The sequence below is a fragment of the Xiphophorus couchianus genome, chromosome 9 (assembly GCF_001444195.1).
Source record: "Xiphophorus couchianus chromosome 9, X_couchianus-1.0, whole genome shotgun sequence".
NCBI lineage: Eukaryota > Metazoa > Chordata > Actinopteri > Cyprinodontiformes > Poeciliidae > Xiphophorus > Xiphophorus couchianus.
In genome coordinates this window covers 5691338-5835516 of record NC_040236.1, presented here as the reverse complement: position 1 = coordinate 5835516, position 144179 = coordinate 5691338, and the positions used below count along the sequence as shown (strand labels likewise).

At 36.7% G+C, this 144179-nt stretch overlaps 1 protein-coding gene across 2 annotated transcripts; it reads right to left on the bottom strand.

Moving 5' to 3' along the window:
* Positions 1-60241: 60241 nt before the first annotated feature.
* brinp3a.1 (bone morphogenetic protein/retinoic acid inducible neural-specific 3a, tandem duplicate 1) lies at positions 60242-128425 on the bottom strand. Of its 2 annotated transcripts, XM_028028710.1 has the most exons (8): positions 127815-128425; positions 127250-127557; positions 98877-99067; positions 95288-95472; positions 76359-76464; positions 75702-75938; positions 68784-69006; positions 62382-63498 (listed from the first exon to the last, which is right to left on the bottom strand). In XM_028028710.1, exons 2-8 carry the CDS (start codon positions 127501-127503, stop codon positions 62382-62384), a joined length of 2313 nt encoding a protein of 770 aa, XP_027884511.1. In that variant the 5' UTR covers positions 127504-127557; positions 127815-128425. The 2 variants fall into 2 exon arrangements, with proteins under 2 accessions (XP_027884513.1, XP_027884511.1); XM_028028712.1 differs by lacking the exon at positions 127815-128425 and having other exon boundaries at positions 60242-63498; positions 127250-127503.
* Between the last annotated feature and the right edge of the window lie 15754 nt (positions 128426-144179).

Sequence of the window (144179 nt, the reverse complement as noted above, 5' to 3'; positions counted from 1 at the left end):
ATATCTGTGGATAAGACAAAAGAAGATTATTTGTGTAAACAGCTGCTTGCCTTATCCTAGTAAAATTACTGAGTTGATAAAATCAGATATTTTAAGCATCCTCATCCTTTTTATCACTCAGTTTTCATTAGAGCAGAGGGAAGTGATAGAGTGATTGATTCCAAAATGTGCTCTGTGACAATGCCACCGGCTGACACTGAGCAGGGAAACAAGAATATTGCATCATTTCTTCTGTCACTCAAAATCATCTGAAGCTCTTACATCATGTGGCAGACCAAAAAATTGGACTGACAATACCGATAAATATTATGCAGATTAAACAATAAATAAATAAATAAAAAGGGTTGGAATTGCTCCTTTTCCTTACAGAGGCAAAATGTAAATTGACAGAGAGGTTACTTAATTTAAGATCTTGGATCTTATCCTTGGATAAGGATTTCAACCTGATTGTAAAGAACATAAAGCTTGTCAATTCTGAGAAAAATAATTTAACCAGCCTTTTTAGGCAACACAGATTTTTTAAAATGATTTTTTTCAGCAAGTCTGGAATCTTGAGCAGCTCATGCGCAAGCATGATTGACAGTCCTAATACATTCGAAGGACCACAGGGAAGAGGCAGAAGACCTTGATTTTGTCAAAACATAGAGACAATATTAACAAATATGTTAAAAAAACATTGTTTTTATAAAAGTTAGATGCTGCAGCTTTTAAAATTATTACAATGTATATAATTACAACAGACTGATACAATTTTACTTTGGCATGTAGTAACAGTTTGAAAGGAAAGTTGAAACACATTTCTTCATGGAAGTTACTAAGGGTACAGAGGAATATTCTAGAATCACCAGAAAAACAGCTTGAAGCTCATTAACAACATGCCTTAAAAGTTATGCTAGCTTCTATTCAAAACTTCTAGAAATCTCATAAAGATGCTTCGATTTGTCCAGTTACATAGCTCATAACCGTATCTATCTAATACACAGTTATACCACCAGGGTTGAAATTTAACAAGGTCCAACCACTATTTAAATCAGTGGTTACATCTTAAAAATTAAGATGTATGCTGACATCTTATGTCAGCATACACCTATCAGCATTTATCTGTGTTTTCTAATGGAAGTGACATCCTTTATTAAATGAAAAGACAGCTATGTGGGTACAGTATTTCTAAGCTTCAAGAAAGTTTTTCTTGTTCTTCATGGGTAACTAATAAAGTAAACATTAATTTAGTAACTTTCAATAAATCAACAGTGAATAAAAATAATAGTCAATGCAATAAATAAAAATAATTCTAAGTAATGTTTTGTCCTTTATTAAATTTATTAAATAATCTGACTGCAGAATAAGATTTCTTAGTAAATGTAAAATCACTGGTTAAGAACCACTTAAAGCTATTGCTTATCTCTGGTTAAAATTAGAGATTATGTAGTCCCAACCACATTCTTCCCAGAGTTCTTAGCTTCAGTGTATTCCCCATAAAACCTCAAACAACTCTAATCTATCTGTGGCAAGCCACCAGCATCCTTTGCCCATTTCATCTTACTGCATATTGCTATTTAAAACCACATGTTCATGTGCCACCTGTCACTTCTAACACATGTTTTGGAACTAAATCAGTTAAATTTTTTAATGAACTGGTCTTATTTCATAAATGTGCTATATTCAGTTTCAGTGTTTGTTTCCTCTTCAGAATCATAAATAGCAGGAAAAAGTTTGTCTGATTCATAGTTACAGCCTTTACATTCCTGTCAACCACAGTGGTGCCAGGAGACAAAAAGATGCAATACCGCATCTAAAATAGGAGGTTTAGGTTGTCACAGTATGGTGACATAATGTGTTGAACATCATTATGCTAATGAACATTCATTTTCTATCATCAGCACCTTGTGTGTGCCTTTCCTTTTAATGTACTTTTCCAAAGCTAACGGTCTCTGACAGTGTTATTTATTGCATTCCATAGCCAGGCTATTTCTGGAAATCACTTTTAAAAATTCTGCTATGGAGAATATCTTGGAAATTTATATCAAAGCACTATCTCACAATGTATTACTGGGTGTTATGGGAAATAAACCGTCTTGAAAGTAATAACTTCTACCAAAGCCTTGTCCTTTTTGTTGGCTCTGTAGAAGCATTACTGCATGCTTTCAGAGTGAAAGATGATGGATCTTAAAAATTAAAAGCACAAACAAGGTGCAGCAGAGCACAACATCTCAAAATGAGCTGAACAGCCTGTTTAAATCTAGCATGAAATAAGGTATTCATTCCTTGATTGCATATGCCCCGCTCATTGAGGGATTGGGTCACCTTAGCACCTTAACAACCCATAATGTTTCAAAACCACTGCAATCATATGGCACTGATGCATGAAAACATTATAATTTAAAAAGCCCCCCGTGCACTCATCTTACCCGAGAACAAATGGCAGATACTCTCACCTCTGGAGGAATAAGAATTCATTCAGTTTACACTCAGAGATTCTTAACAAAAGCCAATGTGCTGTACTGAAACTTGACAAAATTACAAGTTCTTCCAGGCAGAATAATTTAATGACTTTCACATAACATGATTCTAAAAACCAAATTGTCTGTATTTATTTAGCTTGCACTAAGACCAACACTGATAGGAGCCACAGTTTGTGTAGATCTGGGCTACAAACTGATCCTAAAACATATTTACACCAGCAGACATGAAGAGCTGAAGTAAACCCTTCAAACTCTTTGATATGCATTACTTGATATTTACAGTTGCCTTAGCAACACATTTGAAACACACAATATTATGAGTGTTATTGACAGAACAAATACAGATACAGTAAATTGAAATATCTTAGCAGCATTTTACATTCATTTGATAGACAAGAGCTGTTGATATTAAGTGCAAGAACTTTTAATTTGTTTCCATAAAAATAAAATGAAATAATTACAAATCACTTGGCATCTTGACTTTTGAAACTTCCCTAGCAGGATGAAAATTAAGAAAAAATATATTTTCCTTAGATAAAAAGTTTAAAATGGGGCTCACATTGCAGCCCACAGACTAATTCAAGATGACATTATGACAAAGTGTCTCTGAAGATTTATCTCTGTTCTGTATCGATTTCCACCTTTGAAAGCAACACTGGGACAGCTTATAAATCAAAAAGCAAACAAAGTATTTTTCCTAGCGGCACATAAAACCAAAAGGAGAACGAGAAATAAATGAGGAGAAAGGAAACAAACAACACTAATGGAAAAATGCTAAATTTGAAACTTAAAGTACATAAACTTATGGCAAAAGATGCTCAGTGTTAATAGAGGACAATAATGCAGAAGAACTAAGTCAGTTGATACTTTATATTTGAGCCCAGATATTTCCCTAGCAACAATTTCTTTGTTGGTAATGCTAGTGCAGCCTACACCACTTTTTATTGGATGTTTTTTCCCCTCTGATGAGAAGATTTCCCAATTCCCACCACAATTACAGAGTGCAACGTCACAATGCTGCGCTAGTAAGTGTATCAGTGGGGATTCTAGGATGTGACTTTTAGGGGTGCACAGTCTCCTGTGATCTTGGTCAGAACAATGGGCTGCCATGTTTAGTTCAAGTAGAATATCACTGGGACTGGCAAAAAAATATATATATATCATGATTACCTATGACGTCCCGCTTTACAAGTTCTGACATGTTCAATTTAGTTCATTCACCTCACCTTGAGGCAAATCTATCAATTGCATGCAGCAGTATTCTCATTAAAAAGAACGCATCCGTTTATTAAAAAAAAAACATATTTGTGTATCATATTTTCTGTTCCAGTTTGTCACTGTATAATTTATGAGGTGTCACAATGCTAGTATCATCTTTCTATCACTGTGCATACAACTGTAATGTAGATTAACTCATAAACCTTCTTGTACCCCATCTCATTTTCAATTGCCTTGAAAAACAGGAAGCAAGTATACACCAGAAGGAGACCAGCGTCTCCTTTCGGTGTGAACTGTAGTTTTCCGATTTTGCCACCTAATAATATTGAAAAATTACTCATGAACGCCATTGCTCTAGCCTGGTAAAAATCAGACCCTTACCATACTTTGCTTTATTCAGAGTCTGGGCTCTCAGCTGTTGAGAAATGATCGCTCCCTAGGAGATGTGGACTATACTGCGGTTTTAAATTTGCCCATGATTTAAGTAATGCACAACGCTAAGAAGCTTACCGGAAATTGCCTGCGCAGTAAACAACAATCCTCCCCTGCAAAGAGAGAAGCGCCGATCCGAACAAGGGCGCTGTTAATGCTAATTCAATGTTTGGAAGCGTGGCCAACTCGGACTGAACTGCTTCATTCACTTCCTCTACTGCCATTGCTAAACTACAGGAAGACAGCAATTATAAAACAGCGCAAAAATATCGATGTCATCGTTCACAAAATCGACCGGAGACAATACGAGTCAAGTGGAGTGAGCCCAGACTGTGCTGGAAGCCAGAACCTTTCTCTAACTATTTTGAGTTTCTGTCGCCAAGTCCGATTATTATAAGCGGCTGTGGGCTTTTTTTGTTTTTTTTTTAAGTCTCTAGCAAATCTAAAGAGTTGCGGGTTGCGCTTTTTGGGCTCGGTTTTGAATGTGAAGTTGCTCATTTGGGCTTGGAAATAAGCAGACATAAACCCCAGAATGTGTCTGACCTCCAGATAGTCTCAGTCAGACTCTCCCTGTCCATCATTTCCCGGATGATCCGTCCTGCTGTGTCTTTGTTAATGTCAAGTTAATATATTACCTGTCAATTACGCCGAGCAATCCAGAACATTGGAAACATCGACACTAATATGAACAGCGCAATAAACGTGAAAACAGCCACGAATGAACGAGTCTGTAAAGTTGTGCAACTAAACGCCATTATAATTATTAATATTAAGATAAGTGTCACAAATCTGTGCAGCAGCTATCTGAATTGTGGAGCTGCAGGAGGAGCGCTGTGCCTGCAGGCTGGAGGAGTGTGGGGGGTTAAAGTCCTTAGAGTTTTTCAGACAATAGTGGACCACAGAAAAACATGCACAAGTTACTAACGTTTTTTTTTTTTGTACTGTAACCCTTAAAAAATCTCCCCTTCAGTTCAACCTTATAAGTGGAGACACATTGTTGATGTTACATTATAAAATAGCTTACAATTAAGTATTTTCAAAGATCAATGTAATTTTCACAGCGTTGTTGTTAGCAGCTGCTGAAAGCAACTAAAAAGTTACTTTTAATGTCACTTAGTTACTTTCCAAATCAAGTAGTCAGTAATCTGAGTTACTTTTTCAAGGAGTAATCAGTAATCCTATTAAAGTTACTTTTTCAAAGTATCTATGCCATCACTGGGTATAAGCCCTGTGAAATGTAAGCTAGCGCAGCCACATAGTACTAGGTTTTTTTTATTATTATTGTTATTTTCATGAACCAGCTACAACTTAAACATTTTCTAGCTTTTGTGGCTAATTCGATTGTGACCTGGATTACTATTATTGCTATATTTTGATGCAATTATATAGGTAATTGGCTATTTGCATTAATATGTGAGAATGGAAAAGGCATTTTCTATGAGATGGTTCATTTATTGAATTTTATTTTGTTTTGAAAATGCAAGTGTAACATAAGTATGGAGCCCTCTATGGAACATGGGGAAAAATTTTCCTTTTGCATTCTTTCGCAATACTTTTGCATTACCTCACAATAAGTTTTGCGTTCCCTCACAATATGCTTACTGTAATATTTGCTGGTCTATTTTGTATACAGTCACAGATGTCAATTTAATTTATTAACTCTTTGGTGTAAAAAATTGATTGAAAATCAATTTATTCACTGCATGTTTATATCTGTTTTTATACGGTTGAGGTGGAACTGCACATGAACTACCATGTGCAGACTACCAACACAAAAGAGATGCAATCAAAACTGTCAGATGGCTTATTACACCATGATAATAGCTCAGAAATACTGAACTGAACTGAAATGAAAGGAGTGGATGCTGGAGATATCTACCCAAGTCATTCCATACTGTGGCCACCTGTTCCCAGGAGGGTGGTAGGACCTGAAAAGAGTTTTTTCTTCTCATCGGATTTGCTGTTTTTTATCGTTATCTCAAAGCATTTTATTTGCTGTATTTCTTTGGCTCAGGCCTGATTCCATAAAATAAATGATTCATTAAAAAAAATTAGGAGTAACGGAACTCTTCTCTAATTACCCCGGGACGAGTGAACTTTGAGCGTGTAAACTGATACGGACAGTGCGTTAAATTGATGTTATAGGAACTGATTTGAGCTCAGTGGAAGAGGGAAACTGAGATAATTGAATGTATTGCTTGGTTTGTTCTGTCAATGTGTTTTGGGGAGAAATGAAAAGTGTGTTCATTGATGTCCCTTGTTAAAGCCATGACCAGATGCTGCATTCTTTAAAAAAAAAAAAAAGGGTTTTAATTTATTTGTGGTTAGAGGTTTATCATTATTATTTTTCTTTCTTCCAACCTTATACAGTTGCCATTGTCAAACCTCCTACCGACCTAAGAGAGGTGAACCAAATTGTGCAGACTTAGAGTAGTTGTTTCAACAAATCACAGCAGTAGATATTTAGGCATTCTGGACAACTCATTTCAGGAACTGTTACAGTGACAGAAATTGATAGCTTTACCTACTTTCCTTTAACTGAGCTTAGAAATTTCAGACTACTTCATATAACACATAAGGCATTTAAATGTAATTTCCCTACAGTTGATCCTTAAATAGAGTAGAGAAAAACAAGAGCAAGATAGTGACTACACAACAAAGTAGCTTCTCAGCAGAACACTGATTTTCATCAGAATGGATCATTGCTAAGAGGAGTACATGAAGAGCAAAATACATACTTCAAAAATTCCATAGAGTGCTGTATTCCACAAAGTCCTCCTTATTTCCATACATTCAGACAGTGCAATAGCATGCATTGGCAAAACATTGAAATACTACGATGGTGGTTTTACGTTACTGAATGTCTACTGAATGAAAAAAGAATACTTTTGAAGGTTTTTGAAGGACTTTAATTTGGGAACTGAACGATACACAACTGTGTCAGGGATTAACAGCTTCCATGTCTACCCAAAATCGCCATCATGTTTTGAAAAAGTCTTGTTGCTTCAATACTTCTTCAATGAAACAATAGAGCTTCAGTTTCTTTAGTAGCATCAAATTGTGGCTGGCTATTTGAGTAGAAGCCCAAATCTGATGACTGGGTCTTTCAACAGGGCACTATTGCACCTCAAAAAGCACATTTAACAAGGACCTGTGTTTTAAGACCAACCTGCTACTTGTGGCAATTTTGTCTGTTCTCATCTAAATCCTTCTAATAATTATTTGTAATTACTGGCACAGGAAGGACATACTGGAGGGACTACATTTCTCGGCTGACCCAGGAATGCCCTGCTTTTCCTCTGGAGGATCTTGTCCCAGTGCATGTGAGGAATTTTTAAAAGTTGAAATTAGGTTCCACATTTATTGCTACGTGTAAAGTGAAGACGTCAACTTCCAGACATGCTTCACATCTCCATTTTCTATTAGGTTTGTTTACATAAAAAAAATTGAAAGAATGTTTAAGTTATTTTTCTTTAAATTTGACATGATTTTATATAAATTACTATTATTTTATTTATAATTTGATACCCATAGAGCAGATATACAAAATAAAAAAAAATAAGTGATAGAAGTATTTCAGTTAACACAAAATAAAAAAGAGCCAATGATAAAAGTATTTCAGTTAATAGTTGTATTTTTATATTTCCAAGTTAAGTGCATCCCTGTTGTTAAAGGGCAGACTGAGTTGAAAAATGAGAGTTCTGAGAGATGTTGTCAGAGGCTGCACCTGCACACCGAGCTGAATAATGCACTCGGACCTCAAGGACACCTGCCGTAGCCTGTACATTTGGCTATGGTAGACACACAAAATAAACACACATGAACACGCTGTCATGGATTTCAGCACACTTTTAACCACGAAGCATGTACGCACAGATGCACTTTAAAAACGACGGAGATGCTTATAAAGGTTTGTGCATGCAAACGTACATATTCACACACCTGCTGTGTTGAGATAAATGCTCCTAATTGGAGGTTTGAGGCAAAATTGCAAATCGTCTGTCAGACAGAGGAGAAAACAATCTTGCTTCATCATAACTCTTCTTTTGCTCAGTTTCTGTGGGTGAGATGAGTAAGATCCGTCATTACAGATTCATATAGAATCCTCATTTCTCAAAAAATGCCTGTGATTCTCCTGAGAGGGATGCAGCAGGGGGGGTGGATTTGAGCGGATGAGCAGAGTTTGTTTGATCAGAATAGACCCCCGATGCCTGGCACAGCTCCACTACGCTGCACTGGTATTACATTTAGCAAGATTGTTGGGTGAAATTGGGACAGTAAACAAGCTTATTTTACCCCTTTTCTTTTAAAGGAAATCATGTCATCTCAACTGGAAAGGGGGGAAAAAAACAACATCCCCTAAGTGATCACAGATTTAATTATTGATAGCTTTTCGTTGTTGAGAAGCCCATCAGTTGGTTGTCAAGCTGAAAGCAAAGGTTGACAGAGGGAAGAGAGGGAGGATCTTTCATATTTTTTATGTTGACAATTTGAAAGCAATTACACGAGAAAAAGCCTTGGTAAGAGACTGAGTGATGGGTGATGTGTAAAAGTGTTTTTTGTATTGTTTGTTTCTTAGAAATATGCGTGAGGTTGTGTTTCAAGGTTTGATAAAAAGAAAAAGTAGTGTCTTAGAGGTAAGGGAAGAAAAGGAAAGAAAACTAGTCTGAGTCATCTTTGCATATTTCCTTAGCTTCAGGCTTCTGGCGTCTTGTGTTGAAACAGTAAAGAGCCTGAATCATTAATACTAGATGAGTTATATCACTGTACCATGCAGGAGCTGTCAGTCTGAGCAAGTACACAGCTCTACTATCAGCAGTTAAGGGTTCACTTTTGACAGTATCACCTGTGCTGCACTGTTTTTCGGAAAACTGCAGCATGAGCCTTGTTACTTTGTCAGAAAAGAGTGTGAAAGTTTTAATTATGCAAAAAAAAAGCTTGTTTTAAAGGAACTTTAAAAGAAGTAATAACATTATAATTTTTGTTATATCTTAATGAAATAATAGAGAACACAATACCTTATGCAAATTCTTTAATGTACCCTCATGTAGTTAAAAAAGTTTTATAGAAGCTTATCTTGATACTTGTATCAACAAATTTTTTGTGTTCCAGCAAAGTTGAGATGTAGATTGCTAGCTGCATTGGAGAAAATAGCCCAACTACAATTGTAATGCAGTAATAATCAACCTATAATAAATCTTGATATAAAATAAATCAGTAAGCAAATTGTGAAGGCTTTGAAAAGCCTTGGGGTGTGACTCCACATTTTGCCTCATTTGGCGAATGAGAATCTATGAATATGTTAATTCGCTTCTGCCTATATCCCCAGGGTCAGCAGTTGACATTGGCCTTCACTGTCCCTTCTGACTGCAAAACTGTCTCTGTAACGCTACTGCTACAATACAGCTCAGAAAAGGAAGATGACAACTAACGGTAAACCAGCTATAATCTATTAAGAGATATCATTTAGAATTTAATGAAAAAAGACAAAATATGCCTGTCTGAAATCAAATGAAAAAGAAAAAAATACACATACATATAAGGCCTCATCCGGAACAAAAGATCTATAAAGATAAATTAATCATAAAACCAGTCTCAGAGCATTGTTTAAGTAACACAATAAAGGAAAAGCTTTCCCAGGATGTATGTTGAACGGTTAAGTTACAGTGAACTTCAGTTAATGGATTCAAATGTACAGTTTAAAATTAGGACAGACTGTTCCTTTTGCTGATTTAAAATGATTCAAGTAAATTTGTAGCATCCAGAAGTTAATTCATATTGGCTCAACATGACAGGGTAACCTGCTTTCTGTGTGCATGCACAGTATTTTAATATATTTTTCTAAGTTTCACAAATTAAGACGATGACATGCATTAAGATTGCAAATTACTTTGTAAGTTAATACATCAAAAAATACTTTGTTGGATGTTGCTCATCCTAAAGAAGGAAGTATAAGAAAATACTTTTAAAAAATGATAGGTTAGGAACCATTAATGCTAGTGAGGGAAGATGTGTTTTCGGACACAGAACTGGGAGTTACTGTAAATAGCAAAATTACTTTTTTGAGACTTACTGATAAAGGCTACAACAGTTTAACTGTTTGCTTTGATGCCTCTTCAATGGTTTTTGTTTGCATAAAGTTATTTTGATGTGCATTACTGTTTTGAACAATTTTTCAACAATTTGTAGATACTTGTGTAGTTCTGTAGCTGATTTTGTTACTGGTAGGATCATTCATATACTGAGTTGCCTAATGTACCACAACAAGATAAAATTCTGTTTCAGAATACAAAAACACATACAATTTAAACTGACAAATATATAATTCTTTCTCCGCTTACTTATGGGCCTATCTTTAGCCGTAGGCTATAGTATATGTTTCATAAACACTCTTTTTTTTTCAGAGTAAAAACTTGAACTTTAAGTGTTGTTTGTTTTTAAAGTATTCCAAACAATATGGTGAGAATAACATAAAGAAATACTTCAACTTTTACAGTGGAATTTTTCTCTGGCTCTGCAGTCACTGGAGAAAAATAAATCCAATTTTTACAAGAAGCGTATCTGCTCAACATTTTAACACTTGAATATTTAAGCAATGAGAAAATGTATTTGATTGAGACCTATATCTGTCTCAGTTTGGTGCTTTCTCAAATGTGACCCAAATGTCTTTCAGCAGGGGAAATAACATGAAATGATACACTTGAAGCAATAGATGAAAAACACTCTCAATTCTTAAGCACCACAACGTGTAAGATATATTTTTATTCTACTGTTGTTTTAACTCATTTAAAAAAAAGCAATGACCAGCAAATAACAAAGGACAGAAAAGCCATAAAAATGGTCGGTTGTGTTTTGGTATTTGCCTACATAAAGCCCTACATTCAGTGTCTCCTCTTGCTCCATTGGTATGAATGAATAAAGCTAATTCTACAAAGATGCCAAGATCCCCAATGTGCACTGCTGCCCTGGAAGAGCAGTGTTTCCAGTTGGATAAGCTGATGAGTTTCAGTGTGACACAGACACTGCTGCCTGTCAACTTCCCAGGAAAAAGAGGTGTCTCGATTTTAGAGTAGGGCAAGCGCTTGTGTATGTTGAGACATACAGTACAGACCAAAAGTTTGGACACACCTTTTAATCCAATGAGTTTCCTTTATTTTCATGACTATTGACATTGTAGATTCACACTGAAGGCATCAAAACTATGAATAACACATATGGGAATATGCACTAAACATAAAAGTGTAAAACAACTGAAAATACCCCTTATATTCTAGTTTCTTCAAAGTAGCAACCTTTTGCTGTGATTACTGCTTTGCACACACTCTGCATTTTCTTGATGAGCTTCAAGAGGTAGTCACCTGAAATGGTTTTCACTTCATATGTGTGCCCTGTCAGGTTAATAAGTGGGATTTCTTGCCTTATAAATAGTCATGAAAATAAAGAAAACCCATTGAATTAGAAAGGTGTGTCCAAACTTTTGGTCTGTACTGTATGTGGATCCTGATGTATATATATATATATAGTGTTAAGTCTAAATGTATCCATACTTACTTGGATTAAAATAAGTTTAATTCAACCAAGGAGTTTGTCATAAAGATAATGCAACAATGTAAAGGACCAGTTTTGCAACAAGAAAAACAAAATATTTTAGTTTGCGTTTTATGAAAAAAATGGAAAGCAAAATGTATTCATACCCTTCTCAATATACAAATAATAATAAAAAAAATCTTCATTGGCATTACAACAATCGAACAATTCTTTGCTGGACTGCACTTCCCATGTTTTCAGTGGTATTTTGAGTTATCTCCGATGATGAGCTCCAGATCTTCAGACCTTCGCTCCATAACATCGTTCTAATTTTCACCTCATTCCACACATTCTCTATCAGATTCAAGTGAAGACTCTGGCAGGGCAGTTCTGAAACAGTAATATTTCTAAACCCCACATGCTGCCACCACCAGGAAAGTGTTTGGCGTACTATCTACCAGCTTGTACAGTCATCTTCAATAAATTAGAATATGAATCCCAATGAAGCTTATTTGTAACTTCTGAAAGTAACTTCTGAAAATTGACCATTTTTTAGCAGGTACTAAACATACTTTTCACTGCAAGCTCTAAATGGATAGGGGTTCTGAGGTGTCACTGATTAGATTTTTGTTATTAAGATTATATATATTTATTTTGCTTTAGATTTGTTACAGACTCTGCTTTAGCATTAACAATTTTTGACATCTATAACATGTGCAAGTGAAATAAGTAAACTGGGGAGGGCTAAACGTTTACTAGTAAAGACTGGTCTTTGTTTTCAGAACGAATCCCAAGCTACAAAGAAGTCCCTCGAGCAGCGTTTTTCCATTTCAGCAGACAATACGACAGGCTCATGTGTCAGTGCACATGGGCCAAAACTAACATGGCAACACACAATTAGAGCCCTAATAAATTAGGGCACATTTAACAGCAGCAGCATGTCAACATGGCCCAGAATAGGGCCTGCGAGCAGCATATCGAAGATACAGTGCCTACGTGCTGGAAACAAACTAATGGGAAGCAATTTGGAATTGGCCCAAGATTTAATTACTGTCCCCACCTTCTCTGTTCAATGAGGTCTGCGGCCTCCTGGGAGAGGCCTATTTCAGTCAGGTAATGGAGAGCCCATGCCCAGAAGTGGATGATCAAATTGTCTGAAGCAATCTGCTTTTTTGCACTTATATTGTCCCCAAAGACTGAACGAGCTGACCCAAAGATTTCTAAGCCAAATTTTGGAGCAGTTCTCCATTTATTGCTGTTTAGTGGTGGAATTGTTTTTGGGATTGGATTTGAGTTAGCAGCCAAACCATGTGAGTTTACTTTGGTAAACAGGACTATAGAACAAACATACATCATTTTTGGGATGAATTACCCATAACACAGACAAACAAAGCATGAATTCATATGAAAATAATCAGTCCAGCTTTTGTTGTTTTTCCATTTTTTGAGGATATTTGTTCACTCTGCCATATGATGTTACGATACCCAAAGCTAAAGAAAAACATTAGTCTTAACTGAGAATATAAAATTATTCAAAATGAAACCACCACATAAGTGCTTCTATTAACAAGGATTGCAGTAAATAGGAGAGCGCTTGTATAACAAACATCTACTGTATATCAAAAGTGGTCGTGGCTGGTCTTCTGTATAAATTACACTAGGAGTTTTTATAATTTTCCCATTCTGATTGGCACACAGGAAGAGCAGTTAAGGACAAAGAGGTAGCACCACGGGCAATATCGACAAACACTGAATACTGATAAAAAGAATTAAAAAATAGATATATTCACGTTCCTTCTCTTAATATGAAGGAAATATAACCGGTCCAGATGAATAATGCAGAATTGGAACACATTTTCAAGCTTGTATTACAGACTAAAATCAAAAACTTAAATTGTCAGACTATTTTGCGGAAATCAGTGAATGCAGCATGTCATCCTATCAATGTACAGAGTGATAGGATGACACTCTGTACATTGTGCATTTTTGCATTTTTTACGCTTTTTTTTTTTAGATCATGCAAAGTGAAATGAACTGTAGAACTGTACAGAATACTGTCAGTGTGAATACTGTTTCTATGTTCGCCAATAATTACCTTGTCTAATAATAGCGTGCAAAGAACATAATTTTAAACAGCCTCAAAATGTATTCAGTCATATAGGCTATTTACTTCTTTTTCTTGATTTTTAACATTAGAGCGGGGCTGGGGTGTGTGTGAAATAAATGTAATTAACATAAGAGTAGGGGGAGGGGGTGATAATCTAACGTAACTGCGGGGAGCGCCATGATGCGGGATATTTACGGAAAAATGCTAATACAGGAGCATGGCAGGAAACTGTAGTCTCAAAATGGGAGTCTTGACAGGTATGCACTGTAGCGGTTTGGAGTTGTCTTAACTGGGTTTCTGGTTTTAATTACACTGGTATTGACTCTCAATACATGAAATGCCCCTCATAATTAATTATTAGTAGGCTAATTGATGAATAAACAGTGCCGTGCCCTCTCACTCGTTTCCTAATCTCCTTCCTTTCTGTGTGCCTCATAAATGTCTTGTTACTGTATAATGACGATTGCATCTATAAGAGTCAGAGTAGTAGCCACTAAAGAGACAAAGGCCAATTTCAAGGCATCAAATTGCAAAGTAAATTTTATAGCAACTGAACGTAACAGTTACTTGATTGTGATGCCTAATGACTTTATTTTTTCTGAAATGAAGTCATTACTTCAGGCAAATAAATTAAAACAATGACTGGAAAATACATAAAATACATAACACCCTTAATGCTGATTACACATTTCTCAGTATTCAGTCATATTCAGCTTGTCAGATTAAAACTACCTTCTGAAATAACAACCTTCAGGCAGCTATTAAACATTTATGTTTTTTTTCCTCATCAGTTTGTGCTTTTCTAATCATAACTGCTGTTTCTACTAGTTGCAAGTGAAAAATCATCATAATTAACAAAAAGTTTAAAAAATCCATGTATAATCATATGACGTTATACTTCGTGAATTATGTTACAGAAACAAATTAAACTTATGAATATAACAGCGTCTAGCTTTCCCACTGCTTTTCTAGACTATTGTTCCCTTTTTGTACTTCCTTGATCTATTGAGTGCTTACTGTCTGATGGATTTCCAAATGAGCCCTGGCATTCATATAAATCAATGGCTTTTGTACAAACAGATCTAGATGTTTGACACTCTGTACTAAATAGAGGCAGATGTATAACTGGCTGGATTTTAAAGAACACATGTATATGGCTACTTTGTCATTTGTGGTTTAACAAGATCAAAGGCAATTGATTAACAAAATGTCTCATTAATTAATTTGTATGAGAGCAAATAACTCTTTTATGCACCCACAATAATGAATGATAGAGGAAAATAAAAGGTAGTATATCTAAATCCATGCCACACAACAATCACATTGTTTGTTGTAATTAAACTCTGCAATCCCCAGTGTATAGTGAAAGAGATTTCACTAAGCTGAAACATGTCACAACCCAAAGGGTTGTTTGTATTGTCAATGATGGTTTTTCAATGCTGTGGATCTTAATCTTTCTTTCATTGGCACATGGTCCCCAGGCCTGTTCTGCATTGACCTTTCCCAAGTCGTATTTTAAAGACCATAAATGAATGAATGACTCCTGATGTGAGGACAGATTGTCTTTAAATCCCTGTGGAAATTAAGCTCAGCACCAATGTTTAGCCTCTTTTACCCCCTTTAACAGCTTTTTAATGAAACTTAGAGAAACCCCTTAAAATTAGCAATCAACTGTAAACCTTGAATGTTTGTGATGAGTCACTTTTACGATTTTTTTTTTTGCAATGCTGTGTAAAAGAAATGACATTTGTGAGACTTTCAGGTCACATCTGATTTAAAGCCAGATATAAATATTGTACTATAAAACACGGCTCTTGATCTAGATCATACGCTCTGATGGAAAATGATCAACAAAAGCAAATACATTTTAGCATATCTCAAACAACTGCATAGCTACTTTTGCCCTCTAAACACAATCATAGCACCTATATTAGAAACAAGCAGTTGTTGGAGAACATTTTATCATAATCATAAATTCCTTCCCTCAGGGTGAGCCTCCACTTCTTCATGGCGCTTTGACACCAGAGGTTAGCGAGAGGTGAGTGTCTCTCTATCTCGAGATCATAGAAGACTGGATTTTCACATCTCTGCTGGCCCTGAAGGCTATCAGGTCTCGGCATCTGTGCCATGAAAATGCTCCATGTCCAGTGTTCCCCTTAATTCATCATCACCCTCATAATGTCTGAAAGAAATATGCGGCTGTAAGTATCATCTTTCACTGGTGTCACAGGTTGAACTCACCATTTGTTCTGTATGCCATAAAGTTCCTGTAGGTTTTTATGGCAAAAAGTGCAAGAAAATATGAGTTCAGCAGTTAATTTCATTTTACAAAAGGAAGGGAAAAAGGCCATTGTCAGCTGGAAAAGCAGTATAATTTTTTAGAGGAAAAGGGTAATATACTACTGTAACACACAAAATCTTGTTTTAAGTTAGTTTTTGACTGTCCATTTTCTTGATTTCATTATATACTCCTTGCTCTCATATTTAAAATGCTTTAAGAATTATAGGAATTGTATTTTTTCTCTTGCATAGGTTTCTGTTCAAATACAAGATTTTTTATTTTTATTGGGTTCTGTCCTCACAGATTATGAAAACAGTATGGTGGGTCTGGTCACCTTTACACATTGGGGTCGTTTTGTTCAACAGAAGGGGTAGAACAAAACATGTTGCCTGTGATATCTGACTTTTATTAAGTCAGTTATATAAATACCACATTTGGTTTAGGCAGCAAATGAAACAGGCAGTGGCAGTCTAAATCTGCCAGAGCTATAATGATGAGTAAATGTATTTCAAGATTTGTTAAAATGTTGTTGCATAAAACTCTGTTCTAAAATTTAACTGTCAGTTTAGTTAATTTACTCAATAGGTGTAAAAGTATAAATTACAAAGTGTATTTCTAAAACGCAAACATGCAAAGCTAGAATGCTGTAAGACTGTAGCAAGCCTAAAACGATGGTCAGCTCTTTTTATTTCACTGATGAAACATAAACTCCATCTGGCTTTGCTAAATAATTAGGGATCTCACATGGCGATCAGCATTTTTTTCCGTTCCAGACATGCAGGAACAAGGTGAAGAAGGTTCTCACTACATGGGGGCACATGGTTTCACACAAATAGACCACGCTTTTTTCTGACCAGATGAGTATTTACATGTACTTCCTTCTTTAGCTTTCTATGCTTTCTTTGTACATCTCAACTGTAACTACTGAAAAAGAATAAAACACACCACACCTTTACTAAAACCACTACACTAAAACGCTGTAATTTCTTTACAGTGGAACAACCTTTTCTTATAGCGGCGTCACTATAATACAGATGGTAATAATCACATCCACCAGTGTGCGCACATTTGCCTAGAAGGAATGGTGATAAAATAATGAAGAATAATTTCATTCACACTGATGCACGATGACAACAGTGCAAAAATAGCAATACGCTGCTAGGGAAATTATACTCTTTTCTGTTTGGTTGAGAGTGACATGACCTGAGCACACAATTCCTCACATCTGCTGTCAGAGCAGAATATTTGGAGTTTTAACATGGACAGTGACAGTAGGCATAACATAATGTTTAACAGAATAATAGAAATAACTAAAAATAGCTCAAAGTATGAAGCTTTCTGAACAATTTTAATTAGGCTGGAATGAATCTTTAACATCCATGTATCATTTATAAATGTTTTACCTTGTTTGTAATCATGCAGAGAATAGTTTTTATCTTAATATAAAAGAAATCAACTGTGGACAGATCAGCAATCCAGCACAAAGTTACTGAATCTTTGGTGTGAAGTAAAAAAGCTTAAAGCTGAAACTACAAAAAAAAACATGAAAAGGTGCTGAGATATTAACAGGTAATTATTTTCCAGAGTCTGTAAACATGTCTAACTATAAGGATTCAATGACATGACTGATAAGACAGAAACTAACTTTTTTTTAGAAAAACCTTTTATTGCTGCATATTTTCTCAGATAATTGTGTTTAACTTAGTTTACAACAATATCTCTCATAAAAGAATATAAAATTCATGAAAGATAATGAACTTGTACTGCTTAGCATACATTAGCAAGTAAATGCACGGCTTGTAACTGATTTTCTTTTATTTTTTTTGCAAACCCCATCACATATGTGCCTTGATACTCATTTCGATTAGCACCAAAGCAAGACTGTTATGGAATTCTTTTTTGGAAATGTCAAAACATTTTTTCGATGCACTTTTTCACGTGTAAGTTGCAGTCTTTGGGTTGCATCCTTTCCACCTGTATTGCAGTCCTTATCACCATTGCCTGCATATCAATCCAAACAGCATGCATCTTCATAACCAGCTTCTCTATTTCCATCTATTTCCATCTACATGGGATTCCCTAATGTCCTCGCCATCAGCAATAGCATAATTAGTTCCATCATCAACACTGGCAGTATTGACATTGTCACTACCTAAGCAGCAGTCTTCATCTGGTTCATGTCAGCATCACAGTCCTCTATTGAGTTTTCTACTTCCCACCCTCTCCGGAGTTCTTTCTCCTACGCATGTTTTCTAGACCTGGCTTTTATACAAATCCTCTGCTCCTGTTTCTTTGCCCATTGTTTGACCTTTTTTTGTTTTGTTTTGTTTTTGAATTTATTTTCTTGGAATTTTCAATTACTCTTGTTTTCATGGTCTTATATTTAATTGGGAGCTGGAGGGGTTGTTTGTGGAGCGGGTCTGGTAGTTCAGCATTTGGCGGAGTGAATTTTCATTTGTTTCTTACAAACTAGTCCTCCAACCTTAAGATTTGTAAACAGCTTAGCTTGTCCAGATTTCTTCTTGCGTACTGGTTATATATTCTAGTGCATCTAAGAAGAATTTGCTTTGCTGTTCTTATCAAGAAATAAAAGGTCAATTTTTTTATTTTTTTTTATTTTTCAAAAGTAGCACAATTTTTCTGTTTTAATAGTGTTGCTTTAGCTTTTGTTTGCCAGATATTTTCTAACAAGTTTACAAGGTCCTATGAATAAAACTTTGACTCATTTTTCACTGTAACCTACTTTGAAAGGTTGCTACCACATAAAATAGACTCAGCGACAGTAAATGCATCAACATGGCAGTGATAAGAAATATGAATTAATTACAGACATTGTTCATGCAATTTTAAAAGATTATACACTTGACGAAAATAGTAAAATATTGTGCACTGAGCCATAATTTGCTTAGAAGTTTTTGAACTTCTAAAATGTGTCATAAAAATGGCTTAATTTCACTAAATATATCATCATGACACTGATAAGACATATGAAATAATTTAAGATATTGTTGATGCAATATTAGATGATTATGCACAAGAATAAAATGGTGAAATTTCATTAAGACAACCCTAATACATTTTGCAACTTCAAAAGCTGGGATCTGCAACTCCAGTCCTCCATTGCCACTATCTGTGGATGCATCCTGCTTTAACACATTTGAGCCAAAAGGCTGAGTTACCTTCTTGGTATTTCAGGAAGTTTCGCAAAGAGCTTGTTATTAACCAGTAAATCAGTACAGGTGTGTTGGAGCAGGACCACATTCAAAAGCTGCAGGACAGTGGCACTCGAGAACTGGATTTGCAGACCCCTGTTCTAATCTATCTCAATTTGACTTAAATTACATTATTTCAAAAACATTACCCCAGCAACCAGAGCTGCCTGGCACTAAGGGGGATCCTGCTGGACAGCTCAGTCCCTGCAGCCCATAGGGAGTGTGGAACATCCCTAAGAGCCATAGGTCACCATCCAGGGGTACATAATATGACATACAGATTCCACCAGATCAGTGGGGAGAGGAACATGCCCTATCCTACCCCCATCACATTTGAGTACTTCTTGATCCCCGACCCCAAACTCCCTTCACAGTTGCTGTGTAGTGTGGCATGAGATGCGGGGGGATGGCACGGGTGCTAAGGTGGCAGCATGGAGCCCCTGCTGGGGATCATCAGATATATCTTTAATGATGCTTTTAAGGATGCTTTTCAAAAACACTCTGTGAAGTCTTAATTTCTTTTCTGCTGGCTTTTGGTGAACAAAAAACACATTTTAATTAAAAAAAACAACAACAATAAGATCCACTGAATCAGTTACCCATGAAAAAAACTGAATCAAAACGGTAAACTTCACAAGTAGGCTGACAGGAAAGGGGAAGGGGGAAGACATGCGGCAAATATCACCGGGTCTGGGAATCGAACCCATGACGGCCGTGTCGAGGACTCAAGGCCTCCAAACGTGGGTTGTGCTATCCCCTACGCCACCACAGCACACCCATCTTTATGTTTTTAGCAAATACTTTAGCTTATCATATTGGTGAACTTCATGTGAAGACAAATTCATGGAGTAAAAATATTTGCTGATGAGCAGTTCATGGGCTATTGTCACGTCAACAGATTTAAAAGATGAGAGATGTTGTTAATTTATAATCTGACACATCTGAGGTGATATTTGGCCCAATTCCTGGAAAAACAGTATCCAGTCAACTGAATGACATGATGATGCATCAACTATAGCCACAGTTTGAAGCTGCTGGGCTAATTATCACATCCATCAGCTTTTAACAATGTAGCGCTCATTACTCGAGACCCAGCATCTGGAGCCAATCAAGCTTACAGCACAACTTCTGCAAATGATTTATTCATTGTAGACTTCACAGGTTCAGTCTTTTGCATTATTGGCCAGTTCATGAATTTGTCATCACCAAACTCATCACTTCTAGTTGAATCAAGCATGTTGTACAGAGTTTGTTATTAGACAGAAATGAACTTTTCTTGTGTACTGCTGCAGTTAGTTCTAGTACATGATTAGTGGGGCCTCAAGTTTTTATTCCTGTAAGGTTTATTTAATTTAAATGACACAACATGACAAATAATCTATCTTAATGTTCCAGATTCTTATGAAATCAAATAGAATATGACACAATATCAAACTAATCTTTTCCTGATGCTCTAATGATATTTGTATATTATGTCTCATGACTGTTGACTTTAGCTTTATTTTTTACATAGAAATGCAATTGGAGCTTAAAAAATGATCAGAAACCAGTTAAATAAATATTATTAATTCTTTATTCATTTTCACTTCTGTTATAAACTAACTTTAATTCAAAAACACGGTTGTTACTTGTAGTTTGCCTATTTGCATATGGAAGCTTATAATCTGACACAACAGCTAACATTCATGATTTGATGTTTTGAATTGTATACTTTATTAATTCATTCCTATTAACCCGCATGTAAATGTTAAAAAAAAAAAGTTGATATCAGTCTGCTGTGTATCGGTGGATGAAAAGGGTGCAGTCTTTTGTTTCTGTTACTTAGAAAAAATACACACACACAAAAAGAAATCTTGAGATTAATGCAGTTCTTTCAATTTTAAATATTTATTCTTATTATATCTGAGAGTTTGAATGCTGAGTGTTTGGATAAAACACATTTTCTGTTTTAATAGCATTCAGTATATTGACACAAGCATTGGCGGTTCAGAAAAGAGATACTAGACAAAGAATTCATTATCTCTGAGAGCCACACTGGATTAAAGCAGAAGTTCAAGAAAAGCAGAGTGTAGAGAGTCAACTGGTCATTGTCATCTAAGAAATTCATAATTTTTTGGAAAGATTTTTTTTAAATGGCAGTATTTTTATATTTTACCGTCGTATACACTGTCGTTTTTGAGGAATTGTTAGAGATACATATATTGTAAAATAGTCCATGGTTGGGTGACATCAACAGTTGCAATCATTCAATTGCTACAACTATATGACTACTGGAACTTTACAGTTAATGAAGACATGGCGATATTTTATGTCCATTCTCAAAATGGTGGGTGCCCGTTCTGTTCCATGTATTAAAACAGGACCAATACTTTAAAATGAAAACTAAATTACATGGTGCAGTTGTGACCATTTCGTGCAAGAATTCAGTGTTGATTTGACCTTTTCTTGAAAGCGTGAAAAATGGTCAGTAATTACTGCGGCTGACTGGGTAAATGGGAGTACCCTACATATAATTTGATCATTCTGTCGGTGCAGTTATAAGCTTTTTCCCTGAAGTATACAATCCATCATGCCAATATAATCTGGCATGTGCATGTTACATGTAGCAAAGAGCTCAGTAACCATTACTGTAAAAGCCAAGGTTTTTTTTTATACATTCTGAAAAGGCAAGTTGAGAAACCTCATGTAGAGTGATGAATTATGGAGTTTGGTTACTTACATTTTTAAGAATATGGCTTCATAGATAATATTTAATATGTTTTCACAGAAAATGCACATGACCACATCACAATAATTTTAAAAACAGATCAAAGAACGTTTTACAATTTTAACTACTCAAGTGTTAGTTTATGCTATCCAAAAACACAGTCTGGGAAAATAAAGAAACTTATTTTACTACTTAAAATCTTAGATTGTAAGAATTTTGTTGCAACTTACTGCCACCTCACACAACTAATCACTCATCAACTGGAGATAGCCAAATGCATTCCAAGCTCTTTTACAAAAATCTTAGAAATAGAACATAGAAATTGTATTGAATCAAGAACAGCAAATCAGCTACAAACTTGTATCAAAAGCAACAAATGGTGTACACTAGTATTTTCCTGCAGTGGCTGTGCATGTCCCTTTGCCCTTAGGCCATGACACCATAGGCAGAAAGCCACATTGCCCATATTGTCCCTGTGGATCATTTTAGACACAGACATTTATTGGAATTATGCTTCATATGCTTGACCAGTTTCATACTTTTATCAGGAACCGCCTTGAGGTCGATCAGGTAGTTACATATGTACAATAGTTACAAACAGAGAGGAAAATTATTTTTTCTTAAAAATTTATTTATTGTTGTCTTTGAAATTGTATTTGCAATAGAATATGTTCTGCAGCCTCAGCAAATGCAAAGGCCTTATTGAAAACCTTTCACATTTTCACAACTGGCAGGGAACCTATTTGCAATTTTCTGAAAACGTGAACATATACAGTATGTCATAGTTGACAATAAAATACTCTAAAATACAGCATGTTTTTACTTCAGCGTCTATATAAATGAAAAGAGAGAGTTGTGTCTCAGGACACAGACCATCATGACAGTTTCCTTAACTACTGTGGACTGTTTTGTAAAACATTACTTCTTTAAATAGCCTTTGGAACACTTTGTGCCTGCTGCACAAGGAACACAAGAGAGTGATCCCACGAGAAAGTATAAAAGAACATTCTTATGTAAATGTCATGTCACAAGCATAACTTGTCAAGGATCCCAATTTAATTTTGTATGCAATATGTGGTAAAGCAAGTAATATATTTTTTCTCTGATCTTCAAGATCTTGTTTGAACTGTTAAGCTGTGGCAATTTTGGAAAACTATTTTCCAAAAAGACAAGCAGGACCTTACTGGAACCCCTTTTTCATGCCTCCTGATGCATTCTTGATCATCAGACTGATATCCCCATGGGGATCACATATCCTTAAGGATATTTTCTGTGTATTACATTAATTTGCTGTACAAATCCCATGTGCAGCTTCACATGCTGTTCTCTTTCTTCTCACTTCACATAGCACTCATCATTAGCAACAACATATAACATTTAAGTTGCAGCTAAATAAAACTTTGCTAAGTCTCCCAGAAACTTATCCATATGCACAATTTGTAAAGAAGATATCTGCAACCCAATATCTGCAAGGAAAAGGCATGCAATTTGCATCGAGTGCTCAAACATAAAAAGAAACTGGACAAAAAATAATTTCAACGATTCAATTTTATCAAGAATATATCCACTGAGCTCCAGGATTACGCCATTCAAGAACACACCTAATGGATGGCTGCACTCACTCATAAATTCACACAACAAATACATTTCAGTGTTTTACCTTTGTCAGCATTTTCTTTTGTTCTGTGTGCAGCCATTGTCTAATATACAGAACATTAACATAGGAATAGTACGAGGCAGGCTTTTTGTAGCTCATATACTGACAGCTTTTTTGCATGAGTATCCTCTGGAGATAGATCCTTCTTCATGGGAGGTGTCTTACACATTCCTTAAAAGAGACTCTATAACAGAGTCTCTACCCTCAGAGTCTCTCTAACAGACACAAATCACTTTGACATGTCTCACTTCTCCTTCCTCTTTTACTTACAGGATGCAGACATTTCAAAAAGTGACCAGAGCTATACATCACAGTTTGCACACCAGCAGCAAGTAATCACACACACAAGTAATCACAATGGCAGCCGAACAGGATTGAGAATTTGGTTTAATGGCATAAAATACTCATTTTATGCCATTGCAACCTTTTGTTGCAGTTTTTGTTTCACTTAAGTTTTTTATTTGCTCACATCATGTGTCTCATCCAGACACTCTTACACTAATAATGCAAATCTAGTGCATATTCTGCTGAATGTCATTTATGTAGTGAACGCTTACCCAGTCAAATGATGACAGTATTAGTGTCATCCTACATCTGAAGAAGCTGTAACCTAGAAAGAAACTTGGGAGTGTAAAACTTTAAATGGAAATCACTGTTCTTCCACATGTTTTCTCCTGCAGTTCTGTTATTCTTTATCACTGACACTATATGAACATATTCAGTCGTCTTTTAATATAAGTGGTGACGTTAAAAAATGTGTAGCTTAATCAACAGCAAAGTACAGCAAACACCAAAACAGAGAAACCTTTAACAAGAATGTACAATAGTACAAATGAAGGGCAAACTTATCCTGTACCATGAGAAAATTCAACATGATGGATTTCAGATAAATTAGAAGGACCCAGATTCTTTTTTAGAAAATGTAGACAATTATTTGAACATCTCTGGTGACCAGCATGTCTGGGTCTGAAAAATCACAATTTTTTGTTACTTATTTATGGCATTTCTCTGTCTCTAAATGTTTTAGCAAACAACAAGCATGAAGCACTTTATTTTTAATTTAATAAAAATCATATAAATGATAATTAAATGAATGTGGTCATACATTGTTGTTGGGATAGAATAGTGGTCCTATAGATTGCTTATATTTGTTTGGAATAATATTGCAATTTTTCCTAAAAATCTGGAAAAATGGATCACTAATCACACCGAAAACGTGGGATTGTTTTCCCACGATCGGTTTGTACTATATTCTAAGCAAGAGGCACAGTTTTAGTTATTTACTTTTCATTTTCTTGAGTAAATTTCAGTTTGAAGCTTTGGCAAAATGCTTATGGCATTTTTTGTGTCGTTTTATTCATTTGTGAGATGATAAAATTCTAGCAGTGACAGCCTTCGTGTTAACTTTCAACTCAATTCACATCACAGAATATGCAAAAGCCATTATGGATCTGTCATTTTAGCTGCAACAGCAGTTCTCCTCTGGTCTCTGCTGGTATATTTATTTGCAGATCTCAGACATTCTTACAGACCTTTTTGCTTTTAAAAATGTTAAGTTTCTTGGTAAGAGGTGGGAGGGTGTAAGGGTAAGGAAGTAGATGCAAAATGAGGAAAAAAAGAAAATCCTCTTCACTGTGTTGTTATACATGCTCTACGCATAAGTGTCCTACTCATCTTTGCTTCAGGTGGAATTCATTGGCTTTTATCAATGTACATGACACTTTGTGAGATTCAATGCTGGCCAGACCTTAGTTAACAAATTGATAGTCAGTTCAGGTTTATTTATTGCTATTGCTATAGTCAAGGCATGCAGCTGCATTCATTCACATTATGTATGCTGTTTTACATACCTGTTTTGTTTTTTTTTTTCCTGGATGGGAATAAGGCTAAATGAATCAAATCAATGCTTTGCAGGAAATTCAGAACTTCTGATCTGCGCAAAGTTTTTTAACCTCATCTACTGCTTACTTTCTCTTTATCAGTCAAATACCTCTATCCAACCAATATAGACCATAACTCACATCACAATAATACTTTTCCAGCTCTACTGGAACTTATACTTTATATATACTCTACAGATATAATGTACATTATTTGACTTTTCTGATATCTTGTGATTATAGCTACGATGGATCTGAAAACTGTATACAACATGATAAAACTTGAATTTTTGATTCAGCGTCTACTCAGGGTACAGAGAGCTAATGTAGCACCTGCAAGGTGTGGTTAGAGTAATATTTGCACCCATATATTATTAGATTTGGAGGGAAATGACCTGGAATTTCTAAGCTGAAGTACCTGTGTAATAGTTACAACACCAAAACGGTTTTATGTTTGTTTAAAAAAAAAAAAGGATCTTACCAAGATAGTGGTATGTGTACGCATTTTAATCTCCCCAGGTTTGCACAATTGTTCAGACAGCAGTGATGCAATAATTTATCCCCTCCTTTCCCTGCAGCAGCATATGGTTAATTTCTAGCTACTTATGGACAGCCCCTTTGCGATGTTTAGCCAATCTGTGGTTTCCTGTCGAGATGTTTCCCAGTTGCTAAGTCACCATTAAGCAACCATTCTAATGTGGATGTGAATTAATGTAGAAAAATGTCACTCAGTAGACAGCTCCATTAATAGTTCACACTGCAAAAAAATGTTTTTTATGGACCCCATTCTTGTGTAGACTATCATTTTGCTTAAAATGTATAATTAAAAGTATTAGGGTCTTATAATCCTATTGGTTCCCCTTTGGGAAAATTTATTTGAATAAGCAGCACAGTTGCAGGCAAGTGGAAGAACACAGATACACATTAAAGATGAGCAATGAGCAGTTAATAATAAGCAATTAAAACCTTATTGATTTTACCATAATGCTATGAAAATGTTGTCATTTTATAACTTATCATATTTTGTAGCTCCTTTTTAGAGAGAAAAAATTGTTGTGCCTTCAATACAAGTAACTGCAGTATTAAAAATGATAACAAGTATCAACTATTTTTCTTAATATTGGTGTTTAGTTTAAAGTTTTAGCATTGTTACAACCCTGTCAGATTGACTCTTCCTCGAAAAGACATACTTCTTTTGTTCTATGTTCCAAAAATTTCTGTCTGGATTCTAAACTTAGATCATAACGCCAGTAGTTCTTCTCCTGGTTTGTTTCACAATGATGATGGGGGAGTGGGGGGTTGGAAAGGATTTCAGTAAATCCAGAACATTCTCATTTTCTGACTTCCAGACTCTTAACATTGATGATTAATTTGCCATCCCAATTTCTGAAATGTCTTTTCTAATCAACATGAAGCACTACAGCAATTACCAAGGACACATCATATTTATTCTTACAGTGCTAAGTCTAAAGTATTTTACTTGTATGAATGTTTTTAATATAGCGGTGCCTTTTTTAATCAAGAGAAATGGCTCACCAATAGCACAAAAATAACTTGTGAATTGGGAATAATAAGTATGTAACTCCAGCATATCTATTGGATGCAAATGCAGTTGTCCATCTATCCATCCATTTTCTTACACCCTTGTAACATTTTTAGTGCGGCAAAACTTTTTCAAACTTGGGAAAAATCTATGCCAGGTCTTGTGAAGCAGGAATTTCTTTGTGTGGATGAGGGGATGATAACCGTTCTTAGGAGCGTGGGAATTAGAAGTAGTTCATATGATAAGATTAGCGGACATGACTTTCTGCCAGGTGTTTGCTAATTGCTGCTGCCGCTAGTCTGGTGGAGCTGCGCAATGGAGGGGTGCTCAGTGAGGCAGAAGCTCAGCTAGAAATCTCAGCTCAAAAGAGGAGTTTTGTGGGAGCAAGCGTTTAGACACCTTGAATGGCTGCCACAGGAGAGTCAAAAATGACTCAAACCTGAATGAAATATGAAAGCAACACTCCATGTATGTTTTTGATGAGGAAATAACATTATAACATGACATAAAGCTCCTGGCAAATCAAATAGTTGAGTGAGTACTGTATTTATGTAGAAGTGGTATTAACCCAGACCTACACACCACTGCAGTTTTAACTTACTTGTCTTTTAAAACTGCCATGTTGCTTGCTATTGCCGAAATATATTTTTTTTATAATGCTTGTGTAGTAATTTTAAGAGGAGTCCAATTTCCCAGTAAAGATATGTCTTGATTAAATACTAAAATCTTATCTTAATTGGGGACTTATTTATATTCTGAATGTGCAGCATTTGAGTGACTTCTTTTTTTTTTTTTTTTGCTCTGAGATTGATTTTGCCAGCAATTATTTGAATGACTTTGATGGAATGTATTTCTTCATTAAGATTAGCAACAAAATAAATGACTTACAATTTAGATTTTTTTTTCCTGGATATTTTTTCATCTCCGCATGCAGAACAGCAGCAAACAAGTTCTGACATTTATGTCAAAGCTTTCATTTTCTTGTCATGTCTGATCCCCTGCAACAAACTCAGGAGAAGATGCAGCAATTAATCACATTTTTGGATACACTTGAATTATTGTTGCTCAGTGCGATGAGTAGAGTGTCTTTTGTTACTGCAGGTAGTGGCACCGGAATAGGAGGATCAGGGGGGCCACTGGCCTCCCCACTTTACGGCCTGCCCAGATGCATTCTGGTCCCACCAGAATCTTTATGCAGGCTGCACCCGGCCACAGCTGGCTTCTCTTTCTCTCTCTCTGTCTTTGCCTTGCACTCTCCATGTCTAGACACGGACCTCAAACACATGTATTGTTTATAATTATTGTGTGTCCCAACAACAGCTGCAGTTTGCAACAGCACTGCACTCAGGTTGCAGGTTGCTCTGTGGACAAAATGCAAGTTTTCCACAATGACAATGGTTCCAAAAACAGAGCGACAGTTGAAATATTCTCTCCTTAAGTTCAATTCTAAGGTAAATATTTCTCAAAATATTAAAGCTATTCCTCACTGCCTCAACGAGTTTAACTGTTGTATTACATTTTAATGAGTGGTCATCCGACCTTTACATTTCATTAAAACCACCTACTTTCCTAACAACATGTAACGCTCAGATGTAAAACAAAATGTTTAATATCTAGTATGGCCCACATATAAAAGAGTAAACCATTCATCTAATATAGTCGAGAGAAATTAGATGAACTGAAGTTCCATATCCCCATTGCCAACTTAAGCAGTTTATTGGAATAGATCAGAGTAGTGCCCTGTTGATGGCTGTATCTTTACTGTAGCTCCTGAAGATGATGGTGATGATAGTTTTATTATTAAATGGATTACAGATGTTATTGTGAAATGAAGGGAACCAGGGGTCACACATACAGTGGTTGACAATGTATAGACTAAAGACAGATTATATTTGCTTGACATGTACAAAAAAAATACATTAAACAGCTTAAAGTACTTATTTTGTGGTATATTCTGTGTCCTTTTCTTCAAACATATCCCTGGCTGTGTAATTTATGCATATGCACTACTTTTTCTTGTTTTAAAATGTTATTTAAAAGACATTTGGTTTTAATACCTCTGACAAAACAAAACACACTCCTCATGTGACTTTTTTAAAGCTACAATTAGTGCTCCATGTTAAATCATAGAATACATAACCAAAACCTGATGAGGGGGAAAAAAAACCCATATTATTTCCCATTGTAATTAAAAAACAAATACCTAACCCCACAACGTTTAGTTAAAAACATGACAGACATCAAGGATGATTTTATAAATAGCAGACTTTCAAGAAAATGATTAGAATCTGTGTTTATACCTGCAAATAGACTAATCTATTGGTTACTGATTGGTGGATTCTCTATTTTGCTACGCAGAACCTTTTCTGTTTTTTTTTTTGTTTGTTTTTGTCACTGACTTAGCTTAGAGAACATTTTGCAAAGATGTCACATAAGTAGCGTAACATGTTCTGTTCTTAGAACAACTTACCAAATGTCTCTGCTGTAGGGTTGCTGTGGCTCTTAAAATAAGAGTAAATTGAACTTGAAAATAATAAAGTAGTTCTTGATCCCTAAGTAGAGTTGATAAATATACAATTTTATGCAAACAGTTCTTTGCTTCTTCACTTGCTAACTTACTTTTTTTCAATATGGGAGAAACCACAATAAATGTGAGTATTTGTGAGAGAAAACTGTGATACCCACTCCAGCATTGTCACTATGCAACAAGTTTTTTTTTTTTATTCTAGCACATATTAGATTAATCTAAAACATTCAATAGAGTTTACAAGAGCACTGGCGTCAAATTACCTTTTCATGGCCTAATGTTTAAAAATATCGTGCTTTTTCACTTCAGAGCACAAAAAATGAACATACCTTATTCTATTGCAAAACAAACTTGAACACACCCAGACTCAACGAGTTTAAATATCTGAGTAGAATATTTTCCAAACAAAACTTAAATGGAAATTCACTACAGTGGGATATTTGTATTCCTGAGCAAGAGGTACCGGTACGTCCAGGGCAGTGGACTTTGGCTCTGCATGAGGTAATAAATGGACACCATGTTTTATTCATACCATATGTCCTGAGTGTAATGGAGAAGGAAAAGTACAAACCGTGGACCAAAAAAAAGTCTTTCATACCCTCCAGCCCTCTGATGATGTCAGTAATTTAAAAATACTGGTACATGTACTAGAATCTGTCATGTTCTTTTCTTACCTGGAATGATTCCTTTGTTGTTATTTTCAGATTACCAGTCTGTATTATCATCTTTGTGTTTGTTTCTATCTCACAATGGTGTCCTTAAAGCTTTTATTTAGATAGTGGAAAAGAAACTGTTTTAGGTAACTTCATAAGTATAATTATGAACATGCTACGTAAAAGCAAAGTAATAGCATAGACCTCAGGTGTAATTGAGATCAAAATCAAGCCTCAAAATCAATTACGTATTTGGAAACTTATGAAATTTGAATATTCAGTAAACTGTACAATAACAGAACTCCAAAGGCACATGGATTGGAATGTCAATGATTTCTCTGGTGCTGCAGTGAGTCCAATCTCATCTGTAAAAGGTCTGGAGTTTTATGAGTGATTCAAGTTTAAAATTTAAGCTCTGTGGCATTCAGCTACCCACAGATATAACTCTGCAAATTGATGTGAAATTATCAACTTTATTTGGCAATATTATTCTCCCACTTTTTTCCACATTTCAACCCAAGTTTTGTTTGCCTGTAGGGCTTTTAGTAAAAGCCAGACCTCTGAGAGGCACACAGTACGTGAGGAAGTCAAGTCAGAGTTAATCAATTGGTTTTTAGTACTCCAACATTGGAACTGGTTTATGTTCTGCAGAAAAATGAATATTAAATATCTTCCATAGTACTGTTAGAATAACCATCATAGTTCAACATGTTTTGGTGGGTTTAAGGTTCATATACTAGTTTAAAGACTGGGAATTGAGAAAAGCTATACAAATACAATGGATAAAACAAAGTGCGAAATGTTGTTACCAAAAGCATAATATCAATTGGGGTTGAGCAGAGTTTAGACATCTCAAGCAGAGGTTTCCAATAATGAGCACAAGGACAAATCCACAGTAATACAGAGCAATGTGTGATGTGTGTAACATACTGTCACTGTTAACTGACACAAAAGATTGGGTAAAATTATCCTTAACCAACAACAACTTTTCTATGTTTCAGAAGTAATCTGGAAAGTCTATACTATATCTGCTTTTGCCACACATTTTTCTATAGAATTACTACTGCATTTCAAGACAAAGTGAGGTTAAAGAAAACAACAGTGAAGCATGTTTGTGTACTTCTGATTCTGTAAGAAATGTAATTTCATTTTGCAGAAATTCAAGGCACTATAATACTTCTCAAAAATCTCACTAATAACAAAATACTCCCATTACATAATTACATGCTAGTATAAAAAATAGTTACTCTATTCACCTTGCAATTACATTATTCCAAAATGAGGAATTCAAACAGAGGAACGCCTATCTCCACAAGTTCTTTGAAGAACAATACTGTCAAGCTTTTTTCTTCGGTTTTTGAGCTCTGTATTCCTATGGATTTGTCCCTGTGCTCATTACTGGAAAGCTCTGCCTGAGATTTCTGAACCCTGGTTGACCCCATCTGCCTTTCACTCTGCAACACAAGACATGCAGAGTCATGTGTGTTAAAAACAAAAATAAACACACAGTGGAATGACTATATTAGACACAAGTGGAGGAAGAGAAATAGCTTGAAATAGATTGTTTTGATGAAGATGAACACATCACAAATAATCTAATGACTTCAATATGGTGAAGTGCAAATGTTGATTAATCCTCCTATTTAGGGTTTTTTCGGGCATCCTGGCAACAGCAGCACATCCTTTTAAATATTGAAAACGAAATACAGACAAAGTCCGAAATCTTTTTAGTACTTGGTCTTTCCCTCTGTCTCTCGGGCTCTTCCCTTTTCATAGTTGACTTTCTTTATAACTCAGGGGGCACTAACGCCAACAGTTGGTGAAATATTTAAAGTTGTTGGAGGCCATTACTTCAAAGTAATTAAGTAAAAGGTGGGTGGACAGTAGTGTCTCATAAAATAATCAGTGCTGATCCTCAGTTCATTCCCAGTGGTGGACAATGGGTCACTTCAGCAGAGGTAAGAGCGATTGCCTAACAAGAGAACAGTGCAATATTAGAAATTTGCATGAATAGGCAAGGGGACCAGGACATGTGCTGTAGCAGCAGAATAAAAGGTGGGCGGGCATTGAAATTGTTAGGGGAGCAAAATTAAAGTAAATTTTAATCTGGTAGAAAAGAAAATAATTTATTTAGAGGAAAGGTTTATCTACATTCCATCCATCCATCCATCCATCCATCTTCTTCCGCTTATCCGAGGTCGGGTCGCGGGGGTAGCAGCTTCAGAAGGGAGGCCCAGACTTCCCTCTCCCCAGCCACTTCTTCCAGCTCCTCCGGGGGAATCCCGAGGCGTTCCCAGGCCAGCCGAGAGACATAGTCCCTCCAGCGTGTCCTGGGTCTTCCCCGGGGCCTCCTCCCGGTGGGACGTGCCCGGAACACCTCACCAGGGAGGCGTCCAGGAGGCATCCTGACCAGATGCCCAAGCCACCTCAACTGGCTTCTCTCGATGTGAAGGAGCAGCGGCTCTACTCTGAGTCCCTCCCGGATGACTGAGCTTCTCACCCTATCTCTAAGGGAGAGCCCAGCCACCCTACGGAGAAAACCCATTTCGGCCGCTTGTATCCGCGATCTCGTTCTTTCGGTCATGACCCAAAGCTCATGACCATAGATGAGGGTGGGAACGTAGATCGACCGGTAAATGGAGAGCTTCGCTTTTTGGCTCAGCTCTCTCTTCACCACGACGGACCGGTACAGCGCCCGCTTGACAGCAGACGCTGCGCCAATCCGCCTGTCGATCTCCCGCTCCCTTCTTCCCCCATTCGTGAACAAGATCCCGAGATACTTAAACTCCTCCACTTGGGGCAGGACACGCCCCCTGACCCGGAGAAGGCACTCTACCCTTTTCCGGCTCAAGACCATGGCCTCGGATTTGGAGGCACTGATCCTCATCCCGGCCGCTTCACACTCGGCTGCGAACCGATCCAGCGAGCGCTGCAGATCACGATCTGATGAAGCCAAAAGGACCACATCGTCTGCGAAAAGCAGAGATGAGATCCTAAGGCCACCAAATCGGATCCCCTCAACACCTTGGCTGCGCCTAGAAATTCTGTCCATGAAAGTGATGAACAGAATCGGTGACAAAGGGCAGCCCTGGCGGAGTCCAACTCTCACCGGAAACGAGCCCGACTTACTGCCGGCAATGCGGACCAGACTCTGACACCGGTCATACAGGGACCTGACAGCCCGTATCAAAGGGCCCGGTACCCCATACTCCCGGAGAACCCCCCACAGGGCTCCCCGAGGGACACGGTCGAACGCCTTCTCCAAGTCCACAAAACACATGTAGACTGGTTGGGCGAACTCCCATGCACCCTCCAGGACCCTGCTGAGGGTGTAGAGCTGGTCCAGTGTTCCACGACCAGGACGAAAACCACACTGCTCTTCCTGAATCCGAGGTTCGACTATCCGACGGACCCTCCTCTCCAGGACCCCTGAATAGACCTGGCCAGGGAGGCTTAAGAGTGTGACCCCTCTATAATTGGAGCACACCCTCCGGTCCCCCTTTTGGAACAGGGGGACCACCACCCCAGTCTGCCAATCCAGGGGAACTGCCCCCGATGTCCATGCGATATTGCAGAGTCGCGTCAACCAACACAACCCTACAACATCCAGAGCCTTAAGGAACTCCGGGCGGATCTCATCCACCCCCGGGGCCTTGCCACCGAGGAGCTTTTTAACCACCTCGGCGACCTCGCCCCCAGAGATTGGAGAGCCCAACCCAGAGTCCCCAGGCTCCGCTTCCTCAGTGGAAGGCATGTTGGTGGGATTGAGGAGGTCTTCGAAGTACTCTGCCCACCGGCCCACAACGTCCCGAGTAGAGGTCAGCAGCACACCATCCCCACTATAAACAGTGTTGGTGCTGCACCGCTTCCCCCCCTGAGACGCCGGATGGTGGACCAGAATCGCCTCGAAGCCGTGCGGAAGTCTTTCTCCATGGCCTCTCCAAACTCCTCCCACGCCCGAGTTTTTGCCTCAGCAACCGCCCGAGCCGCATGCCACTTCGCCCGCCGGTACCCATCAGCTGCTTCCGGAGTCCCACAGGCCAAAAAGGCTCGATAGGACTCCTTCTTCAGCCTGACGGCATCCCTCACCGAAGGTGTCCACCAACGGGTTCGAGGGTTGCCGCCGCGACAGGCACCGACAACCTTGCGGCCACAGCTCCGATTGGCCGCCTCGACAATGGAGGCACGGAACACGGTCCACTCAGACTCCATGTCCCCCACCTCCCCCGGGACGTGTTCGAAGTTTTGCCGGAGATGGGAGTTAAAGCTCCGTCTCACAGGGGATTCCGCCAGACGTTCCCAGCAGACCCTCACAACACGTTTGGTCCTGCCAGGTCTGACCGGCTTTCGCCCCCACCACCGGAGCCAACTCACCACCAGGTAGTGGTCAGTGGACAGCTCCGCACCTCTCTTCACCCGAGTGTCCAAGACATACGGCCGCAGATCCGATGAAACGATGACAAAGTCGATCATCGAACTGCGGCCTAGGGTGTCCTGGTGCCAAGTGCACATATGGACACCCTTATGCTTGAACATGGTGTTCGTTATGGACAATCCATGGCGAGCACAGAAGTCCAGCAACAGAACACCGCTCGAGTTCAGGTCGGGTGGGCCGTTCCTCCCAACCACGCCCCTCCAGGTCTCACTGTCGTTGCCCACGTGAGCGTTGAAGTCCCCCAGCAGAACAAGGGAGTCCCCAGGAGGAGCACTCTCCAGTACCCCCTCTAAGGACTCCAAAAAGGGTGGGTAATCTGAACTGTCGTTCGGCCCGTAAGCACAAACGACAGTCAGAACCCGTCCCCCCACCCGTAGGCGGAGGGATGCTACCCTCTCGTTCACCGGGGTAAACCCCAACGTACAGGCGCCGAGATGGGGAGCAACAAGTATGCCCACTCCTGCCCGACGTCTCTCTCCCTGGGCAACTCCAGAGTGGAAGTATGTCCAGCCCCTCTCAAGGAGACTGGTTCCAGAACCAGAGCCATGCGTCGAGGCGAGACCGACTATTTCTAGCCGGAACCTCTCGACCTCACGCACTAGCACCGGCTCCTTCCCCACCAGAGAGGTGACATTCCACGTCCCAAGAGCCAGTTTCTGCAACCGAGGATCGGACCGCCAGGGTCCCCTCCCTTGGCCGCCACCCATCACACATTGCACCCGACCCCTTTGGCCCCTCCCACGGGTGGTGGGCCCATGGGAGGGGGGGCCCATGTTTCCTCTTCGGGCTGAGCCCGGCCGGGCTCCATGGGTAAAAGCCCGGCCACCAGACGCTCGCCATCGTGCCCCCCCTCCAGGCCTGGCTCCAGAGTGGGGCCCCGGTGACCCGCGTCCGGGCGAGGGAACACCAAGTCCAAGGTTTTCCTTCATCATTGGGGTCTTCGGGCTGCACTTTGTCTGGTCCCTCACCTAGGACCTGTCTGCCTTGGGTGACCCTACCAGGGGCATGAAGCCCCAGACAGCATAGCTCCTAGGATCATTGGGGCACTCAAACCCCTCCACCACGATAAGGTGGCAGCCCATGGAGGAGTTTTATCTACATTAAAATTTCCAATTGTTGATTTTCAGTTTACATTTTCCCATAAAAACTCATTACCTTGAAGTAAAACATGTTGTTTTGCCTTGTATAACTTATCTGTTAGAAGAGAAAATACTCAATAACCAGACTAAAACAGTTAATTAAATTAAAATCTAAGGAATTCTTTTAGAATCTCAGGAAGCTCTTTTCAACAACAGCTTCTGAGGGTCACTGACTACAGAGGCACAAGGATGAGCTCCAAGTTCACATTTTTGATAACCACCAAATGAAAATCACCAGAACTCCATTAACCTTGTCCTTGGTGTGTGTCTGTTTACCGGATTGGGGCGCTCACCACCAATACTGATATACCTGAATATTTAATCTCAGCTGATTGTGGCTTTTTCCGTGTTAGACAGTACAGACATCTTTTTTGATTTTGCTCACCTTTCCAGTTCAAACCACCAATGCTGAAGGATCACTAAAGGTCACATAATACAGAGGTTGCATGAATATGAGTCTTAAGGGTCAATTGAACTGTCAAGCTTTATTGTCACAGCGGTACACAAAGAAATGAAGGTCCAACTTTGTGAACAAGATAATTAAAACAAACCTATATGAGCTCACAAATGGAAAATAGTGCAGTAAATTGAATTAAGTTGAATTAAGAAGAAGATTAAAGAAAATCCAACGCTTTGGAATTCACCTGATAAGTAGATAGAGTCCACCAGCATGTGATTTAATTTTTGTATAAATTAAAATGTTTTGGAAAAACCTTGGGACTTTGTTAGAGAATGTTGGCGAATAAACAACATACAATGAACACAGCGAAGAGGTTAAGGATGAAGATGTGGAGCCTTTTAAGTCAGGATTTGGTTAGAAGTAATATTGTAAGCTTTGGAAATCTTTCGGAGCACTGCTTAGTCCATCTTTTGAAAGTGGAAAGGATATGGCACAACTCAAAACGTACATGGCCACCCAACTAAACTTAAGGGCTTTGCATGGTCGATCCAAACTCCTGAAATCAATTCTTATTGTTGCAGTTGTATGACGAAAATCACATAATTTTGTTCTGAGGCTTATGTTGTCTGCCTTGTCTTGTCACAACCACTCTGGTGAACGTTTTTCCCCCTTTCCATGCAAAACTATTGTGTGACTGGTCTGAATTTTATGGGTGTGCTTATTTATAAGGAATATAGCACTACTGAACTGCAATGATAGATAGTAGAAATCATGCCAAGGGACCATTCTGACTCTAGAGGAGATTTTTAAAAGTATTTTTAATCAGATAACCCAGTTATAATTTCCCTTCCACATCCCAGTTGTGTACCACTTTGTAACATAAAATGCTAATAATGCATGTTGAAATACAATGGCACAAAACATGCAAAATTTCAAGGAGTATTAATACTTTTGCAATGATTTGGATATGCCTCAGTTTTACTGTTAGTCCTATAAAGAACTAAAAGCTTTCTAATCATTTAGGAGAAATCCTAAATAATTTGTATCAGGCTTTTCAAAAACATACCAACAAACAAAAAGAATGATTCTATATTAGAATGGTCTCTCACTGACACGCATGCGCACAAACCCTGAACGAAGCTCATAGATTAAACAGTTACTTAATGTATGATCATACTGTCCTTTGGGTCCTCTTTTATATTTATAATCCACCAACCAGTATGTAGAAAAAGAATTTCTTGTTTTATGAAATACTACATTACAAAGAAGTAATGTACATTTTCAATGATACAATGAATTACTTACTTTTTAAAGAAGTTCTTATAATCTTATAGTTTTATGGTGAAATTGGGAATTTTATAATGTTTTAAAAATTTGGAACAGTGGGATCTAAAATATAAAATAGTAGTAGGAAGACACACATCTTGGAGACAAGTTGTTGCTCCTCTCATTAAGGTAATGTGACTATGTTAATATTAGCAACTTAGAAAATGAGTTCACAAGACAAAGGATTATGGAGCTGCGAGGTTTCAGATCTGTCTTTGTCAAGCATGAAAAGAATTAAAGAGCACACAGGAAGCACCAGCATGCTATTACAGCTTTTCAAGAATCTGCTATCTTTCTTGTTTCTAATTAAACAGGTTTAGCAGATCTTTGAACACAAGTGAGGAGGAAAAAATCCCTGTCGTGACAAACATCTGCTTGTTTTTACCCTTCTTTTTCAAGTAAACATGCTAAAGGTTGACATGGGTACTCTTTATGTACATGTGAGTGTAATGCTTTATTATATTTCCAATGAACTCATGTGGCTAATGAACCAAAGAGAACTCGATGTATTGAGTATGATTCTTTTTTTTTCATTTTCATCTCCTGGCTTTTAGCTCTGCAGCTTATTTTTCTTGTTGACCGTGTGATTTTTAGAGTTTGACAACAGGAGTGATGGACGAAAGGAACTAAAAGTGCAGTTTTTAAGTTATTTGTAGTAAAAACTCTGGATGTGTAAAGGATGATTAGAATGACTTGATTCGAAAGACTCGCACTTGATGAAGAAACGCTTTTCTCCTTTTAGAGTGTGAAGGTGATGGAGGGGGGAAAAAAAATCTTCAAACGCTGTTGCCAAAGATGTCAGTATTTGAAAGTCAGCACAGCAGTACTCGCTTGGAGAAGGAAATAATTGGCTGCACCGTGCAAAGGCATATATGTCAGTCTTCTTCGGTGTATCCATAGATGTGATAACACATCTATGAATACACCGAATTGTGCATTTTTCAACATTAGCACTGTTTGGATGTTGCTGCATATGCAATAAATAGCCCTTAATGAATATCCCCATACAGAGAGATTAGTTTTCCACATATTTTCTACTGAACTTTTTTTAAAAATCAGTAGCTGTTCTTTATGTCAGTGACTACTAATGTTTTATAATTGCAATTTAATATCACTGCAGGACATCAAAGGACAATGCCAGCCAACTAGCAAAGATGGAAAGTAGCCGATTTTTATTGAAGTCTTTGCATCACCCTTTGCACAGTTTTCTCACTTGCTTCCTCTGATGTTATATACCTTCATGGCATTTCTCACTTTAGGGAAGAAAAAAAGGAGAATAGTTAATTTTTTTGTCTTTGAAAAGCAAAACAGAAAATGTATGGACGTCTGGGTGAGAGTTAATGCAGACTAGTTCCTGGCTTTTGAGAAAACAAGATGAATGCTTTGAGGAGTCCACATTAGTCTTCAAAGATGGGACTTTTCTTCTTCTTATTGGATTAACTTGAAATATGAATTTAAGCAGCTGTTTCCCCTCTTCTTAGAAAATTGACAAGGGCGTACCATTTCTAATATCCACCCACACATTAATAATACAAATTGCAATAACTACAGGTATTGAAGTGTTATGAAGAAAAGGGCGTGTACATTTCTCAAAAAGCAGATTTATTGTATTGCAGGCTAGTTCCCCATCACTCCTCAATGACACTTTTTCACCTGAAGGTGCCCAGTGATTTTCCACTGCCTGTCACATTGTCATATATGGAAAGTATCGACAGCAGAGGCAGAACAGGAAGACACTAATAAGGCGACAAAATACAGAGCCAAGCATTTTCTAGGAGGGGGAAAAAAGCTGCCACCACAATTTTATATGGGAAAGAAAATTAATGTGCACTGCTTCTCTAATCCTGAATCTTATCTGTCCCCTCAGAATTTTTCAATAGTTATTGCCACCAAAATTGCTGGATTTCTCCAGGCTTTTTAGACAGAAAAAAATCTGTTATATGCTTTCTATTCTCAGCTAATGCATAATGATTCAGAAAAATGTGCTAGCACAGTAATATTAATCCTTTTCTTGACCAAAGGCTTTTTCAGTGGCTTATTTGTATAAAGAGATTTAACGAGAACGCTCAGTTATACAGCAAACTGAAGTCGTGACTGCTCATACATACCATAGATGCTGTAAATGCTTTTGCATTGTAAATGGGAAAAAAAAAATAATTCAAATCTATGACTTTCCTCTAAAATCCAGACAAAATGGTGAAAGCAGATTTAAAATTTATGTTCTTTCTGCCAAACTTTCAAGCGGGAAGTTTTTAATTGCTGTTTTTTTATTGTAAATAGTCAATTAGGCACCCCACAGGGAGTCATTGTTTTGAAACATGCTCATTGAAACAAAATTGGTGTATCAGGGCCAACAGAAAGAAGAGAAAGCAGATCTGTTTCTTGTCTGTTGTCATAAATGGCTACATTGTGCTAATGAGCCAGTTTCCACGCTGAGCTCAACACAACCGCAGGAGAATAATCTCTAGAACTGCGCCCTCCCACCAGCTCCTCATGGACCTCGGCCCATAACTGTCACTTTGATTCACAGCATTTATGGCTGGGAAGTAGAAAACAAAGCACTGCCTATCATTGTATGATTCAGAGGGACCCGATACGCCCAGACATTCTGTACATTCTGGGGCTTCAGGGAGAACTTTTCCAAAGGCTGTGTGAAACACCTGCACAGCCAACTGTGCCATCCATTAGATACAAACTGGTCTCAAATGGCCCATTCTCAATTGGACCACATCATTAGTTTTGCTTGAGCCTCTATCACTACATAGACTTAACCGCTATCTCACAGGGGACTCCCACTTGCGATCCTCTGCACTGTTTTTCCCTCCCTAAGCCTCCTTTGCTTTTTACATTTCTCATTCTGATGATGCTCTATCATCCTTTACCTTACTCTTGCATCATCCCCTTTGTTTCTATTACACTATATACCGCTTCCAAAGGAAAAGACAAAGCAAAATGACAAAATCATTTAGCTTATAGTTTTATCACTTATATTTACATTACTATTTTTTTTTACCTATAATTCTCTTTTCACTCTCTTCACTAGTCATTCTCACATTCTCCACATGCATTCACTGCCCACCATTTATCAGCTCTGTCCTCCCTAGTTTCCCCTCCTCCCTGCTGCCTTTCTAACCCTTCCACTATTTCCCTCTGTGCTTGCTGCCTAGCCAAACAGAGTCCCACATTATGCCGTCCCCACCCCACCACTGCCACCCCACCTTCTTTGCTTCTATCAGTTGTAGCTTTCCCTGTCAGCCCCAAGCCTTAGTTAATCACTCAGGCAGCCCGGCATTTGGGCAGCTCGCAGTGAACTCCCTGGGCACTAATAGCAAGACAAGTGAGAGCAAGAGCGGGGAGGTAGGAGGTGGGCGGTGGGGGAGCACTCATTAGGAAAACAGGTATTTAAAGAAATGGTCCATTTCAAACTAAAAGATAATTTGTCTCTTGCTCAAGCAATGATTTTTTTTTTCCTCTCTGAAAAAAGAAAGCATCTACAAATGTGGAGTAGTCAAATTGTGCTGCAAGCTATGCTGAGGCTGGCTGTTGACATTATCAATTTAAGGCTTGATAAATACTTTCTGTGTTCAGATGGCATATTTTATTCCCAAAGGAGTGGTTGGGTTTTCAACCTAAAGGCATTTTTAAAATTTTTTTTTTTTTATGCTGACTCCCTGTTATCGCTCCACTGATGGCGGAGGACTCGATAAAGTTGAAATATGACCTCCATTTGCACAAAGACTTTGCCTGATATATAAAAAAAGTTGTTGTCGGGTTTCTGAGGTGATCAATGCACCTTACCAAATCCCTCATTGCCTATTTTGTGTTTACTGCCTGAATCAGCGATAAAGCAAATAAAAAATTTATATCTTAAGCGATGAAAAAAGACAGACACAACTTTAAATGGCAAAAAGTTTTATGCGAGAGCCTCATTTTAGAAAGGGTCACCGTATGCATATATCACCTGAAATGGATTATGCAGATTACAACATGTTAAGTGGGATGTGCTTTTTGTGGAAAGATTAGCTGAGGTGTGATGACTATCCAAGGCTAGAAAATATTGACAGATCTTTCTTTGCATTGAGTATCTATAGCGAGTAAATTTGGCATTGTATTTTTCTGTTTGTAGCATGAACGGCTTTCATGCTGCAGTGTAATTCAACACGGTTGTTGTATTGAAGACCAAACCTTCCATAATTAAGAACAAATAAATTAATTAATAAACAAGTCATTAAGATAGTCAACGAGCCAAAAAGCAGCTTGATAAATAAATTTGCCCAGGGAATCACTACAGTGCAAAAAGATCGACTGGATCATACAATGCCAGTTTTACAAACATGTTTTGTAAAAATAGAAGATTCTGTTGAAATGTCACTTTGAGGCATTTTTAGATCTGGAACAAGCACAGAGTGGAGAGGACTAATTATGCATCTGACCCTTTATATTTAGCTATTTCCATATTTTTCAAACCCGGATTCAAGAATTGTTGCTACTATACAACAACTTAAAACAGCAATAAATTACTTTTAGTTATGCAAAGACAGTACCGTAATGATGTTCGTGCCACACAGCACAGTCCGTCTTCATCTGTGTGTGAAGTAATCTCTGTTCTCATGTGGTGAGTGTAGATTGGCCTGTTTGGCCATCTGAGTCCTTGCTGTTTGGCATACAGTACGCTTCAAATTGCACCTCCTCTGAATAAATGCTGTTCTTTTGTTTTGTTGCCTTTCATAAATACATTTCTGTTGGTAATGTGTAAGATGCTGCTTCTTTCTTTTCTTTTTTTGCTGTGGTGCTGTTGACCTTTTGTGTTACACATGTAATGAGCGTGTAGTCTGAACATTTCAAGTTCTGCCATGTAGTACAATGTATGAATGAAAAGCAACAGACACAAACAATAATAGCCAATTTCACAGATGTAGGGGATCTTCTTTCATGTTTCTGTGCCATGTTGCTATCCTTTCTCACACCCATCAACATTAATTTGACAGGAAGTGGAGGTGGTTGATTGTTGCAGGTGGTTAGTTCACCTTAAGAACAGGCTGGACTGAAGCCCTGACAAAGATGTTGTGTGCAAGAAGGGCTTGAGCATACTATTTGTGAGGAAACTCAGATAGTTTCATGTTTTCAGTAAATTGCAGATTCTAAAAATCTTTTACCAGTCAGCAATCTACTGCCATGTGAACTGCTTGGGAAGTAACATACTATGTGCCAAAGATGGCATTATGCCGAAACCCATATATCTGTAAAGCATTTATTAAACAACAAGGCTGACTAAACTGTCAGTTTATAAATTCATAGGCCGTATCAATGGGATTTTAAAATTAAAACATTAAATTAATATATGCAAAAATCTTAAGGACAAACAAGGCATTTCAACTGAAAAACAGACATTCAAATCTTGGTTTTGGCATTACTTAGTACTGGCAGGAAATTTGTGTCAAAGACGCATTCAACATGTTGGACATCTAAGACTCGGTCTTATCTTTCAGTCTTGACAAAACGTTGCTGTTTTGTCAAAGCAGAAACACACAAGATGTTCTTTAGCACCCCTCGCCATGTATCAAAAGCTAGAAAGACTTTTTTAACGGCTTTTTAAGGGATGTTCACATGACTGTACTACAGGAGATGGAAGATAAGTACTTTAATTAGTATTTGAACATAGCTCTTCAACTTAAGTTTCCATACAGAATGGTTTATATACATGGATAAAACAAAGAGAAGATGGAAAAGTAAAACAATTTCCATTTCATAGTGGAAAAAATAAAAGACCTTCCGTGTCTTTTATGATGAATTCATTAAAGACCGTCCATGTCTTTAATGAATCATTAATGATGATTTCTTAATCAAAATCCAGAACAGTTCTTTTGACTACAATACAAAATTAACATAATTTTGCACAGAAGTGGTGTACATAAGATACTGCATTATGATTTTAAAAATTAGTATGCAGCAACAGGAACGGACATATAGCAAGCAGGGCATATATTTTTGGGAAGAGGAATCTTGTAATATGGGCTTTGCCATGGATGTCTTGGCCTTTTCCATGCAGTAACACACATGCACACACACCGCCACACAAGCTACTTATTATTTTCTCTTATTCTCGGTCTAAATATTTTTCTCCCTGGACTTTTCTGCAGTTGTTCAACTCAAGGTGCAGGACATAATTCAATGTTCTGGTGAGAAGTTGGAACAGAACCCTGTCAACAATCGTACATACGATGAGATAAAAACAAGAAAAGAAAAAGAAAGAATGTAGGTGCCTTTACAAAAAAATAGGATGAGAAAAATATGAGAAAATCCGAACAACCTGATTTCTCCATTTTAATTCAGCTATGTTAATGCATTTAGCAAACATACACAAAGTCGCTATTGATATTTTTTAAATGATTATTTTAGCAATATTAGATTCTGTCAGAACAAGTTGGTCTCTGTTGGCAAGGCAGATGTAATTTAATTGATACATTCAATAGAGTTGGCACAGTTAAGCTAGATTAGAAAGATTACTAAGTAGCATTAATATTTTTGCTTAGCAAAAATAATGCTTATATTTGACGTATATGTTTATAGTTCATCACCTGAATTTATCAATCTAAATTCACAGTCCCAGCATGTGCTAGCTCAAGTTCATTAATTGCCTTTTATTTATAAAATAACATTTTTAAAATATAGCATTTAATCACCAAGCATCAAGTTAATTTTTATGCCAACCTGGAAACCAACTTGGACAGTCATTGTATACACAATGAAGGCTTGCGCATAAGAGACCAAATCTTACCTGCACAACTCAAACACATCAAGGATTTAACTTTGAGGAGAAATGTCAGGTCTCTTTTACATGCAGCAGCTCAATTTTGCCCTAAGACTTTCTCTCTACGGAGTGTTCACTTCCAAATAGAGCAGTTTAATGATGCCAGGAAAAACTGCAATCACTTCAAGTTCTCAGAAATGTTATCGTCACTCATGAATGTGCCCATTTTAATGTGCTAGTGCAACCCATTGATTTTTGGTAATAAATAATTTTGAAAAAAAAAGTATGTTTGGTTGGCTGTACTGTATATTTAAATGTTGTTAAGTGTTCATGACCCTGATTGAAGGACATTTGAAACTTTTTTCTTTTTGTCAGCCATAAGAAAAAAATTTTAAAGTGAGAAAAAACTTTTGAAGTGAATTTTATTACATTTCCTCAATGTCAGGTTGTCCCCAATTGTCTGTTTGTTTTCAGATAATTCATTAATAAAATTTTTTTACTTTTGATTTAGGTTTATCCCAGTTCCCTGTTGCTGTGTGTAAGATCTGGCACCCACAGATTAAGTAGTATTACTAAGTCTGCGTTAGCCTCTGTTGTCTCTAGTAATCCCATGAATCAGTTGGTCTGCAGTGCACTAAATAACTTGAATACAGATCATTTGATCTTTTTTACAACACTGGGGTTAAAAGGCTAAATGTTGTGTTGGTTTTCAGTACATATAGCTTAGATAAATACAATTTTAAAAGATATTAAAGAGTACTTTTACTGAAGTTAGTTTAACAACAAAGGATGTGCTGCTTATATTAAAAAAGATGCAGGTAAAAATTATATATCCTCTTCATATTATAGCAACAGCTATTCACTTCTTTGTTTCATACACTTGCCTTTTCCACCTCTGTTGGAACACTATATAACTCTTGCCACATGGTCATTTTCTCAAACCTCCCCTTTGTGGGCCTTATCTTTATAGCTCATTGCACAAAATGAAAGTACCGTTTCATGAATAAAAGGTAGCAAATTGAAAGAAAATGCTGCAAATTGCCTTGACTGCAGAGCACCTCTTCAACTGAACAGCGATGTATAAACCCATGATAAGTGACCTCAAAAAAAGCTTTTTCCTTTATTGCTGATAAACAGGACCTTTGTTGTTGATATAAAATGTGTCCTGACCAAAGATTAATAAATGTGTGCTCATTTTTAAAACAAAATGTAACAATCTTTGATCTTTATCTTTCATTGGTCACAATTTTAATATACCCAAGTTGTAATAACTGTATAATTGATAATAATAAGAATATTTTTTTTGTTTAGCTTTGCAGCACAAAGTAAGAAATATTGCTTTTGTCTACTTTCAGTGCTGCTTGCCTTAAATCAACTTGGAAGAACTGGAACTAAATTTGAATCTCAAATCTGACTCAGTTGGGCTATGTTGTGTCCTTTTTTGTTTATCCAACTGAGGCTATATGATTCAAGTATAATTGTCTTTTAGACGTTTTTATTAAAATTGTCATCCACAGTCTGGACAACTTTCAAATGTGAACAAAACACACAAGATGTAACAAACCAAAAGATCTACACTTAACTTTGTACTGAAGGAATGTGTGTTACAGGATTCATTCCAGGTTTGTAAAGCACAACAACACATATATTTCATCTGGTCATAGATTGTAGTATTTGTAGCTAATTTATCTTGTTTTGCTGTTCATCACATTTTTGCTCTTATAGAAATCTGTAAGCATCCCACTTAGGGATAGATCCTCTGATGCACATTTACAGAAGCACTGAAAGTTTCATTGAGATGTGTCAGAGGACCTGTATCTACTACTCTGTCCTCATGTCACAGCCATTATGAGTACCCAAGATATGAGTGCCAATTTCTAGAAAGGTTCAAGCATTTCTATCAAAGTGTTAACATCTGATGATAAATTATGTTTTGTTTTTTTATTGTTGTTTTATTGTCATATGTTTTAATTGCTAACTTTCTTCCCCATCAAATCCTTAAACAAAAAAGCAAACACTGTATTCTGAAAACAGTGAAATGGTACCACATTAAAAAAAGAGTACTATCAAGATCAGTCACTTTTAGCTCATTAAACAAATTATGTGTTATGCTGCAGAATGTGCATGCATCAAACTTTTAGTGCAGAGGCATTGTCTAGTCTTTGCAATTGCTTTAATCTGAAGATTAACACTGAAACAGGATACTTCAATACACTGTATGAAAACAGAAAGATATTTTTTTCCTCATTGTCTGCAATAAATCTTACTTTGCTGATTTGGGTTAATTAGGATAACCAAATATTATTATCACATGCTTTCCGAGAACAATATTTTTCACAGATTTTCTGTATGAGTATTAGCACATTGTGATTGGTCGACTTTTGTCCCATGACGACCGCACGTGTCTGGCTCCCTGGTAGGACTCTCTCATGAAGACTGCACATGTGTGTTTCTCTGGCCATGCTCCCATCCTGTCTGTCTGTTTGTATTTTTTGAGAGAGCAGATCCTTCCAGCTTTAATATTACTATGTCTCTTCTAATGCCACAGCATAGTTGTGCTGTGAAGATGGTTTAGATTAAAAATGTTATTTTCTAAATATTTTTTAGTTGTGAAAAAAACATTAGAATAAAATGCTATAAGACAGATAGCTTTGCATGTATACCACAATTATGAGCTAATTAGAAGTGGATTCATTGTGTTTGGGTTGGCAATGAGTTTGAGTCCATCAAAAACTCAACCTTTATGTCCTCCATTGTCAAATAAAACTGTCATTGTTGTTTTCTAAGAAGTTTGGCATAATAATTGAGAATATTTACTCATATTTCATTTACTCTGAATGAGAACAGGAATGTGTTTGACTGTTTTGACAAAGTCTGCCTTTTAAAATGTTTTTTTTTTTTACTTTTATTATGAAACAACAAGGTAAAGAGCTTGTTAGAGCTGTGACTTTCTCCATTTCAAATATTGTTGTAAATGATGACGTTTTAGCTTGAGAAATTCAGTTATTGCATAAAATGTAGCCTTCTGATGATCTCTAAAATTACAAGGTTACTGAGCCACAGGGGGCTCTTGTGAGAAGTACAGTGTGGTCAAAGCTTGATTGAAACCTTATAAAGTATGAATTCAGAGTAGACAGTAATGCTGGCTTCTTAACTGAAGACATTTTCTGATGCAATTCTGGACTTTAAGCAACAAATTACTTAGACTTAGACTTAGACTGACTTTATTGTCATTTTGCATGCACAGGGTGTATACAGAACGAAATTTCATTGCATACGGCTCAGGACAGTGTTTTGAGGTTCCAATGTTGTGAGGTTACTCCAGAATAAAATAAAATACAGTATAAAATACCAATACAATATAAAATATAAATAGGATAACTGTTTGATGAAGTAATTTATTAACAGTTGTTCCACTGTTTATATTTTCTGAGCAAATTTAATGGATAGTGATGGAAGTAGTGATGTGAAGTTCACAAATGATCTGATTCTTTTGATAAGCTCTTTACCATAAATGATTAGACTTGAGTTTTAGTTTGTGAGAGCTGTGCTTTCAATGTGTTTTTATAACTTTTCTTGGTGACAGTGCTCTGCATGTTATTCAGTTTAATTTAAAATTATATTTATTTAATCGGCAAATAAAACACAAGGAATAGGTGGATGTTCAAACACACAGAGCGCATTCTCATAGCTCTCTGTTTCCTTTGCATCTCATGGCAGCAGATGGGAGAGAGGATGAGGATAGTCACGTTGCACTCCCTTTTTCTTGGTTACTTCTTGCTTGTTGCTCCTTGGTTGATGTTTATAGTTGTGTGTTGCTTGCCATTAGTGCATTCCTGAAATTGTTATATTTAATGGTTCAGAAGAGGATTTTTGGTTCTGCCAAAGCAATCCAAACAAAAAAACAAGAGTTTTCCTCTACTTGTTGTTACATTTTTCTTTGATCTTGTTTCTATGCTACCAGTATTACTAAAATATTGTTAATGCATATGACACTTATAAAACTGTATATATATTTCTATATATATACATATATATATATATATATATATATATATATATATATATCTTTATCTTTGTATATTATGTATATACACATAACCTGCATCTTAACTCGAGTCGAGCAAATCTCAATCTCGTTGTAATCTGTTGATGACAATGACAAATAAACCTTATCTTATCTTATATATATACATATACATATATATATATATATATATATTTTTTCCCAAAATATACGCATTTTCTTTCTAAGAACATAATATGGGTTTTTTCTTAATGCAGATTATTAAACTTTCTTTAACTTCACCCACAAAAACGATTGATATAAAGCTGTTAGGGATAAAATGGCTTGTTTTGAGAAAAAAAGTTCTATTTTAAAAAATGTGTAATTTAAGCTGCCTTTTTAAACTGATTGTGAATATTCAATTTCCTTCAAAGACCCACATGCCCATCACTGGATGGATGTATAACCAGATCCCGGTTCACTGCTTGCTGGTACACTGGAGATGACGTAACGGTTAGAGAAAAGAGTGAGTGTATGTACATTAAATTATTTAGGTTTCTACGTTTAAATCAAGAGTCAAATTAAGGATAAGGTACTGACATACGGTATATTGGTAAGCAATGTGACATAAATCTTTTTGGATGCTGTGACAGCTTTTAAATACGTTGACGCTGTGAAAGATGTCGTATGTAATTATTTTTCTTGTTGAAAGGATAAATATTCCTTTGTGATTTTGGTAATACAAAAGTTGATTTTGTTCAGCCCTGTTTAATAATTGATCTGCATGATGAACTGAGCATGCCACTCATTGAGTAGTGCTCTTTTAAAAAATGTTTAAAAAATGTCTATAGATTTACATATGTGACATATTTACAATGTCACACTGCAAGATGACATAGTGCAACTGTTTACAGTCCGAGCACACTTTGCCACTACATAGTAAAACATAGAAACCTCATTCAATTCACTTACTACGTTCTTTAATTTAGTAAAAACTAAAATAGCATTGTCAGATGATTTGTATCATTGGTTTAAATGAACAAATTCATAAAAGTCAATGTAATTAATCATTCTTAATAGATCTAATGGCTTCAACATTTGCACACTGGTCAAGACAACTTACAAATGAAGTAAATATCTGTCCTCTAACTTGGAACATAGTGTCCAATGTTTTCACCTCCCTATCATGCTGATAACTAAATGGTAACATTTTAAAGCAACTGACTGCAAATCTTGTGAGGCAAAGTGAATTTTAATGCAAGATGCTGTACCAAAAAGAAAAAAAATCGCACAGGTACAGTCATTGAAGAGGAAGTGGACCTGTCACCATACTGACATTGCTGCTATTAGAGGAACGTTCTCAGGTGCAGTGGCTGGCAGTCTCCAGTGTTTACCAGGGAACATCATTAGCCTGGCGTCTCACAGCCTTAAAATGTCATATATCCACTGTAATGAACTGTGAGAGTGTGCATTATTCCCAAACTTCCCTGGTGCAGCACCCACATTAATCCAAATGCTCAAAACCTGCACTTCCAGTCCCTCCACTCATTAACAGTTGCAGATATCAAGATAGGAATAATGAGAAAGTGCCCGCAAGTCAGGACATATATTAAAGAAATAGAAAGTGCAAGAGAAATGGAGCTTTAGATGGAGAGAAGAAATCCTGTCATAAATGGCAAAACACCCTCGAGGAAAGGTCTAGGGTTATATGACAAACAGCATGAATTCATATTGTTTGGAGATGTTGACAGACTCTGTAGAAGTCATGAGCAGTCTAAGAAATTTTTTTAACAGCATTCTTTAGGCTGCTGGTATTTACTGCATGTAAAAATTATTAAAATATAGACAGAAAAATCCATACAGTAGATTTACAGGGACATTAATCCATAAATATTTCAAGCATCATCCTATGGTTCAAGAAATGATACACTCTTTAATATGTTTTGGGAATATATCGGTTCTTTATGCAATTTTTATCTTGGTGCAAAATCATAGGTTTGAACAATTTATAAGCTTTTGAAACTATTAGAACTGTACGATTTAGATCAGCTACGCTTGAAATAAACACAACTTCTCCAGTTTTGCTGGGTTCCCAAGGACCTAGCTCTAACATATGTTATTGATGATCTGATTACAATAGACAATGTGTTTTACAGTGGTGAAGGACTGATTAAGGATTATCTACATAAAGTTAGCTTTGCTTCTTTTTCAGAGGACAAACAAGTGCCCTTGCTTAGAGACACCTATTTTTTTCCCAAAAAATCTTAAGATTTAGGGAATCCAAAAGAGCTTAAGTGATTTACTCTTTGGAGTAATTAAACATTTTTGAAAGAAACAGGACATTTTTAAAGAAAATACTGTAGATTATAATCCATGCTGTAATTCAGAGAGTGTGAACTACAGTCACTACAAGCCAGAAAAAGGGGGAGATTTTCTTTTTTTGTTCTGCCCTAGCACTGAGGGTAAATCTGGATCATGATCATTATACTTATACATGATCGACATCATGTATAAGTAACTTAAAGCACATTTTGGTTAAACACACGTGTACTTTTATTCCAGCTGCTTGCAAGACCGATTTTGTGATACTTGAGAGCAAAGACAGGTATCAGTAACCACCAGCTGCACCAGTCGTCCTGTTAAAAAATTGTAAGTCCAAGCAGAAGTATCCATAAAGATAATGCGAATTTATGGCCACAGATATCAGGATGACAGACTTGTAGTCATTTAACTCTATGATGGTACATTTCTTGGGGATTGGGATGATAATGAAAGCACAATCCTCAATGCAACCACTGGAAGCTCCTTGGGCCAACTAAAAAAGCATCCAACACAAACTCAAATCCACTGAAAGCTGCCTCCAGCTACATTTTGTCCAACAGCAGGGGAAATGACAGGGTCCTTTCCTAAATTCCCTCTTCTGCAGCTTGATCCATCAGCTAGGTTCTGGAGAGTCCCACAGGTAAAAAGTCATAGAAGAACCAGATGAACTAATGAGAGATAATTTAGTACAGCTGTGGTAAGGAGAAGGCAGAGAAACTGAGGGAGGAAACTAATTAACAGAATGAGCTGAATTAAGATTCAAAGGATCTGGGAACCAAATAGAAAAAGCCTGACAATATTCAAAGAAAAATACATTCAAATATACAAGAAACAGAACACAAGATTAAACTAAGAGACAAAGGAATGAACAAATATGTCAAAACCTTAGTAACAACGGTTAACAGAAAAGAACTAAATAAAGCAATACCTACAGAACGTAGATAAACCACAAGAAGATGATCAAACATAAACCAAAACCACCACTTCAGTTAAACAATTCTTTAACCATAATATGCAATCTTTTTTCTTGCTATTTATATGGTGACAATGCATTCAGCTTTAAATTTGGCCAATGGTGCCAAATAACATTCCAAAAATGTAAATTTTTAATTGGAGATAATATTATTTTATATTTACAAAAGCCAAATGGTGCTTTCCAAGCATACGCACAGTATTAAATTAATTTAAAATTTAAATTTAATTTGAAATATTACTTGATGATTCTCAAAAAAAAGAAAAAAATTCCATATTTTATCTAGAAAATTAAAAAACCCTGAAATCCCTTTCAGCATTTCCATCAGCTCAAAGTTGAACTTCCACAGGACATCACCTTAGATGGCCATTTGGCCCAGAGTAGGGCTGCAGACTCATCCACAGGGCAGCAGCAGGCAGGTGTAGCAGGAGGCCCTTATAATTGGCAGTCTGCTGTAACCAGGCCTCTGGTGGGGCCAGGCTGTGACTCGTGAGGAAGACACATGAAATGAGCTACTGCATCAAAATTGAGGTTGGCAACCTCCATGCACGTCTGGGCGATTTTTCAAATGAGCATTTCTAGGCCCCAGAGGAAACCACTGCACTCATGCTATCGTAAGCAATTGGAATAAAAATGGACAAAAAGTTCTTTTTTTCCTGGCATGCTTAACTGGGCTGGGCAAAAGGGCAAACTGTGATGTTCAGAAAGATGTCTAAAAAAATAGGTTAGCATCATTTTGTGACCGTAATTTTGTTCTTTCAAACCTCACAGGCTGTTCTCTTAAGTAAGGGATCAAAAAGAGACTTTGAGTAGAATTAAGGACTATATGGCTTAAGAGTGTTTTGCTGCAGCTGACATATTTTTTTAACCTTGCAACAAAAATAACTCAATTTTCACATTGAAGATTCCAAATCTCTTTAAAGTTTGATGTGAAATATGCCTTTCATGATATCTGTTGTCATTTTTGTTAAATACATTGCAATTTCAGAACAGCAGCATTTGTTGTTTTCCTCTCAATGTGTCTGAATACGAAGACAGAAACTGTGAACACATCACAAGCGGTATTTTCATAAACAGTAAAGCGATTTGGTTTAGTCAAAAGTGGGTGTGTTTTGGGTTGGCACTGAGTCTCTGAAGGCCTAGAATTTCACCACCACAATGCTGGCATTGAATAAGAAGGCAGAAAAAGAAAGCGACAAGCTTTGGATTAGAAAGGATTTGCAAGCAACTTAAAGAAATGTATAAATCCCACAATGTCTGTGTTCAGATTTACTTCAAAATATTAAAAAAAGAGAAAACATTAGGAAATCAAATGAAGCTGGCAAAAAAAGAGATATTTTTTATAATTAAGCAATCAGCAAAATGACCTTTCTTATATGACCCATTTTTCATTTTTTTGAAGTCTCATAATATCCCTAGATCTTTAGTCTTTAGCTCAAGACTTCATTGGAATTTGTTGTTTTTCACAGACATACCTTGGCTTACATACAGGTATTGTCGAAAGTTTAAGTACAATTATGTGCATAGGTCACAGACTTTTAATGCTTTTATTTAATATACAACATTCAATCAAAGGCATGCAATTGATAACTTACATTTATTAATAATAGTAATAATAATAGTAGTAGTAATAATAATAATACATTTTATTTACAAGCAAGACTCTCAAGGTCATCTTACATGAACAACATAAAAAAAGAAACACATTTTGAGCAAAGATTAAACATGTTACCCATGTATTTGTTGTAATATTTGTATGTAGTATAGTTAAGTCTGTGTAAAAAGGATTTATGAAGTCAATATTGGAAGGCAGGCAGAAAGGCTTACTTGTAGTGCTCCATATACTACAACTTAGCCTCATGCTGACATTTGAAACACCATTTTTATTATCTCATGGTTTACTGTTTGAGTTAACAGTGAGATCAGTAATAGTACACACAACATAAGGCTGGTTTCGTCACTCACTGATATGTACTATATGTGGTGTAAGCTTCATTTAGTTTCATATATTATTATTATTATTATTATTATTATTATTATGCATTCACTAAGCAAACTGCACTAACGATCAGTGCAAACACATCCATTATAACATATCATGTCACAGTTGTTCTTGCCTCTCAGTTAAACATGACATTCTTCTTAAAAGGCCAGCAGTCACTAGTTTATAGAATGAAAGAAAATTCCCCCATAGAAAGCTGACAGGTAAACTATTGAGGCACTCTTTAAAAAGGACAGAACAATATTCGACTTTCATTGGGAGAAAGTTTCATTGGGTAACATTCCCAATGACAGTTGGGAAAGTTTGCATTCAAATGCAATTGAATGCAATTGCATTCAATAGCAATTCAAAATAGCATTCAAAATTGCATTTAAATCAATTTTGAATGCAATTGATTTGAAATTGCTTTTCAAAATCAATAATACTTATCGAGGTTTTTAATGCATAGCTAGAGCCCATAAAAATGTGGAAACATTGATATATATGAACAGACTCACTCAAATATGCATATATACTTGTCAAAATTAGAAATGGACTCTGGGTGTGTTGCTTGGTGTAGCAGTCGAATGGCCACCTCATATCCACAGGGTAAAGTCCTCGATGCAGCTGTTTTGGTGTTGATTCTTTAAGAGCTTTGCAGCATGCCTTACACCACTCTCTTTCTCCCCATTTCCTTTCTGATTACTGTCAATAAGGGTCACTAGTTCTACAAAACAAGTCTGTACTTCATTCAGACACCAAAGCGATGCTTAAAAAAAGAAAAACCTTGGAGAAGCTTTACAACAAATATGCTATTCTCTTATTAGGGAATGCAAGCTAATCAGTTCCTGGAACCTCTTTGCACAACGTGCACCTGGGATCTTGCCTGGTAGCTCTGGGCTTCTTTTGCTCTGGTGCATAAGGCCTGCTCCTGTGCTGCCATGATCAGTGCTTCCAAGGACATTGATAGGTATTTTTGTGTACCTAAAATACAAAGAAAGAACCACAGACAAGGTTTGAGTTTTCAACCAAGCTTTTGCAAAAGGAGAAGACACAGCAAACTGCTCCTCTGAACAGCTCACCATGTGTTCTGAAACTCTGCAGTAGAACTTGCCTTTTATTAACACAAGACAAAAGAAAGGGGGCTGGTGCTGATAAGATCAGCAGTCACTCACGAACTAACACATAACAAAGGTAGATTTTACGACTAAGGAATTGGTACGTAGGGGCACAGAGTATAAACAAACACAGGTTTACGACTAGGGAAAACTCTCAGAAGACCATCTTCAAAGAACATGTTTTAAGGGTTAAAATGAGGTCATCTCTGTCCTCATGTGAACACATGTTCACACTTAAGCAATAGATGACCCTAGTAACACTACTAATGTAACAATGATAATAAAATTATTCTAACAAGCATAAATTCCATCTCATTATTGGGGGGGACCATAAACAGGAAAATTTCTTAAGAGCAATTTTGGGGGGGTCAGCGAGGTTCCATTGAAATGTAATGTAAAATGTAGTTTAAAAGGTTTTTAAACCACACTCAAGTTGCAGGACCAAAAATGACTAATAATGCATATCAAACATGTTTTATTCTCAGTAAGCAGCCTGCAGAGAAGTAAAACTAAAATTCAAATTTTGCTTAGATACAAGTTTTGTTCAATCTGACTGATCTAATCTATGCTGCACATTTACAAAAATTTAAGGTTTGAAATACGAAAGCTTTAATGAGTAACTCTTCTTAATAAAATTCCTCATAAACATTGATTTATTGAAATGGCTCCCAATACAAGTCATTTGCTATTTAAATTATAACTTGTTACTGTCAAGATTTGAGTTTCCTGTGTGTTTATATTGAGTTTCTGTGTCTCTGAGTCTCCCTGTCGTCCTGTCTCCCCTTAATTGTTCTCAGGTGTGTCTTGTTTCCGTGATTACCCTCTGTGTATTTAACCTCACCTGTGTTCTTTGTTCCTCGTCGGGTCCTTGTCTCAGCTGTGTATTCAGTGTTGTCACACATCTTTCTAGTGAGTCTCTCCGTCCATTCGTTCACCAGTTGTTACCGGTGTTGAGCCCTTGCCTCCGCTCAGCTGTGCTGCCTGGTAGTTGGACTGTTTAGGATTACGTTTTGGACCATGTCATTTTTTGGATAATTCTCACCATTAAACTCATCATTTTCACTTCAACCTTGGGTCTGCTGCGTTTCCCTCACCGCCTACCACTTCACCTCATGACAGTTAAGTTGCTTTATTTTTAAGCCTTTTTTAGTTTTGACATGTCCTGGGTAACTGAGAACAAATAAGTAGATAGAAATTAATATCTGGGGAATAAGCACGAGAGTTTATATAGAAAAATATTTAGATTTTGTGGGTTTAAAGGCTCTACATTGAAGACGGTAAGAAACAAAGACAGAACTTTTTGTCAATTTCTCTCTATTCTCTCTTCTGTTCTTGACTCCCGCACTCTGGGCTGGGGTTCCAACCCCCCCCCCACGCGTGACTTAGGCCATGAGTGCTTCTGTAACTTGGTGGTGCACCACAATGTTAAACACGAAAAGGAAGTTCTTTGCCACTTCCAAATGGGAAACGGTACAGAGAGACAAACATTTTAGAGTAAGCAAAAAGTAAATTAAATTTTAACTCTGTTCTTAAACTGTTAAATGTTTATGAGCTACTTAACAGTTTAAGCTCATTAGCCTTAAAAAAGTCATCATCTGTCAGACATAGACATGGCCATGACCCTTTGATAACAAAGGTTGAAATACTTTGTCTTTAAACATGACACAATTGTAGAGCTGCATAGGCAAGGCTCCTCAAGACAAGGCATCACTGCTGTGGTTAGAGGCAGTGTTTTTGTTTCTTTCTGTTATGGGTGTCAAAATGAAAGCATACTTTAAAGGCAAGAATGATATAAGTTAATAAGACTTGACTCTCCTTCCACATAACACATTGTTATCTCAGAAAGGAGTCCACAACCTATTGTGATATGTAAACACTATGTCTTGAGCTTAGGTTAATTGCTGATTTAAATTTAATTAAATTCAAAATTACTTAATTAATCCTAAAGGAAAATTAAATGTTTCTGTAGCTCATATTACACAAGTTTATTCAAAGTGGTTGTAGATGCCAATGGCTGTGGCAGGAAGGATCTTCTGTAGTAGTCAGTATTACAGGCCTTAGCAAAAACTGAGATGATTACAATACATGTGGTGTTGATGACTGCTGATGGTGGTATGTAAGAGGTTGCCAAAACACCCTCTGTTGTTCACAAGCACTGCTAGTGAACTCCCCTTTTTTTTGGGGGGGGTCTACCCCCTTTGCTTTTGCTCTTGAAATCTTTGCTTGTATGGTCAGAAAGACCAGCAGAGAGACAATGGAGTCAGGTATTGGATCCTCAGTGAAACACATAATGCTGCAGTCCTCACTCGGTCATAGATGGGTCTTCGAAGTCATCCAACTTATTTTTGTCAAAGATCTCACAAGGTCCTTTATGATCTATACAAGAGATTGTTTAAAATTCTTACGCATAATATTGATCTAAATTTACCAAATCCATCTGATTTTTTTTACATTAATTAAACAGGCTAAAACTCATTTATAAGTTACATCTTTGGAAATTTTCATCTCTCTACTTGGGTATTCTCTTGACTACTGTATAAAATTTGACCATTTGAGAGAACGTGCTTCTCCTTATATGTTTTTGTGTCGTGGCTGAACAAGTTAGCAGAGCAGAGATGTAAGAACACATTTGCATTTGGCCGACCAAATCACTATTTTTATAGACCTCTTTTGCAATTACATATTCTTTCTGTTAAAGCTACTTTCAGATGGAATTAGTTCTTTATGTGCTCCAATGCTTGTAGTCCATTAATTTAGTTTTATTGCTGCTAAATTAGATTCACTTACGCCCTCTGGCAAGGAAGCATACTGTGCATAAAAATAATTTATACCACTAAACATTTGTTCTCAAAACATTCATCTCAAATTCAGTGTAGGTATGTCACATGAATGTTAATGACCTCAAAATCTCCTTGATGCCTCTGAAAGTTAATATAAAATGTTAATGTAAACTGAACAACTTGCACTTTTTCATTTGGGTTTCTCTAAAAGTCACAAGCAGCCTCTGCCAGCCTGGGATATCATGTCTCACCGCCTACTGCAACTTTCAGGGGGATTCTTTTCTCTGCGAATCTGGCATTGAGATAATAATTATATTGTCACCTTCACCCACTATATTCCACGCAGACGGTGCTCTTTCCCTTTTATCCTCTAACATTATGTTTTAGTGCCACATTTTCAGCATTATGAAAAATGCTTTCCTTCTGCTGAAGTAAGAGCTGCAACTTCAGAGGTCACTTTGAGTATTTTATTTGATTGCAGCTTGTGTGCTGACCTATGAAGTACATATTCAAAAGAGCCATACTATTTGTTCTCCATCTTAAGCTACGTTAGGGTAAAACAACAGAACAATGGGGAGGAAAGGCAAGCCTAACTGGTGGAGATATACTTATAATACTACTAATGCATTTCAAAATAAGCATGTATTCTGTGTACCATATTTGTATTGTATTATTGTAGAAAAATTATTTAGTTCAGGATCTGACTGTTCAGTCAGTTGCTCCACTTGTTGGGATGGATGTCGGTACATTTGTCCTGTGAAGGTATAAAATAATCAAAACATTTTTAAGACCGTCACGAACCAATGGAATGATTGTAATTAAGCACAATATAGTTGGATAATACTTATATATTTTTTATGCAGCTTATTAGAATTATGAGCTTTAAAATTGGACATCATTATTGTTAAATGCTTAAGATTATTTGAGCTTTGAGACAAGTTGCTGTATCTTAGTCATGACAGTATGATTATACAGTGGCCATAAATGTGGTGGACAGGATCAGCAACAATACTGAGGTATGATCAGGTACCTATGTGCTCATTAGATGCTTATAACGTTTTTTAGGACCATTCTCTGTACACCATAGAAGTAGTTAAGGGTAAAAATGTCATTTTAGTCTTTTAAACTGACTTTCTTCCCCTTCTGTTGCTTGCTTTGAAGTTTGACAACTTTGCCATGTCTATATGCTTTGATTACCGTACATTAAATATAAGTTAGGGTGTTGACGGGGAGCCCTTCCAACCACAAATTTGGAACCTATTACCAAAAATGAAGGGTAAAAACTCCAGTGGAAACATACACAACATTTGTGTTCAACTATAAGAAGGATTTTGTTTACTCGAATTCCAAGATTTATCCTCAGATATTCTGAAGTGTGTAAATAATTATTGAAATATCATTTCAATCTGGAGAGACTCAGACGGAGATGAGAAGACAATTAGAAGAGTTTATTGACAAACAGAATTTAAAGTTTTGGCGCTCGGGCCCTGGCTGGGGATAACGGTTATCGCAGCGTTAGCGATAGGCTTCAGATGAGCATCCCCGATGCTGTTAGGAACGTCATCCCCAGGGCCCGGCACTGGTGGTGGAGGTTGAAGGAGGGTGCGGGCCTCAGGACCGGGCGAATGGAGGAGAAGGGGTGGTGGTGGGTTGAGCTCGGCTGGAGAGCGAAGGACGCCATGAATGAAGGTCCTTATCAGCTGGGACTTGGTCGATGATTGGACGTGACGTGGCTTGGTCCGGCGTTGATAGGTCGACGATTGTGGGCAGGTCCCTTCAATTAACGGGTCCCGGTGGGGATAAAGGAGTCTTCCAGTTTGAATTTGCGCCTAGGCTTCATTTAATGAAAAATATATTTTTAAACTAATACAGCTTCTACATTGCTTTATTATCTTTTGAAAGAAGTAAGATTCTTAGACTAATGACACAATTTAAAACCAGAATCTGCCAGGGTTATGTGTAAGTTTGGGTTAAGATAGTATGGAGGTTAGTGAGCTAAACTAGAAAAAAAATCACTTCATGCTTATTTCCCTGTTTTCATTTTGGTCCACAGTGTAGATCAACATGATCATTTCTTTCTTTTGACAAAAAGGAAGTTACTTTCCCTAGTCTTTCAAATGGAGCAAAACAACTCACCCAGATGTTACTTTTTATAGCTATAATGCTTGACTAATTTTCACTAAGTCAGCATAGAAAAATAAATAAACAACAGCACAATACTAGACATTGTAAGGCATGGTGAAGCATATGTTGTATTCCATTAGATGTTGGAAGGGGGAAACCCCCTGGTGCTACAGTGTAATTGCAGTGTCACTGTGTTACAGGGGATTAATTCGGATATGAGGACGGAAAAGAAACCATCTGATTTCACTGCCAAATTAGTTTGTTTTCCTGAAAAGATTGAAGATTCCATTAGAGGACTAAATCTTACAATGCTTCACTGCGACTGCATTTCGTAGATTGGTCATAACACAATAGTCAATCTCAAATGGCTTTTGAGGTTGCAGTAATGTTAGTTATGACACTTGCTAAAACATTGTTTTAAAATTTCTTTTAGTCCTTTTGCAATTTTATTATTATCCCTCCACCATTTTAACATAAAGAAGCCATTAATATTTTTCAGAAAACTTTTAGAGTGAAGCTTCACTGCCTTCAGAGCCTATAATCTGTAATTCTCTGGGCAAACTCAGTTTCTGAACCAGCCTTTCCACATTGACTGCTTTTCTACTATGAAATGTTTAAACATCAGAGAGGTCCCTGCAAATGGTTTTGTGAAGAGCATAATACTTGTAGCACAAAACACCTGGAGACAAAAGGTAATGCTTTTATTTCATGGCTTGGAATAAGACATAAACCTCTACAAATTACAACAGAGTACAAACCACTGTGAGACACACCTGAGATAAAAGGCTTTGATTCTTGTGTCTTCCCCGCTGCCCCCAAGCAGCCATCAACAAAAATTTGAAGCTTAGACATCTAAAACCCAGCAATGTTTTGTTACAACAGAGCACCAAATTTACTGCTTCAATGTCTGGTACTACGTATTAGCTGCAGTTTGCTATTATCTAATTTGTTATTATATTTTTCTCCTTCACAAAAAACATAAGCTATCTGAAATACATTCATTAGACATTTCACTTAACAATTATAAGGAGTTGTACAGTCTCTAAATGCAATTCCTTCTGCCATTTCCCCTTTTCTGTTAGTTTTTATTAACTCTTTCTTAATATTTTATTTTTCTGTTTCACATTTACTCATGTTTATTTTTGTGTGATGTACTTGAAGAGTTGATATAAAGAGAGAGGCATTGAAACTTTTTGATAAATGTACAGAGTGAACTTATGAATCATCTCTTAAAAATATACTTTGTGTGGGACTTTATATTGCTGATAAAAATCTTACATACACTCATAAAATCACATTATGTTTTAGGTTTTTAAAGGTTTAGATTTAAAGCTTTGTTTATTTAAAAAAAAACAAGAATTGGGTAAATAAGTTTATTGTTATAGAAAATCTAAATCAGCTTTAGTAATTCTGCCAAGAAAAGTGGTCACATACATCCAGAAATATGACATGATCTTGTTCAGGGCTACAATACAAGTGTTAGCATTCACTCAATTGTTACGAGTGAATATGCTTCACTCATATTTGAGTGAAACATATTTCTCGCAAATATGTTTATATTTGAGTGAAAATATATTTTTCTTCTGTGTGGGTTTTAGGAATTTAATGAGTTCAAACTTTTGCACTCTATTCTGCATATTAAAAATCAGTTGTACTCTTACTTGTCATCTGCTTATCTGGAACCAGGTCACAGGGGCAACAGTTTCAGCAGACGTGTACATTTCCCTCTCCCCAGCCACCGCCTCCAGCTCCTCAGCAAAGGTTGGAATGATTTTATAACAAACAATTTACTTTTTGGTTTTAAGACTAAAAGTCAATTGTTCTATAATCTTTCCGACCTCTAAAAACACTATTTAAAAACCTCAAGTTAGGACATTCAGTACCGTGTGAGTTGCATATTTGAAATGTCTGTACATGGCAAAGTGAAGTCAATGTCAAATTTATTGTTTTTGCAAAAACTTGGCCTGATTTTATGTACATGCTTCTTATCTCCACTCTTTTTAACAATAAAAAGAGCAAAAGCCAGTTTTTAAAACACGCAAAATTGATATAGACCACACATAAAAATGTAATTTATTTAGTGTATTAACAAATTTTACTGTACATTTTATAGACAGTGTTGTCATATCATTTGCTTCACAAACAACAGCATTGTAAAAATAAAAGCACAAGTAACACATTGTGAACCTGTTATATTGTATCTTTCAAGAAATCTGCATGATACAGCATCTATTTAGCATGTTCTTACAAAAATGTGTTGTAGACTAGAAAAAAAGTGACGATGCTTGTTTGGAAAGTAAAAAAAAAACAAACAAGTAAAAAGACATGCCCCATTGACGCATAATAAAATGAAAACTACTATTTTTGTGATCAGAGAAACACCAAAATAAATAACAAATCAATGCCAAATTAAACCACGCTGGTATTGAGATTATTTTTGTAAAATAATAAGACTGGTCGGATTATTCTTTGACAGCATAATGTTTCTGTTTTATGTGTGCAAGTGAATCAGGTTTCTACAATCTACAAATTTTAGCACATTGGTAAAATATGACAACGAAGCTTTGAATTCATAACATGAATGGCAAAACCTTTTCATAAAGAGTAATGAGGCATGTATGGTGAAAACCTATTCACTTCTAAGATGTTATACAAATTTATAGGAAACGTTGATATGAGAATCTCAGATGTGGAGTTGAGAGTCATGTCAATTACAAAGTCCACCAAAATGTCCATTGCACTGCTTTAGAATTGCTCCTCGCTATTGATAGGCCTGTGTGATAACTGCTCCATCTGTGCATCTGGCCACCGGCCAACTTACTAGCTACATAATTTGGTTGTTTCATATTCAATGGAGTTTGGCTGCTTGGCACTGAAAGTCTGCAATGCTGCCTGGATTCTGGTAACATCTGTTGTGGACAATTTGAGCCGGTGCCGCAACAGACAAGAAAATAGATCCAGAGGCTGAGCTCCAGGCGGGGAAAGCCTGTTGACCCGATCCCGGATCTCCAGCAGCTGCAGCAGGGCCGAGTCCTGCGATCCCTGAGTATACGGGTAGTCCAGCTGTAAAATTAAGTCCTGGATTGCTTCTGGGTCAAAGTGCATGCTGTAGCCATAGACCTGGATGCTGTTGATCTTCATGTAGCCCAGATTTTGGCCCGGTTCCAGGTATTCCAGTGGTTCAAAATATACACTTCCATTTCCATTGCCTGAAGGCCCTCTGATGCGGCTCCGTAGGTAGAAGTGAACAGTCTCAAAAAATGTTTTCCATTTATTGCCTAAAGTCAAAGTCCAGTTGTAACAGTCATAGGGAAGATCTAATTTAGTCCTTTCCCAGTCTGGGTAGTTGTTCTGGTCAATGGGCATGATCCAACTCTCTGAGTGACTCCCCCCAAAAGGATTGATGTAGACAGAGAGCATGGGGTCAAGTGTGCTGTTCTTGGTAAGGCAAATCTGCAGAGACATGCCCAGGAGCATGTGGACATGGTTTGATTTGTATTTATTACTTTTTAGAGTCAGCAACATCCTCTTTCTCCATGATGGGTCAAACCAGTTATTCAGCCTGACATCATTGCTGACGAAGATCCCGTGAATGCTGATTCTGTTGTCTCTTTTCTGCAGCAGGTAGCGCAACTCCATGTCCTGCAGGTCAGTCTCAAAGCCGATGTAATGGTCAGTGGAGTCTGGCACTTCGTTGCGGCACACGCCCTGGCTCAGCATGTAGCCCTGATTACATGTGGCACAGCGGGAGCGATTTTCATAGGAGCAGGATGCGCACGAGGAGCCCTCCCCTACTGTGCATGGGATCACACTCTGGCAGGGGGGATGCTCGTACGGGCAGGAGCAGCTCCGGGTCTCCTCCATGTAGGAACCCAGGTGGTTGTTTTCACTGCAGTACATGATGGACAGGATGTAGCTGAGCCAATACCCAAATGGCCTGCAACAGAACCAGAGCAGTAGGTGAATACATGGGTAACAGAGCTTATTATTTTTAAGCAGAAACCAAGTTCAAGCACAAACATAACCCACTTTCTTGTTTTGGATACATACTTGTGTTTTGCCTATAGTGGACAGCGCATATTAAGTCGAATCAAATATTTTAGAATACAAACTACGTGGGGCCAGTTTTACACTCCCAGAAATCACAATAATGAGATATACAGTATATCCCATCTAATAAGGGATTGCCCTTATAAAGAGATCTTCCATCCTGTAAAACATAAACCTATTTTTAAGGACATATCCTTCACTTCTGAGTGTATGCATAAATCCATCTAATTAAGTCTGATTTATGGTGCCCATCGTAATATAAAATATGGATCATCACTGAAGCCAGCAAAGTGATGACATAAGTCAGGGCTGCATGCTTCAATCTTGAGATCAAAACCCATGCAAGTTCTAACATCATTCCTTGATCTAACAATGTCATAGAGGGGGAGGCGACTTTTATGGCTGAGGATCTACATATTTCTTCAGTTCTGCCTCTATTTGTAATGTGTGTTATACCAGCAAAGTAAGACTAATGTTCAAGAAATCTCTTTTGATCCCTTGCAGTTTCTGTGTAGGTTATATCTTACTGGCTTAGTCCAAATATTTTATACTACGAGTAATTAGAAGTAAGAGTTAGTAAAAGTTGCATAAACAACAATCATATTCAGTAAATTAAAATCTACATCTGTTTAAGTCTTGTTTGTCAGATTTAAATTACCTTTAAAAAATGTTTAAACAGGTATTAAATATGCTTTGTATTAAGCACACATGTGTGTTTTGTTTTTTTTACGAAAGAGTTTTTAATAGGTCAGTAAGAACTGAATGTAAAAATACCACGCTTTCAGAAACTCATGTTGCACATATCCGGGCTTCAGAGTGTAAACTGTGTACAGCAAGAGAGAGGAAGCTGTCTTACTACTGCGTTGGATCAGCAGGACAAGCAAAGTCATGGAATATGGGCATGCAATATGGGCCAAAAAGAATCTGTGTTTTCATTCTGCAATCTGATCTATGCCTATTAGTTTATTTCACTTGGATCAATGTCACACATCAACTTTTTTCTGCCTGCGATTCATTTTACACCTGTGGGGGAAAAAAAGATTTTCCCCTGAAGATGCAATATAGCTTGTTCCATTAAAAGCAACATTCATTTGACAAAAAAGCGCACACTTCTTCTTCTGCAGAGCTTCATTATGACTGTTCTGACACCTCCACACAAACAACACAGCAGAAAGCAGTGCATATAGCTTTTGTGCCTACGATACTTTTTTCCTGCTTTGTCCTCGTATGAAAAGGACCCTGATGCCTCAGTACTAAAAAAATAGCACAGAGCCATGAATGTGTTTTTTAAGAATATATACAGGATTTAAATAGGATGGTTTTAAAAATTCAAGTATTAACCTTACTATTTTAATAAAAACTGGTAGGGTTGGGTAGAATCAAGAGAATTACCCTTACATAGATAAGGGATTGGATGAAATGCATTAGAAACCCCAATTAAAGTGATTATTTAAAAATATCAAAGCGGATTTCATAGAAATTGCATAAGAATTACTCTCTTTCTTCATCTCATCACATAATCTTCAATGTAATCAGAGGCTTTAGTTCAACGTAACCATCAGCCTGATTCCAGTTTAACTGTAAACTAAAAAAACGTCAAACCACTTAAAATTTCTATCACTGTCCTCATGCAGTTTTAATACCCTGAAATGCCAAAGACAGCACAGGCTATTTTACAGCCACATGGAGGTCAGTACTTTGAGTACCATTATCACTCTGATCCCTACCACAGTGTGCTGTCAATTTGCATCTGAACACCAGGACACATTCCAAAGGGAATTAAACTAAAGTTCTTATTTTTCTTCCTGGAAGAGAATCCATCAATTTAAGAAAATGTATTGTGAAACAGTCATTTGCTACACATTACCAGAGATTGCTGTCCTAAAAAGTTTGATCAGTGTGTAATGCTCCCAACATTATAACAGAGCAACAATAACAATAATATTCTGCCCTGTTTTACAAGTCACATACTTTGGACCTACAAGAAATCACAGATGGTGTCGAGTCAGTATCCCTGCTTAGGTCTCCCAATAATGTGTTTTATAATAAGATAAAACAATGTTTTAAGCACATTTTTTATTTGTTCTAATCATACAACAGCGATAACTTGACCTCAAAGTGTAAAGTGAAAATCGCTATTTCTCCACGATTACTTAAGAGAAGTTGAATGTTAGACATGTCGCACATCTTTGCCAGTACAAGCTAGGAAGCAAAGCTAACATTACAAACAAGCTGTGATAATATTAAAGTCCACTCAGTTCACGCTTCCAGTTTCAGTAGGGGTTTTAAAGATATAAAAATGTGCTATTGTGAACTGTTAATGTTGGTCTATTGATAATATTTTGAGATCAATTTTTCCATTTGTTTATTTAGTTTCAGACCAATTTCAAGAAACAAAACAATCAGAAAGCAAGACAACAAAGAGGAATCAACAAAATAAATATAGCTAGAGAAAACAAATAAGCATAAATAAATATTTTGGCCCCTCTGCCTGTATTCATCAGTTCTGTGTCCAAAAAGGAGTGGGTCGAGTAAACGCTTATATAATTCCACTCCCTTTTCCTTTTAAGTTTTTTTTGGTCAGTCAGTTTCGATTCATATCTCTTCTTTACTCAAACAAAATCCCAGACAGTAAAAATAACAGTAAATAACCACTGAATTATATTGCAAATTCAGTAAAACTCTTAAATCCAAACAAAGAAAAATCAATTTATGGCCATCCATACATTTTATATAAACCTATCAATGCCTGTCTTCATTCCCAGTGTACATTGATCAAAGACCATTTCTTTATACTTTGCTTTAAGTTATTTTAAGTTTTCGCACTGCTATAGCTTCACTTTTAAACTATCCCACAGCTGAAATTCATATATGAATACACAAAAGGTTCTCTGTATGGTATGTGCTGTAGTGTTTTAAAATTTAAGTTACTCATAAAGTTATATCCTCCTTCTCAAACCTTAAATATTTTCCGTATATTATCTGGTCATGTGTTGTGTCCTGCACAAAACATGTCTTGTACTGTGTGAAATTTAAACAAACCTGTAAACCTAAGTGATGTGGCCTGCAAGAAAAGTGAGTTGGTGTGATGCGGATATCTAACCTTGTGAATAATGCGTAGCACTCTTTTCTTATATATAATATGATCAACAGCAGCAGTGAAGTAATGTAGTTGTTACATTAACCATCTAAACAGTAAGTTGAGTTTTGTAAGTTTAATGCAGAGTAAGCAGTATGGAGTGTATTATGATCCAGAAAATGTTTTGCTTTATTGAGGATTGAAATATTTCTTGACAGTTTAGATTTTAAATGCTTAATATTATTTTTCAAGTTTAACTGATTGTCTATTACCACCTAAAAAACTTTAATTTTGTTAACTTTTTCAATTAAAATCCTATCTATTTGAACCTTTACATCCTTGTTTTTAATTGTAGTTTCAAAATAGCACAAGTTTAGTTTTACTTATGTTTAAAGACAGTTTACTAAGGAAATTGTATGAACAAAAATGTTTTGTGTTACAAAGATAACCTAACAGGGGACATTCTGAAGATGAGTAGCCAATGGGAAATAAATGCTATGTTATCTTTAAAGATCTTGCGACGAGACAATTACTGAGGATTGTAGTTCAAACCTCCCAACACCCAGACTATTGTCCTAAAGGGAGACTTGCTTAAACTTAAGGAAAAAAAACTGCACTGTTACATCCTGCTTACTACAACTCCAACTTACTTTTTATTCCATCTAGTAAAGCAATATTGAGCGCTATAAATTTATATTTCACCTCAGCCAACTACAACTAAGAATTCAGAATTTCTAGTTCTTCTGTAATGTCTATTAAGGTAGGACTTCAACAAGGTTTAAGACAATTTATTTATTTATTTATTTTTTCAAATAATGCTTTCTTTAAAAATTGTAATAATTACACACACTTTTTATTAGAGGCCAGGTGATTTCTTATAGTAACATGATGTAAAAGTTGACATTCTTAACAAATAGAAAATAAATGAGAAATTTTTATCATTTCAGAAATTTTTACCTATTATGTTTGACATCAGAAATGGCTTACATAGTAGTCATATTTTCCATTTCCACTAACAAGTTCATCTGAAAACATGAATCATCTCTCTTCTATCCAGCAACAACAAAACATTGTTTGTGTCGAGGAACAAAATGTGTGACAGAGCAAATACCAAAACACTGCTTGGGGTGCAAAGAGTTAATGAAGCAAAACTCTTGAATGTAAGAGGGGAAAAAAACTAATTTAGAAAAGTAAAAGAACAATTTATTCTCATAAAACTGCAAAGTGTGCATCAGCTCTATATTTCACTGGCTATTATGCCTGAAGCTGCAACTTTACCACATAAATATGGATTGAAGATCTCTGTCTAAGCAAAACATTAAAAACTCCACCAGCGTCAAAGAAAACATACATTCTTTTAACAATTAAGATGAAAAATCTGCAGTCTTGATGAGTTGTTTTTACAAAAGCAATGTTTTTCTTGCATAAAGAAGAATAAAATAAATCTAATTTCAAAATAGATGTATTTAGATTTTCTCCTAATAATCCTTCATTTAATTAATTATTCCTTTTTTGATCAATTATAGATTTGTGAAGTAGTATTTTTCTCCTTTATCTAATGTTGTTAATTTACCAAAATAAAGTGAAAGTCAAGATTTTCTTCTAAATATAATAAAAATAATCACTAATTCAACAATTCCATGCATGTAAACAAACTTTTTTTGCTAACTTTATATTTCAAAATAAAATGATGTTAACAGAAAACAAATGTTGGATGATCTAAAGATGAACAAAACAATCCTATGCTCTCATTGCTATATAGTCAAATCCCTTACACTCTGTAACATTCTTTAAAATACAGCAAACTTTAATTTCACAGAAGGATAGTTCTGATTTTGTGAAAGTAAAGAAGATATGGACGGGAATGCAGCCACGAGATCATGTGTGACTGCAGCTTAGTTCAGCAGGAGCTCAGCTTAATGTCAAAGAATTCATTTATTTTGTGTGTCTGAACTATGTGATGCCTCGTTCGTCTGATAAAAAAGCACTACACAAATAGGTGAATGGAAAGATTAAATGAGTGTTCCACAAACACATACATCCACTTCCACGTAAAAAAAAAAGGTCATCCGAAAAACTTCTCAGTTTCTCACCTTTCCCGTAGCATAATAATTTTTGGCTGAGTTTGACATCTCTTGCTGAGGGTGAAGATCTTGTTGATGATGCGCCGTGCTTTGCTTGCAAGCTGCTGTGTGCTGAGCTCTAGCTGTTTGTAGCGTTGGTGAATGGACGGCTCCGTCTTCCAGAAATACTGGATGGCAGACGCGTTCAGGGCGTAGAATGTGGGAAGCCTTCGAACAAAGTTTTGAAACTCTTCTGGAAAGCAGAAAGATGTGGAAAATGAAAGTCTCAATCTCTTCCTGTCACATTCAGGCAGAGTTAACTTCTTTTCCAGTTGCTCTAATTATATTTGGCTAGTTTAGACATGGCAAATGAGAACATTTCTTTTTAAGGGTCGTGGGATTTCAAGTGCTGCAGGGCTAAATGAAAAGAATATTGGTTGACGTGTATGCTAATGGGAAAAGGCAGGGCTAAATACAGATTGTGGTAGGATTTTCCCCCTTTCATTAATGAACAGCCTACAGGTCTTTCAATGCTCTGGATGCAAATCAGTCAGAGAGAAAAACAGGGTGGACATGGAGCTCAGAGGATAATATCTGTCAGCAATTCAGAGCAACTGTTTACTGGATGCATTCTGAATAGAAAGCAGATTAGATTTCGAGGCATTCAATAACAACATCACCGTCATCATCATCATGATTGGATGTACTGAAAATCAAACATGTGCAAGGCTGATTAGAAAATGACCGCGCTACTGTTTGTAATTACTTAACGTTATCGTGTTGATGAGGCAGCTGATTATAAAACCAATTAGGTGTCAATAGTTTCCCAAGTGATTGTGCAAGGTGTGTATTGTTGTCCTGTGAAATTCATGTATTGATTAAACAAGATTGTAAGGAAATATTTCTGTGTAAATGAGCATTTGGGTACACATGAACAATGACAAAGTGTGAAAGTCCAAGAAGTATTAATACTTTTGGATATGTGCAGGTTCAAAGTTAAATTATAATTTTATTGGAATTTATTTTTGACAAATTGACACAAAGTAGTGGAGTGGAAGCAAAAAAGAAATAGATTTCACAGAGCTTTTATAAATATCTGGAAATTGTAACCTGAGTGAATAATGCAGAATTGCCTGTCACTGCAATCATTGTAGTTGTAGGTATTTTTGCGGTGGATTTCAATCACCTTCTCATTTTTTTTGCTAAATAATTTAAACTCTGTAATTTTGTTGAAAGAGACTCTGAACAGAAATGTTTTTGTTAAAAGAACAGATTCACAGTTGGCTGTAAGTTTGGACTTTCAGTAAAACATAAATATGTTCTGATATAATCAACTCAAATCAATCTCTAGCTTTATGAATTCTTTAGAATCATAATAATTAAGTTAATTGATTTTTTTTAACCTGAACTGTGGATCTCTGCACCCCTTTAATCATTCCCATGGCCACTTAAGTTACATTTGTTTCATCTTTCTCAGTCTGTCTCTATAAGTGGAAGGTCCTTGCATTTGTGGGTCTGATTTTGTGCAAAAAGAAGCTTGCAATGTTCAAGCCAACCCTGCTTTCTTCACGTTCTTCACGACTTTAATCCTTAGGTGAATTTGAATGACTTGTTGCAGTAGAGCTTATGTAGGGATAACATTTATTTAGGGATAACAGAAAAAAGGGCAATTACAAATGCATTAGTCTTTCCAGATTTTTATGTGTAAAAGAAAACTGGTAATCATTTTCCTTACTTGTCTCAGTTTTGCACTGGTTTCTGTTGTTCTATCACATAAAATCCTTTTTTAAAATATGGAAGTATGGAATTTAAATGCGACATGTTCTAATATGCATATTTCAAACTCGCTGAATCATTCAATAATGCCATATAGATTCCATATTTTAGGCAGATTTAGCTGTATTTGTCTAGTGATATGTAAAACCTGGGGTGTTACACTACAAGAAAAAATGGCTTTGTCTTTCTCTTCAAATTCTCTACACTTGTGCACTGAACATATCAACATTAGCAGCAGGGTTCTGTGGTCTATTTAATTTTTCAACAACAATGATACTGTGAGCAATAGAGGGATGAAATATATCATGCTTTTGGATGCCAAACAACATCCACCCTTCATCATCTTTCATTGTTTGAGTTATTGGAACACCATTTGTCATGACATGCAATAAAAAAAGCTCAGTGGATATTTGCAAGTGTGCCGAGGTGAGGCAAATAGATCTAACAGAAGCTATTAAAAGAAATGAGGAACAAATAACTGCAAGCAAAGGCTGAAAGGATAAAAAACAATGCATAATGTTACATGCTAACATATTGACTTAAAACATTGAAGTGAACTTTTGCGAGCTTTAGGATGATTAAAATCTTGTAAGTTCAGAAAACTGCAGAATTGCGAAAAGAAGCTAGAAGACATAAACTCTCATTGAAATAAAATCTCATCGCTGGAAATTTGCTATCTATACACCATTATTATCTTATCAGCCACTGATTGAAAAATGTAATGGCACTTTTATAATAGAGGCCACTCTGGTAGTCGTCTTGCAATCGGAAGGTTGCTGTACTTCCATGCAAGGCACTTAAACACACAAACACAGATGTATTTGTGTTTGTGAGAGTGAATGTATCTGTAGTGCAAAGTGATTTGAGTGGTCATTATGACTGGAAAGGTGCTTTATAAATTCTGTCAATTTACCATAATAATTAGGCATAATAAAAATAACCTTATCAGATTTTAGTCTAATTTTCATGACAAAATTATGAGCCAGCTTAACTAAAAAATGCTAGATGTTCTAATCGTCTCAAACAGTTTATGATTGATGGATTGTGTACAGAGAATTGGGTTCATTTTTTAGAGCCAACATTCTCACCTAAGGTGTGACTTGGTTAGGATGTATAGGTACATTCTAGTATAGAGGTTGTTGTGTGTCTGGGTTGTGTTTTAGTTTTGTTCTCCTAGACAATAGTGTTCTGTGTATGAGCACCAGAAAACAAAAATCCTGCTGTCCATTATGAATTGAGAAACTGATCTAGCTGAAAAATATAGAATCTCTTCAATAAACCATGTTACTCTCAGCGTGAGATCAAAGCAAATCATATCTACCATCAGCTGACAACAGAAACCTAATTTAACAATCAGAGTTATGATTATTAATCTTTCTGGTAAGGCAGTAAGATGTTCTCCATATGATCAAATGTGCAAGTAGGTCCACAGGGGGTTCATAGAAACTTATTTTTCTTTAATAAATACCGCACTGAAAGTGTGCTATCGGTGCACCTTGCTGCTTAAATTATTGCCAAGAATGTGCTAATCGAGTCGCTCTCAGTAAAGAAACATGTAGCCAGTGGTAATGGTCTCAACCAGCAAGGTGTACTGAAAATGGCTCAAGGCAAAGCTGGAAATGTCTCAAACAGCAAAGTGCTTGTGAATGCAGCTAAGTTTTGAAAAATTACACAGAGAAGCAGACAAGTTGAGAGAGGTACAAAAATAAAGAATGCACAGAATGGAGGCAAAGTTTGACGTAACCTCCAAATCGTTTACACGAGACAGTTTGTCAGATCATAAATGGAAATTGAATTAAAAATGATCATCTAAAATATGTTGATGTACTCTTTTTTGTCATGTTTATCAAGAAACATTAAATAAGGCTAACAGACAAAATGGCAATAACTGAGCCGTGAAGTATCATATTAGAGGTTACATCATGTGCTATAACGGATTATAGCAACTGTGGTTCCTTTCTGGGGCATGACAAATTCTCCTCAGGCTACTGGAGGGTCTTCATTTGACTGATTCACTGTTGATCCAGTCACATCAATTCACATGCACTTTTGTTTTCTGGACCAAACAATCTAACTACAAACACAGAGGCAAAAATGCCACCATCAGATACGTGTATAAATGTCAAGAATTAGGTTGATGTGCTTTGAATGCTACCTACAAGAGAGATATTTACAAATCATCTTTTTCAGAGTTTCAAGTCTTCAAGGGGCAACCCTACATTAGACCCTTAGGGTTAGGGTCTAATGTAAAATGTGTCCTAATACCAAGACAAAGTCAAGTCGTTTATCCCAATTCAGGATCAAGTTTCAAGTCTTTAACTAAAAACATTTTCCAAATTAATACAAAAGGTTTAGTGCCCCTTCTACCCTGCATCCTGCAAGTTAGGATTCCACACTTGTAATGTTTGTCTTTAGTGCTTAATTACCATAAAAATGTTGGATAATTGTATTTAAGTCTTTAGATATTTATCAGCAGTTATCTTATGATCATTTAACATTTAGTTTATCATTAAAAAATGTGCTAAAAGTTGATTTACATTATTTTGAAAATTGATCATATTTACCATATAGGTAAATACAGTATGTAATAGCTAATTAGGTATGATGTCTGAAGCTACCACATTTCTGGTTCATACAAAGAATAAACACAATGACCATGTCTAGCCATCATACCATTGCAAGCAGAGTGGCTGTGTGCCTCAGAGATAAAATGTATATTGGTGTGAAATTTGCAAATTAACAGCAGCAAAGTCATCATGAGGAGGCTGAAGCTAGTTTAAGAAAGTCATTATCCACAGGGAAACTGGTGAGAAAGAAGCTATTAGTAAAAAAGCTACATGAAAACACTAATTACGGTTTGCACTCTGGGATTAAGCCTAAACTTTTGAAGATATGTGTTCTGGCCTGATGAAACTAAAATTGTAGTGTTGGGCTGTAATGAAGGCTGTTACATTTGAATGAAAAAGACACACTTGAGATTGCCGTCCCAACTGGGAAGTAGAAAGATGACTGCCTTATGTTTTGGATAGTGTTGCACCGATTACAGTTTTCTGGCCAACCTTTAAATAAATAAATACATTTATCTCATTCATTATTCTGGCAATCAGTAAATACAAATTGTTTTGGTAACCCTGGGTTGTATGTTTTAGGATGCTCTGAATTTAAAACATGATCTTTCAGCTTTATATTAGTTCTAATATCTAATGTAAAATGTGTCCTAATACCAAGTTTCATGTTTATGGAGTTTTTCAGCCAATCCAAAACCACACATACAAATGCATGCTTATGGCAGAACATAGTATGGGAACGTGCACATGAAATCCATCCTTGACATGTTATAGTCTAATATAATTCCTGAATAAATAAATGTCTGAAAGTCAATTTTGGTGCTGTTTCACATCTAAGGTTATGGTTCTGCACAAGAGCTATGATTTAACAGCACCTAATGATACGATGGGGAAAAAAAAGATTTGCAAGTGAAGTAAGGCTGACTGTAAAACCAGTTTGAGATACACACAAGCCACATGGAAACATGAACTAAAAGACTGGTAAAAACTCTGAATTTGAGCAAGCATAGTATTAACCCGTTTTCATGACAGTTTGCTGGAAGGAGGAGTTCCCCACAGCTGTAATCTCTGTGATGTCATAGAGGTATAACAGCATGAGCAGTGCAGACTTTGCCTTAAGCTCTCCACAGACTGCGTCATGGAGAACAGGTGTGTGAAAAGTCTTGATCTTTCTGGCTGAGAACAAAACAATATCTTAAAAAAATAATTCTTAGATCCAAAGTAAAATATGGCCTGCTGTCTCTATAATCAATGACTGTAACCCAACTGAAAATAAGACTAGGAGTCTGAAACTGGCTGTTTCAGCTCATGCAGAAAGAATCTGATCATAGATACAGGCAATTCTGTCTCCGTTATCCCAGCTGCTAATGCTCACATCCTTACTGAAATTGGGAAAATAGAGCATATCATCTCCATTCTAAATTGCTTAGACTGGTTCCCTATAGCTCAAAGAATATATTTTAAAATACTTTAGTTGATTTAAAAATCACTGAAAAGCTTAGCACCAAAATACATTATAGACCAGGTGTCATTGTGTCAACCTTCCAGACCACTCTATTCTTCTGGTTCAAGTCTGCTCTGCATCCCCAGAATCAGAATCAAACAGGGAGAATCAGCAGTAAGTGTTATGTTCCGCTAATCTGAAATAAACTTCCAGGAAAATGCGGAAATGATTAGTTCATTTTAAATGAAAGCTAAAATAATCTGCTAAGAGTTGATTACTGATGACTAGAACATCAATTAATTTAGTCTTTATGGAAATATTTTGTGTTGATGATTTTGATGAAGTCATTTGAGAAAATTGAATGTCTGTTCCTTTCTTGTTGTTTTATGTTTTCATAATTTAAATCACCTTCAGTTTACTTGTTTACTTGAAATTTGCTATCCAGATAAACTTCTCTTGCCTAAGAAGTTATCCACCATTAGTCCTGCTGTGGTTACTACACAACTCACTGTGTTCGTGCCGCGGTCGGTCAGAGCACACCACCTCCAGAGCACACCACCTACACTCACACACATGAATATATGTATTAGTGGTACTTAAATGTGGGACTTAGATGAGTTGGCAGCAGCCTCAATTTTCCCCTATAGTAGTTTAATAGTTTTTCTTTTTTTTGATTTTGTACTCAGTAGTTAAACTGAATCTTACTAGCATAGTTAGAGTTTCTTGACAAAAGTGTTTTAACTGAATCTTGAAGTATTTTGTTATTAAAATATTTTATTTTGGAGAAATTTTGTTATTCTGCATCTCAAAAGATAACCTTAAACAGTAAATGACAGCAACAGAGTTGTTTGACTATTACTTCAGTATAATTAGGCAGTGCCTTAATTTAGTAATTTTGATAAAAATGACAAACATTAATAATTGTCTTAGGTCCTCATCAATAATAATTTGTAGCCAAACCAACATGTTGCTGCACAACACCAGATATATCTCTAATTTATATTTTCATCAAGAGAAGAGCCAAAGTAAATACATCACTACTAATTTCTCCTATCAACAAATCATTTGTATTCTTTTCACCTCTTTTGACAATGGAGTGCATTCTTTTACCCAGAGAAAGTAACACCATCAATCAGGGAGAGACAGGAGAATAACACTGACCTGATGCCTCAAAGTCTTGGTTGGCCATGTTCCATGAATCTCTGATTTGCAGTAAACTGCCTTCCATAGCCCTCAGATCAACCTCAGGGCAATTACATTGCGGATAGTCGACAGCACACTGGCACCAGCAGTCGTTGTCCCGGCACACAAACTGGCCCTCTTCATTACAGCCAATATAACTTAGAGCAGCCTGCACAAACATGGCTCTCAGATATTCTGGCAGTATGGCCTGGAGGCCTGAGGCAATAAAAGAAACAGGACAAACATATAGATGACTAAAATGAGAACTGCACAAATATCCTTTAAGCACTGCAGTATAAGTATAGATCACTTCCATATGCAACATCTGTAGAATAATTGATTTAAGACTGATTGTGACTTTCTTATTTACAATGCACATGCTTGGCAACAAAAACATTTATGTGAAGATTCACTCAATTTTCTTTTTACTCCACAGTGATTCTACTTCGGTTCCAGATTTTTGCTAGTTGGGATTTACCTCAAAACTATGCAAGCATGCACTGGGAGAAAAAAGAAAGAGTGATTGAAGCTAAATTTGTTCTGACACTCTCACGCTGTAGTTATAAACTTGCCAGGGAACAGACACTGTGACAATTCCTTCAGAAATTGGGGGGAGTTCAATTATGGATAGCCAACCTTGCAAATGAATCTTGTTTTCAGGGCTCTGAACCAAAACAGAGCTGACAGAGTCGAGGTTGTCATAGTTACTGCATCCAAGTGGGCCCGTCCTTGTTTCGGTCACCTAAAAGAAGCAAAGCAGAGCCAGATGATAATTCATACTGAGAAAGAAATTCACTAATGGCAAACAAAGACAAATAAACATGAAAACAATTATGAAAGGGAATGGAGAATCTGATTTCAATACAAACAACACAATTGTCTCTTCAGAAAATGAAACTATATTACAAGCTATTTAAACTTTCGCTGGAGGAAGTTGTTTTTGAATAGTGACTTTATGATTTACTAAGCTTGAAATTATGTTGAGGCAAATATTTCTGGTGTGTATCATGATGAGATAATTTGAGTCATCTCTAAAATTTGTCTCTCTCTCATATATATATATATATATATATATATACAGTATATATAACACTACAATACACACTGTCACTTTGAATGTGCTAAAATCCACTGCATGCAAGAGGCAAGCACATTTGCAATATTGTTACTGGACTATTTGGGCGGAAAGTTGATACAAGGACTGACAACACAATAATTAGACAAACCAATCTGAAATGTGTTCAATTAATTCAGATAATAATAGTTATACTTAGATTAAATTTACTTCCTTTTTTTGCATGGATTAAATAAAAATTAGGTCAATGTGGAAGGCAAATAAAGCAAGAAAGGTAGAACAAAAGAAAGAAGAAAAGAAAGGAACACCAACAAATTATTCTAAGTTTAATGTCATAGCCATAACAATGGTATGGCCAAGGTAAATTGAATAGCAACAAGGCAAAGTACATAGCACAGAATCGGGTGCAAGATTTTCAAAAATTGGACAAGTCTGTGAGCGTCCACTGGCATGCTTGAAGAAGGAGCTGGAAAACAAGCATGAAGGACAGAGCATCTGGTCCTGCCCAGCGGCAAGTGGCTGACGTTATGGTTGTACTCAGGTTAATTGAAATTCTCTCCCTCTCTCTTGTATTAGATGTGCACCCGCTCCAGTCTGCAAGTCTTTTTTGCATCTATGAAGCATGGGTGTGGCTTCTAATGTTCCCTACTTTCATGTAGTTCATGTGTTAGGACAGGGTAAGATACTTAAGCAGAATCCTCCCCTAACAAATGTAGAAAAATGGGTGGAGCCAAGAGACTGTTTAGGGCACGGCCAAGTGTTCATTTAAAATAACGGCAAACACCTTTAAATATACTCTCTAAATAACACTTTGTTATCTAGAAAATGGAAAAATTATTGTTTGCCAAAGATATGCTGGGAAAAATCTACTGTATCCAAATAAAATTGTGGTAAATGGTGAAGTCTGAGGGCACATTTATGTCTACCAACCTGTATTTAATAACCAGCTGTTTAGAGCCACAATCACCTTAGTAATTTTCTTTAAACATTACAATTGCAAAGATGAACTAGAAAATTTCGGAAGAAATTTAGCCGGGGCCTGCCGAGGCGCGCCCGTCGGGCTCGGGCCCGGCGTCGTCACGCCACAAATCGGCGTCGACGCTAAAGAACGCTGCAACGTAATCAGTGGCACGCGGAGAACCGCAAGAACGTTAAGCGAGGCGGACGCGCACCATTCGGTACGATTTAAAATGTTGTCAAGGCTTTTATTTTGGAAGTTTTGTTAAACTTCATTTCAAAGGGCCAAACTAATCCCATGCGTAATAGTCCTTGGGTTAAAATAGTTATATAATGCTCAAAACGCAAGTAGCTGATGTAAAAATATTCAAGGCTTTTATTTTGAAATTTTCAGTATGCTTCATTTTAAAGTTCTGAACTAATACCACGTGTAAGAGTGCTTTGGATGAAAAAGTCAAATAAAGCCAAAAAGAGCAATTACGTCATGTAAAAATATGCAAGGCTTTTATTTTGAAATTTTCAGTATGCTTCATTTCAAAGGGACAAACTAATACCATGTGTAACAGTGCTTTGGATGAAAAAGTCAAATAAAGCCAAAAAGAGCAATTACATGATGTAAAAATATTCAAGGCTTTTATTTTGGAATTTTTGTTAAACTTCATTTCAAAGGGCCAAACTAATCCCATGTATAACAGTCATTGGGTTAAATCAGTTATATAATGCTGAAAACGCAAGTAGTTGATGAAAAAATATTCAAGGCTTTTATTTTGGAATTTTTGTTAAACTTCATTTCAAAGGGCCAAACTAATCCCATGTGTAACAGTCATTGGGTTAAATCAGTTATATAATGCTGAAAACGCAAGTAGTTGATGAAAAAATATTGAAGGCTTTTATTTTGGAATTTTTGTTAAACTTCATTTCAAAGGTCCAAACTAATCCCATGTATAACAGTCATTGGGTTAAATCAGTTATATAATGCTGAAAACGCAAGTAGTTGATGAAAAAATATTCAAGGCTTTTATTTTGGAATGTTTGTTAAACTTCATTTCAAAGGGCCAAACTAATCCCATGTGTAATAGTCATTGGGTTAAATCAGTTATAAAATGCTGAAAACGCAAGTAGTTGATGTAAAAATATTAAATGCTTTTAATTTGAAATGTTTGTTAAACTTCATTTGAAAGGGCCAAACTAATCCCATGTTTAATAGTCATTGGGTTAAATCAGTTATATATTGCTCAACAGAGCAAATATCTGATTTAAAAATATTCAAGGCTTTTATTTTGAAATTATTATTAAGCTTCATTTCAAAGGGCCAAACTAATCCCATGTGTAACAGTCATTGGGTTAAATCAGTTATATACAGCCCATAGCAGCAATTAGTTCTAAAGGCCAGTTCAGTCCTGATCTGTTTCAACTGAGGGTTCCACTATAGTTAGAACTACAATGATGCGTATCTGTAGTCCAAATCAGCAGCCAATAGTCTCTTGAGTTCCGTTGCTATGTTAAATAAGTTTCACACCAAGGTGTGAAATGTCAGTGAGACAGCCTGAGAGCCTCAGAAAATCCTGTCGCATGACTTTGCTCTGAAGCACCGTGACAGAAAACCGTACGGTCTAGATAAATTTCGAAAACATTTTACCGGAGCAGACAGGCGTATCAATGTGAGGACCGATTTTGATACCAATCGTGCGATATTTGTGGGCGTGATGGCGATTTCAAAATTATTTTGGGGTCAAAAAATCTCTCCATTTCTCACTCTAGCAGAGTGGCACTCAGACAGAGAGACACTCTAATTTTAGGAAAAATGAGAAACTTTGGGTCGCTTAGAGGCAAATTGTGGACAAACTGTAACTGGTATCGACGAGCCGTCTTCACTTTCGAAGAGATCACAGACGTATCTACAAAATGGAATTTGAATGGCATTTCTAGGTGAATTTGTGACGACACAGAAAATCCTCAAAAATAGGGTATTTCCAGGATTTTTCCCATTGACTTATAATGGGGTTTTTTTCGTAGTTTTTTGCGAATTATGTCGCCACGTTAACCCCAAATCCCACCAAAAGTAATAGCAACAATGGCGTGAATTTTCTGCACGTTTTGATACCTCATTTGTAGGTGTGCACCCAGCGGTATGAGCCGCATTAACGGTTACGGAAGAAAAATAAAGAATAATACGTAAAGAGACACTTTCTTGGGAGAATAGCAATAGGTTCCTGCCATTGCTTTGCATGGCAGGCCCCAATAATACAAAGGATATTATCTGGTCTTACAACCAGTATTTGAATTTTCTAAATTTAAACTGATTTTATTCTTAGTCATATTAGTCCTGCTGTGCTTTAAGTATTTACTGGGATCAACATTTTTTTACTGGCAAAAAGGTGTAGAAACCCACTAACAAGACACCTTGAATTCAAGGTGGCCTTAATGTAAAATGCACTTTTTCTGAGAACCACAAAGAAACAACAGCACATTTAAGCTGCTTCTCCATTACTAAGTCTCATTCTAACTGGTTAATATCTGGTTCAGTTCACCCCAATGTTGGAGGGTGTTCCTTACTATTGTGGGTGTGAATATACTGTAGGTAGGAATGTGGGCAGGCTATGGGTTACCAGAAGCTATAGTTGAATCAGGAGAAACTGGAGGATCTGGTTTTAAATTACTCAGCTAAAGCAATATATTTAATTTTGTCTTATAGCAATTCATTACTGACCCAAACATAATGAAATCAGTTCAGATTAGCTGAACTTAGACTTTATTTTTATTTGACAATACATGTATCTATAATTTAGCACTTTATTTTTATTTTTTAAACATGTGCAACCTTTTGGATTTAGGTAATGCAGTCAAAAGAACCAATATCCAAGCAATGACTTTATTTGAAAGAAAATTCTAAACAACAACAAAAAAATGCATCTCATGCCAAACTAATATTATGTAGTTTTGGAGTTTCTCATCTGCCAGCACCAAACACCAAATTATAGCTGACCAGAGCTGCACAGTTTCTAGCTTCTTCATTGTATGGTCGTTCTTCAGAAAGCTGTGCTGCTGGCAGGGCTGCTAAATCACCGTCATTCTGCTCTAAAAGTTGACGCCTATGATCCTCGTGCTCCTCAAGATTAAACTTATAATTACACTCCTTCACACGAGCAGCAGCCTGATAGCAGACAGCATCTTGGCCTGTCTACTGAGGTGGTTGAAATGTAGTTTAGAATTTGCAGTGATGTAAATCATGAGCCAATCAACAAATGCAGTCTGCTATCAAATCGCTTGCACGCAGTATACGGCTTGGCGCGGCTTGTACTGCCTGAAGTGAGTTCAAAAAATGGAGAAGAGCTGCGCTACGCCATGCAGGATCTGATCATTTTAAATGAATCTGGCTTGGATGGACAGGGAGAACGAATTTAGTCTACTCCACTGTCCTGTGCACGACCCGTCCTGGAAACCTGCATGATTTCACTGGTAACCACATCTGGGCCGGCTGCATTTGCTGAGGCTGCGCTGATTGTGCTGAGAAGGTGACCAATTGAGTCTTGCATGAGCAATGGTGAGCATCACACTGAGTAACTGCATCAAGAAGCTAGATCAATGTTATTAAAGTCAATTAAGCATTTAAGATACCGTCTTAATATATCCTTTTTGTACAACAAATCTGCCTGTCACATGTTGGCAACCAGTTTCTCCACATGGTATGCCTAAAATACCTTTATGGGACAGGGGACAAAAATGATGTACTGCTTTCTTCCGTTATTTAGCTTATGACTCCAGTTAACGATGTGTCAACAACATTTTCCAAAAAGAGAATGTTCTCCTGCTTCACCAACTAGACATTTTGGATGACTACAACATATTTCTGTGCTCTCTGCTATCTCAAAGTCTTTCCCACACATACTGTAGTTGTGTGTTGTTTGTTGGAAGCCCAAAAATGTAGACAGGGGGATCTGCAGTCACTCACTAATGCGCGCATACTTTTAATTGCTTTTTTACTCTGAATGTCCATAAGGATTGAAGAAGACTGTTAGTGAAACACCAAAAAAAAAAAGGTTTTGCAAGTCGCACACAGAAAAACAGGCCATGATTTTTTTTAAATTCAGCTTGCAACAGAAAAAGACAAATAAATACTACAGATAACTCCTAAAACAAAATCCTGCACTGTTTTAAAAGTCAGTTTTAAATTTATGACAGCAACAAACGATTCATAAAAGTATCTTTAAAAGCGTGGAGAAACATTAAAAAGAATTAAATAGTGATTTCAAGATAAGAAGTATGTACATTGATAATCTGATCTGTCACAGTGCCAGTTTTTCATCTGAATTTTTTCATTTTAAATTTTAGATGTTAGTGCATAAGCGAGTGTTGGTAAGTGGATAAATAGTAACTTCCTGTAATGTCTGGTTTGTCTGTGGAACACTTGTAAACAGAACAATTAAAGATTATTTGTTATGATCTGATTGCTGCGAGAGAAGAGAGGTACATTTTTGCCACAAACATTTCCCACAAAAAAGGGAAACAGAAGAAGAAGAAAAGAAATGTGACTATGTGAGTGAAGAAAAGTTCCTCCATCTGTTTGCTGTTGAGTTAAATTTTAGATTAAAAGGAAATGAACACATTTAGTGCAAGTTTCACTCACTCAGAGATAGTACTTGTATAATATGCACTGCTACAACGTAAGATGTCAAACTTGGTGTCATAGAATGTTCTTTTGGCTCTAATTTAGTGTCACGGCCGCTTTATGACCATCACTGTTGTTTTTCTTCATTACCGACACGTTGTCAAACAACTGTTTGTACATGGAGCAAATCCTTATCTCATTCAATTATTGATATTTAACTCATTTCACAAGACATGTTTAACAAGAGTGTTCTCTCATGAGTAGGAGTGTTGGAAGCTCCATCTGGAAGTGGTAAGGCCATTTTGTTTGGAGTCATGTTAATTGACTCAGAAAAGACTTGAATGTGTAGGAGTATGAGAGGAGGGAAAACGTATACATCGCACTATGATTTTGCCCTGTTTTCTAGTTTGTATTTATGAACTGTGGTAGAAATTTGTGGCGCTACACAACACTTATAAGAAGTTTGTGCTAACATTGTGCAGATCAATCTGACAAGCATTCTTCTGAGAAGCACTCTGTGTAATCATCTCTTTGAGCTGAAGAACCAATAAAATAAGTGCTCCGGAAATTCCCACCACCTGTGATTTGTAGTCAAAGCTTTGTAGCTCATCTGTTTCAGGACCCAAAGTGATAAGAAACGTTAAACACAAGGAGCACTGAAGTACAAGACGAAGGAATCATGGCAGTTTTGGTAACAGATGTGGAATTTCTGAAGTATGTCTAATGAAAATGTAACATTTTTAAAACATGAAATAAGTGACAAAATGACAAGATTTGATATTGTTTTTAGTCTAGCAACTGTTGCTCCTCTGAACTTGCATACACTCTTTATATTGTATTTTACTTAAATGTTTTGTAATTATCTCCAACTTTACTGAGAGAAAATGATAGGTAAAATTAACACTATGACACTGTTGTGGTAGATAACTGATGGTCAGTTCCACTCAAGCTGAAACTGTTTATTTCTAGGAATGAGCAAGTTAATTTATGAGGAACTGCTTATTTTCAAATAACTTCAAATAAAATCTCTGTAGTCACAATTTTGCATGTTGTGACATATTCTGAAATTTAGGAAAAAAATAAAAACTGGACAAGATTTTGGCTTTAAAGAGGCACTATTATGTATTATGTAGGCACATAGTCCTATTTTATAGTACAGTCAAAACCTATGAGGTTTTTTGTAAATTTGAGTGATTATGCACCAAATATCTTGCGTGTAAATGTAACTGAGTTGAGCAGATACATAGTATAATACTGCAATAATGTCTTTGGGTTGTAGTTATTTATTCTGCTTATAGACACAGACTTCAAAGATGTAAGGGTCGATTATCTAACTCAAGTTAAATGCAGTTCAGCATAACAAAGTTGTATTTATCTTTGTTATTTTTGTCAATTCCTGTGCCTTCTTTTTAAAAACAGTTTGATTCTGTCTTGATACATTGACATAAATAGAATATCTAATGTTCCATCAGATATGAACAAAATCTACCTAATTTGTAGCCAGAAAGTTCATACAGGATTTGTCTAGGAGAAAACTTTATTCTGTCAACATTGTGTACAAGAATTTACTTATTCTTGTATATTCAGTGCATGCAAGTTAGAAATTTGAACAAGAGCTGGTCAGTTTCTAAATTACCCATAATAATAATTTGAACGTTTGTACTAAATTAGTAATCATAAGTCAGAGGTCTCCATTAACCTGGATGAAGTAAGGTCAGCTGCTGCCACATGAATAAGTCGAATTAGTGGACATGCATAAAACATTGGACACACTGGATAAGCAACAGACCCAGCATATATGCTTTATTGAGTTAGTTTTTAGTGCTTGTTTAGATCATGTTATATGCAACACTAGTCTACACAATATTTACGGATAATTTTTAGTGTATGTTTTCTTGTTGGAAAAGACAGCATTCATAGCTGCTCAGATCAAGCTGTCTTTAGTTAATATCTCCATAGAATTCATAACATTAAACATATATAGATATGCATTAAAGAGAACAAAGGTATGGGAGCTAAGCATCCCTGAAACTCTTGTAGAGAAGAATATGACCCCACGAACAGTGTCATGGGATATATGCCAGAAATGTACTTTCTAAAGAAGCTTAAAAACTGATAAGACTACAAAACTAAATCTGTTATTTGTACTAGTAAAAACCAAAACCTTGAAGTAAGACAGCTTAAGTAAAAATCGTTTTCTTTTTACACTGGCACAAAGCAGATCACTTAATATCTTTTTCAAGTCTTAAAAGATGCAACAGCAAATCCAAGGACAAAATAAGGAAAAAGAGATTTGTTGACACAAACACAAGCACACATTTATTTAAACACTAATATATTTCCTTTGCCCTGAACTCACATTTAGATTTTTCACAAACTAAGCTCAATCATTCTTGACAGAAAAATTTGATGTAGAGGATCCATACACCCAAGCTGCATGGCTAAGATAAACTGCCACCCTGCAGGTAAATCCATCATCCTCGCTGTCTCCAGCAAATTATTGCCAACCATAACAGAGTCTGTTTTTAATATTTTCTCAAAGGTCAATAAGAAGTAACAACAACACCTTGCTCGTTTAATGGCAACAAGCATCGAGTCACAACCAGCCAGAAGGAAAAAGAAGACTTTTGCCACTGCATGCAGAAAAGTTACCTTTTACTTGTCATCTGCTTTTGAGAGCTACAAGGTCAATGCTGAAAATACAGACAGCACAAAGGCATGAGAAATAATGCAAGCTGGCAGCTTTGTATATATGTTTTTGTTGTACAGCTACTGTACACAGAAAGTTTTTTTTTCTCTGCATCTTTAATTGTACTTCTCCTTTTTCATTTTAACAGAACAGCCTAGAGAAAGAGTCCTGCAGGGAGAGAAATTGACTTCCATTTTTCTTTTTTAGTATTAGTGCGTTAACACAATTAATTAAAATTCAAGCAGCCTCCATGGGCACTGGCAGATTAAATTCTACTCCAGACAGATGTCCAACTTAAAGGAGAAGATTGACCAAATGCAAATCTAAAGATGTCTCCTCTATGCATAGCAATGAGACCATCTGCAAAAAGAACCCAGCGGAGCAGAGCACGTGTGCAGTCAGCCTTCTTAATTTGAAAGCGACCCTAGAATTAAGAATAAAAAATGTAATCCTCCTTGTATCATCTAGAACTTTTTAATTCCTCGTTGAGCAGCTGTTTTTTTTAAGAGACAAATGCTGAAGTTATCTTGACAACATGATAAACAAATGACATTGATCGGATGGTGGAGGAATTATTAATGTGCCATAACTGAGTACAAAATAATTGTGCTGACTGAGATGGAATAACCAACAGCTGCATTTAATGGAACATTTAATTGCACTTAAAGGCTTTCCTAGAATAAGCAGTTGTGATGCCCATAAAATGAAAGTGACTTGATTAGTATGTCAATGAATTTCAGTTTGTCCTCGGAGTTTGCCGTGTGATGTGCTGTATGTTTACTGTTTAAATATGCTGTCAGAAATTATTACTTTAAACATTCCAGCCTGTTTTACTAAATGCATGTTTCCTCTGTCTTAGCACTAATGTTATGAAGATTAAGATTCCCTCAGTGGACCTAAAGCAGAATTAACAAATATTTACCTGCATAGCTTTTGCAAGAGGAATGGAGAGCAGGTGTTTTTTTGTTGTTTTTCTGGTGCTTTTTTTTGTTGAGCAATAACAAAACATCTCTGTATTGCTGTCTACTAAACAATCCATACCCCTTAAGATTTTGCACATCTTGTCACAAGCATTGATGTACTTTATATGAATGTTACTCGAGAGACCAAGACAAAGTAGTGCATATTTATAAAGTGAAGGAAAGCTTATACAGAGTTATAACATGCTGATCAATACATACCTGAACAGTGATTTGCATTTATATCCAACAGTGTCAGAGATAATTTAATTTGTAATTAGTATTTCATAAAAAAATGGGGAGATTTTGGTATAACAGCAAATATATGAAGTAGACATGGGAGAAGGTGATCTAGAAAAAAACTGAATTTCTGAAAACAAACACTGCAACAATTTCATTTTCCAGTTGCAAAAATCTGGTAGGAACATAAACTTGCAGATGTATTGAAGTGAAAGATGGTTCTTTAAAGTACTGACCAAGAATGATGTCACAGTTTTTAGCTTTTATCTTGAAAAACTAGTAAAAACCATTGATATATTTCCTTCTGCTTTACAATTATGTGCCAAGACATCAACAACAAATATGGATGTTGTTGGGACAAGATGTGAAAGGTCAATACCATTTATCCTTTTTACAAAGCAATTTATGTTTTTGTTTTTTTTTTCAACTTTACTCCACCCCTGTCAGCAATAATGTCCATGTCAATGTGCTATTAAACTAGGAATATGCCTTTTCAGGTAATGTCTCCCATGCTGAACTTCTGCTTTCCAATAATCCAATAATTACAGTTGCAATCAGGATCTGAGAACATTAATTTAGTAATTTTTACAAGTTAGATTTATCTCTGCAACACACACAGATAATGACTATGAAATTAAAAACACTTCTGTGACGAGGAGTATTTCACCAATAAAAGCAACAATTTTAATCTTTGCCCTGTGCTAATTTAGTGATGGAGTTCCCAGTTGCTTTTGTTTTTATGAAAATTTAACAGAAAAAAAAAGTGTTGAGATCCACTGATTATATTTATATTTCTCTCAACTTCGGCGTTCAAGTATGACTTGAATGCAACTCATTTTTAAAATCACTTGTCTTAAACTGATGTATAGCCATAAACAAACTTAACTTTTTTAACTTTTTTTTTTAAAAACACAGGGATGACTTTTAAAACCATATATTTTGGAACCTTTGAAAGGGCCATTGCCTTGGAAACAGAAAATGCCTGCAAAGCTCGATACAGTAAAGTGTATTAACCTGCACTTTTCTTCTGATGTAGCCCTCAGGCCTCCCTCTGCTAGTTGTGTTTAATCACACTGATCAAGCTCTGAATCAAGATGAAGAAGGCCTGAGGGCTGAAACATTGATTAAATTAAGTGGAATGCATACGGAGCTGGAGTGTGACACTTTCCTCAGTTTTTTTTGTATTTCCCAGTTAGGCACCAACATACTACAGTCCTTGATGTGTTGTACTTGATTTTTTCCCCCGCACAAATTTAAAAAATGAACATTACACAGCTGTTTTTTTTCTACTTCATTTCTCCTGCTGATGCAAATAGACCTGCATTTGGGCACAGTTCTCCCATCAGAAAGGTTACAGACACACTGAAATGAACGCCTACATTTCTCCCCTGAGTTCAGGCATTTTTACTTTATCTGCTAGTTGTTTAATATTTAGAGTAAAATGTAGCTTTGATTTCAAATGTTAGAATTTAGTAAGTTAATGAAATCATTAGATTCACTGAGCTTGAGCTGAAATGTAAAGTGAAAGGCTAACAAGTCAAATAAAATAAACTCAATACAACAAAATGATGTAGCCAATTGGGTATAAATAACAAATGCAAAAATCTTAAACCACAGAAAAAGTTCTTTTCTCACCAGTCAAAATGAACAAATGATAGCTTAATCTTGTGCCTTGCCAAGGTAACACATCACTTGGCCGTTAACACATTTGACTGATATCGATGGTTCACAGGGACATTTATTATTTAACAATGGAAGGACCTCAATATTATTATAGGACCCATTAGACGAGAAGATTTTACTGATGAAGATTCAGCACCACTCCAAATTCCTCATATAAATAATTCCACAGTACGACATAAAATGTTACAGGGAGCGCCTGTTGTTGTTGGATGTTTAAGCAACAATGGATTTCAAATAGCTGCTTTTTATGCCTACTGGAGGAAAAGAAAGAACAAGACAGCATTAATATTCCATGGTAATCATCCCTCATCTCAAAAGTGCCTCATTTGCTGCACCTTCAAGGATTGTCGTTCGCTTAATCACAGCAGAATTGGGAGATGGGTAAATCCACATTTCCATTGGTGATATGTTTTGTCAGCTTATTCCTTCTTTTAGAATTTTTCAAGTTGTAAACCTATTTTGTTGCCATGGCTTATGCTCGACACGAAGGAGAAAAGGAGAAGGAAGAAAAAAGCAAGAGAAAGAAAATAGAAGTTGGTGGTTGCCTTATAAATAGATAAAGAAAAGAAAAAAATGCCAGCACATATTGGAATTTAATTTTGTATGTGGTCTTATAATCGCAAAGGAGAAGAAATCCTCATTTTTTCAGGAAGTACCAGTGACTTGAAAAGGTGCAATGGGAGTAAATATAACAGTGTATATTTTTGTTGTTGCTTTTTGTGCTTCACTTCTTCAGAGGTAAATAGCAGGAGGCATTTAATTTGTGACGTTGAATGTTAAAATTCGGATTAATGCTACAAGATTTCAAGCAGCTATTTCAACCATGTAATTGTTGGGGTGCGGAGCCGCATCTAAAACATTTTCTAAATTGTAAATCTTGCTGAAATGTAAACAGGCAGAAGATTCAGGGACAAAAAACATTTGTCTACCATCCTGTAAAATGGAAAACAAAATACATCTGTAAAGATTTTTAAATACTTTATCTTTTAGATAACAGGCATGCTTAAGATGTTCCCTTTTTTGGCATACATGTTTGTCCCTGAAAGTGTGCTTCAGCAGGCCTCTAATTTCTTCTACTTGAGTTTTACTTTGACTGGCAAATGAGGTGTGACACCACATGACTGACTGAACACTCAAGAATGGCACTGCAAATTAGAATAGACATTCCCTTTCACACCTCTTCGTTGCCAATAATTTTGTCTTCAAATTTTATCTTCAGTGCACAAGAGCCTAGACTCTTAACGATCTATTATGAAGGTGAGCAAAAATGTTCCTGTGAAAATGCAGGTTCTGTAAAACCTCAACAAAAAAAAGCCCTGTGGATAAAGTCTTTTCATGTCCTTGTCTCATCTCTTCTGTTCAGTTGCATATAACACCCTAACTCATACCACACAATGTTTGACAAATGACGGTGGCTCTCAAAGGAAATTACTGAAATGGAAGGACTGATTCATCACACTGTGTTAAAGCAGTCCCATTTTTTAGCCCTCCTATCTCTTTTTTTTTTTTCATTTTTTTGATTATTTTCTTCCACTGCTGTGTTGAGTCCTGAAGGGTTTGAGGTCAGGCATTCATGCTATTTAAATATGTTATCTCATACAACCAGAGAACCCACATTCTCCTTAAAGGCTGCTTTGTTTTGGCATCTGACTTTATTGGGGTAAAGGAAGGGAGCCATATTTGGAATAACAGTGGCAGCTGATGCTGTGAATATCTCACATCAGTCACCTGAAGATGCGTAAAACAAATGCACCGCTAAGGGCTTTTTTCTCTGTTTATCTTAATCAGGGGGTTTTTAGCAGCACTCTGGTTCAGGGGTGGCAGCCAAATCAGCTCACCCTCCCCTCCCAAGTCACTTTAGAGAAAGTACAATTTTATCTCTGATGGACTCTATAGTGGAGCGTCACAAAGGATACATCAATGAAAAATGGGTTGCAGTTAAAAAAAAAAAGGGGAGACAATCTAGTTTTTCAAGCCCCTTGTAGCTGGGTCTGAAAGAGGAGAATAGAATTATGTGTCTACTTTTCAAACAGAAAGCTAAGAGATCCTAATGTATGTTTCCACCCACTCACAACATCATGTTCCAACAATGTACTGTTATGTGTAATAGAAAATTATGGATGATAGAACGATGATAGAATACTGAATAACGTTAAGAGGTGCATATGCTACATATTTCAGTGTTATGTTAGAACTGAACATAAACTTTCTTTCCATTTTAGTTTGTTCTAATCTCTCTTTTAGAGCTGAAGTCTAAAATGGATGAACATTTATTTATCATTATATATTTTATTGAGAGACTAATCAATCGATCATAAGGAAATATTTTTTTCAAATCTTACTGGTGACACTATGAAGTAGCATTTAGAAGAATATGCACTCCTTTGTTAGACTGATCATGTTTATTTTTCATATTTTATTCATTGTTTGTTGTTATTTATCGTTATGTTTATTAACATATTTATTTAATCTGCAAGCCATGTAGGACCTATACAAATGTTGATACCGTGGATACGCGATTCAAAAACAGGCTTTAAAATCATATATGTGAACTCTGGCATAAAACGCATTAAGATCTGACCTGCTCGCCTACCTTTCAGGTTATAAGTGAAATGTGAGAGTATTAAGTAGAATGAAACAAAGGGGCAACTACAGAGTAAGATAAATGGGTTAGCACAGTATGTTAAGCCCAAAGCTTGAGTTTTCAGTGTCTCAAATGCAGGTCTTTCAGCCTGAGCAGATCACCATGGTAACTTAGGCTTCACACCAATTCAGAGGACGTAACCCTCTGATTTTTGGAATTCAACTTTGTTGTAAGACGAAAGTGCCCTTTTACTTATTCCTCACACTGAGGTACCATATTGCCATCCCACTGTGTGCTTTCAAATAGCATGTGGGCGTTGCAGAATCAGAAGTGCTACCATAATGTTAAAAGCGTTTACGTTCCAGCATGTAGGTTTCACCCAAAATGGCTTTGGGTTGGTAGTGCCATTTATGCTGTCTTTATTACATTAATGTAGACTCCGATCCAGAATCTGGTCTTTCAGCTGGAAGATTAGAAAGGTACACCCAAGCCATAGCCAAGTACTGACCTCAAATGGACAACAATGAACATTTAATTGTAGTTTGAATAATCAGACAACATGGTATAAATATTAAAGTGTATTGTTTTTTGCTGATGGCATTTTCTTAGCAACTATTTTTAAATATCAAACATAAATTGTGTTTGTATTGCAACATAAAGCTGCTTGTATTGAAGGAAATACACAAATTAATGCAATAAAAATACAGACTAACAGTAGTTGGACTGCAACAGCACTGAACCTAAAAAGCTATAAGCATGAATAATGACATTCATATATTAAAGTTCAATAATGTAAATGCCACAATGCTAATGTGAAGCTGACCAAAAGCTTAGATTATGATCATGGTTACCAACATCAGGAAGATAATCTAAGAGTTGAGGACAGACATGTTTAAATGAGCATATTTATGAGCAAATGTTAATGGGAGAAATATTAAGTTCTCCCATTTTTGTTTTAGGAGAAAATTATTTTTAAAATGACATACAAAAGCAAAGAACCACTCTCCTTGGCACAATTAACCAGCCCCATACCTGGGTGGGAAAATCTCACAACCAGAAACTTCACAAATTCTATTTAAACATAATTGTTTTTTTTAAAAAGGACACCGATCTCATTGTACACTAAAAAGGTGTTGTCATATAAAAATGTAGTTTTAATTTGCAACTTTTCTGTCAATATTTCAGACAGTGCTTTCTAAAGACAGGTGTCTGTGAAGCAGAGTTTAATTGACAATTTGGCCAAAATTAAATGCAAGTTACATGACCAAACAGAATTGAACATCGGTAAATAAACCGGAAAAAGACAGGTTACAGGTACAATGTGACATTACTGACTAAATATGCTAAAACTCTGTATATAGTTCAAAATGACTAAGTGCTAGGCTGTATGTCACAGCAACTGAAACTCCCATGATTAAAGAACCAGAATGTTCTACATATAACAAATACTGTTTTTATATTTTTTATTTCTGTCTGAATGCCATTCTGAAGGTAAAACTGATCTGAGCTCTTTATTTAACAGCTCTGTTTACTAGAGAATGTCTCCTCTTCACCAACATCTCATAAAATCTTTACTGATGGTATTTTCACAATAACATTTTTTTTTCATTCATTCTTAGTGCTTCACAGACATAAAAATCTAACAACACGCACAACTATTGCATTCACCACCAATTAAATCCAGTAAATAAGTGAATATTTATGGAGAAAGTCTTAGAGTATAAATATAGATTATTCAGTGAGGTCAGAGAATATTTCTGTTGAGCATCCAGTCTCAAACTGTCACTGCTTCAGCAGATACAGTCAGGGAAAGGAAATAGGCAGAGGAAGCCAGCAGTGCTTCAGATTGGTGTGGCAGAGAGTTATTCTTATTATCTTCATTTTGTGACGTTAATCTGTTGTTTACCGCAAGCAAGTGTAAGCGCAATAAAGCCCTGTGCGAGAAACATTTCCTCAGAATCCCTAAAAATGCTGGTGAGAAAGACAAACCGAGCTTATTCTGTTTATGTGGTTGGATAACAACTGACACAGTGATGAATGTACTCATCTCAAAGTTATTAAGTAGTAAAAGATATAGTGATATTTATATCATCAACATATCTTTATATGCAAAGCAGGCTGTGCCATATGTGAGCTTATGAAAGCACACATGAAAAAGAAGCTTGCTCACTGAGGATGCTTATATCCTAAAGTCTCACATTAAAATATGACAAAGGTTAGGTAATGTGATGCTTGTAAGGAGACTAGGAAAGCTACTGTAACAAAAAGCACAGCTTCTGCAGCAAAACAGAAAGTAGTGGAAAGTGAAATAAGATACATGCTTGAAAATGATGTTGCTTAGTAGAGATTACCACATATGATCTCTTCTTCTCTATGTGGCGTCTAAGACTGTGTTCACCAGGAAGGGTCTGCTTAAATTGTGAGTAAATCTCATTTATTGAAAGAATACAGGAAAGTTACACAATAAACTGTAAACATCTAGAGATACACACTTGATTAACTTGACCAAGTGTAAGTTGGCCAAGTGAGTGAGCTAAGACAACTGTCACTTACCCAGGGCACCTAATTTTTGGCTAGGATGTGTTGTCACTGATAGCATTTGCTACCAGTGACAACTTTGTAACAAGTCTGGTGGGATACTACTTTAGTTTCTGTACAAACTCTTGGTACCTCTCCTGTTCAGCCTTTTAGAAACAATGATTAAATATGTTTGGTCAACTTCCTGTCAACAGGTTTTTGAAAGCATTAAGGTTCTATTTCCTGTTATGACAGCCCCCAGAATGGACCATCCATTTGAGGAGCAAAATGTATGCAAGTGATGTTGGCACAGGTGCTGTGCTGTTGTACTGTGACAGAAATGGTGTTCAAGCTCTTATGACTTTATCACCCAGGATTTGTACCAATGAAACTAGTGCATGAGTAAAAAAGTAACGCTTTCTCTTGTCCGAGCACTATGACATGTTGCTGTTTAAGACCAGTGTTACATTGTCCAAATCACAGATTAATTAAAATGGGTTGTTGCTTTTGCAGCATAAAGTGGTCTGACTGCCAGGTGACAGATGAATTGTCTTGATCCCAGTGATTTTCAAAGTTGGGGCTACCAGGGGGCGCTAGAGAGACCTCAGAAAGTTGGAAGGAAGAAAAAAAAAATATTGAAGATTGGAGATTAAAGATGGAAATAGCCTTTATTGTCCCACAGAGGGGAAATTCAGGAAAATGTTATTTGCTATCAAATTTATCAATTCGCTTTGCTCCTCACGCTAGCATACCAAGCATGGATTGGAAAAAGACAAGAAAAAGGCAGAAGGAGCTGTCCAGCAGCCTTGCTTTGGAGGACAATGTTGCAAAAAGCAGGAACTATGGAAACTAAATCAAATTTGATGGGATTAATAGAAAAAATATTACATATTTTCTTATCAAAAGACAAGACAATATGTTGTAGTGGAAAATTTAATCTGGTTATATATTAATAATCATTTTATTAAAGTCATAATAAATTACCTGATAAAATTTCCCACCACAGAACTCATTGCCAAGGAAAATCAGAAGGTATGAGACAGCATTATGCTAAATAAATGTAACAATTATTGAATTGAAAATAAAATTGAGAAAAAAATGTAAAACTATGTTTCTTTGCAAATTTTGTAGAATTGTCTGTAGGTTTGCAAAAGGGGTCACCAGTCACAACCTATTGCCATTTTGGGAGGCCATTGCCTGGAACAGTTGGAAACCCCTGAGGAGCCCATTGCTGTTATGGAGTGTTTCATCATTTTTTTTTCCCTTTAATGAAAGTTGTCCTCACATTGTAATTCAATATTTGACATTGTATATTTTGTATCAAGGATAAAAACAAAAAAATGACAACTGCAGATGTACACAATTTTCTTGGCAAATCTATTCAGTAATGAATTGATTGCCTCATTAAAGGTGTGGTCTACAATTTCAAAGAACATTAGATGAGATCTTAAAGTGTGCACACTTTTAATGGTTAATTAATCAAAAGCACAACAAAAGTAACTCTAGTTTATTAGTCTGTGTGTACGACGTAGAATTTCAATGTGTCTCACAAATTCTGATTAGGTACGTTTTTTTACAATCATACTAAAATGTTTGGAGCAGGTCAAAGTTTCCCTATCATTTGCTATTTGTATGTCATAAGGTGTTTGTGATTTATTAATCACAAACACCTTATGGTTTTGATTCTTCCTCAAGAGATGGAACACAATTAGAAGCATGACTATAGACCAGTCTAGTGATACGCATAACTCGAAATGTGACATGGAGAATCTGTTGTATATTTGATAAATTGGATGATAAGAGTAATGTCAGTCTACTAAAGTTAGTGGGTAATATCGTTTAAAATATAACTGTTCAATGAGTCGAGTCTACACAAGACGTGTTTTAGCTAAATACAAAAAGACAGTAATAGTATTGCTCTCAAATGTCTAGAAAAAAAAGTACATTTATGAAATTAAAAAAAAGCTACATGTGCTGATCGTAGGGTTAGTGACAAAGTACCTCATGCCCTCACACTGGTCATGATTTTCAGTGCTTCTTATTAAGCAGCTGATTCTGACCAGCTGGAATGTATAAAGAAACACACAAGTATGTACAAATAATACAAAGGCTACTTGTGAAGCTGGTTTCATTCAAAGACTAATCACAAGTAAAAAAAAAAAAAAGATCCAACAATGGGTGTAATTTAAAGCTGGTATAAACTAATTGTGTTACTGTCTTCAGCAGAAACCCAGTGGGAAGAAGGCTTTTACCTTGATGGCAGTGGAAGCAATCTGGATGTGGTGCAGCTTGTGCAAGGTGCTCTCTCTGTCAATGAAGTAGGAGGCAGCCAGCTGGTGCAGAGCTTCCAGCGTCACAGCTGTGCCGTTGGATTCACTCGCTTCAGACGTCCGACTCAACTTTCTCTTGTCCACAAAAATCATTAAGGACTCTTCCCCTACAGGCGCAGACACAATCAGTGACACATACACTAGCTTCATTCTTTATGAGTCATAACCCTCTGAACACATAATATTTTTAATGTAGATGAACTAACCTGAGCACATCTAGCGGGCCATCATACAGAAATAGAAACATAAAGGTGTGAGAACACCTTAAAATCCAAACGTGTTAATTTTATTTCAAAATGTCAATTTAATAAGTGCTGCTAAAATGCATAAACCAAGACACTTCGTGGAACACATATTTCAATAAAAATGAGCAAAAGCTCTCAGAGGACAGTGCATTGATAGATTGTGTAAGGAGTGGAAGATCGATAGAAAAAAATCTGTTCTAATGGGATTAGGTTTTATGGGAAAAGTGGTTTTTGTTTGCAGAGACACCAGATTATTGGTGATAGTTGATTGTTAACATGTCTGCAGCAAAACAGTTCCTCTCACTTAAAATAATATATGTATGTATAATAACATGTATGCATTCAATAAAATATGATTTTACTCATGAGTTTGCAGTGTGGTTTTTGTATTTCTCCTTATTTCACACATTTCATTGTAGAACAATCTCTTGTGTAGTGTAGAATTTGCATGGCCGATAGCAGTTTAAGCTTTCCATAGGGTTTGACCTGAAGATGCTAACTGTGACCGTTTCTGATTTTATAAAACATAATATTGTAATGTTCTGCAGGTTCTTTGACAGAGGTAGAAATTGTGGATACAATTTAAAATGAAGAAATAACAATATATTTTCCTTTTTATGCAGAGTAGGAGAAATGGCGGCTATTTACTTTATTTTTAATGAACAAGAAAGAACATTAAATGCATCTTGGTTGATGCAGTTCAAAAGCCCAAATTGTGGGACTTCTTATTTTTACTGTTTTTAGAGGAATTGGAAAAAGGATTTTTTTTGTGTGTTTGTCTGATTTGCCTATATTCAATCAGAGGACAAACTTCCTATTTCAAAATTTGACTGACTTATTTATTTTATGAAATTATCAGTTGTAATTTTGGTGCTCATATGTATTTAAACATAACTTTTTTGTATCTTGAAATATGTATTATAAAGTTCTTTTGAAAAATTTTGTTTATTGCTCATTATGAAACTTTTCTTTGCTCTTCAAAGAGAACTTGAAGTTTTGTAGTGCTGATTTATTTATTAATTTTTGTTTTGTAGGAACTAGATTATCCTCTTTATGAAGCAAAAACACAACTGTACACTCAAGCCAGCAGCTTCATGTTGTTCCACTGATCTACAAGTGGTGGTTCTTTGCCAGAAAATGAAGCAACACAAGCAGCAAAGCAAGCTGAGAGCTTGCAGTTTTGGATGGATATGCAGGATTTGAAACACTTGATCTACTGATCTACTTTATTCTCTGGGTGTCAGAAAATGCTGGGATGATGTGACATACTAGCTGCTGTGCCATAGTGACACAAAGGAGTGTTCACAAATATCAAATAATGTTAAACGTAAGAGTTTCCACAATTTATATTGAGAAAAGACAAAATCCCAGAATCTTTCCTTTGGGACTGGAGCCTGAAAATTAGGAAGCAATTTGGTGTTCAGAGCCTGTACATAATCATTATGTACAGGCTGTACATAATGTACATAATCATTATGTACCATCTCTGACGGATTGTGGAGACACAGTTTCTAAAAGTATGTCCTCCCAAAGTGCCATTTAAGAGCAAAGTAAATAAAACATAATTTCCATTTGTAGTAAACACATCATAATATCTGAAAGACAAATTGAAAGATGACATAGAAAAATTTTGTATTAGAATAAAAAAAAATTGTAGTCATCTTATGGGGTACCATAAAAAAATCAACAAAAAAAACACATTTGTCCCTTTGTAGATTTCTTCTGCATATCTGTTGCACTTAAATGTTTGTAATTCTAATTTTTCATTTCATTTGTTTGTGTTTAGTTGCTGATTTCTTATAATCCAGTTCAGTTCCAATTTATTCATTTTAATTCAGTTAATTTCAGTAAAGTAGTCTAAGTTGATCCTAGTTATCAACACAGACATACTGTATGTTCCAGTGTTTTTTTTCTGTTTTTTTCACCTTGTCAGGATGTGTCATTTCACCACATATTTGGTGGACTCTAGAGTAAAATCATCTGTGAAAATTACTCTCACAAGCACATTTCAACTTTACGTACAGTCCACTTTAATCATGTGACATGGTGATTGTAGAGGACTGGCCTCTACTCTCTCCCCACCACCAGCTAAAGAGATGAAGGAGGATGAGTGCAATTACACCAGTACACATGGTATATGGGTTTACATACCAAAATGCTATTAAACCATGCAGTTTTTTAGTCACATTTTTTTCAACAATTAATCAAAATTTCAAGCATTAAAAGTCCCAGCCCCAATAATTTATCTTTACAGAATAGGAAGCTGAATTCACATTGAACTAGAAACCCTGCAGCACATAGGTACATAACTGGCAATAACAAAGGAATGTGACTTGTGTATTATGAATTAGGTTTAGTATTGTACATATTTAATGAAAATAGAGTTAACATCTTTTTAGTTACAAGAATACGCACCATGTTTTTTGACAAGTCACTTTGAAATATTAAACTTCTACAGGGGATCCGTAAAACAGGACAGAGGTAATGCGGTGAGCTGTTTGTCACGCTGCAGAATTTGTTTATCTCCCTTATTTCCCAGCAAATAATGGGCAACATTGCAATTTACTTTTTAATACTGCTGGTATTCATCATTTGAGAGTTTCCACACAAATACAAAAGGATGAAAGGAGTCAGCAGAGGAGCGAAAGGGAGGAGACAATGCACACGATAGCCTCAGACGCTGTGCTGAACATTGCAGTACTCTGGCTAACTTAGATCTATTGTTCTGGAAAGGATCCAGTGGCAGTTTATTTCAATACATACATCAAAGACATTTGTTTTGCATGTTTAATAACAAAATATGAGTCCAAACAATTTCACGCTGGAGGAGCTATCTCTTCTTTTTACGAGCACAATGAAAGCTGTTCCAGTTTATCCATTGTAGCATTTTGAAATTAAAATAATTTTAAAAAGATTTTTTTATATGTAAAATCATTTATCTTAAAGTTGAAGAGGAAATGGAACTGACAATGCTATCAATTGCTATGAATGTAATTTATTCACCTTTTTTATCCAATTCAATTGGCAATTTCCATCGAATGTGTATTGTGCTTTATTTGTTTTCATGTTTATGTCAGTTTCTCAAGTTTAAGCAATGGTGAAATGTATAAAATCATCAAACTGTATTTCTTTAAAAACTGTATAAAAAGGAGGTGTTCTTCCACGTCTCAGTCATATAAAATCCCCATCTCCGCTCTGTTTGTCCCTGTTAGTTAAGGCAGGTCAGTAACAGCAAAGAAAAACGCTACCCGTCTTGTTTTATTTACCTCCCAGCATTGCGGAAAGCAGGAAGTGGGTTCCGTATTTCCTGATGAGGTTGTCAGTGATGGCCCTGAGACTGGGCCTCCTGCCCAGCTGCCTAATGGTCTGCAGGAACTCTGGGTCCAGCGGCAACGAAAAGCCATTGTTTTCTTGTCTCTCCAGGGCCAAGCTGTTCACCTTCCAACGGCCAAATTCCCTGCAATATCACACAAACGCATGCACTGTGTGAGTGAAGGATACATAACACAAATTTTATGAATGTAGCATGGAGGCTGATTTGAGAGCAGGTTACAAGAAATAGGCAAATGTCACATGGAGGCTTGCACAAAACACTTTTCTTTATTAAAATCACAAAGCTATAACGGTTACAGGCTTTTTTTTTGAAAAAAAAAAAAACACAGTAAAGAGTATTTTGTGCTTATCTGGGAAGGAGTCGGGTATATTGTTTTACTTTTGAAATAAGCAGGTGAAAGCTGATCACATTGAATCCTGCAGTCAAGAGCCTGTCTAGCAAGGTGAGGACTTCTAAGTGAATCTCATGTGCAACGACTTTATATGAACAATCCAATGTAGTTTCAAGGTGCCACTCAGGGAACTGGATTGCACCATGGTGGGAAAAAAAAGTGTTTTGAAGCAATTTTAAATAATAGCTCTATCTTTCTCATCTTGCATCAGCTTTTGAGGCACTGTGGTCAGAAAAGGCTACAATCATGGATGGAGTCTTGCTGCTTTTGGGGGCCTCTGTTGGACTGAGCTGGCTTCATATGTGGTTTATTGAAATTCAGCCTGGCCCTGGTGTATGCCAACTGCATTTATCATCCAAGTGCAGACTGAATGCTGCTTCTTGATGCGTAGATTAGCACTATTCAAATACAGCCGGTAACAAACATGGTTCTTTCAGCCTAGCAGAAGAAATATCCACGACCTTTGAATTGGTTCTGGCAAGATAACCTAGCTTTTGATCAAAGACGTAAAAATAACATATTACATCTTTCCAAGTGTTCTCTCTTTGCAAATTTTCAATAGGTGGAATTTAAATAGAAATAGAATATAAATAGAAGCCTTGTTGTAGAGCCACACACAAATTGAGCTCAGAATTGTTCATAACCCTGTCACATTTAGTTCAGAAATGATTTTTGTTGAACCATTAAGTTTAATTTTTGATATCTAAAAATTATTTAACAGCATAAAAGGAGCATCGGTCAAATATGAGTAGTTGTGGATATTTTACACTATAAAAAATGGCATGTCAAAATTTTATACCCTTCTCAATACCCTTCTTAATAATTAATATTACCATTGCAGTAATATTTTTGCTCCCTCTCTATCAGAATCAAGTCAGGATTTTGTCTAGACAACTCCAAAATATTAATATTTCCATCAAGTACAAGAAACTTGTTGGTATAAATCTGTTTGGACTTTATACATGAATACAAACAGAACACAGCTTGTATTTGACTTCAAAATGTAATTTCATGTGGAAAATTGAATGTCATTGAGCAAAGATCATCACAATGACTGCATACGAGGCAAATGTCTAGGATGTAAACAATTCATGGCCAGGTCATCACATCAGGAACATCATATCTCAATATACAGACATCCTGTTAGCAATGTTCTGAGATTCTGTCTTGATTTAATCTATTTTTTTTAACAATAAGCAATTTCTTTTTCAATAAGCAAACCTCTGTAGTCTCAGTCTCAGAGTAAAAAGAATTACTAACTAGCACCTATCTCTTATTGCATCTTGCAAACAATACATTACATTAATCAATACGTTACTTTATTTAACAGCTGCAAGAATGTTTTTTATGGCTAGTGTTGAAACAAGGCCAGCCTTCAAAAGTGCTGACCATGATCATCAATATATGCTCTTTGATGGCCTTCAGAGGGGAGCTTTATTGTTTGTTGTATTTCATAATTGTCCATCTCATGCATTGGATAAAATATCTGAAAGAAACTTCTTCTCTAATTCAGTACAACTATGGACAATCCTAACTGTAGAAAATAGATGGATGCCCCCAACAAGCCAAAATACAACCATTAGATGCTTTTGTAAGCAAACCTTTAAAGAATACTTAAGAAAAAATTTTATGCAGCTACTTTGTAGATCCAAAATGCTGATGCTTTACTACATGTCTTGCTTTTGAATGCTTTACAATTCTTCGCATTAGATTTCACCTTTTTCTGCCAAATAACGTCAAATCTAGCATTTATTCTCCTGTGAAATCTTGTCTTTTTATAAATTCTTATGGAACATTTGGCTCTTGGGCTTCATTAGCTTCTTGACACCATTAAAGTGGACATTCAAGGGCACTAGACTGAACAGAGTAGTAAATGTTTAACAAAATCTAACACTAAAACCTACAGTATTCCATGAGCTGGATACAGCCACGCATTCATAAGGAAAAACAATTCATGTAAATAAGCTGTTCTACATCATTAGTCAGATAAGGACTAGCAAAAAACAAAGATAATACAAAAACTGAGCAATCACCACCTAATTTATGCCTAATCATTGCAATCTAAGATAGATAAAGTCAAGAATACTAATATACAATTTACAATGTTCATAAATAATCTGATAAAATATTTTAATATTCATTTTTCAACCTTGTTTATTTTACTTTGTTAAAAAAAATTGAGCCAAATAAAAAAGGTGATGTCATACTATAAGAAACACCAGTTATGACAAATACATTTGAAATGTTGTGACTTGTTAAACATATTTATATATTCACAGACACAATATTTTAACAAATGCATAACCATACCCACACAACCTATTCAGAGGCACATTTCTCATGTCCAAAAAGCTCACACAACAGACAGCTCACAGCTGTCCGTGTGCTGCATTTGGGGTTCTATATTCCTCAAACTTAGAATTTTACTCCAGAATCTTGATTCTTTTCTCTGCTTTTTGTATTTAGGGACTGTTTTGCATTGGACCAAGGAACTTTCTCAGAGGTTAATGATCTAAGAACACGAGTTTCATTTATCTCATAACTGAAACTCATGTTCTCTTTCTAGTGCCATATCTCATCTTCCCTTCACTTCTTCTTCATCATTTTGGAACCAGCATCAGTCAAACTTACTTCTGTAGTTTGCAGCCTAGTATTTTTTAGCTATATAGTAATTCTCTCTCAAGTCAAGTTTTTATGAGTCATACCAGTAAAATCATATTTGTATTTGTTATAGCTACATATAAACCTGCACAGCAATGATTTCTTTATTTTATTTGATTAGTCATGGTTCCAGTCAGTTGTACATGCTCAACTCTCGTTGACATCGCAGCATTCAAAAGGTAAGTGGACAGCTGTGTGTACAGCATTTTATATTGTTTCTGTGCGGATAAAAATATTTCCTCTTAGTGGTACTAATTTTGACACCGCTACGTGGATAGCGGATTATCCTACATTTAAAGAGTTGGTAAAGAGAGTTGGTTTGAGAAAAGTGATGAATAAAAGCCTCAGGAAGGTGATTTTAAGAGTTTCACAAAGTCAAAAAAGTTGCTACTGAGGGCTAAAAACTAAAACTAAAAACTTGGTATCAATGTGTTATACTAGAGTAATTAAAAATATACCTTTATTTTCAGAGGCATGTCGGCTGTTCATTTAAGCTTCTCCTTTTAAACATTTTTCTTTATTGAAAAATATATTACGGCATCCGTGTGATCTTTTTATTTCTGTCTGTTACAGAACATGCAGAATTAGGAAACGCTGGCAGTCTTCTCAAGGTCTCAGATATGAGAAAAGTATGAATATAAGGACTACACACTGAGGCTGCTGTTTACATTTACTAAAACTAATCACACAAGATGAAGACACCTTGAAATGTCAACTTCAAGACCAAATCAAACATCATCTCCACAAAAAATGGCCTTGTATAACTTTATAAAAGTGTCCTGGGTATAGTGCAAAAAACTATTTAACCTCTATGTTATACTCTAACCTTATTTTAGTAGAATCACTCAACTGTACATATCAATATGTGGGCATTTTGTTTTCTTTCCTTTGCTCTTTACATTTTAAGTATGTCATTCTGGTAGTCAAACACAAGAAAGGTAGAGAGCTTTACTGCAACATTGTTCTTTAGAAACAAAAACTTGAAAAACAGCCTGTAAGGAATACAGCTTTTATAGCTTATGAGTGCATTTCCTAAAACTTGAAAAAAATAGCAGTTTTACTGTGAAAATTGCAGATTGTTGGAAATGTTTTCACTAAAGAAACAAATCTGTTTTGACTCTTTCCTCTCTAAACTCCAGAGAAAAACACTCAATGTCACTCATGAAAAACATGCACACCCCCACATCGTCCAACAGCAAACATCCAAACAAAGCAGCAGAAAAAACTTAGCTATTTCCCAGAATATGACACCCCCCATGGGTGTGGGACTGCTGCCAATCAATTCCTCACCAATAACAATGCCTCCCCCCAAAGAAAACTACAAATAGAAAACAGCTCATTAAGGCCTTTTCATGTCGGTGTTTCTCTTTAACGAGCAGCCATTAGTGTTTGTGTCCATCCGCTGGGGCCAGCTAAAGAGAGGAGCAGCGTATGGATAAAAAGGGAGAGTTTAGCTGTGATCAGCACACTGTGTCACTATGATGGACATTTATGAATGGTGTCCCAACTTCGACTCACACATACATAGATTTTTATACATTCTACTACAACCTCACGGACTGCATTGGACACATACGCAAATGCATAGAAGGTACTGCATTTCGTGGAAAGTTTATATCATCATCCACTATTTTCAGTGAGATACCGAGTGACTGAAACATAAGCAGATTTATTTGTTTCACGCATATCTGTGAAGAAGACCCCAACCTCCACACGCATCTCTTACTGTCAAGCCCCCCTCTGAGAAAGCCAGTGCAGTGCCAGGTAAAAGAAGAGTCATAGAGGGGATGCCAAAGCTACAGGGGCTATGATCAGAGCATAGGAGTTGTGCCTTTCGTTCTGTTTGTCATAGCACAGCTGTCTCAGATCCATCACTGAGCACAAGCTGCCTGAGGGCTCTTCTCAGTGCCCAACATAGCAAATCAGGGAATCAACACACTGAATAGCCCGCTGATGCAGTTGAAACTTGCATCAGAGCACTACTGTGAAGGCTATGCTCAGTTTAGTATCTAAGTAGGGGAAGCAAAGACAGTGCTTTGTTCTTTTTTATGTAATCTTCCCCTGATGTGTTCAAATGACTAAGAAAAGGAAAAGCGATTGAAAACAAACCCCATGGTTGAGTTGAATATCTGAAAAGTGAAACTACTAACTTCTGAAAGAAGTTTTCCATGTACTTAAAAGTTATTGCTCTAAATCATATTTCTTAAAGTTATTCTCACTTTCATGAAACAAAAAATCACATAAACATCACTCTAGGAATCGATATTTATGCATCAAAAAGCATCCATTGTCTGAAATATTTAAATATTTTTTTATAACATTTTCAGTGTCAGAATAAGTTGTTTAAATTACACATACAATTACACTAACATTGTTTTATGATTACTAACATTTATTGGACGAATGGACAGTCGGGCAGACAGATTGATTTCCCAGAAGTCTATAGCGCACTTTGTACCATGTTTTTTAAGACTGTATAATTGGAAGTGACCAACTACACTTAGGATACTTTAATTAGGTTGAGTAAAGGGCTATTTCACAGCTTTTGTATAATCTGAATCATGTTGTACCAGCTCTATTGTGTGATCTTAAATACTGAGCAGATCACTTCAAAAGCTATTTGTGTTCTGATGTTTTATAATATAGAGGACTAATATTAGATATTGAGCTGAATAGACATATTCCAGATTTTTTAAAAGCTATCTTTGACGATATGAGCAACTAACTTCTATTTCTTTCAACAAATGGGAAAGAGAGTATTTTTCTCTCTTTTTGAGAAAAATACTCAATAAGGGGAGAATGTCATTCAAACAAATCCAATCTTTAATGATTCTTGGTTTCTCCTATTGTACTGCAGAAAATGTACTAGAAATTAGCTTTAATCATCATCTTCTGTAATCATCATCTGTTCTTGTATTAATTTAGTTTTGAAGTGTCTGATGATGCAGCGCTGCCTTATGTGCTGGTGCTCAGCTCCCAGATAGCCTTGTTTTCAACAATGCATCTTTATAAGTGAAGATATCTTTTTATTCTTAGAATTCTCCTCGATAATTAGGCTGACATTGCATTGTCTCACAGTTCTTTTTCTGTCCTTTCTGTGCTAAAAATGGCAAGCTACATTTTCACTTATTCTTTCCTCAAGAATATTTGACTGCCACTGAGAGTAAAAGCGAAAAGCAAAGCTAAAAGAGCTTGACTTGTCTTCACAGGTGTTCTGACTATTCAAATTATGCACTGTCTCCAACAGAGAGCTGATTATCATCAGAGTGTTTTGTTCCAGTGCTCATTTCTTCACTGTTTCACACATATGGTGTGTAATAAATTTGCCACGATTAGATCTGGATCATTGCTCTTGATAAGAAAAACTGGGATTTAAGGTTTAATTCAGATAGAAGGGGATAACAGAGAGAAAATTGTGGGAAGTTATACAAGCATCATGCAAAAACAAACCAAAAAAAAAAAGTCACTATGCTAAACATTTTCCAGCTAATTCAGGAGTACTAAATATCCATTCATACATTCATCTATCTTTCTCTTCCTATGCAAGAAAGGGTCGCAGTTAGGATCCTCCAGACTGACCAGTGGTATTTCTTGGTTTTATAAGGTTTCCCCAAACCAGGCATAATATATTTTCCCTCCAGCGCAGCCTGGGTATTACATGGGCTGTCCTCCATGAGGGATCCCGATCAGATGCACAAACAACCTCATCTGGCTGCTTCTGATGTGAAGGAGTAGCTGCTCCACTCTGGGATTCCACCAGATGAACTAACTCCCCATCCTATCTCCAAACATGAGCCCTTCCATTCAAAGGAAAAAAATTTATTTCAGCTGCTTCTATTGAGAATCTCATTCTTTCAGTCACGATCCATATCTCATAAACTATTCCAGAAAATAAATGAAATAATCCTTTAAAAAATGGATACTACTGTATGTATAATGTTCTTTAAATAAAAAAATAAATACTCTAGATGAATGCATGTACTTTGTTGTACAGTAGTAGCTCAAAATAGTACATACCACAATAACCAACTTTGGAAAACAGTTGACTGAAGCGGACAAAAAAGTATTTCACAGAGCTCTCCAAACAGATCAGGGCATATGAAGACAAGTCAATCATGCTTCACTTAATAGGAAAAATAAATTTGGATTTGGAGGACATTTCAAGCAAGCAGTTCGCACCTACTTATAAAGATGATCTATTTCCAGCATTAAGCTTCTTTTGACATTTTTATTGTTTTACAGTAGTCATCTTTCATTCAACCAATATGCATTTTTGAAACCAGCATATTTAGAAAAAAAAACGCAAAGAGCTTTTCTTACTCAGATTAAGATAAAATCTTAACAAACAGTCTAGAAAGCATTTCTTGAAAGGTGCCTTGAATATAGCATCTATCAAGATTTTAAACTAATAACGCTGATGATTCTCTCTCAACTAAACAGAGTTTAGGAGAGAAATGAGAAAATAGTTGAGAGGGTGGAAAAGAAGATGGAATCTCTGTCTGAATCTTTTAGTCATCAGCCCACCACAGAGACAAACTGCAGTAGGAAAGGATGTAAGATCATCACTGAGGAAAACAAAGTGTGTAATGATCCAGGGAAGAGTCATTGGTTGGGAATGCTTTACAGAACTGCCACCAGGAGTTTATCAAAACAACTTCAAACAAACATCAGATCATTAATTTGTGATCATCATATAAAACCTACTGAGGGTTCTGTCGACAGGGCAACTGAGTCGTTCTCACTCATTTTTGAAGTTTTCATGCCTTTGATATTTTTACAGAACCCATGTCAAACACCCTAAATCTGTTTTTTTTTTTTTTAAAGAAGCACACTCTAAACCATTCCAGATATCTTTAAATACAATCCACAAATGGATATTGGAGAATTTTATTTTTAGTAATTCAAAAAACCTACATCATAAACTGCATAGATTTTATTGAATACTATTTTCACATCAATACTATTATGAAAAACTACACCATAATAATTTATTATTAATAATAACAACAATAATAGTAATAATAATAACTATAATAATAACAATAATAATAATAATAATTATTATTATTATAATAATTATAATAATAACAACAATAATAATAATAATAATAATAATAATAATAATAATAATAATAATAATAATAGTGTCACAGTAATAGAGTAAGAACAGATTGTGTAAGCTTTTTAGAGTTTGAACATGCCATTTTATTTTTGCTGTATTTCTAATTCTTTTAGATTTCATTTCTTAACATAAATATCTCCATAAAGTCATTCAATTCCTGGTCCATCAGGTAGGTAGATGGACCAGGTAGGTTCATCTATCTACCTGATAGTATTAGGTAGGTAGATGGACATTAGGGGGTTGGTGATTATCTCAAGTTGCCACTGGACAAGAGGCGGCATACACCCTGAAAAGCTAACCAGCCTTCAATGAAGAGACAAACAATCATTGAGACACACACACACACACACGCCTGCACCCAGAGCAATTTAGATTCTCCAATTAACCTAGTAGACATGTTTGTGGACTATGTAAGTAAATTTGATTTCCCAGAGTAAACCCTTGCATGCATAGAGAAAAAAAAAAGACATACAAGCTCCATACTGAAAGGCCAGAACAGAAATTCCAACAATGGTTTTCCAGGCAGAAATTTGCAAAGTTTAGCAACATGGCTAACGTCTGCTAACCCCATGTTGCTATCCCAATAGACTACCAAAATATATAAATGTACATATGCATAAATGTCATGTTCAATATCAACATTTATTTTACAGAATGTTTTACAATATCACTCAAATGCATGACTTTAATCCAGCAATCATGTAAAGTCAGTGAAAAATAATTGGATATTAAAATTTTTGATAGTGGGATTTGCATAATTGCTCTGAAAATGTATTTCTCCCCTCAGAGATTTCTTCTGTTTGTGCTTTGTTTTTTTCAATTAATCAAACAAATTTTAACATTAGGCATGTGTGGAAATAAACAAAACAAAACAAAAACTATTTTAATGAAATTTTTTATTCATCTGGGAAAAAAATATGCAAACAAACATGCACTTTTGTAAAGAACTTCTAAAGAAGTTGCTCATCCACTATTTTACACACATAGAATGTCTGTCTATCTCCACAATGACATTGCATAGACTGCCATTCATTTTTCATTCATTTCGACAGCCTATCCCTGATCCATTCTCTAAACCTGACCATCACCATTACATGCCTAACCTAAACTCAATTCATACCTTAGTCCTAAACCTAACCTCTAGCCCAAACAGCACTTCTTCTATTTCTCCTTATGGAGCCCATTAGGAGCAGTCGGTCCTTACAATGTAATATATGTTAGGAAAATGGTCCTTACACTGTATCAGAAAAAAAGGTCTCACAAACACACTTCTCACTCCCCACTTCTGTAACAATATGCATTAAACTCTATATAGTCAAAACTTCTATCCTGCAATTATGCACTGATTAGAATGTCAGCGACAATGTTTGGGTTCAGTGCTTTTCCCAAAGGCTCTTTAACTTGTGGATAATATTGCTGGCATTTGAGTTGAAGGACAACCACAATGTAGTTTACCACTGTGCCCGGTAAGCCACAGCTCTCAATAGCATAATTGCTGAAATGGTTAACAAATTTTTCAAAAGATAATTATTAGGGTCAGCTGATCTACATTGCATAACCATAGGTGAATGATAGAATGTAAATAATCTGGTAAATCAAGAGCTTAGTTTTTGGATCAGCTCTTTTTTTGCCTCAAAAAAATGGAGCAGCACCTGAATTACTGTAGTCGAGATCTCAATCCGTCTATTCATCTCTTGCTCCACATAACCTTCATTCATGAACATCATTCACAGTGTGATTTTAAAAATCATACAGGGATTTGAACACAACACACTGTGTAAGCATGATACGATCAAATCTTGACAGTGACAATTGAGAGGAGGATGGAACGAAGGAAAGGAGGCAGCTGTGGAAGAACTCAATTTGTATGACACTCAGGCGTCTATCACAGCAGCAGCTGAACTGCAGGGTTTTAACAAAAAATATCTGACACTGCTTTATATTTGCTGTAAGTTGTCAAGAGAACTAAATCAAGATTCAAGGTAATATGCAAATGTTTTCATGTGGTTATTTTAGATGAAATATTTTGTCAAGAATAAGTGATGAGTGCTACATATGAACCTGACTTATCAGTCCAATGATGAACCCTAAGAAAAAAATCATACTGCATGTTTGGTTCTCTGTCAGTGCCATTTAGTGCTGTACCCTAAATCCCTTCCATTTTTCATTTTATTTCCCAATATCTTTATGTTCAGGGGGAAGAAAGCATCTTTGTAGGTTAGACAGAATTAGAATTTGCAGAGGATGTTCACTTATAATTCTAACTCAATAGTATATCTCAGTCTGTTCGACTAGGTGTCCTGTCACAAAGCTTATGTAATGTAAATTTCACCATCTGCAACTGCACAATAGGGTCTACCAGGAGTTTATGCAGACTTTCATGTGCAGCTATGATTTTTGTGACCGTAACGACCGCAATGTGTGTACCCTGACAGCAATAAAAGAAAACAGACATTTAAATTGTAGTTGCTAGCTCACTGCAGAAAATGGAAAACTCAAGGTCAGACTTTGGGTAGCAGAAAAAACTGTGAGGTTTGTTTCTTCTTTGTCCTTCTTTGTCATATGACATGATTTACCTCCCAGGAACACCAAAATCTACCCTAATATCCTACTGACATGTCACTTTTTGTCTGGTTATTTACATTTCTTTCTCTTTGTAGCAAATCATTGACAACAGCATAATACTAGCCCTGTGAGGCTGTAGTGAAAAATGGATTGCTGTAACGCAACTGAGTTAAAGATACTTATATGTGTTGAAAAGTGTGGATTTACAGACGCAAAATATGTAGAGACATTCAAAGAAATCAATTTACATTTTTGCATCTAAATTTCATGGTCCAGATGCCCATTGAGACCTTCATATCTATACACTTCAAAGTGGTTACTCATACGTTACACCTAATGTGGAACTGCTGCTACTTCCTCCATTCCCTCAAGTTTTAACAGTTTAATCTTGTTAATTCTGTGTGAATTCATGTGTATTTTCTTTCTAGCGAAGATCTTCAAAGCAAAGAATGCAGTGAGAGTAAATCCTTGTCAAGATAATAAAAATGTCTGTTCATTCTTTGTTTCCCTCTCAAATGCCATTTTAGCATTGGAAACAATTTTTTAATGTTTCGTATTTGGTAATGTCATATTTATGACAGTGTCATGTCAGTCTTATAAACACCCCATCAAATAAAGTGTTACTTGGTATTTTTTCCAGTTCACCTTAACCAAGCTTTTTTTATAAGGTTGTACAAAAGCACACAGATGAATTTCTACATAGGATTTTCTTTTTATTTGAGCTTCTGACAAGATTGTTGAGGAAGTTCAAGCAAAGATCATTGTTGTGACATTCTGTTATGCTACAAAGTGGGGAAAAAAAGTTAAATGTCACATAAGTAGGAGTTTTATTTAAAAATGTGGTATTGATTTGTCGGTAACGCAAATATCATCACTACCGTAGAACAATTGGTGGTTCAAAGCTGCAAGATTATCTCTGTTTACAGAGAGGAAAGCTGCTAAGCCTATCCCCTTTTGTTCTGGAATTGATCATGATACTGTTGACAAGAGATTGATCACTGTGCACAAAACATAGGATGCCTAGAATGTAATTGTTTTCATAATGGGAGATGTACACTATCAATACACACAGTTAACATCACAAACACACACATGCAAACACAAAGATAGCAATTCGCACATGAGTCAACAGTAACAGTAAATCCCTCTTTTCAAGACTTCATGTTTGTATCTGTCAGCAACAGGCACGACATTGTAACATAACCACTATGTTTGTTTTTTCCTAAATAAATACATTAAAAAGTAAATGTATCAACCTGTCGTGTAGAACAGTTGCTGTGATTTCATTGTTAAAAAGTATTCAATTTTCCACTGTTTATAACTGATTTTGGGTAAATCCTGATATGTTCAGGTGTGTGTGCAACGGATTAGTAATTAAAAAAGGGGCGTGTGCGTCGGCGCGAGAGGCGCAAGCAGGGAGGAAGACGCTGACCGTGGGATCTGTGCAGCGGGAGTTTTGACTTATCTGATCGTTTAAAACTAGTAAAAATCAAAGGAAAGACATCAAAAACAGCTATCAAAGATCGCCCCGTGCCACAGATGGTATTTTAGGAACTGGATCGGAGTTTGCACCCAGGAAACCGCGCCCGGTGCAAGTGGACGCCGCCAGTGCGAGAGGACGCCACCGAGGGGAAAGAGAAACGCTCCCGGTGAGATCTGGACTGTACTTTTCTTTTTGGGGATTTTTGGTGGTACCACTTTTTTTCGTATCTTTTTGGGGAGGGGTTTGGACGTTAGGATTTTTCATTTTGGATCGGGACTTTGGGGAAATACTTCCAGGACTTTGTTTATTTTTCGAGGATATGGAACTGCTTTATGGACAATAATCTCTTTGAAAAAAGGATTGGAAAATTTTGGACATTTACTTAATTAGGTCTTGTGCTGATTTAAACCGAGTAACCATAATTATTTTTTTTGAGGGAATGGGGTTATCGATCTATCTATTAAGATAACTATTATTATTTTGTAGTATTATAATTCTAGTTGAATAAATCATTGTTGCTAAGGATCAACTTATTTCTTATTGAGTGATTTGGGTATTTATTTATTTATTTTTCCAAAATAAATGGTGTAGCATACCTTACCTGTTTTCCTGGGGCAGATCCCCCTTGTGTGTGTTTGTAAGTTCTGCTTTAAGCCGAATGTAACAAAATGGTGGCCAGTATGGGGACCAGGACAATATAATTTCAGGTTTTGTGCTACATCAGATAACACAGTTAAAGAGAATCCTATAGTAGATTTGAATGTATTTGTTTTGAGTGTTTTTTCTTTGCAAGATGGATGACATAACTTCTCAATCACAACATACTGAGGAAAGAGATGCTGATGAGAATGAGGAAGAATGTGGAGCAGGTCTTGTAGATCAGGAAGAGACATTTAGCAACAGAGAGGGAGACGCCTGGGTTACAAGGAGGAATCCTGTAGGTGAATTAACTTCTCTGATTAGCTCCCTTTATGTATCAGATAATGAAGTTGAAGAACGAGAGGATGACGAGGAAAACTATCTCACTATGTCAGACATTAATGGTATTAGGAATGATTTAACCAACATGGGGGGTAGGATTACCTCATTGGAAGAAGATTTTCGGGCATCTGTAGACAGTGCTTTGAATAGGGAGCAAAACATCAGGACATATATAGATAGAAATATTGAAGCCCTGCAACAATGCATGGACACTGCCTTTAAAGACTTTGAAGCTAAGGTTGTAGATTGTTTGCTGCGACGGGATGGGAAGTGGAAGGCTGAAATAGAGAGGCTGAAGCGCGCTAGACTCTCTACAGAAATTCATTCCCTTGATAGTGTCAGACCAAGTCTCCCCGTGCCTTCTGGTCATCTCTCTTCTACCATGAGGCATGTTTTCCCTGAAACATCATCTCCACCTTTAGCCCTACCTGTACAAGGAGTACCACAAGGAAGTCTTGGACTTTCACACCCCCAAAGATCGGACCAAACTACTGCCTACATCCCTCCAGGAACGGTTCCAGTCAGGCCATCAACAGACAGTGGGATAGTAGACCTCCCGGCATCAATCTCTCACCTGGCAGTTCCTTCATCAAGCAGAACATCTGTGGTTTACTCCAAGCCCCCTGTGCACATTGAGTTCCCGACATTTGAGGGTGCAGGAGAAGTTTCTGATGTCTTAAATTTTATTGATCAGTGTGAGACATTTCTAACAGTAAGGCCTCTGGCTGATCCTGAATTATTGGGAGCTTTAACAGCTGTCTTAAAAGGCTCTGCTCGGTGTTGGTGGAGTGTGGCTAAAAATAAGATACACAACTGGTTTGAATTTAAAAATGCTTTTTGTGCTGCCTTTCTACCACCAGACTATCTTTCAGAAGTGGAAGAGAAGTTAAGAGATATGGTCCCGTTGCCAGAGCAATGTCTAAGAGATTTTGCCTTTGAGTATCAAGCACTATGTCTAAGATGGAAGCCAGACACCAGTGAGACCGAGCTGGTGAGGAGGATTTTAAACAACTGCAATCCCAAGCTAGCAGGCTGTCTTCGTGGCACAGTCACCTCTATGGATCAATTAATAAAGGTGGGATCTCAGGTTGAAAAAGACTGTACTGGTGTTAAAATTTACTGGGGGAAAGTGGATCAGCACAAAGCCAAAGGAAAATACCCAGCAAGATCTAAGGGAAATCCCAGAAAGCCAGCCGACTCTGTATCTGTTGTTCAGCGAGGCCCGGGTTCCTCCCTCCTTCATGTTCCCATAGAGGTGCGCGACAGGATGTACAATGCTGTGCTGGATACAGCATGCACCTATTCCCTGATGAGAAATAGTCAGTGGAAAATAATTGCTAGAGAAGGGGAGGTTTTGAAGCCAGCTGACAACCAGAAGTTTGCACTTGCCAATGGCAAAACCTACAGCGCTTTAGGGAAAGCCACAATCATTTATGGTTGGCATGGGATGATGTGGTCGTTGGAGACTTTTGTGGTGGAGGATAATAACCTCACCTTTCCCATTATCCTAGGTCTCGACTTCTTGTCCAAAACCTCTGCCATTATCAACCTGGGTGACCACACCTATGGGGTAAAAGGGCCAAAAGGTTATACCTTTTATCCTTTTTCATTTTCAGCTGCTGCCAGAACACCTGTGCATGATAGTCATTCTCCCGTAAATCTGATCTTGGCTCTGCCATTGGAAAAGGACAAAGTACCAAACACAGAGTCATATCCCGTGAAGATAAAACATCCTCCAGAAGTCCAGAAGGTTTTGGAGGCCTGACCATCTGTATGCTCGGATACATTGGGCAGAACATCTGTGGAAGAACACAGAATAATGACCACAGATGAAATACCCATCCGCTGCAGAGCTTACCGGGGGTCTCCTTTCAAGCGGCAAGTAATAAAAGAACAGATTGATGCTATGCTAAAGGATGACATTATAGAGCCATCACAGTCTTCATGGGGATCCCCCGTTGTCCTTGTTCCTAAGCCAGACAAATCTTTTCGTTTTTGTGTGGACTACCGAGCTTTGAACACCAAAACGCTTCAGGATGCTTATCCCATGCCCATCATCCATGAGCTGTTGGAGTCAATGACTGGAGCAAACATTTTCAGCACCCTGGATTTGAAATCTGGATATTGGCAGATGGCAGTGGCAGAAGAGAGCAAGGAAAAAACTGCTGTTATTACCCCATTTGGACTTTATCAATTTAAGCGCATGCCATTTGGATTAAAAAATGCAGGAGCGTCCTTTCAACGTTTAATGGAGAAAGTTTTAGGAGAGCTACGGGGAAAGATCTGCTGTGTGTACATTGATGATGTGATTGTTTTCTCAGCCTCAGCCGAGCAACACCTGAAAGACCTGGATACAGTATTTGCAAAGCTCCATAATGCCAATCTGTCCCTCAATCTTAAGAAATGCAACTTTTTCCAGCGAGAACTCAAGTTCCTGGGACACATTGTCTCAGCGGAAGGCGTTCAAGTGGATCCGGAAAAAACCCACGCCATTATGGTTTATCCTACTCCAACTAACCAGAAAACACTTCAGAGATTCCTCGGAATGGTTGGTTGGTACCACAAGTTCATCTCACATTTGGCAGAAATAGCTTCACCTCTTTATCAACTGCTCAAAAGAGATGTTTGGTGGGAGTGGACAGTGGACTGCCAACGTGCCTTCATGACCCTGAAGAAAGCTTTGGTGGAATCACCCATACTGGGGCAGCCAGATTTCGAGTTACCTTTCGAAATACATACAGATGCCAGTGACGTTGGTCTGGGGGCCGTCCTTGTCCAACCAACTCCGGATGGAGAAAAGGTTATTGCTTTTGCTTCAAGATAATTGAAGGGAGCAGAGCTGAACTACTCCACCTCTGAAAAGGAATGCTTAGCAGTGGTTTGGGCAGTGGAAAAGTGGAGACACTTTGTAGAGGGTACAAAGTTTACCATTTACACTGGCCATGCTGCACTAACCTGGGCATTTAATTGCCCCAGAACCAGTTCTAGGTTAACACGCTGGGTGCTGAGGTTGCAAGAGTTCAATTTTGAAGTACGATATAGAAAAGGAATGCACAATGTAGTGCCTGATGCGCTGTCCCGAGCAATGGTTACTAATCCTGCTGGAACAGCCCAGGTAGCCCTGAATTCTGCTAAAACCTTGTTAGGTTTGCCCCTATCATTTACGGAAATCAAGGAAGCTCAGGAAAAGGACTCAGACCTAATGGAGATGGTTCAGGATCCGAGATACCAGAGACCGGACAAGATCTCTTTCTACAAAGTTCACGATCTCTGGTACAGGAAAACCCCACTAAAAGATGGAATCAAATATCAGCTGGTGATTCCCAAGTCTTTAGTTCCTCAATTTCTACAGTACTTCCATGATCATCCATTGAGTGGACATCTGGGCAGGCTAAAGACACTCCTCCGGCTGTTAGAAGTAGCATGGTGGCCGTCAGTCCGTAAGGATGTGTGGCAACATGTAAAGAACTGTGCAGTTTGCCAGAAGTACAAACCAGATAATCAAGCTCCAGCTGGCTTTCTGCAGCCGACACCGCTGACTGAACCCTGGGCAAAACTTGGGGTGGACTTGATGGGACCTTTTCCACGCAGTAAAAAAGGAAATGTCTTCCTTTTTGTGGTGATCGACTACTTCACAAAGTGGGTGGAAATGTTTCCTGTAAGAGACAGCAAGACAAAGAAGCTCATCACTATCCTCCAGGAGGAGATATTTACTCGTTTTGGAGTTCCACAAAGTCTTGTGTCGGATCGTGGGCCCCAGTTTACCAGTCAAGAGATGGCCAGTTTTTGCTCTATGTGGGGGGTAAAGCACCATTTTACCACCAGCTATCATCCCCAATCTAACTTGACAGAACGAGCAAACAGAACTATCAAAACAATGATAGCCTCATTTGTTGGACAGCATCACAATCAGTGGGACCAACATATAAGGGAGTTCCGTTTTGCCATAAATAGTGCTCAACATGAAACCACAGGGAGAGCCCCTGCAGAGCTTATGCTGGGACGTCAACTTCAAGGGCCATTGGAGAGGATGATAGCCAAACCACCATCACCTCAGCAACCCATATACAAATTGTTGGAGCAACATAAGGAGATGAAAGAAGAAGTCAAACGGAAAGTTGGGATAAGTCAAACCCGACAAGCCAGATACTACAATGCCCGGAGGAGAGGTGCACAATTCCGGCCGGGAGATTTGGTCTGGGTAAGGTCCCACCCACTTTCCAAAGCAATAGACAGTTTTTCCTCAAAGCTAGCGCCAAAGTGGTCAGGACCAGCTACAGTGAGGAAACAGTTAGGCCCAGTAAACTATTAGCTTCAGTGGAAAGGCCAGGACAAAGGAGCAGACACGGTTAATGTGGTTAACTTAAAGCCTTATTTTGGAGTTCAACCTCCCTTGCCTCCGGCTGGGGGGGGGGGATTGTAACATAACCACTATGTTTGTTTTTTCCTAAATAAATACATTAAAAAGTAAATGTATCAACCTGTCGTGTAGAACAGTTGCTGTGATTTCATTGTTAAAAAGTATTCAATTTTCCACTGTTTATAACTGATTTCGGGTAAATCCTGATATGTTCAGGTGTGTGTGCAACGGATTAGTAATTAAAAAAGGGGCGTGTGCGTCGGCGCGAGAGGCGCAAGCAGGGAGGAAGACGCTGACCGTGGGATCTGTGCAGCGGGAGTTTTGACTTATCTGATCGTTTAAAACTAGTAAAAATCAAAGGAAAGACATCAAAAACAGCTATCAAAGATCGCCCCGTGCCACAGATGGTATTTTAGGAACTGGATCGGAGTTTGCACCCAGGAAACCGCGCCCGGTGCAAGTGGACGCCGCCAGTGCGAGAGGACGCCACCGAGGGGAAAGAGAAACGCTCCCGGTGAGATCTGGACTGTACTTTTCTTTTTGGGGATTTTTGGTGGTACCACTTTTTTTTCGTATCTTTTTGGGGAGGGGTTTGGACGTTAGGATTTTTCATTTTGGATCGGGACTTTGGGGAAATACTTCCAGGACTTTGTTTATTTTTCGAGGATATGGAACTGCTTTATGGACAATAATCTCTTTGAAAAAAGGATTGGAAAATTTTGGACATTTACTTAATTAGGTCTTGTGCTGATTTAAACCGAGTAACCATAATTATTTTTTTTGAGGGAATGGGGTTATCGATCTATCTATTAAGATAACTATTATTATTTTGTAGTATTGTAATTCTAGTTGAATAAATCATTGTTGCTAAGGATCAACTTATTTCTTATTGAGTGATTTGGGTATTTATTTATTTATTTTTCCAAAATAAATGGTGTAGCATACCTTACCTGTTTTCCTGGGACAGATCCCCCTTGTGTGTGTTTGTAAGTTCTGCTTTAAGCCGAATGTAACAACATGTTAAGTCTTCAAAAATTATAATTACACCCTCAAGCTCTGACCAGTTTATTTTAAGCACATGACAAAAAAAAACAAACATATTCTCTGTAAGAAGCTTCTGTGTTCTTGAATAATAGATGTTTAAAACACTTTTACTGCCAAATTCTGCAGGAGTAATTCATGAGAGAGGCAAATTGACAAGTCAACAAACAAGCCATTCTGCTTTAAATTGATATTTGGAGTATCTATGCTTATATCTGCATAGCAACAATTTGTGCTTGAAATAAAATGTACTCTTATTCCAAGCATTTTGCAAAATGTTAATGTTCTTTTTTTTGCATTCCTTTTTGTTTTTGTAGCTAAGCAGGTGCAGTAAAACTGGTATTTACAACCTTTCCTGTATAAGGTCTCAACGGAAATATAATCAGAAGACAGAGCAAAGACAAGTAATGTGCTACAGTTAGAGATTCTGTGGTTCTTTCCCACTGCACTTGCTGTCAACACTGAATTTAAGTTAATAATGACATGAGAACTGAATAAATGTTTCTTATTCAGCCAATTACTTCTCGAAAGGCACATTTAACATCTTGGCAATTAAAGTTAAAACATTCATGACAAACTTTGGTTCAATGTGTTTATATTATATCTATCCCATTTTACATGGTGCAATGGATTTATTTTTCATGCATTATTTTAATACAGCAGCCAAGAATGATAAAAATAGTAAAGGAAAAATTAGACAAAACACAAGACATACTACTATCATTCTGACTGGAAAGAAACTGAAATAAATCCAAACACATGGTTACTGTTGTCTAAATATTACATGGATGGATGAATGAATGGATGGATAGATTAAGTTCAGAAAACAGAAACAAATTTACAAAATTATTTTATGCAAAATATTAAAACCTCTTCTTTTCTGCAGTTTGTCAAAATATGTTGAAAAGAGACTGATGGTCTCAACAGGGGCCATAAGCTATGAAGCAAGTTCAACATATTCAGGTTGTCTGCTTAGCTCATCCTTACATTAAAGATCGAAATAAAGTAAAGAAGGTTTCTGATACTTAACATCCTAAATCTAAAACTGAAATTACCTAAACAACAAAACAAATAAACAAAAAACACTAATATGCTCATAATATTTGTACTCAGATGGATGATAATGTTTTGATATGCTAACTTTATTTGGCATTCTTCCCCACATTACTCTGTAATTTCAAATCATCGGTGCTAATTCTTCACATATGAAACAGAACGTTGGTTGAATAAATTCCAATCTGCTGGACATCGCATTGCAAATGTTTTCCATGTTTGGTAACACTTCACTCATCATCTTTACCAACTTAAGAGTTTTCTTTTTTTGTCTTAGATTATTTTTTGTTTAAGTATTTAGCATTTGTTTATCTGTTTGCTTGTGTTCCTTATCCTGTAGCACAGCTGTTATCCGATTCTTTTTTTGAATCTGGCAGCACTGCAGGGTAGAGGTGAGTTCTAAATGTGAAGAGCATGAACCTCAATTATCCTCTCTAATTCTAACAGAATGTAAATAAGAGAAAGCATAGTGAATGGGAAGAAGTAAAAAAAAAATTATAGAATTGAATGACGTAGGTAACATAGGTATCTCTTCATGGTATCCTGCAGTCTCTGTTTATAAATTAATTTACTACGAATCTCTCTTTCATAAGGACTACTTTCATGGACCTCTGGTCCTGATAACTCCCTCATCACCCACTTGTCAGAAACCATGAGCCCTGCACAGAATGCATTCCCTGTCACTGTCATTGCTGCTGGAACAATCTTCTCTGGCTTTGTCCTAAACCTCCAAACATGAAACTATGGAAAGTCACTGTCCACTGGATCTCTTCTCTCGGTAAACAAGCTGCTCTTGGAATAATGTATATCTGAAAGAATATAAAATAACATCTATTCTGTCTTTGGAAACACCATGCAAGATTGTTGTACTGAAGGTCAATCATTCGTTCTGCAAACCCATGTCTGAAGCATGAGAAATAAGTGATGTAAAGCTGTGTTCTGAATTTAAAAAAGCACAAATAACATATTTAAGCTTACATTTGCAAGGTTTTTCATAGCTTTTCCAACAATAAATACTTCACTATACGGTCAATACCTTTGCACAAATCCAAAGAAAGACACATTCAAATTAATTTCTTTCCATCAGATTTGGTTTGTTTTTAATCCCTCATATGCCTTGGGATATTTTATCTTGTGAGAAAAAACAGTGTAATTCAGTCAACAAAATAGTTAAACAACGAAGGTCAAACTGAACAACTATTAATGAGTCACTTGGAAGAATTTCAAAAATACTGTGAAAGTTGAAATTCATAACAGAAGGGCTGAAGTGGCAGATCAATTAGCATCTGCTCATTTATTTACATGTTCCTTTTTCTAACCAACTTACATTTTACTGAAAAAATACTGCAATGAAGTTAATCATACATGGATTGCTATCTACCAGACAAGACGATCAGACATGCACACTTCTTACTGTCAGTACGAAATCTGTAATTACCTTAAAATACATATTTTCAGTCTATGGTAGGAAGCTGATCTATCTACAGACAGTGGCATTTTTGCTGCTGCCAATTTCAGACTTAGGTAATAAATAATTGCCTCATAACAACCAGTCAGTTCAAAGTGTTTTATTGAACCTCTTGTCACCTAGAACTCCACCAAATCTGTTGCAACAGACTGAAAGCACAAGAAACGTTTCATCCGCTTTAGTTATAGTAACACTAGAGAGCCTCTCCATTGAATCTGGGAGACGTTTAAAAGGCTCATAGCCAATTGCATTTTGACACAGTTTTCTGTTCCAAATTAAGCTATACTACATATTGTGGAACAGTTAAGAAAATTAAAGTTTGTGCAGCATTATTAAAACAACAGAAAAAGGTTTTTAATCAAATGTTAAACAATTCAATTTGACTGTAGAAAGTTTCTTGACTTTTAACTGTGGAGGAAGAACAAGTTCCAAAGAGTCAGTCAGATGAGTTAAAGAAATACTGAAGTAAATGCTTAAATAAATACTCAGGTTTAAAAACAAGTTTTAAACCACTCATGTCGCAGCTTAAATCCATCATCCAAAAGTAAGAGTATGGTTCAACTGTAACTGTGACTGTGAAGAGGCTCATGTTATCTCTGGTAAAGCTGTAAAGCTTAACATCTCATGAGAAAGATTTGAGAACTCACAATACACAAATCTGTCCTTTGCAGAAATGTGGCCAGAACATAATTTATGTGAGCTCCTAGTCCATCACAAGCCATGTAAAAGGATGAAAGAAAAAAGACATATGAAAGGCAGTCTAGTCGGTCAAAAAATATTTTTCTCCTAAATGCAAAACCCTACCTGTGGCAAAACACTGACAATGGACATCACTCAGAACACCCTATATGCACTTAGAGAAATACTGGTGGCAGTACCATGCTAGGGGAATGCCTTTTCTTAGTAAGTACAGAGAAGCTGGATGATTGTGAAAGTCTGTTAATTGCTGAAAGAGACCAGAGAGAGATTAGAACTGTCTCCTGCTTCCAGGACATTGACTCTAAATAATCAATCAGAGTCACAGTTTAATTATTTAGAAGGAAAACTGAGTTACATTAACCTGGTAAAAACCAACCCCTTGCCATATGCTATTTTCTCCGTACAGTGTCTGGTATCTTGGCTATTGAGAAATGACTGCCTCCTGGAGGTGTGGATTGTGTTGAGGTTTTCAATTTTAGCCAAACCTTAACGTTTGCCTGTGCTTACTGGGAATTGCCTGCACTGGAAATAACCATCTTCCACTGGCATGAGAAATGAACTGAGCCGAATGAACCGAATGTGGTTGTTAATGTGAATTCAATAGTTTGAAGCGTGGCCAGCAAGGACTGAATAGCTTCATTCATTTCCTCCATATTCATTGCTCAATGCTAGAACTGCAGGTAGACTCCAATTCTAAAACAGCATAGAAATCAACATCATTGTTCACAACCTCCCATTCTGTCCGCTGATTGGCCTGAAAGAAAATCTACTAGAGACAATCCAAGACAAGGGGAGAAAGCCCAGACTGTGCTGTAAGTGAGAATCTCTTCCCAGTTGAATCCTATAGGAATTCAACTGGAATCAACTGGAATTGAACCACCATAGGTGGTGGAGCAAATCTTTTTATCTTGGTTGTCTAAGGCCAAACTAAGATTGACTGTGTCGAAGTCCAAACTTAAATTCAGCTGAGAAGGTAAAAAAATATTGTTTGCAGATGATTGCCATCTGATCAGATTGAGCTTCAGCTATTTTACAAAAATAATGGATAAACTCTTCTATCTGTTACTCTTCTAGCTGGGAAAACCATGTCCCAAAACACTATGGCAGTCATATTTGTAGTGACAAGTGGTTCCAAAAAAACACTGATTCAGACAGGTTGAAAACAAATGCATTCAGGTTCTTAGTAAAAAAAGGAATCTGAAGGGTTTTATTTTTACTGATATTTTTACTGAGTTGTTCTCTTTCCACATCACAATTATATGCTACTTTGTCTTACAAGCATAAAATGTCAATAAAATATGTTGAAATTTGTGGCTGTAACATGGCAAAATGTGAGTCAAAAAGTCTAGAATTAATTTTTAAAAATATCAAAATGCCTTTGACTGCAATAAGACATAATAATTAATTGATAAAAAACTTTGTTATGCATTTATTTGATTACATTTAATAAATTCTATAAATAAATATCCATATTTGAATTTAATGTAAACTGCCATAGGTGGTGGAGCAAAACTTTTTATCTTGGTTGTTGTAGTATTATTTTTTTTTCCTTTTATTACTGCTAGTCTCCGTGGTAGCAGTCAAAACAAATCTCTGATGTATAGCCGCCCCAACAGCAGAATGTCTTGTGATGCATTGACTCCCAAGCATTCATAAAGTTAATTTAGGAATGGTATAGAAACTCTCAGCATGTCTCATAGATCACAACAAAATTAAACATGTAAATGCACCTAATCTCATTGTGATCCATTACATATTTATGTTAATTACACATAATTTAAAAGTAAGATTTTATTCTCCAGTCTTAAATATGAATTTGTGTGGATCTATACTCTAAATGGTTTATCGAGCTGCATTGCTGTGCATTATGGTATTGCGTTCCTTAATCGCTTTTCTCTAGTATTCTTCTTCCCTCTCTGTTCTCTTCATTGCTTTTTCATTGCAGCTCTATGCCCATTTATTCCATCCCATTTCATAATCTGTTTTAAATGTGCTTTTTCATCTAAAGCATTCACAATTCCATGGGAAAGTAATAAACAGGAGATTGATAAAGTACAACAGGCAACACAAAATGACAGGTGTTGTGAAATCATGCCTCAGCAGCCCAACCTCTCCACAAACATGCCCGTATATAATTGAAACACTAATCAGACCATAATTACAAGAGACATCTCCTTGCATCAAATGAAGTCAATGTAATCGCCAGTGGGCTGACAAGGGAAAAGAGAGGAGAAAACAAAGGAGATGAGGCGTGATTTAAAAATTATGGTCCATGAAGAAGAAGAAGGGATGTGCTGACATTTTGACTAATATGCTACTTTGTCCTCATATGGCTCTACTGCACCCAAGAAATTATGGGGTAAGAACTTCTCACAAGCGGAGATGGTTTCACAACACCACCAGCTCCTAAATCATTAAATGAAAAAAGCTTTTCTTCATTTTACACCCAGTTCTCTGTTTTGTTGGCACTGGGTTCAAGAAAATATCTCTAATTCAGCCTCGAGACGAGAAGTCGTCTCTTCTCTTGGTATGAAAAATATGGACAATCTAAATTTGTATTAACTGTTCAGCCGTGTGTTTTTCAATGTAGCCATGTACGTCTGCTTGACAAGGACACAAGGAACTGGTTGGCGGCATTCAATGGGAAATAAAAGCGACAAAGCAGTTTGAAGGTTTGTAACCCACAGTTCAGAAAAAAAGAATGAATGAATAGCTTTTTTTAAACCCCATTATGTCTGACATACAGGTGGATTTTACTGCAATCACAGCAGAAGCAATACCGTTAAGTGCGTCTATGCTTGTTTTTCACTGCTTTTGAACTCAATGAATCCATCTATGTGTGCCATTATTGCACTTAAGAGCTTAAAAAGAATAATAATTTTTTATAAAACTTCTTTCACTCAGAGGATTTGCTATAGAATCACATCTTTTCAGGTGCTTTACATTGCTACGCTGCAACCCAGAGCTGTACATTTCTAAGCTATTAAATCTCCCCTTAATACCTTGCAGCAAATGACAATTTGCTAGTGGAAAAAGATGTCACCATTTCTCTTCTGATTACAACTCGAAAAAGATTCAGAACTTGTTAAAAAAAATAGCAGAAAGATAATTCCCTGGGCTATTCCGTTGAAGGGACTGACCAGCAGGTGGGGATAAAGCCCCCCTATTTGTACTCTAACTCCTCTGGATCTCTCCTTAATCCTTAACTACCTCTCACCTGCCTTCTGATGGAAAAGGCCAACTGAGCTCTGGAGAATATTTATGAGCAGGGGAAAAGGAATTGGTTTGAAATCATTTGCCAAAGGGGGAGAAAAGATAGAAAATGTGAGAAAGACATACAAATAATGCAGAAGATAGATTAGGTTCTAATATATTTTCTAGAATTAACTTCCTGCTGATCTGGGTTTATTAGGGTCTACTTCTTACTCTGCATGTGTAATTTGGTTTCTCTTCTTACAGGTAAAATGTGTAGAAATGGTTGAGATTGCTCTTTTCAAAAGCTGAATATGAAATCTGGTTTATTTTCAGAATTTCAAATGTATAGTGGTGATGGTATAAAATGCATTAACTACGCTTATCATATATACAACCAGTGCAACACTGCTAAAAAACCAAACATCTACTGCCCTTTTGCACCCAGTTAAGTGCTTGCACACTTTACACTGCTTGGTGCCATTCCGCATCGGTCACATTGGGCGAGGAACAGGGTACATTCAAGACAAGTCGTCAGTCCATCTCAATACTACATAGAGGCACAGAGCACAAACAACTAAATACATACACATGCACAACCCAGGGTAATTTAGCATAACTAATTAGCCTAACATGCAAGTTTTTGGACTGTGAGAAGAGAAAACCCACACTTTACATTGCTCCCAGTAGGGATTCAGAACTCTGGGCCTTCTTGCTGCAAGACAGCAGTGTTAGCAACTGCTTCACTATGAAAGCCCAAGAAAAAGAAAAAGAAAAAAAAACATTAAAATACTTTGATGGCATAAATTTTCTTTCCAAAACTGCAAGTCTATTCTTCCCCCTCATACAATACTAAAAAAACTCTCTTTTAATTTGTCAACGTCTTTGATTCCTTCTGATGGAGCCTGGTGTTAAAAGTGCAAGATATTTAAAGCCGTAAAAGGTTTGCCTTTTCAAAGCAGTGGGAAGCAAATGACTATGTGGGAACACTATCTTTTTACTTCAACAATATAATATTTAACCTTTTCACTTTAACTTGAAATGCAGTTTGCTGTAATTAGTCAGAGTTTTCTCTAATCTTTAACAAAAGACTCCAAAGGCCAGAGTAAACCTAAGGGACAAGACAACTGCAGACTTATGAGGCTTACATTTCCATTTATTTTTGTCCTTAGGAAAGCTTTCATCTTGGCTTTTCACATAAAAGTAATGAGAAAATACATCTGGTTTTCTGTTATGTAAATCAGATAATCTTGTGCATCCATTTAACTAATGTATGCTAATATCTGTCAGCTTTTCATGTCCTGGCTGAGGTGCAAAATGCAAAAGTAAGGAGGGGGCAACAAGGTATGAAGCCATTCTACAAAACAGAAAGGGGACCCCAGCAGAGATGGAAGAGGGGAGGAAATGATGGATGCAGAGAAGCAAACAGAGCTACATTCTCTTTCTTTGCCTGGCATTGTTGCCCCTGTCAGCTGCTAAATGCCAGTGTCAGTCAAGTCTCTGTTCAGCTGGCAACAGTCCTCCTACTGAACAGTGGCGACACCCTCATCGTGGATCATCAAAACACTTACCTACATACAGCCACAAGTTCAGACACTCAAGTATGCCGAGCTAGTCATGCTCAATCAACTTGCACAGCATCCGCTGATGAAAATTGTCGGTGGGTAAACAGCACACTAGAACTTTAGCATATTAAGAAAACCATCATTTGGTTTGAGCTAATTCAAAATGAAAGGTTTTTTCTTTTCTCAATCTTTACGTAGTGATTTTTTAACTAAATGTCTTTATATACAAACATGCATCCTTCAGAGCAACAGACACAGTAACAAACACGATTCTGCCCTTTCAGATACAGTATGCAGTGTGTGTAGGTCACACTGACTGACACAGATGTTTGCTGAACCACCAGCCTAAAAGGATTTAATCAGTCTGGGTTTCAGAGATGATGTTTGAACGCCTCAGATGTCTTTCTCTCCTAAGAAGAAAAAAAACCTATGGGGACAAACACATCAAGTGTGTTATTATATTTGAACGCTCAAAAGTAAATTTACAGTAGAGATGCACAGATCAGACATTTTACTGGTCAAAACCAATTTTCAGGTTTTCTTTTAAATCTGATGTTCAGATTTTAATTTTTCCTAAGAACTAAAACACATAGAAGAGACAAAAGTGTAGTGTTTCTTTTCCCTATTTACAAGCAAATGCTTTTAATTACAACAGTACAGGGGAGATACCATCCTCGTCCCTAACCGTGACCTGTTTTTTGAAACTTTTATTTACAGAGGATTATGCTTTTAATTTATGTGTTTATACACCAAAAATGTCAATGTTCTTAGTTGTTCTTTTGTTAGTAAATACGGAAATAAAATTCGATCTCAGCTACCTGATCTGTCAATCAAGAAAAATAAAACGTCTGTTCTGATATTAGGCCCACTGATTGGAGTATTTCCATTTTATAGTTTATGCAGCTTGTTTTATATTCTGCTGTCCTGAACATATCCTTTTTACTTTGGACAAGGTTTGAGATGGTAAAATATGAATTCTTGAAGTTAACTTAAACAATCTACAATTTACAATCCTTTATTGTTTTTTTTTAATTGTTTTGTATCATTTACACAAAATAAATAGTTAACTCACCATAATTTACATTTGATGAGTTTACACGTGAATAAGCCTTGTTGCATCCTAAACCGTGCTCTGGTCTAAACAGAAAATGCCACAATACATTGAATACAGCTTTCAAACAATAACCCACTGGGTCTTCGCACACAATCACCACACACATTTCTAAAGCCACTTGGTCTACCCACTGTCACACATCAACAGGCTCAGTCAGATATCTGTAACATCCCACTGCTTTGTTCTAACCCTCCTGTGGTATCTCTAGTTTAAGTTCCCACTGATATGCACCATTTAGAGTTTGTATCATACTCCAACCATATACCTCTGCTGCCTACTAAAAAGGAGGCGAGCAGCCGCACGGAGACGAGCTTAGATCTATGCAGAAGGCACGCAGAGCTTTCATTTGTATGCAAAACTCCACTGAGTAATCTTCTCAGTCCCTCATCCCTCTGTTTGCCACCTACTAAATCTGCATCTTTTGTGGTGAAAAGAAAAGCATAGTGTCATCTCTTGTCTATGCTTTGTTGAACAGCCTCCTTTTCCCTCAAGGGAAGGCTACAAAAGAAGCCAAAGTAACTACAGAACCTCTTTAATGCTTGTTCCTTTTTGGATGCAGGACAAGATTTCACAAAATATTTTTAAGGAGTTTAGGTCTCCAAACTCTTACCTGTATATTTTGTACTTGGTGGTGAATCCCTGCTGGTAGCGCTCTGTGAAATCAACAAACTCCTGCGAATTGTGAAAAGGACCCTTCTCTGACAGGAGCCAGCCCAGGGGTCCCTTTGAGCCACTGAAGCCAGCGCCGGTAGAGTCCGCGGCACTGGCCCCTACTGACAACCAGCTTAGGAGCAGGCTTAATGTCAACCACTTCCATAGAAACATGAGGGCCGCCAGTCTAGTGGAGGTCCACGGGCCACTCATGGTGTTTGCCCCGGCCCCGGTGACTCTTCATTCTCCTTGCGCTCCTAATGAGTCCTGTTGGAAGACAGACAGAAAGGAAGAGCGAGATCACCACCGAGGAAAAAACAAAACAAAAAACAAAACAAAACAAAAAAAAAAAAACAGTACTTTTTAAATTTCGCTTTGAATATATAAGTGACAAAAATAAATGAATAACCACTTTTGAATGCGATTATACAATCCATACTGTTAAGATAGATTATTGTTTCGCTTAAGACTAAAAATATTCTCGTCTGTAATCACTTTTCGTACTTCAGTTGTTGTGTCCTTACCTTATTCGGTAAGTCTTTTGATCCGTGACTGCTCGGAATAAATCTCCGCAAAATCCCCTCATAGGATCGTGAAGTTCGGTTCTGCTGGGCGCAAACACCGGGGGGCATTGGAGAAAGGTTGCGACTGCGCAAGTTGAACTAAACAGAAGGTGAAACCTGATCTCCTCCTCCCTTAAAAATACGCTATGTTTCCAGCTGAAAACCTCCCAAAACGCTCAGAAGGAAGGCTTCTGTGAGTCCTCTCCAAGTGAGTCGCTGATGTGGTGTCTTAAGAGACTCGGCTCTTCCAGGTGTGCTAATTATTTTAACGCATCTTCCTAATGAACAAATGAGCAAAGTCCACCGAAGCGCGGTAAGCAGCCGTCCTCTAACTCATGCAGTTTTTGATTGGAGACAGTAGCGCTCGGGGCGCACGGAGAGCGCACGGAGATCCGCCGATGATTCCGACGGTGACCGAGCTCCCCTGCGCGCGGGATGTGTGAATGGCATTCAGGGCGCGCTCTCCCCCCCTCCTGTACCCACACCGCTGCAATTTAATTTATTCCAGCAACGAGAATACTCCCGGTTGGCTGGGACGTAACTGGAGGAAGTGAGAGTAGGAGGCGCTCAGAAGTGAGGGTGGCAGGCAGGATGCGGGGATGGTCAGTTAATGGTAAACTGGGTGCTTAGTTTTAGAAAACCGATGGAGGGCACCTGCAGTCTGCATTAACAAAAACTAAATGCAGGAAGGAAATATGGGGATAAATGTCTTGTCTGTGTGGAATGCAAGTAAAATGATTAGAGCAAATTAAAAGACGTTATTGCTATAAATTAAGTTCTGGATTAAAGCTGCCTTTCTTGAGAAATAGGTCATTACAAATAAAGAATTTATAGTGGCATTGTTTTAGAAACCATACAAAGAAGTGTATATTAAGTAGTGGTTGTTAAAATTAATGTTATTTCATATAAAAATAGCTAAATTTAAGTTAGTTGGATAAAGCCGTTAAGAAAGCTGGCACTCTTCATCTTCACGAGGACGATTATAAGGGAGAATGACCGTAGTACATTAACCCCATCCCCGCACGCGCACCCCCACACACACTCCGGAGTTGTCCTCGTTATCTTCCATGCCCTGGTCGTCCCTCCTCTCTATATGCTCCAGAATAATCATCACTTTCACCATCAGCAAACTTAATTAGATCTGCTCTATTCGAGCGCCTATGTGCGTCGGACACCGAGCGTGGATCAGAGAGGCAGAGAGCAGGCGAACCGAGGGAAGGATATGTGCTGCCTTTCAGCTTCTCCGCAGACGTTCAAAGGGAGGTTTTATACAGGGATTGGATTAGAGAAATGAACAGCATTGAGTCTCCAGATTCGCCAGCTTCTAAACTCAAAGAGAGGCTGAAATCCCGTGGCGCAGCGACTTGCAAAATCTGAAGTGAAAGAATGAGTTGATTTGTCACGGTTTCATCATCACGTCCTGGGATTGGGTGCCTTTTTCCTCTGACCCTGCCTTGCAGCAATGAGGACTTGTGAAGGACAACTATCTAATAGGAAAAGGAAATCTCTAGTCTGTAGTGCTGTTTCTGAATAAAGGGAATTTGATTCCAGTTACTTTTACACTGCTTTGGTGGTTGACCAGGTCTTGTTTATCTCCAAACACACTGCTTGTTCTTAAGTTTTGAATAAAACATAGTGGATAGTGTCATGGCTCATTACCTGGATGGCTTCACACAGCATTTTAGGCAGTTCTTGGAACACCGCAGCTTTCAGAGTCCCAAAACTCATATAAGCAGAATGGAAGCAAAGTCCCCGGACTTCATATTTACAATTTCAAATAAATCATTCATCAGTTTGAGAGTGTCGGTGCACAAGAGTAGAATATGTTTTTCCGATATGTAGAATACTGGAGTGTGCATAGAGGCAAGTGTGCTTGTTTCTTTCATTTTCAGGAGAGGCTGTCGAGGCAGGAGAATTGATTGCCAATTGATGCAACATAAGGTTGTCCGCCTGCTCCACGTGGATGTAAACCAAGTGCATAGAGGGAGAGAGATCAAAGACAATGTCACAGAAAAGTGCTCATTAAGGCTCCAGGAAGGTGTGCAAAATGTGCAGGTCACTGTGGCTGAGCAGTGAACTGTAACACAGAGTGATACTCTGCTCTTTTGAAGTCCTGGCAACCAAATATCTCAAAAGTGGAATCTTGGCAACTGTATTCTGACATGCATTCTCCAGCTGGGCTTTGAATTTTGTAAACTGGAAAAGAATTTTACTTCTAAGTTTGTAATAGCGGTACATAATTGGATTTCTCTCTATCTCCTAAAAAGATTTGTACCTTGGCAGAAATACTGATAATAAAATGCACAAAAACATGTGTGAGCATGATGCAAAAGAACTTACTTATCAGAGAACAAGAGGCATCACATTATAAAATGTTAATATGAAAAAGCTTCACAATCTCAAAGTCCGTACGTTTTCATGATTAGGATTTGTGACAAATGAGAAGATACCTATTTTAAATAGAAATATTTCTATCTGTGTCTGCATGTCTCTGCGTTTCAGAAAGAAACACCATAGTTTCTTTCACCCATCCATCAATTGTCTTCCATTTGTCCAAGACTGAGTTACAGGGCTGACAGGTCGTTGGGTGAAACCCAAAAAATTATTTTCCCAGAAACACTTTCCAACTCATTTTGCTAAATTCTGGTCTTTCTAGCCTTTTAATAGCAGTAGTATATTGCAGTTTAACTAACTACCACGTAAAAACATATAGCTAAGCCTAAATATTATTCATTCCAGGTAGATTTAGGTTTTAAGTAATCTTAATGCTTTTGTTAACTGGAAATAGAAACCAGACCCCTAATGTCCACCTCCCTGCCTAACCGTACACACAAAATAAATGACTTTTCGGAATTACTTTAGATAAATCTAATCTGTTGGAAGAAATACAGCAAAAATGGTATATCCAGTTGTTAGCAACTCAAATAAATATATATTTCAATCAATCAATCCATTAGATATAAACGCTTATATCTGCATGATTGCAGGAAGGCTGGTGCCTATCTTCAGCTGTAATTGCGCGAGAGGTGGGATCCACCCTGGGCAGGCTGCCAGTCCATCGCAGGGCAGAAATACACAGGGCAAACACCAACACATCCAAAACACTAAATACAGTAAAGACAAATTAAAGACACAAATTAACCCAACAGCCATCTTTTCTCTATGATGTCATGTACATTGCTTTACATAATCTTACAATCTACTGAAATATGCCCCTTTGCTGGGAGACTATTATCTCCCAGCAAAGAAGAGATCAGAACACTGACTTCCACTGTTCCTTATGGTGGTGAATTAGCAAATTACAGTGGTGTTCAGCAGTTATTACACTCGGCAAAAATAATGACCACTTGCAAATGGCCTTTTGTTGTTAGATAGATGACCCCAAAACCTGCTGCTGGGGACTCATCTGTGTGGCTCTCTAGCTCCTGCAAGTTATGTGAAGGACCAAAGCACTTCCATTTGCTCAGCGCTGAGACAGATAGTCATTAGGGGAGGTAAACATTCACTTAAGCCTGCGCGTGCCTATTGAAGCCACTCAAGAGTCTTTGTGAGGAGTGATCAGGGAACAGAATGAGTCAGAGGTTTTAATTAGCTAGAGAACCTGTCAGGCTTTGACAATGCTTTGTCACAGCACTGTGGGCTTCACCTGTTTTTTGTTTTTTTTCTTTTTAGTGTGGGCAAAACACAATGGATTAAACTGCTTTAGCGTTTTCCAATGTCTGCATACTTCACTCAAATGGATCTAAATGAAAATAGTATGCTAAAAACTTTATTTTATTCTGTCAGTGTGCTATTGCAATACTATTTTTTGTGAAGTATGAAATGTTTGCAGACATCTGTAAAGAAAACCTTTTTGGGGACAGAAGTATAGCTACGGCAGAAACTGTAGGCCTGACTACACTTTAATCAGAATGGTGATTAGTTGTTGTTAATTTCAAACTTTCCATTAAGCAATTAAAGAAACCAGTCTTCTCCTATCTCGTTCTCTTTCTGGAGCATCTTCAAGCTTCCTTTATTTTAATTGCATAGACTGCCTTATTAACGTCCTCCTTATTTTTTTAAACTTATTGTATTTTTTACTTGCATTACACACAGAGACTAATTAACTGCTTCAGGTGTTTTTGATTCTGTGATGTGTTTTACACATTGTATACACTGATGTGCAAAAGGTGCAAATTAATAAGCTATTTTTTAGTAGACATTTTTCTTTTATTAAATAAATGCCACCTTTATAACATAATGGTCTATGTAATTGTTTGAGTAAGTCATCTTTTGGCAATAAAGAGGTAGTGATTTTTCTTCTGCCAAAATTACTTTTAGCAAAAGATTATGTAGGCCATTATTTCAGTAAGTTGACAATATTTAAACCATATATAACATTCTTCTCATTCAAATATGTAATTTTAATTAGTCTTTTTAAACTTTAATTTTTGCATAATAGTTCAGAAAGGCATTTCCACTTATTAACACTCCAGTGAAAATATATCTAACTTATTCCAAATTCCATTCTTGTGGCACCAAATTTTTTAAACCAGTGACATTAAAGTATCTTCTTTTCCTGGTTCAACACACCAAACAGCACACCAAATCAAATCAGCAAACACCTGTTATTCAGCCATCAATTGAAATTAGCTGGGCTGAAGCAGGGAAACGCCTAAAACACCTGGATCTGGTTACGGCCTGTTCTCATTGCTGCTGACCCGAAATGTTCATTATTCACCACTGAGCTTTGGATTGCAGACATAGTAACCTCACTGAATATTGGACTGGTGTCTGTGAACCCACTTAACTTGCTACTTCAGTTTCTTTTCTCTATGATGTCATTGTTCAAATTAGCTGAAGAACAAAATGCCTACAGTCAAGCATGGTGGCAGTAGCATGTTGGCTTGGAGCTGCTTTGCTATTTAGGACTTGAAAGACCTGAAAAGCTTAAATGATGAAACTGTGCTCTGCCCTCCAACATACATTTCTACAGGTAAATGTTCAGACATCACTTCTTGGCCTTAAGCTCAAGCCCACTTTTGTGTTTCAGAGAGAGAGTGCTCAAAAGCACAGCAGCTACATCAGATTTTTAAAATGTTTTTCTTTTCTTTTTTTTTTTTTTAAATCATGTACCACTATTACTCCCAAAAGCTGTACAACCAGTTATTTGAGTTAGGGGATAACTATTTCACACAGGCCAAAATTATTTTAAATGTTTGGAGTTTTTTTTTTCATAAAAGATCTAAAAACTGCATTTTGTAGTTACTTGGGATATATTTGTCATATAAAAATATAAATTTGATGATCAGAAATATTTAAGTGATCCAGAAAAAGCAAATGGAGGAAATCTGTGAGTTGCCGAATACCTTTTCATTGCACTTCCTGGAATTCCTGAAAAAACAGTATGTAAAAACATATGTTGAAGATGCCTTAAAATTCTGTTCTGTTGCAACCACAGCTGCTTTACTTCTCCGCGATTGATGACATGCCATGATAAACCTCTGAAGTCTTCACAGAACAGCTCTGCTATTACTAAGATTGAAGTACACAAGGGGACTACTGAAGGCAGTTGGTTGCATGTATTTTATTTAGAGGTATCTGTAGAAAGAACCCTGAATAAAAATGTGCACCACACGTTTTAGATTTTGATGTGTAAGAAATTTCGAAAATTGTCTTTTTCTTATAGTTTCATCATGAGGCTGCATTCTGCTTCAGTAAATCACAAAAATGTGAATAAACTCGACTGAAATTTTTGATTGTCAAGTAACAAAATGAAAGCAACTTCATTGGGTATTAATAGCCTTGTAATCTTTTTGCACTGTATATTCTAGCAACGGCCCTGCGACAGACTGGCGACCTGTCCAGGGTGTACCCCGCCTCCCGCCTGGAACGTAGCTGGAGATAGGCACCAGCAACCCTCCCGACCCCATTAGGGACAAGGGTGCACAGAAAATGGATGGATGGATGGATATTCTAGCAACGCACTGTAATGTATTTTTTTCTTTCTAGTTTCTACACATATTACTTGATTTACATAGAATTTCATTATAAACTCCTAAATGTCTGGTGTCTCCCTCTTGTTGCTTCTACATTTGAATGGTTTTGACATTCATATTTTTAGCCATGACTGCAGCGAGAGTGGGTCTCTTTACGTCTGCTCATAGATGTGCAAAGATCCTATGATAGTCTCTGTAAAATCATTCACCACTGTCAGAGCTGGTAGACTTTTCACCTCATCAGGGAGTTGACTTCATTTGCACAAGCAAAATTGTTATTTGCAAGTGTGGCCACTTCAGTTGAGAAACCATTAGCTTCACAGATTGAAAAATATACTGTGTTGCATAGTAAACAGCAAACATTATTGGGTTTTTATTGAGTGGGAAAATACATTCCCCTCTAGCAGATGGCAAACTCCAGCACATGTAACATCTAATATGCTGCAGTTTAAACACATATCACTGTGTATAGATTGGATACACTATATATTCACATTCTTAGGAAAATTGTTGAAATCTTGTCAGATCTTTCAGTAGTATTGTAGAGAAAACAAATGAAAGGAACTTAGAACAGCAAGATTTATGATTCTGAGTTGCCACTGGACATAAAAAATGAAAGCATATGAATAAATAAACACAGAAAAATACCAGCATCAGCCAGCAGTCCAGCCAGCAAGTGTATACATTTTACATACATTTCCATGATGCTATTTTGTCTTGATGATTTATGTTACTTCACAGAAATCAGGACTATCTCAGATGCATTTCTTTATTTTTTTTTTTGTAGTGGACTCCAGCAGAGGTTAGTGAACAGTTCCCCTTAATGACCCATACAACCATCCACTGTGGGATGTTGTTTTTTTAGCTACTTTGAATTTAATTGAATTTAGTTAATTGAATTTAGAATCATTGGCTCTGTGAATACTACATCGTTTTATTATGATACAATGCATTTCTTTCAATTTACATGAAGATACCAAACTCTATCTTTAGATAGCCATTGTAAACTGTCACGCCTGAGATGGTCTTCTTCTCTTCCTCTCCCTCCTTCCTGTAGGGTTTGAGCTGCAGAAGTAGTCCCTGGTGTGTGTGCATCTGTTGTTGGCTACATCTTGTTCCCCTGTTCCATAAATACTTTTTGCTTCCAGATACCACCAGATCATTGGCAGACAGACAATACTAGTTATGGGACAACAAAGCTTTACTTTCTGAAAAAGCTGGTTTTACTTGATATTAACTTTAAGGATTTTTCCCGAGATTGGATATCTTGATGCATAATTAAGAAGTATGAAGCAAAGCTGCAGAGGATGTTGTTGTTTTTGATTCTGTTTTCACATTGACGATGGTTAAATGTGTCTGATGGAGATTGCAAGTCTTATTTGATTATTTTTTGTTTGTTTATAAGTTGATGTAAATAGCCTGTGTCATGTAGTCACTCACTGAGTAGAATTTCCCAATTGGAACAATAAAGTATCTATTATATTCTATGTTTCAAGCCAAGGTTTGTTATTCATTAAGCTCAAAGCTAACCATGTTCTCTGCACTGTCAGAGTCTGAATCTCCTCACCAGTATGACTGAGCTCCACTGAAAGAATTTAACATTTTTCTCCACTGATTAAAGACTTCATAAGAACCACAATTACTGTCAGTGAATTGACCTTAACCCCTTCTTGACTTTTGAGTTTTTATATGGTTTGTTGCCTTACAGCAAGAAGGTCCTGGGTTCTTTCTGCATGGACTTTGCATGTTCTCCCTGTGCATGCATGGGTTCTCTCTGGGCACTCCGGCTTCCTCCCACAGTCCAAAAACATGACTGTCAGGTTAATTGGTTTCTCTAAATTGTCCGTAGGCATGAGTGTGTGTGTGCATGGTTGTTTGTCCCATCTGTCTCTGTGTTGCCCTGCGACCAGTCCAGGATGACCCCGTTTCTCACCTGGAATGTTAGCTGGAGATAGGCACTAGCACCCCTCCTGACCTCCTGATATATATATATATGTGCCATTTTTTTAAATCAATATTTGCATTTATTTGTTTATTTTTAGAATTTAAGTAGAATTTAAGTGCAGAGATTTCAAACCATTTTATTTTTTACCAATCACTTATTTTTACATGTTTGATTTTCTTCTTATACATTTTCCACAGTTTAAATAGATAAAATATAAAACATTTAAGGCATTTGAGAAATATGCAATTTAAAATATAAATAAAATATACATTTTAAATTGCATATATTTGTAACCTATTTAATGGTTACAAAATGTAAGTAAAGAGAACAGAATGACAGCAAACGGAATACAAAATAAGGGCTTAAATTGATAAAATTGTCAACTGACCTGCCGGTATTAACACATCAGTAACAAAAGCTTTGCTTATGCTGAGTGCTATATCTTAGTTTAAGCTTAAGTATAAGTTTAAATTATGCACAGAAGATATTAATAGGGTTAAGAATAACAACATTGAAAAAAAAAAAAGTCATATTAATAGCACTGCCTGGCTAGTAGTACCTAAATTTCTTATTGCTAGATTTCCTTGTTTTTTCATCTCCTTTGTTTTTCTTCACGCTTTTACTTTTTGATGGTATGCTGAGTTTGCTGAGTGGACCAAGGACAATTCCTTCCCTCCAGAGACTGAAAGGAAAACAATTTTCCATTGGGAGACTTTTGTAGAATAAAAAACAGTACTATAACAACATTGTCATGGTTTATAGAGAACATTACTCAGAGGAATAAAATACCCAGCTCCTGCTTTTAGTGGCTGGCTACTGATCAATGACCCCAGCCAAGAGTCCTCTGACTGTAGTTAGTGTCCAGCAGCAATACACAACAGCTCTGCAATGATCATCCACATGCTATGTGCATATTGTATGAAATTGCTCATGCAATGTATGTAACTGTCATGGAAGCATATAAAAATGCTCCACGGTTTAGTATATAACTATGCTTTGGCAGTGGGAACTCTTAAGTGATTTTCTTTTACATGCATATTTTAACCAATAACCAAGCACACAAACACATTTACTGTAACTTTCAATTGTATGTCATAACCAGAGGGGCAAGCTGGGAACACAATCTTAGCCAAGGCTAGAGGCTTTTTTGTTCAATTAAAAAACTAAGCTGCTGTTAAATATAATACATATTTCAAACACTCATGTGCCATCTCTAAATCAGGTTTTATTGAATTTATCCCCAGAGATTTTGCATAATGCTGTTGAAAGGTAAAGAATGCTTAAAATATGTTTCCACCCTGACTGGTGTCTCCATAAAAGCAACAAATTTCAGCAAATAAACACAACAATATTTTGTATTATTTAGTTACTAACAAAGTATTGACTCTGAAATGAAAAGTGCATGAAGCATTTTAGTTAGAACTTATCCCATGTGTTCATTCATAAGGAGACACCAAAAGTATTAGCAAGCACTCCACTCTTGTAAGTGACATTGTATATGAAATATATTGTTCCAGGAAATATATGAAACGATATCTGTATGGGCAAGATGGTGCAGTAATTAGGAAAATAAATAAAATGAATAGTATTTACTATTCATGTATGAATCCAACCTAAGTCTATTTGAAATTCTTACAAAATTGATAACATTTGAAGGACTGAGCAGGGATCGAAAAGGAAGGAATAGAAGAGAATCCAAAACTGACAAAAATATATTTTATGGAAATAGTACCTCTTTCAAATATTTCTTCCTTCACCAATTGAAAAGAAAGTCATGAATATCTTCCCATATAAAAACAAAATAACCAAGTGTGACATAATTTCAAAAATGTTTGACATTTTTTCAGAAAAGTGGTGCATGGTGGCCTAGTAATTGTTTTTGTTATTCTGTCTTTTTTTTTTTTTATTAATTAAGACATAGTTTATAGAAAATGTGCAGAAAATTTCATACAATAAGTGAACTATTATGTGAATACTAGGTTTGCCATATTCATATCTCCCCATTATGTGCCACTGGTTAAAATGAAGCATGTTTGTCTTAAGTCTTGTTATTATAGTGTAAACAATTTAACCATTCTTGCATTAGTTTGGTTACATTGCTTTATATAGAAACCCAGCCAATTTCTTGTTGCCGTTCTTAAAACAGAGCTACATATCTGTACGTTTTCTGAAAGAGAGCAGTGATCACCTTTAATTATAGCATCCTTCTGATTGCATGTACCAATAAGTAACGCCTATATGTTGATGATTTGCTATGAATGTATAGACCATTATGGTCCTCTCTCTTACAATGGCTTTAAGCTTCAGACCTTTATTCTTGACATTTTGAAATAGCAAGGAAACCTGGGAGCCATTGAGAAGTGGTGCGAGAGCCTCAGAAGAAGTGCAGTGGAAAAAAAAATCTTAGCTATAATGAGATAAATATTGGAATTTTCAGTTGTTGGACTGTGCTGCACAAGATGTTTGCAGTAATTTTATGGTCATTGTTTGCCCACATTATGAATAACCTTGTTAAGGTCACCATTGTTTTGGGCCAGAAGCTGCATTGGCTAACTCATTATGCTATAATGACATGCAAACTCCACCTGAGTCGAGGGCTTTGAGTCTTCTCTTCTCTTCTCTTTTCTTCTCTTTTCTTCTCTTCTCTTCTCTAGTTACTTAGAAGCTTGCTCTATATTCCATACGGTGCAGGCCTTTCTTTCTTTATTGCTGCAAGCTATGTTTAAGATGTGATGGCTTAAATAAGGACTGGAATAGAAAGTTCGAACAACACACAAGCAGAACTAAACTTTGAAACTGCAATTAAAATGATCATCATATCATGTGTGTTGCTCCAGTGTTTCTCATCTTTAAATTCAATTTCTGTCACACTATTGGCACATGTTCTCCCCTCTCCAAGTATAGACTATAAAATATAAAAACATTACACAACACCAGGACTTTTCAACACCAGGCAATGAATGGCAGTAGGGTAAAGGGACAAGGGATGGCAGATGGACAAGTGGTTAGAACTAATTCAGCTGTAAGATGGACTGAACTGGGGAAGCGTAGTTCGCTTCGTGTGTGTTACTGCTTGTATGGCAGACTTTGTGTGAGTCTAGCTTTGAGGCATGGCCAGATGCTGTTTTGGGACCTGATCTCAAGGGAATAAAAGCCTTGGCGCTGTAAGACCTCATCAGCTGCCATCAACAATGGGACAGTGTAGAAAAAAAAAACAAATTACAAGAGATCACAAACACTTACCAAAGAAATGGAATGTTGTGATCTGAAGGTGTAGCTGGAGAATAACTGATGCAGGGGAGACTGCAGAGACCTAAACTGTCACAACTAGGACCAGAGAGAGGTAGAGAAAATAAAACAGCAAATTACAAGTGTGTGTGTGTGGGGGGGGAGTGTACAACACCTTAACTTGCTAAATCTAGCTGGTAAAAATACAAAAGTCTGTTTGCTTCATATTGGCACTGAAGTAAGAGTCTATTTCACAATTTTTCCAAATTACAAAAGAACATTTTTTATTTTGCTTCAGCATTACGTCTAACTTAGAATTAGACAAATATAAAAAAGCCACAATATATGAACTGGTCAAACTTGGACTGACTTTTTCTTGTCACATTATTCTAAACCCAAAATATTGTCTAATATCATAAGCATGAAAAAATGCTAGTTTTGCAAAGACAGATGTGTACTTCTAACATTTCCTTTCCTTTTGTCGAGAATGACTTATTTACTTTGTGACTTTTTAATATTTGTGGCTTAATTAATGTAGTTGTTGAATCCATAGAGTAAATTCAGTTTTTTTTACAGGGCAATGCAGCATTAGCTCAAAAATGATATTCAGATGTCTGGGTGCAGGACAAATTATGTCTTTTGACACAAACATTGCAATTAAAGATGTGCCATCCTACACTCAGATTGGCTACAGTGGTACAGCATATATCAGCTTGCTAGATAACATGACTGCAACAAAACGTCAGGAAGTTCATCAAACTCACAGTCCTGAGATCAAGCAACAGCTGTCGATATTCCTTTCCAAATTTGATAGAAAAAAAGCCCATTCTGTTATTTTGGTTGTTAAGTGATTAACAAAAGTCACAACTCAGACAAATCAATTCAATAATAATAAAAAAAGTCTCAATACTGTCAGCAAATCTAATTTATAATATGAGCAGGATTTAGAGTAGATATTTATATTCAAAAATAAATGTAATCTGAATTAAATATCTATTAATTGGGTTCTTTACTTGACAGGACAGTTCTTCTCTTCGCACTGTACTAAACATTCAGAGTAAATAAAGTGTTCAATATAACCTTCCTGGGAGACTCCTTTTAATACTGCTGATGGACGAGTGTAAGTATTTCATTCCACTTAAAGTGTAACTAAAGCTCCTCTGACAGCATGACCCTGCAGCTAGCAAATTTTGAAAAATTCCAGCAAAGTGGTCGGAGCCAAGAGATACGGCCGAGTGCGGGGTGAGAAGAGAGGGTGGTGGGGCTGCAATCAGGACCAAAGAAGTACTTTTGTCAACATATCCACTTTGTTGCTATATTTATCAAATTTTCAGACTCTTCTAGTGATTTTTTTCCAAAAAAACTAGTGGTAAATCTAACGATTCTTTTTCTGTGTTGACTGCAGGCAGCCTGTCTGTTCTAAGAGCAGCGAGAGCGGCCATTAGCTGCCATTACCTTCTCCCACCTTCTCAGCACTGCCATCAGTCTCACATAATAATCCACACAACACCATACCTTTTCTAATTGTCAGAGGAGAGAAGACCCATCCCACTCTGTGTCCACATTGCAAATAAATCACACATTTGTAAAACTGGGATCACTGCTCTCTGGTCACCATGTACGGCAACACTTGCTACACCGACTCTATTCTATATTCACTTTTGGGCAAGCAGGGGCAAAATGAGGTAGGAATGCTGTGCTGTGCTTTTATACCCAAAGTGACAAAGTTGTACCGCTGCGACCAAAGGAAAATCCAACTGCTTAAGAACCGTTTTACCAAAGAGGCCAGGAGTGAGATGTGTTTAAGGCAAAATAATGTCAACTAAAATGTCAAAATTTGCACAGAAACGTGAAGATAGAATCTTCTGAGAATAACTTGTTTAGACAGTATATCAACAAAAATCTTTCATTTGGGTGTGAGTTTCACTTTATGGTGTTTTAATAAAAACATGTAAAATGTATTAGATTTAACAATTACCAAATATTCTTTTCAAATTTTATAATATAAAAATAACTCTGAAAAGACTTCTTCCCGGAGATATTTAAATATTAAGTGAAATCACTATTATTTATACAATTTATCAATGTCATTTGGATGGCAATGAAATTATTTTCCATTACAAATTCTAATATAAACAAGTGTCTTCTTGAATAAACTTTTTCTTTTTTTCAGTCTTGCATGGATATGTGGATGTCCTTGTTGCAGGCAAGGTCAACGTCTGGTTTCAGAAAACAATCTGTTCCAGGAACCCTTGCTGCCATTCTGGCAATAACAACCCTTTCTCCAATATAACCCACTCAATGACAAATCCAAAATTCATTGGGACATCAGCTTTAAAATTTTTTTGTAACATTTTAAAATGTATTTTCAGGTGGAGGAATAAAGATTTTATACAAAACAGATTTGACACTTTGAGTATTTCTTAGTATTCTGGTTGGTGTCACAAAAACCCAGATTTTTAACAGAATAATGTAGTATATTGAGTATATACAGTATATCAGTATATGGAAATGTTTTTTTGTCTGTTAAAATGTAGCAGTGTGCTGCAGGATAGCACATATACCATCAGCCAAAGAACAAACATGACGAAGGTGATAATAGAAATAGCTAAAGTCTCCTATCCACATGCCGTCATGTATTTAATAGCCTCACAGAATACATTTTCAACAGAAAAAAATAAATATCTGTGTGGAGCAGTGCCTTCCAAAATCCAATCAGCAACATAAAAACCCCCAGCATCTATAGAAAAGTCAGAATTGGAGAAAGCAATCAATTCACAGAAAACAGATGAGGACTAATTCCTCATTTAAATCCTTGGAGTTTAATGTTTGTAAAATTTGAATCCAGAATGCTTCCCTTTCCAACAAGAGTCTGTCTCTGTCACTCCTTATTTAAGGATGAGATACCTTTCCAGCCCTTGAAAATATCAAGAAAACTTAGCTGAAATTTGTCCGCCTGGCCTACAATAAGAAAAATGAATACAGAGTGCCAATTATCTATTTTGTTATGCTTCTTATGCTCTACTAACCTGGCCATTACCTTCCTGTGCAATTCCACTCTGGACTTTTTCCTCTTCACTTGGATTCACTCCAGTAAATTTTCTACAGGGCCAATCAGCGAACAGAAGGAGAAGTTGTGAACGATGATGTCATTTTTCTGCGCTGTTAGAAATGTAGTCTGCCTGTGTCTTAGCAATAGCAGCGGAAGAAGTGAAGGAAGCCGTTCAGTCCGCAATGGACACGCTTCCAAATATTAAAGTAACATTAACAGCCACCTGGTTCAGCTCTTCTCTCTTTGAGTGGTTGTTTACAGTGCCGACATTTTCGTGTAAGCTTATTAGCATTGAGCTGGTGCCTTACATTTATCACTGGCAAATGTTAAGTGATTGGGTAACATTTATAAGTTCAACAGAGTCCACACCTCCTAGAAGCAATAACTTCTCAATGGCCGAGAGCTCAGACCCTGTGTATGAAGCAAATAGGATAGAATAAGGGGATGGTTTTTACCAGGTTTGTGCTCTATGTAGCAGTCTACTTGTTTTTACATTGGAGTTGTGGGCTGTTACACAGAGTACCTTTCTCTTGGGGTTCCTTGTTTTATTGACTTTTCTGAGAAAGTTGAGATTTTCCTGAAACTCTCCTCTGAAATTTTAAGCTAATTTCTCCTGTAGTGTGTATATAACCTAAAGCTACACAAACTTAAGCACTTTGAAAGCATGGTGTCAGGGATGTTTAACATTAGAAGCAAGCATATCCTATGTATGAGTAGAATGAACAAGTCTTTTATATCTCACTGAAGTAACAGACTTTTTGAAGATAAACAAACCAGCAGGTTTTCTTTGAGAAACCTCAGGTTTCCCCTTGTCCATGCCTGACTGAAGCAGATGTATGACAGGAGTTGTAAGAGGTTTTCTATCCCCCAAAATACTCTTTATTTTTGCAAGAGTATTCCTTTTTCAAATTTCAAACATTAAATAAATCATATTCACTGATCACAAAAAACCCCACAGCACTAACATCACCTCACATCAAAGCATATTGTATGAGTCATGCTGGCCTTTATATGCAAATGAACTCTTGATATTTATATTGATACCAAAAACTTTTGAAGACAACGGTTTGATAAACTATGAGAAAAGTATCCTAAGTGCAACATTTACATAGAAACCTATAATACCATAAATAAATTCCACAGGATTCACCATCAAGTTAGTGGATGGTAAATCAAAATTCAAAGTTAGATTTTTATATTTCATTAAATAACATCCCACTGAAGTCTCAGACAGGGATTAGACAATATTTAATTTATACTGCAGAGCTTTCATATGTCACAGGGTGCATAAAAAGAATATAGAGCTGCTTCTGTAGAATATAAAGGAGACTATGTGAATAGGAATGTGATTACAACATCCCTGTTCACTTGTTAACAACATTAAATTCACATCAGAAGAAGCTTCAATTCACAGGACGTTTGCATGCAATTTCAGGACTGTATGGAAAGCAGACCACAAGCGTAACTCATGAGAATGTGATGAGGACCTACATATTTGCACAATTATTCAATGTTTTTCCTGTTCAAAAAACTCCAATGTATCCTTTGCAGGAGTTCACTGGACCCTGATGGAGCACAGAGCACCCTCCTAACTCAGAAAGTAATTTTCAACCTTTTGAATTTTATTTTATACTGCTATTTCATTTGTTTTTTGTCTGATGTATTACACAATACACAAAACATTTTATTCAGTCCACCACTCTTTAATCCAAGTTCTATGCTCTAAACATAAATATGGATCAATGCTACATGAATACAGGAGAGTATTTGAAGTTTCACATTCAGTTGGGTTAGTCTTTCATTCCAAGTAAACTCAAACTACAAGGAGGCCTTTTAGCAGAAGAGCTATCATAACTTTTTTTGTGTTTTTTTTAGTGGTTGCTATGGTGAATCAATTTATCTGTTCTCTGTTGCTCATGGTTTTAATTGTACCTGTGAAGAAGCCTAGCTCAATATCCAGACACTCAAGGTTGATTAAACTTATTGACAGCGGTTCTTCTGCAAGCAAAAACCTTTTCCCATTCATGAATAGTTTTGTAAACAACTTTTCTTAAGAAAAGCAAAAATAATCCAAAAAAGAATTGCACCAGAAAAGACTCACATCCACAAAATGTGATAGATGG

Coding starts and splice junctions, on each gene's coding strand:
- brinp3a.1 (XM_028028710.1), bottom strand. CDS start 127,503: ATGAGTGGCCCGTGGACCTCCACTAGACTGGCGGCCCTCATGTTTCTA. Junction 95,473..98,876: donor GCTTTCCGCAATGCTGGGAG/GTAAATAAAACA, acceptor CTGCGCCTGTAG/GGGAAGAGTCCTTAATGATT. Junction 76,465..95,287: donor TTGCTTCCACTGCCATCAAG/GTAAAAGCCTTC, acceptor TGCTTCTTTTAG/GTGACCGAAACAAGGACGGG.